At 50.4% G+C, this 142,553-nt stretch overlaps 2 protein-coding genes and 1 long non-coding RNA gene across 3 annotated transcripts; 1 reads left to right on the plus strand and 2 right to left on the minus strand.

Moving 5' to 3' along the window:
- Positions 1-1,874: 1,874 nt before the first annotated feature.
- Positions 1,875-2,601, minus strand: Neurog1 (neurogenin 1). The gene is given in 2 exon segments (XM_013119293.1): positions 1,875-2,081; positions 2,083-2,601. Coding segments are annotated over 2 exon segments (726 nt in total).
- A 38,587-nt stretch (positions 2,602-41,188) lies between these two features.
- Positions 41,189-48,795, minus strand: Cxcl14 (C-X-C motif chemokine ligand 14). Its single transcript, XM_005078387.3, has 4 exons — positions 48,504-48,795; positions 48,247-48,352; positions 44,873-44,986; positions 41,189-42,255 (listed from the first exon to the last, which is right to left on the minus strand). Exons 1-4 carry the CDS (start codon positions 48,565-48,567, stop codon positions 42,240-42,242), a joined length of 300 nt encoding a protein of 99 aa, XP_005078444.2. The 5' UTR covers positions 48,568-48,795; the 3' UTR covers positions 41,189-42,239.
- A 107-nt stretch (positions 48,796-48,902) lies between these two features.
- LOC110342486 lies at positions 48,903-104,253 on the plus strand. Its single transcript, XR_005880988.1, has 2 exons — positions 48,903-49,007; positions 102,597-104,253. It is a non-coding gene; the product is annotated as an uncharacterized LOC110342486 (long non-coding RNA).
- Positions 104,254-142,553: the final 38,300 nt, after the last annotated feature.

The following is a 142,553-nucleotide window of genomic DNA, read 5'->3' on the forward strand; positions in this document are numbered from 1 at the left end:
AGGCATCCAATTTTCCAAAACCCTCTGGAAGGCAGCCTTCTTATCTGACACAGGGCATCTTGCCTGTGGCAGAGCTTAGCAATTGATGCTGGCTGGGCCCTGACTTATGAATTTCTGTGGATCCAAACCACCAGGACAACGCACAAGAAGTGATGCCTTCCATCAGAGGCGTTTTCTTAAGCAGAGTCCTACAAGCCCCCCCCAAACTGCATTCATCAGAAGGGGCTGCCCAGTGTGCGGGGTAGGGGGCTGCTGTCCTACTGTGGGGTAACTTGCAAGATGGGGCTACAGGAAGTGACAGCACTACAGGAAGGAGCTTCTTGGAAACACCCCCATTCTGAAACTTTAAGCCAAAGCTGCTTCTGGCCCACCAATGTCTTCAGCCGATTGCCAGACCCCAGACAAGTCCCTAGTGGGATTTCTCTGGCAACAAATGAAAGCCCTGGCCATGGCCTGAAGACTGGCTGAGCAAAAGCTCTTCTCTGGGAGCCCCTCCCCCACACTGGGAGACACAGTGAGTATAAATGCCTGTGTGTGGTGGGCTATGGGCACCCTAACACACAATTCTAAGGCAGCTGTAGACCGCACTCAGGGACTTCACAGCAGCACAATTCACCCCATCCTCACAGCTAGGGTGACCTCAGCCTCAATAGACAATACTTTAAAGGCATTGTTTACAAATCAATTTCCCCTTCTAAATAGGCGCTCCAAGAGTAGACCCTTCTGCTTGCCCAGCCCAGGCCCACCTGTCACTGGGGCTTCCTAACCACTGGCCACGCCGTATTGATCTTTTTAATCCCCTCCTTTGAAACACAGAGCCAGCTGATGCAGAGCTCCTCAAAAGCCTCCCTCAGCCCCTACCTCTACAGGTAGCTGCAGATCCGGGGCTAATTCCCCACTAAAAAGTCTTAATTGGCTTACGGGGTGCCTGTAAATTCGCCCTTGTTTACAAGGTAAAAAGAAATGGTGGTTCATAAATGCCCTAATCTGTCTCAGTCTTGGCGGAAGTCAGGTGCGTTCTTATTTGTAAGTTGTTTTTGAAATGGGATTGGAGGGTTTGGAGACCGTGGGATAATGTTTCACTTTACAGGTGGAGCCGACAAGGGTAAGGGGAAAAAAGCCCCAGAGACACTAATATCAGGCAAAGAAGCTGGTGAGTTATCATTTTCTTATTTTTATTTACATGAAGCATCTGCAGTACAAAAACGTAAACTTTGATAGCTCATAATAATAGAATAAACTCTTTATGTACAAAAATACATTTTCATATGAATGAAGCATCCTGAATAAATTAAAATACCCTCTAGCCCAGCGCCTGAATAGCTATGCAAGCTCAGGTTCTTCCTGGAGCAAGCCCACAGTGGTGGGGGTCGGGATCCATAATGCATGAAGCCCAGTCCTTGTGTCTCCTTTTAAAGCCTTTTCATTGTATTGTCAGCCGGCTCAAACTGAATTTTCATGCTCGTTTTTCTTCATTAGAGTTCTACAAATTGTAAAATTGACTTTTCACCTCGTCTTCAGGGGCTCATCTGTCCCTTCTCCAAATCATACTGAAGTGGTGGCTGGGGTCAGTTCTGAGCCAGTTACAAAGGAGGTTTTGTGGAGTTCAGAAAGTGCAGAACGAAAGGCCTTCTGAGGGCGGGCAGGCAGGAGGGGCTGGTGCTGGAGAAACAGACCAAGCGGCCTCCTCAGCAAGGGTGCAGCGACCTAACAAGTAGGCAGGTGTCCCCCACCCCTTAAAGTTCCCAGTATCCACCTGGCTGGTGGGGGAGCTGAGGGTGGTCCCTGAGGCCGCAGCTGGTTCCCCATCTATTGCTCTCTGACTGGGGGGGGGGGGGGGAGAAGAAGGCCATAAAGTTGCCCACCACAGTGGCCTAGTGGTACGGGATGAAACAGGGCGTCGTGTGGAGCAGGTCTTTGGGCAGGCCGGGGAAGGAGAAAAGGGGGTCGCCGGGGCCATAGGTGAAGTCTTCTGAGGCTGAGGGACTACTGGGGTCAGAGAGTGGCGAAGCTACTGTGGCACAGGGGGAGGAGGCGGCTCCGGAGCCCCAGGACTCCGCGTCACTGGCAGGGCTGGGGGGGGCCAGGCAGACAGGGGGCACACTGAGGAGGCAGGAGGCGCTCCCGGGCACCGCCCCCGGGGAGCCCTTGATCTGCCAGGCGCAGTGTCTCAGCCAGCGCCCAAATGTAGTTGTAGGCGAAGCGCAGCGTCTCAATCTTGGTGAGCTTAGTGTCATCGGGAAACGAGGGCAGCACGCTGCGCAGCGCGTCCAGGGCAGCGTTGAGGTTGTGCATGCGGTTGCGCTCGCGATCGTTGGCCTTGACCCGACGGCTCCTTCGCAGGGAGTGCAGGAGCGCCTCGGACCGCACTCGCGTGCGACCTCGTCGGCGCCGCCGTTCCTGCTCTTCGTCCTGCGCGCCAGGAATATTCGAGATGGTGGGCGCACTTCGGCGGGCTGGCACGGACAGCCCCGAGGTGGAGGCTAGGGGCTGGAGCCTGGCACAGTCCTCTTCGTCCGTGAGGAAGCTGGACAGGTCACTGCTGCTGTTGCTGCTGGCGCAGTCGAGGTCGGAGAGGCAGGTCTCCAGAGGAGCAGGCATCGCTGTAGTGTGCAGGACCGACAAGGTGGACAGGAGGAAATTTAGAGGGCTTGAGTGTGGGTCGAGTTGCCCGACCGTCGAGGCGCACTTACGTTCGTTCGGTACGACCCGGGGCTAGTCTGTGCCAGCTGCAGGGCCAGGGAAGATCGCAGGGACTCCAGGAGGGGGAAATGGGCTTGGCCTCCTAGCCTCGCCTGCAGGGGCCACGCGCCCGGCTGGTCTCCCGAGTGATGTCGCCGGCGATCAGATCAGCTCGTGTGAGCACCGAGTGTGGCACACGACCGGCCTCAGGACCCCTTAAGTACGGAGCGCAACAATGGGCGCCCCCCTCCCTGGCCACCTCCGCCCCGGAGGCGGCGCGGGTGAATGGAGCGAGGCGGCAGGTCAGCCCCGTGCGGCGCCGGCTATTTGCATAATTTATGCTCGCTGGAGGCCGCCCCCGCCCAGCCCCCCTCCTGGAGCGTGCCCGTAATTACCGCCGGCCAATCGGTGGCCCTGCCTGCTCCAGGAGCCAGATCGAGAGAAGGGGGGCCGGGAGTCTCTGGCAGGGAAACCGGGGCGGGGGCGGGGGCCGGGGGCGATTAGCGGCCGGCCGAGGCACGCTCCTCCCAGGGCAGCGCGGGCGCCGGTAGCCGGGGTGGGATCGGGAGGCGGAGCCCTGGCAGAAAGCGTGAGCAGTGTAACTTGTGTTGAAGAGCTAGGGCTGAGGCTGGAGTCTGGGTTCGCATCCCTTCTCCTGCTATTGAGGGCTCGCGTGCATTTGAACGAGTGGTTTCCCCTCTTCCGAGCCACCGCACGTCCCTTTACTTAGATGAAGTGACAGAAGTGTAGCGCTGGCCAGTGATGTTCCTGGTCAGGGCGCTTTTTAAAGCTGTGCGGGTTTGGGTGAGCCGCGCCCTCTGATTGACTAATCGTCGAGATAGGGAACCAGCACAGAGCCATAAGGCAAAGAGCCACAAGGCTCAGGGAGGGACAGGTGTCCCTGCTCCGCTAAGGTTAATGAAGAAAAGATCAAGAGGGAAGGAAAGGTCCAATGAGTTTCCAGACCGAGCTGCCCCCCACCCCGCCCGCGCGCCGCCGTGAGCACCTTACCCCCTCAAAGACCCCCCCTTCTGAAACCTTGCTATCTCCACTTCCAAGAATCCTCACGTTTTGGAATGGTGCCAGCCTCAGGGACCCACACCAGTACCAGTTGGCTAAGGGCAAGAGAGAGCTGCCCCACAGAGGGCGAGCAAGCACATGGTGGGATTCCAGCCCCAACCATTCTGCCCGTTTGGCTATAAACTTGCCTGTTCCAACCCAACAGAGGGTTCTCGTTCTACAGCTCAAGTTTCTTGTTTGCCAGAGAGCAATAGAGGTCCAGGCAACCTCTCAACTGCTCCTGAGAGGAAATATTCACTAAGGAACAACTCTGGATTGTGGAGTCAGGTATTACAAACAAAAGTAACACTCTGAAGGTCCTCCTCCATGATATCTGAGTGGTGGCCTCAGGCATGCACCTGGTCTGCTGTCATCAAAGGAGCTCTGCCTGGGACACCAGAACCTCCATGGAGAAGGCTAGGTGTCTTTGCCTGCCCTTGCCCCTCAGCTGCTTCCCTCTCCGACAGCCAGTGGAGATGCAACCCAGATGGAAAGCGAAGACACGGTTACAGATAAGGACTTAAGGAGCTTTGTGGGAAGGGACAGGACATGGCTGTAATCAGACTAAGTGAGAAGGAGTAACTGTTGACCATCCTGGGGCATCTCGGGAGCCCAAGGGCCACTGGGAGTCCTGCAAGCAACAGTACTAAGGGGCAGTCCCTGCTTCTTGCCCCTTTCTGTCCCTGTGCCCACCTCTGGTGGCCCCAGCATACCAGCAGCAGCCTGGCCTTGTGACATGGCTGGACCCTGTGTTTGTTTCTTTGCACTTCCACAAAGTGGGTGTGTTAAATCTTCACAAGGTTGTTCTCCCGGAGCTCAGAAGGCCCAAAGCCCAAAACCAAGGTTCCAGGCGTCATGCCTGTCTAAAGGGCTGGATGGGGCCTATGTTGCTTGTCTGTTACCTACCTAGTTGTGACTCCTGGATGTCCCTGTCTCACTAATTCATAACTGGGACTAGCCAGCTCTGCCTCCTGTGTCTCCACGTCTTCTTAAGGAGAGTTGCTGGCTCCGGGTCCTCACGTCTTCCAAGGTGCTCCAACTAAGGTTACATTCTGAGGCTTTGGGGTCCCACCATTGAGCTCATACTGACCCCTTTTCTTGAAGCAGATGTCTGTCAAGATTCAGGCTCTCAAAGTGCCTTCCTCCTGGATAACATAAGAGCCCAGAAGTGCATTCATGTTGTGTTTGACAATTAGGCCACGCGATTTAAAGTTCAGTCCATCGACGTGAAATTGGGCTCTGAACTGGTGACATTTTAAAAGGTCACTCAAATCATGGTGACAACCTGGAAGAGCCGTTGACCAGTGGTTAAAAGAGGTGGCCAGGAGCTAGCAGAAGTTCTGACCAGGCTGACCTGCCCTGTGGCACTTTCCCCCACTATCTCCTCAGCATACTCTCCAGCCTTCTCACGCACTGCCCGAAGCACTCTCTTTGCCGAGTGGGGCTTCCCTGCTCCTGTTTGCCAGGTTAGTGTCTGTGGCTTAGCAAGAAAGCCTAGAAACCGAGAGACAAGGTGCATGGCTTGCTCCAGGCTGGCTGTTGTAGTAATCCTGGGTGCAGGACTTTGGGGTAACTGGCTGAGAGAGGCCCTGACTCCTTAGCTATTGTTTTGTGGGGTTCAGTGCTAATAGAGTCCCTGTAGCTCATACATGGGAAACTCAGGTATGAGATGAGGGGGTCTTTCCCCCAGGCCACCCCATGTAGCCCACCCGTGCTTTCCTGTCTCACTCCACCGGCAGATAGACTCTAAGCACCCACTGTGGGTTGGCCTGAGTGAGCTCTCTAAAGAGTGTCAGCCAGGCTATGGTCTTGAAGGAGGGGAGACGTAGCTGTGAGGGACAGCCGTGGGCATCTATCTCACGGTGTTGAGAGGGGCCTTAAGAACAGATCTGAAGAACACTTCCCAAAAGGAAAGGAGTGTTCAGGGATGGTTCTCGGAAGAGTCAGCCTTGAGAGGCTCTGAAAGAAGGGTCAGGTATAAATAGAAAACTGAGGTGGAGTGGGGTGGGTTGGCTGTAGAGATGAGAGACAGTTGTGGTGGGCCCTGAATGGCTATGCTGGTCTTTTCCTCTTGAATTCTCTCTCAGGAGGGCTATTGCTAATGTTTGCTCCACGTCCCCCCCTGCTCCCCCCCCCCCGAGCAAGGGCATTGGCAGAAGAGACAAGGAGCGACATGTGTCTGTGTAAGTGCCTCAGCCTGTTTGCCACAAAAAGCCATGTGTCCCGCCTGATGTGGCCTACATCTGACCAGGGAAGACATTTTTCCTGTGTGCACAAGTGGACCTGGGCTTTCTCCTGCTGTTTCCCACCTTTCCTCTCTGGCCATGGGTGGCTTGACGCGGCAGCCATCTCCAGCTCTTTCTGCTCTTGCAGCGCCCACTTCCTGGGGCGGGGGGGGTGGTACTAATACAAGTGCATTGTATTAGTACATGAGGCTGGAGGACCACTCCTATAGGATCCTCTGAGGATAGAACCAGATGCTATGAGGGTGCGTATCCCTGCTGGGGAGCTGAAAGTTTCTCCTGCCACCTAAATCTCACCCAGCCCAGGGGCACATCTGTGGGCACTCCCATTCCCAGGGAACAATAGGATGTGATCCGGGCACCTGATAGGTCCAACCACAGCAGGTGTTGGGGTGGCCATGCTGCACCAGGTGTTCCCACTACCTGATGTGTGAAGCATCCAGCTGTCAATCAGCTGGGAGGTTAGAGTGGGTGAGGCGCAGGTCTTAGAAGATAAGGATGCTCTGGCGGTTTGGCTTCTGGGGTGGGAGATGAGGGAAGGGCCACAGGCACACCTAAGTCTAGGCAGCCTTAGAAACCTGACTCAGGGCTTCAAGGGGAGGTGGGAGGCAGTTTACTTCATTATGGGGAAGACCTTCCTGGGATCACTTCAAATGATGGTGCTGAAATGGGGTTTCTGCATTATGAGAAGCAGGGGTGGGGGTGGGCTGTCAGGGTGGTGCAGATTTCCAGGGTCTCTACAGGCCTTTGACTTTATTTTTTTTTTCATAGAGAAGGACAAGATTGGGGGGAAAGTGGTGGTAGATTATAAACATTTATGTATAAAAATGAATGTGCTTGAGGCACAAACAAAACAATCTGTTGCGTATAAGTCAAATTTCAGGCCTTTAAAATGGCACCAAGTTAAAACGCTTACAGGACAGAGTCCAGGGCTGGACCCAGATTGCTGTTTGTGCTGGACATTTTCCTCAGCTTTGTCAGTGGCTCAGGGACCACGGGCATGACTTCATCTGGAGTCAGTATCCACAGCCTCGCTGTCCTTTGTGGCCTCTCTGCCACTCACCCCACCCCCTTTAGAAACCCCCGAAGTCCGACAAATGCTCTGTTAGAGAGATCCCTAGCTGGCTAGAAAACTAAAGTCCCAACCTTTTTTGGGAATAGAAGACCGAGACGTCTCTGCGGCTCTAGAGGAAGGGCTGGAGGGACCGTAAGACACAGGGTGTCCCTTCCTCTGGGTGGGAAGCGCACTGCAGACTTGCAAGCAGTCGGGTTTCCACATAACAGCGGCAGGGTGGGGTTGCATAGGGGAAACAATTCCCTATTTTCCTTATTGATGACCCATGACAGTTGTGGAAGGGGGTGTAAAATGGAGGGGGAAACGAGGCAGGAGGGGGGGAAACAGAGGGGTCTTTCAGTGACAGAGCAAGGAAAATGGCAAATTATCCATGGTTTCCCGAAATCCTTGGAGGCCCCCTCGGCTCCAGCCCTGCTAAATACAGTGCCGTCTGTATGCGTTTGGCACCTCGGAGATGTCTGCTTGAAGATTCCCTGGCGTTGTGCATGGGTGTCTTTACTTGTATGCAATATGCACAAATATGAGAGGAATCCTTGGGTCAGTGGAAGCCCTGATGCAGATCTACTTTATTCTAGTGTAAGAAATGCCTCCCAAATAATGCTCTGCGGCTTGCCAGCTAAAGGCACACTTGCTGCAAGAAGTTTTCAAGTCAGAGTGGCACTGTCAGACCTTGCTGGTGCAGGGGGACACTATGTGCTTAGGATGGCCATTAAGTTTGAAATGTATGGTTTGGGCCAATCTTGGGGAAAACAATGTCCTTTTTGTACCCAAAGGAGAGCAGGGGAGAAAGGAGAGTGTGGGGGGGAGAGAGTGGGCCAGGCATGGGAGTGTGCTGGGCTGTGCAAGGAGGGGCCATAAGGATTGGGGCCCAGAATGAAGAGGGAGGGGCTGGGGCGACCTCCCCCGGCTGCCGGGAGGGCAGGAATTACCAGATACTAGCAGCTAGAGTCTGGGGATAACCAGCCAGGGAACTGCCTGCCAAGCCTCGGAGTTTACCCTGGAAGATTTCTTGAAGTCAAGTCTCCTTGATTTAGGAAACCCCCCACAATGCTGCTGCTGCTCTCAGTAGGTTTGGTCCCCCCAATTAAATCAGTGTGCACCTGCCACAGGCAGCCAAGTCACTAGGGTCGGAATTCATTTTTCTGCATTTCATTTTTATCTTCTTTGTGTACTTGTAAATCCTAATGACATCTCAATTGTGGAAACGAGAGAAATAGGAAAACACTGGATGTGGGAGTCAGGGGTGGTGCAGAAGAGGCCAACATGAAATTCACCCCAGTGGTTTGTGCAAAGAATTCAAAACCAAAGCCCGAAGCCCAAAGAGCTCCCCTCCTTAACCATCTTAACACTTGGCTACCTAACTTCACGTTCCGTTCCAAACACAATTGCATTTTGTTTGCAGTAATTAAAATGTTTTAATGAGACAACCATAAAATCCACCATTAATTATTTTATTTCAAACACTTCTGCCTCCTTTTGAACCAGGCCCATTTAGGAATAGTTTAGAGAGGAGCCCGCGGCTTTATTCTTTCCTCTGCATTATGTGCAGGAGTGGAAGAGTCATTTATAAATAATTACACAATGTTTTGGGTCTTTGGGCTTGTATAATATATCAAAGCGATTAGTACACTTATTGTCCCCGTTGTAAATGCTTTTCTCCCCCTCCTTTCAGTTTCGATAGCCTTGTCTTCTAGCTAAACCTTTTTCTGGAAACGCTTTGTCTTCTTCGTTCTTTTTGTTTGTTACAGTCCGGGGCCTTCTCCTTATTCAAACTCTCGCAGCAGGGGCAAAGAAAGCGGCTTCGGCGGCAACTCAAGTTTTACCATAACTTTCTGGCATTTTCTTTTCTTCTGGTTTTCCCAGACTACCTAGGGGCGATGAAGAATTATTACATACATGAATTATTGGTACTCCCCTCGAGTTAAAAGGAGGGAGGAAAGCGCCTCATTTTCTATGCCCCCAAGGGACACCGAGAGTGGGCTGCACAAATGTATTTATCGCTTTGCACGCCTTTGGGACACCTCGGTCCTCGCGGTCGCCTGGCGCCCCCGGAGAGCGTTTCTGCATCTCTTTTATGGAATCACACATAAAGATTGGAGGCTGGAGGAAGGGGGTTCCCCAACCTTGCATCGCCTAACCCTCTTTGCACAGTTCTTCCCACGCCCGGGCCTCGGGAGCGCGCAGACTGACCCGGCGCCCGGTCAAGCGCGCGGACCCGGTGCGGGCGATCCGGCTCCTCTCGTGAGCGGATTAGGGTCGCACGAGATGCGACTGAGCCCCGACCTCCGGCCACGTGAGGACCGGGCCAGCTTCAATGGTCCCCAACACGCTAATCCTTGTTATCCCGCCGGCACGGTCTCCTCCTGGCTGGGCTGCAGCGGGGAGCGCGCTGCGGGAAATCTCCGCGCCGGCTTGGAGCCAGAAGCGACCTTGTCCCATTTCTGTTCCATCGCGGGTTCCGCCGCACCAGAGAGGCTAATTTAGACTTAGGCTGGGGTTCAAGGATGAATTCGGGGGACACTGGGGCATAGCGACCTTGGCGTTAAGATAGGTAGTCTGAGAGAAGAGTAAAGGTAAGTGGAAGACCGAGCGCCAATGAAGAAAGCCTCTGGGGAGAGGTACTTCGAGGGGTCCCCCCCCCCCGCTAACCAGCCCCCCGCAGCCCCGCCCCATCCCGCCCTGTCCCCCCCACCCCGCAATCTGTCGGGACCTGCGCGTCTGCATTTGAAGGGCCGCGCGGCGCCGGGAGCGCTGAATGGCCTCACGCCCCGCGGCCCTGCTGGATTTGGCCGCATTTGCATAGCAGGTGCTGATGCTGGCCCATTCTTACTTAAAGAAGTTTTAATATGGGATAAATGACCGGGAATTAGGAGCTGGCATGGGCGGGACTAAAGAAACCGTGTCGCTCCTCTTTTCACCGCAGTTTGACGCGGAAAGAGGAGGGGGCAGCAGAGTAACAAGTGAAGTCTGACTTTCAAAGTCTGCTCCTTCGGAAGCTGAGGTCCCTCCCCACACACCAAAGGAGATAAGAGAAAACAGGAGGGGACTTTAATCAATTTGATTTTAGAGTCTGTTCTGCCAAGAGTGAGGCAATAATCCGAGGGATAGTAATACGATTAGCGAGCGAGATCTTTGAGTCAGGGAGTCTGGCGGAGTTTAAAATGTTAATCCTGGCCCTAATCCGCCGGGTTGGCTGGCCCAACCAAGAACCGCACCAGTAGAGGTTGAGCTCTCTTCCCTACTCTTAAAGAAGCATCAGGCGAGGTCCCTGCCGGCGGCTTCCTGGATCCCAAAGTTTGTTGTTCCTCCAGGGTGCCCTCTGATGGCCCCGGGGCCTTTGCACAGGGCTGCACAAGACTCTCCTCCCCAGGGGAATCCTATCCCAGTGAAAGCCTGGAGCAAAGCTTGAAAGAGTTGGTGTGTGAGGAGCTGGGAATAGAAGTAGTTCTTCCTCCCACAATCCCCCCTAAGCCACTCTCCTGAATATTCCCGAAGGGACAACCTGGTTCTCAGGTTTTAGTAGTTTAGAGAAGAGAACCGTGTCCTCAGCCTTCAGCCGGTCAGATCCACTTAATAGGTTTTCTGGGAGAAATGCCTGGGGTTCAGGGAGCCCCGAGGCGCCTCCAAATACTGGAGGAGTGCACCCAAACCCCCGCTGAGACCCCTGATTCCCATGGATTTGCCCAGCTCTACCCTACTCAGTGTCAGGCTCGCCCCGGGACGCAGGGGACAGGCCTCTGGCTACCCCAGTGCTTCTCAACATGCCTGTTTGCCCTGGAAGGCAGTGTAGAGTGCTCAAATGGACCATATGGTATGAAGACGCGAGCCGTGGCGCCCACAGACAATGGGGAAGAGAGGGGCCCAGGTCAGTGGCGGCGCTTGCACTGCTGCAAACCTCCCTTTCAGCCTAATGAAGCTGTTGTCTGGGGGTAATGATGCAAACGCCTGGCCGCTTTCTCGCCACGATAGTCTAGAACGTGATTTGTCATACAATCTGAATCTTTGGGACGACTTTAGACAGAACCTCCCCCAAAGATGGAGATGAGCCATATGTCCGCTTTGCATCTGAAGGGGAGGTGGGGGCGGGGCTGGAGGGAGGACTGCCTGATATGGGGGAGGACACAGTTCTGGATGAGCTCTGTACCGCCCGGCCCTGGAGGCTCACCAGTGGGTGCAGTGCGACAGCCTCCGATCAGAGATGCGCTGTGTGCGTGTGTGTGTGTGTGTGCGTGTGTGTGTGTGTGTGTGTGTGTGTGTGTTATATGTAAGCAATCTGCACAGGCCTCTGGGGTGGCCACGGCTCCTGCCTGAGGACAGAGGAGACGAAATTCTGGATGAAAAGCTCACTTTAGCAAAGACTCTTAGAATTCTCTTCACTGTGTCCTGGATGCTAATAGGGGCCACGATAGACAGACCTTGCTGGCTAGAGAAAGAGAAGCAGGGAGCCTCTGACAAGCAGCCTGGGCTTCAGGGTAGGTGGAAGCTGGAAGGGGGGGGGGATCACAAGACAAAACTAGGAAAGTGGGAAGAGTCCTGAGAGCCTAGGGAGTGTGGAGGGACTTAGCCACTTCTCCTGAGAGCCATGTGTGGTGCCAGGCAATGGGCATCCATAGGGAGTTTGGGCGGCACCTCCCTTAGAAAAGCACTAGCCCAGATGGGCTTGTTGACTCTTTACAGCCCCTCATTAGGGGGTGGGGAGGGCCATCACACCCTCACCTGAGCATACAGTCACTCCCACCCACCTGTTGCAGGCGACTCTGCTTTAATTGCACATGGCCTTGGGGAGAGGCTAGGGAATATAGATAGGCCTGGGAAGACGGGGAGGGGCCTCCATCTGCACGGCTGTGGGAAGCCTTCATCCCTCATCATCTCTGAGCATCCACATCACTGTGCATAACCTCCCTTGTACTCAGAAAGGAAGCCCATTACACGCTTTGGTTCCTCAGTGTTGTAGGAGCTTAGAAGGAAGGATAGACAATGCTTATGTCTCTCCCTGGGAAAGAATTGTAGCAACCACAGAAAAACACATTATTCTTCAGCAGTCTAAATGCACCTTACCTTACCACCATGGGACAAACTGAACACACACACACACACACACACACACAGAGGGTGGAGGGAGGGAGGGAGGGAGAGAGAGAGAGAGAAAGAGAGAGAGAGAGAGAGAGAGAGAGAGAGAGAGAGAGAGAGAGAGAGAGAGAGAGAGAATTTGTAGATGCAGTAGAGAGGCCCCAGGGTCCCAAACATGACCTGCATTAAGAGTAATGGCAGCCAGTGATGGGGAAGCAGTGTCTGTAGGGTGGGACTCTAATTCCCTCTAGGGGGAACACTGATGAAGAGAAGATGTCACATTCCTATCTGCCCATGGATGAGACCGTCCTTCTTTTCAGAAGAGAATGAACTTATGTGTAGCCACCGATGTTTGTGCGTCCATGGGGTTCGTGTGCGCTTGTGTATGTGCACACACATCGTCTTGGGAGGAAGGGGCGGGGTTTCTAAGCCATACCACTTCTTGGGGATTACTCCACCTCTGTAACCTGAGAATTTGCCCACACATTGGCATTAGAGCCCCAGGTACTCTGCTGGGCGCCCAGCCACTGCTGGGGAGGGCTTGCTGGGTGGTTATCTATTCACCCACTGCGGGGTAACTTTAGGAGACAGAGAGGGCGGGGCGGGAATGGAGGTACCACAATCTGAGGAGGAGGAGCAGTCCCTAATTACCCCTTCTGGCTGTCGGAGTTAGGCAAGAACAGATTGAAAGTCGGGGTGCCACACTCACTTCTCAGGTCACTCCCAAGGCAATAGGCAAGTTGTCATCTAGCTGTGCCGAGACCCTGGCACATGATACTCCCCCACCAGACACCCTCAGCTGCCTCTGGGGACCCTGAGGGCAAGGGGAGGGAGGGGTTGCCTCGGTGATAACACCCAGCTCCTCAAGGCTCAAAGCCGCAAGCTTTTTACCACAACACCTGTTACCACCAAGCGAGAGAGAGTGTCCTGGCGTGGGACCTGGGAGGTGGCCTCTCCGGCAGCATCTGGAGCGAGGGGGCGGGATAGGGTGGTGGGAAGCCAGCTTTTCCACTGACTTAAAGACCAGGCAAACATATGTCTTGAACAGTGGAAAGCTTCCTAAACTGGCCCAGCCTTCAACACGCACGTTTCATATGCTCACTGACATGAGCGCTAGACCAGGATGCTCAGCGTCAGTCCCTCTTCTTGAATGTGGTATTGTCACCGTCATCATCAGTGTCTTAGGGTTGCTATTCCTATGAAGAGACACATGACCTTGACAACTCTTATAAAGGAAACTATTTAACTGAGGGGGCTTGCTTACAATTTCAGAGGTTCAGGCCATTGCCATCATGATGGGGAGCAGGGCAGTGTGCTGGAGAAGGAGCTGAGAGTCCTTCATCTTACAGGCAACAGGAAGTCAGTTGAAACACTGGGCAGTATCCTGAGCATGGAAAATCTCAAAGCCTGCCCACACAGGGACACACTTCCGCCAACAAGGCCATACCCACTCCCACAAAGCCACACCTCCTAATAGTGCCACTCCCTATGAGCTTTTGGGCACCAGTTACATTCAAATGACCCATCTCAACAGGACAGCCATCATTGAGCAGTTATTTCTAAGGGAACTATGCCCTCATACACAAGCTTGGGAATTGTGTCTTTTTAATGTGCTAGTGTGTGTGTGTGTGTGTGTGAGAGTGTGTGAGTGTGTGTGTGAGTGTGTGTGTGTGAGTGCGTGTGTGTGTGAGTGTGTGTGTGAGTGCGTGTGTGTGAGTGTGTGTGTGTGTGTGTGTGTATTGGATGGTTTCATATCAACTTGACACAAGCTGGAGTAATCTGAAAGGAGGGACCCTCACTTGAGAAAATGTCTCCATGAGATCTAGGTGTAGGGCATTTTCTTAATTAGTGATTGATGGGGGAGGGTCTAGCCCACGGTGGGTGGTGCCATCCCTGGGCTGGTAGCCCTGGTAAGAAATCAGACTGAGCAAGCCATTAAGCAGCACCCCTTCATGGCCTCTGCATCAGTCCCTTCCTCCAGGTTCCTGCCCTGACTTCCTTTGATGATAACAGTAATGCGGAAGTGTAAGCCAAGTAAACCCCTTTCTCTCCAACTCGCTGTTTGGTCATGGTGTTTCATTGTGACAATAGAAACCCTGACTAAGACAGCATCTATGGGGAGTGTGTTCTCCTGAGTGCAGATACAGAGGGGGCCAGAAGAGGGCGTTGGATGCACTAGAGCTGGAGTTACTGGCTGTGCACTGTCTGAATTGGGTGCTGAGGACTGCACGCTTGTCTGTAGAAACACAGCCCCCTCCCCAGCTCTTTACCTGCCTTCTGAATATGAGGAGAACCAGACCAAGAAGGTCCCATGATCAGGAGGGCAGAGCCAGCCAGTAGTGGGGCTGGGGGAAAAGCAGGATTATCTGGCTCAAGATCTCAACTTCTGGTCAGCTGTCTTCCACTTCCCTCCTGCTTTATACAAAGTCAGGCCTGCCTAGGTGCTCGGCTGAGGTGGGTTTCTGAACCCTTGGCTCTAGTCTGTGCGGGAGGGCACGGCTCCCCGCTGTGAAGATAGGAGTGTGGTGGAATGTGAAAGATGTTACATTCTTTTATGCCGTGGATCATCTGTTTAATGATGCAAAGATGTGTTGCATTCTTTTATGTCGCATGTGTTCAACTCTGTGAAGCCGTGTTACTTTGCCTGTCTAAAACACCTGACTGGTCTAATAAAGAGCTAAACAGCCAATTGTGAGGCAGGAGAAAGGATAGGCAGGGCTGGCAGGCAGAGAGAATAAATAGGAGGAGAAATCTGGGAAGAGAAGATCGGTGAGCAAGATAAAGGAGGAGAGGAGGACATCATGGGCCAGCTACCCAGATACCCAGCGAGTCTCAGAGTAAGAAGTAAAGAAAGGTATATATAATAGAGAAGGATAAAGCCCAGGGGGAAAAGACAGACAGGATAATTTCAGTTAAGAAAAACTGGCTAGAAACAAGCCAAGCTAAGGCCGGGCATTCATAAGAAAGTGTACGTCCTTGTGTGTGATTATTTGGGAGCTGGGTGGCAGGCCCCCAAAGAGTAAAAGAGTTAACAAACAAACAAGCAGTGAAGTCCTTGGTCCCATTGCTGAGTTTGGAGTTGGTCTCTGTTCTTGTTTTCCTGGTGAGAACTGAGAGGCTGGGTTTCCCTTTTCATTGAGACAGTATGTCTTAGTTGGTGTTCTATTGCTGTGAAGAGACAGATGACCAGGGCAGATGACTCTCGTAAAGGAAAAACATTTACTTGGAGCTGGCTTACAGTTCCAGAGGCTTCGTTCATTATCTTTATGGCAGAATATGACATCGTAGAGGCCAACTATGAGTTGACTATGTCTGATCTGAAGGCAGCAGGAAGGGAGAGCCGCTGGGCCTGACTGGGACTTTTGAAACCTCAAAGCCCACCCCCAGTGACACACTTCCTCCACAAGCCTACACCCCCCTAATCCTTTCAAATGCTGGCACTCCCTAAGCATCCAAATCCATGGGCCAATGGGGCCATTCTTATTCATCCTTCTCATCTTTGGTCTCAGGCTCTGTGCATCAAAAGAGGGGGGATGGGGTGGGAGGAAGAGGAGCAAGGGACAGCTCCAGGCTTGCAGGTCCCTGTACGCCCCCCCCCGAGGGTGGAGGGATTACCTGGCTGTGTGGCGTTAGTTTCTCTCTCCTATCCCATCTGGTCCCTTGTTCACACAGTGAGAGAGGTTCTAAGTGGTCTATAGAGCTAAAGCCTCACAGAGTGGTGGAGGGGACACTGTCTCACAGAGTGCAGAGGGGACACTGTCTCACAGAGTGCAGAGGGGACACTGTCTGGCTCACAGAGTGCAGAGGGGACACTGTCTGGCTCACAGAGTGCAGAGGGGACACTGGGAACCTGAAGTCTGTGGGCTGTCTGGGCTTCTGGTGCCCACATCTTTGCAGAACGCAGCCTGACCATGGCACCAAGGGGTCCTAGTTGCCAATGCCGGTTGGTTTAGTAGCATTTATTCAGTGTTTTATACTTCTATGTACCTGTCCACTTTTTTCCTTCGCCGGAGTGAAGGATGTCTTTGCTTCCCTCCTTAAATCTCTTAGACATGTCCCATGGTCCATCTGTATCAACTGTGGCCAGGAGGGCTGCAGCCTCAGCCTCCTCCTCCTCCACCTCTGCCCGTGTCCCACCAACACTCACCTCCACAGTGCCCTGGCCCCTTCTCAAAGCCCTGTATTCCGCCACCCTCCTACCCAGACCGCCACGTCCATCCACATCAGCTCCTCTTTACCCTCCAGGTCCCTTCGAAGGCTCTCCGGGAGCTCTAGGACGGTGCCATCCAGCTGGCCACATAGTCGCTCTGACACATCCCTGTTCCTTCCATCACCCGTCAGCTGTTAGCACTTTCCACACGTCTCCCCGCTCGCTTCTCTCTGATGAAAATCCCACGTGGCACAGCCTCTTGCTTAGTTTACTGTCCTAGCTTGCTTCTCTGCCACTGTGATGAACACCAAGCAAAGTCAGCTGGTGGGTGGCGGTTCAGTTCATCTTACAGCCGCTAGGTCACAACCCATCACCCGGGGGAGTCAGGGTGGGAACTCAAGCAGGAACCCGGAGGCAGGAACTAAAGCCGAGACCATGGATCGCTCCGCTTATGGCCTTTTCCCCCTGGCTGGCTAACCCGGCTTTCTTACTCCGTCCATGGCCGCCAGCCTAGGGCTGGTGCCACCCTTAGTGGGCTCAGCTCTTTATGTCAATTATCTCAATTATCTTTTCATTTGTTTGCTTTTTGTTTTACCAAGGCTGGGTCTTTCCATGTAGCCGTAGGCTGTCCTGGAACTCACTCTGTAGACCAGGCTGGCCTTGGACTCAGAGATCCGCCTGCCTCTGCTGGCATTAACAGTATGCGCTGCCACCACCGCTCAGCTCTATGTCAATTACCGATCAAGAAAACCCCCAGCAACTTACATGCAGGTTATTCTGATGGAGGCAATTCTTCCAACTGATGTTCCTTCTACAGTGGACGGCCCTGTGTTGACAAAACAACAAGCAAAACTAACCAGCCATCCTCCTACCCCATCCTTGCCGTGTCTGCAACAGTGTGTCCACTTACAGGCTGCTCAGATTCCTACGTCGATCTGACTGCAGTTTAAGTGGTAAAGGTGCATTATATATCGCAACCTTCCGGGCTCCAAGAAAACCGTGACTGAAGAAGGCGATAGCCCCATGCATGTCTCGATTCTAAAAAGGTCAAGCTGGAAACTGCTTCCCAGTAGGCTGTACCCAGAGGATATGGACACTCCCACAAGTGCGGCTAAGCCCCGGAAGCTGAGGACTGGGTGGTGAGAGAGGTGTTACTATGCTAGCACATTCTCCTTCCGGGAGGCGCGGAGCTCAAGCTTGGAAACTACCAATGCAGTGTCCATGCAGCACACTTCCGTCCTCTCTCCATTGACCCCAGGCATTCAGAGAGCACAGATAGCAGGGGGCAGTGTGTGTAGGGCTGGGAGAGAGCCCCTGAAGCAGGGAAGACCTCCTGGGTAGCAGGAAAGACAGCTGAAGGGGAGGGCTGATGTGGGCTCAGGGAGAGCCAGAGGGAATGTTCAGGTGAGGCTCCAGGAGACGCAGACTCACAGGTCAAACAGGAGTAGCCACTGAGCCCTTCAGGGCACAAGGCTTCTGTCTCACTGAGACCTCACATCAACTTCACAAGGCGGGAAGTTACATTCTTCATTGTGCAGGTGAAGTCAATTCTCAAAGGGACCCAGCCAGCCAGAGGCTACGTTCATCTGTCTCTCAGCTGTACAGAAAAACAAATGAGACACTGCCACACTTGTCACAGGGGGGACTGTCAGGCTATTGGGTGGGGCATTCAGAGAACATTGTGGACAGTCCCTTGGATAAGGTCATTTTTAGGGCCACACCCCACCCTCTGGTATTCCTCCCTGCGCAGTTCAGGCTCCCTGTGAGAGCTAGAAGTCTTAGCTGCGGAGAGGTGGGAAGCAGCGCCACCTGTTAGTGGAATAGGGTATGTCTAGTGCCTGACTTGGGAAAGAATGGCTCACCCAAGCAGTGTTTACTAACCATCACCTGGGTGCAGCACCTTCTGCATCGCACTTAGGTGTGCAAGGTCGAGGCGCAGAGTGGTGGAGTATTGCGGGAGGACGCTGATGGATGAAGGAGGACTGTGCCTGCCATGGCGATGAAGGAGTTGGGAGTCTGTGTTGCGCCCTGCTGTCCCCCCTGGAAGTGGGGTGTGGAAGATTGAAGGGTGTGGGTTGCCTTGAGAAGTCATACAGGGCTCCATCAGAGTAAAATCTGAGTAAGCAAGGACTTGAGAGGGGAAAGCGGCGCTTTTGCTTTACCAAGCGATGTAGGTTCAAGCGATTCCCTACAGTGCCGTGTAGGAGGCTCAAGGGCCCCCCGCCCCGGGAGAGGAATGGCAGAACAGAGCGTGTTAACCTACAGAAGGGAAGCCCTGTGGTCACAAACAGAAACGATGAGCGTGTTGTTCAGGCTCTGATACAAAGAGGCCCCAAGGAATCTGAAGAAAGCCACAGAAACCAAGGTGTGGAATGAATGCTCTCTATACGGTGTCGCGTTCTATCAGAAGATGGAAGGCTACAATGTGGGCACCATGTTTGCTTGTCTGCACCTTAGGGAGCTGGCACATGCATCCGAATCAATTGACAGTGCGAGGGAGAGGGCAGGGAACAGGTGAGGGGGTGACTGTTTATCTCACAGTGAATCTATGGCAATTTGTCCCCCGCCCCACCCCGTTTGTTTGTTTTGGAGACAGGATTTCACTGTGAAGCCCAGAATGGCCCAGAAATCAGAGTGACCCCTGCTTCAGCCTCCTTATGCTGGGATTGTATCTCATGTTTTTTGTTTTGATTTTTAAAGTTAAGTGTATTTATCCCATGTTCGACTTCCTGGGTTTTTAATTTTTAGTTTATGAATATTTTACAGGCCACATGATGGGCAGTGCCCATGGAGGCCAGAAGAGGGCGTTGCATCCTCTTGCATGGGAGTTATAGATGGTTGTGAGCCTCCATGTGAACACAGATGCTCTGGAGAAGCAGCCCGTGCTCTTAACCAGAGCCACCTCTCCAGGCCCTCCATCCGCTCAGTGGCTTTTAAAACGGGAAGCAACCCGAAAGGAAAATGACATTGCTGTCCCTTTGCAGCTCAGCCCTGGCTTTTCCTCGTAGACCTCTGCTTCTCTGGGTCAGTAGGAGCCCCATGTGGCTCAGAGTTCTAGCCTTAGGGAGCTGGAAGGGGGCTTTTATGGGGGAACAGGGTGCCCTGGAAGCCTGGCACGCTGAAGGTAATTTACTTCTCTAGAGATTGCTGGTAGAATCAGCACATCTGCCTTCTCCAGGCCCTGGAGTCTGAGAGTCCCAGCAGGATTCGGTTCCTAAGCGTTTGTGCTTCCTCACAACTAACTCATGACGAACCCCAGGCCGGGTGAAGGGCAGAGGCTGGGCATTTGCTCACGCGCTGGGTCACCTTTCTCAGTCTTGACTGTGTGGCTCTGGCTTAGGGGCCACGCCCTGCTCTTGCTCTTTGTGGCCACTATTTTCCTGCTCGATTTTCTGTAAGTTTGCCCACACTTTCACGCGTTTCCCTGAGCTGTGCTGGCCTATGGCCACATCTGGCTCTGTGCTGGCCTATGGCCACATCTGGCTCTGTGCTGGCCTATGGCCACATCTGGCTCTGTGCTGGCCTATGGCCACATCTGGCTCTCAGGGCAAAGAAGCTTCACCCTTTCGTCACCTTCTTGATTTCCATGGTCTAAATTTTCTCACTGTGGTGATTTCAATCTATGAGCAGCTTAAAAACTGGCTCACAAGTTATCGAAATTGGCATTCAGACACTGGAAGGCCTGATCCCCAGACACCTCTGACTTTTGGCTTTAGTTGCCCTGTCTGAGGGTTCTATTCATTCTTTGTCCCTACCGGGATTCTGTGTCCCACAGCCACAGACAGTTCTGTGCCTCACCCATGTGTCTGGAGTGTCTATCCAGAGCTCAGCAGCCAGAGCTACCTTGTTTATAGTGGCTGAATAATCTCCCATGGATTACTCGCCCGCTGCTTGATTTGTTTACTCTGCTGGCTGCCATGGTTGCTTGTTGTAGCATATCATGTGACATATGTATGTACATCATGGTAGAGGCAGGGTTTCTGGGTCAAACCACGTGTGTAAAAACGTTTGAGTAAGTGTGCCCATCTGTAGAGATTCTACTAACTTGTCACCAAGAAACAGTGAGTAAAGATGCCTTTCCCATGCCCTCCCAACACTTCCTAGATGTTCACTATTTAAAACAACCAAATAAAGTGAACGCTGACTTAGGAGTCCGCCATTCCCACATTGGGGACATCATAATTTGTCCTGTTGGGATTATAAGGCCACACGTTGAGGGGGAAAGCTGAGCCAAAAACACCTTTGAATCTGTGATCTAGTTCAGCAACTAACTTGGAAGGTTGCTGATTTTGGGGCAATACTTTGCATTGTATCTACAAACATAAAGATAAGATGATTAATTAATTCAGAAGAACCCTGAGTTTCCAAGGCAGCAACCAGTAGATCCTGGGTTAGGAGAGATAGAAAAAGGGGGACTTGGTTTATGGACTTGGCTCATCAATGGATGGTTCCCATCTCTAACATCATCAATGGTGGTTCCAGTCTCTAACATCATCAATGGATGGTTTCAGTCTCTAACAGAGCAAATTGCTAAGCTGATATCACTACATGTCTCTTGTACTCAGGGATTTCATTTCTTCAGAGAAGAGACACATTCCACAGATGAGAATTTAATTTCTTTTTCTTTTCTCTGTATGTGTATATACAAGTTTGTGTATGTATGCATATGTACATGGGTGTCAGAGGTTAACATCATGCGTCTTCCTAATGACTCTCCACCATAGTGTGTGTGTGTGTATGTGCACGCCCATAGGAGCAGTGCTGTGGTGTATAGGAGGAAGGGTGTGTGTGTGTGTGTGTGTGCACGTGTGTGTGTGTGTGTGTGTGTATGTGTGTGTGTGCCTGCACACCATTTCTTCCGGAGATTAAAAGTGATCCTGAAACTGCCAGGACTCGGGAGAACAAGGCCCTTGTTGAGTCCCCTTTGAATGTCCGAGCGCTTTCTGTCCGAGTGCTCAGTGCTGCGATGTGGTGTCTGGCTTGCCTAGGAACCCAACAAAGACTGGCTTGGTGGCTGCTTTGAGTTTCAGTTCCATGTAGAATTTTAACCATGAAAAGGCACAGAGATTGTTTCCTTCTGAGTCCTGAACACCGAAAAGGGGGACAATTAGTGCAGCGCTGGGCGCTGTCCCCTACCAGCTGTGTTGCTTCTGTTCTGAACCTTGGGTTCCAAGAGCCCAGTGAGGTGCACCATCTCAGTCTCCTCTGCCTCCAGGGTCCAAAGAGGCAGCTCAGCCTCAGCACCCTGGGAGTGGAGAGCGCTTGCCTCAGCAGAGGATGCTCTCTGTGGACAGGGAGGGGCTTTACTCCATATGTAGCCTTTGTGTTCACCAAACATCATAATCTACACAATGGAATAATATGTAGGCTTTGCATTCACCAAATGCCATAATATACAAAATAGAATAAGAGTGACTGGATTTAAGACCTCTTGTTAGGCAGGGCGAGACAATCATGAGTAGTCCACTAGCCCCCTCTCTGTTGCTATTGTGAAATGCCTAAGGCTGGGTAATACACAAAGAGAAGGTTTATTTGGCTCACAATTCCGAGGCCCACTGGCATTTGTTTGGGTCTGGTGGGCGCCTCATGGTGGATGACGTCACAGAGGTGGGAGTGTGCGGGGGTTTGTGCGAGGATGGTCACGGGGCAAGTCAGATGCCGGAGGACGGGACACAGGGTGGTGGGGGCACTCTAGCTGTCTTTATACCGTGCTAGTGGGGATTAGCCAGGTCCCACGAGAACTCTATTAACCAGTTCCGGTGCTGATGCTGCCAGAGGTCTAGCGACCTTCTCCTGGGCCCCACTTCCTAAAGGTCTGGCCCCCTCCCAGCACTGCTGTCCTGAGATCCAACCCCTTGCTCAGGAGTCCTCTAGGGGAGAGACACGGAGATCACAATGAGTGGCGGCATTTGTCCTGGAGTGAGAGGTGATGCCAGCTGTTGAGGGGTATTTCTGTCCTCCCCATCTCACTTGGCCTTTTGATTTCCCTCTGCCTGTCCATCAGGGCCTCTCGAACCCTTGCCAGCTCCTCACCCTCTTTCTCTGACTGAGCAGGGCCCCATGGTGGTCAAGCCGTATCTCTACCCTCCTTAGGAAGACAGAGGATTGCAAAGACATGGGTACACTGCTGCGGAATGTTTCTTTGTGTTGTGTGAATTTGTGTCACTGGTTTAATAAAGCGCTGATTGGCCAACAGCTAGGCAGAAGAGGATAGGTGGGATTTCAGGGAGAGAGAGAGAGAGAGAGAGAGAGAGAGAGAGAGAGAGAGAGAGAGAGAGAGGGAGAGAGAGAGAACTGTGGAAAGAAGAGAGGCAGGGAGACGCCGCCAGCAAGATGCTGAAGAAGTCAGACACACGGTACAGGGGTGAGGTGACCGAGCCACTTGGCAGAACACAGATTAATAAAAACAGGTTAAGTTGTAAGAGACAGTCGGGAAAAGGCCTAAGCTAAGACCATGATTTCATAATAATAAGTCTCTGTGTCGTTATTTGTGAGCTGGGAGCTGGAAAGAAAGTCCAAACTATGATTGGGAATGTCCTTCTGTATACATGTTTCTCTTATTGGTTGATGAATAAAACACTGATTGGCCAGTAGCCAGGCAGGAAGTATAGACGGGGCTACCAGACCAGAAGAAGGCTGGGGAGAGCAGACAGAGAGATGCAGTGTGGCTGCTGAAGGAGTAACAAGCTGGAGCCTTCTCTGGTAAGATAAGACCTTGTAGAAGTACATAGGTTTGTAGTTATGGCTTAATACTTAAGAGAGAGCTAGCCAGTAAGAAGCCTGAGCCATCAGCAACAGTGTGCTTTTCTCCCAGCATGCATAGGGAGTATGGGGTAACCAGGCAACCTAGCAAACAGCAGAGGAATGCAAACAAGCAGCTTTTGGGCTTCTGTCTGCACTTTTGATATGCTTTCCTGCTAGGAGAAGCTTTTTAGCATCAGTTGCTTAGGGCTGCAAGTCAAAAAGGGATCTAAGTTTAACTTGCACAAGAAACAGAACCTGGCACCTTCCAGTGCTCTGGCCTCAGTGGTGGCACAGGCATTCAGGAAAGTTTACTTTCTCCTGAGGATGAGCAACTGGGCTGATTACCTTTGTCTTCATCTTCTCAGGGGAAACAGGAGGGGGCAGTAAATCTCTGAGCTAAGATCTCGGGTTAATAAACTGGGATGGAGGTAAATGTAAGAAGTTTGCGCGTCTTTCAGGGTAGTTTGGGTTATTCTTCTCTGTCTGACAGTGAGGTAAAACCAGGGCATGCTTATTTTTTCTATCCATCTTGGCAGCTAAGAATCAACAGCTTTGGACATGTAGTAAAGTAAATCTATGTCCTTGGATATCTCGGTATGTCTTAGATGGGATGATTTTGCCTGGGCCCTAAACACTGACCAAACGCCTGTCAATAAGGATAATTGCAGGAAGGCAGATCTCTGTAATTACACAGGAGAGGGGACCCTGATAGTGGGAAATAGGTCTCATACATAGCTAAGGGATGTAATCAATAAACCAGTGCCTGTTAATGGAGAACAGGTCTCAGACATAGCTGGGAAATGTAATCAGAAAACTTCAGATGCATGGGGGAACTTGTTCCCAGTAAATGATCAGATGGTGCTAAACTGTGGAAGTAAATCCCAAGTTTGTTACAGAAAGGAATAAGCTACTAGAAGGATATACAACAAGAAACACCCAATTTTATTCATAAGACTATAATGCTAAATATGACCTTCGTATTAGTTCAAATCCTCCACGCAAAGCCCATGGTTCTGCAGGGTTGTCTCATTAAATAATGGCTGTATAATTACTGTGTGAGCTTGCAGCTTGTAACATTTTCAGAAAAAAAAGGACCAGACAGCAATGAGGACAAGTAGCCCAGGTGATCCAGTCTCTCAGGATGCCTCTGATGCAGTTTCCTCAAAATTCTGTATTCAAAACAACTTCAAAGCTGCTAGCTGCGACAGTCACAGATTATCCAACCAGTACTTCAAATAAGCTCTACAGTTTCCCATCACACAGAGACTAAACAAAAAATAATACAGCTAGCTCTTCCAGGACTTGACCATTATCCCAGTTTTCCCAGGGTGCCCTAGAGATGCTGTCACCCTCAGCAGCAGTCTAGAGAACATGACCCCACATTCCCAAGAGGTGGGGCAGGTGGTTTCCCAGGGTGCCCTAGAGATGCTGTCACCCTCAGCAGCAATCTAGAGAACATGCCCCCACATCCCCAAGAGGTGGGGCAGGTGGCTTCGGTCATTTGGCGGGTCATGGATGTTTGTCATCATTTGGCAGGGGTGGGGGTTGTTTGCAAATTGTTACTGGTCATGGTCAGGCTAGAAACTAAGAAAGGGAGCTTGGATTCAAGGATCTCTTTCTGAAAAGAAAAAGGGGTTATGAGAACATAGCATAAAAAGGTAAATTATTGAATCTACTTTTAAGCTAAAAAGAAAACGCAACTATTAGCCTCAAATATTTTAAATTGCTATGGATTTTTTGTATATTGAAATGTAAATTTTGTACATTTTGCACATTTAAGATTATTTTTGTTAAATTATGCTGTATATATGTTTGTCTAAGGTGTATATATACTCTTGTCTAAGGTGTTGTTCCTATGCGGCTCATTTGACAACGTAATGTAAATTTCTAGTCCTTAAAAGTTATTATTATAAACTATTCAGAATAATTAAGAAATACAGGTTAATAATTAGTTATCTATAATAATCAAACTTATAGTCATGCTAGGTATGTTTTCAAGGTCAGAGATATATTTCAGATCGATGAGTGAAACACTTCAAAGACTTACAAAAATGGCATTTAAATGTTTTAATAACATAAGGCTTTTAATGACAGTGAAACATGTCTGCTCTGGCAGCATCAATTTACTTCAAAAAATGATGATGGGCATTGAGGAACCTTTGTATGGAGTTTGCTTTCTTTGTGGCAAAGTTATCCATGGGACTAGAAACTGCCCTTGCCTCGACAGGATGCTGTGCAAATTGGACAAGCAGGACACAAAAGAAGGTGACTGCCAAACTTTGCCAGGACAAGGTAGGACAGTCCTTCAGAATATCCTGCATCACATAAAAGTCTGTCAGATATTCTAGACCTGCAGGCTTAAGATCGATGCCCCAACATTGCAGAGGAAAGAGACTGTCCAGGCAGCCAGCTGTCTCTGTCATTTCTGTAATTTTGGAAGCTGTTTGCTTTGTAGTTGCTGTTTACTCAAGTAACATTATATCCTTCTTGGGTCTCTAATGGGGTTGAAGACAAGATAGTTATAGGAACAGTTTTCCTTGTTACCAACTTCAGAAAAGAAACTCACAAAAGAGGTGTAAAGTGTACAAGGTTGAGAGACATGAAAGCTTAAGTTGTTTATCTAGAAACTGCTTTAAGGTCTAAAAAGGATATTTTTATGTTGGTAATACAAATTGTGATAAAAAGTAAATTAGGTACAAAACTTCGAACTCACAAAGATAGGATAGCTAAGAGTATTTTCTTCTCTGAAATTGCCAAAAAGGAAGTGAATTGGACATTGTGAACATAATTATTATCTGATAATTGTTCTTATTATATATAGTTTTACTGTGCTAGAGTTAAAAAAAACCTTTCCTTTTTGTTTAGACAAAAGGGGAATATATGTCTACACCGCGTGAAGATGTGTCACTGTGATTGGTTTAATAAAGAACTGAATGGCCAATAGCTAGGCTGGAGAGAAGAGGTGGGACTTCCGGGCAGAGGAGGGGAGAGAGAGCGAGAGCGAGAGCGAGAGAGAGAGAGAGAGAGAGAGAGAGAGAGAGAGAGAGAGAGAGAAAGACAGAGACAGAGACAGAGACAGAGACAGAGACAGAGAGACAGAGAGAGAGAGAGAGAGAGAGAGAGAGAGAGAGAGAACTCCTGGAAGAAGAGAGGTGGAGAGATGCCAACGAGACACTGAAGAGGTTGACGTGTGGTACAGAGGGGGCGGAACCGAGCCACACAGCAGATCACAGATTAATAAAAACAGGTTAATTTAAGCTATAAGAGCTAGTCGGGAAAACGCCTAAGTTAAGGCCATGCTTTCATCATTAATAATACGTCTCCGTGCCACTGCTTGTGAACTTGTGGCTGAAAAGAAAGTCCAACTGCACAGGTCGATGATGGAAGCCCAGTAGCTAGCAGGCACCTAGTCCCCAGAAGCTGCTGAGGCAGGCGTTCCCTTCACCTCTACCTGGAAAGTGAGCAGGGAATGAGCATCTGCACAAATGAGCCAGCTCCCACCGGGCCACGGGGCACCTGTACCTGGAACGCAGTAGGTTCTTCCAGCCGCTCCCTTGGTCTGCAGTGGGTGAGGGAATGTGCTTGTCTGTGGGCTTCTGATTGATATGACTGGGTCCAAATCCTTCCTTTTCCACTTTCCCCGAAAGGCTGTAGCTTCTTCTAAGTCTGGGGTCACTCCCCTTAGCACGCTTTGTTAAAAAGTGCCTGTCTTAAACGGCCTAAGGATTGCATGGAACATGAGACACAGCCTGTAAAGGGCAGCTTTTTCTTTGCTAGCCGCTTTGGTTTATCACCCGCCGGTCACCTGGGCTCTGCCACATTGTAGTCCCCAAATAACACACACTACGCTGTATTAATTATGAAGCTGTTGGCCTTGCTTGTTTCTTACTGGCTAGCTCTGACTTAAGTAATTACCCCATAATTGTTAATCTAAGTATTTCTCTTACCAGAGAATAGTTCCGGGCTTCCTACCCCCATGGCGTTACATGTTGACTCTCTCTGTGTTTCTCCTTCCCAGAATCCTTCTGGACTCCTAGTCCCTCCTATCTAGATTCCCTATTGGCCAGACAGTGCTTTATTGACAAAGGACTTCCCCAATAGCAGCCCATAGTAAAGTATTGGGGATGCAAGACAGCTCAGCAGCTAACAGCACTTGCTGCCCTTGCAAAGGACTAGAGGCTTCTTCTCAGCGCCCACACAGTGGCTTCCAACCATCCATAACTTCAGTTCTGGGGGCCCTGATGCCTTCTGCCTCCTTGGGTACCAGGCATGCCCATCGTGGTGCATACATTCAGGCAAACACTCATACACGTAAAACCTTTAAAGAAACATTTCCTTAAAAAAATCAACAAATTATGGCTTTCAGCAAGCATCTGAATATGCTTTGTTCTTATAATAAGTTATCTTTATTAAGTACATAAAATTTGAGCTTTCCTTTACCAAACACATCCATGCCTTGCACGGCAACACTGTCGCTACCGATGGGCCGAATACACATTACCTCTTAAGATTGCATTGCCTGGTCACGTCACGGCTATTTTTGTGTTAAGTACACACTATGATGTTCATATGGTGAGGAAATTCCCTAGTGATGCATATCTGGGGAATATCTGTTAGGCGGTGTGTGACTGGTATTGAAAATCTGAATCACTCTGCAGAAATCCAGATTTGCTCTCAGCATTTGTAGTTTTCTCATAATGTGGCTCAACCCTCCAGGTTTAAACACTCTTAGCTTTTAAAGAAGGTGGGATCTTATAGTGTGTCTTTCTAACGGGGAAGTACTATCTTCACGTGTTAATTATAAATAGTGGCGTGTCCACGATGACATCTTCGTGCACATATATGATGCACTTTGGTCACATTCACCCCTCATCACACTCTCTTGTCCGTCCTCTAATGGTCTCCATCCTCTTCCTAGCTCCGCCACCATCTATTTTCATTCCACTTTCTCTTCTGGTGATCTAACGAGTTCAACTAAGGTTGCTTACAGGAGACTGGGTGAGGGATTATTTACAGGGTTGTGGGCAACTCCCTCTTCTAGTAGCCACTACCAGCCTATAGGTCCCCAGGGAGAGGGGGGACTTGGTGACGGAATGTTGATGGGCCCAGTCGTGTACAGGTCACGTACAGTTGAATGCTGCTGTGAGCCGGTGAGCGCAACACCCATGCTGTGCCTGGAAGACGTCATTCCACATCACCCCATCCCTTCCTCTGGCTCTAGCATCTCTTGATGGGGGATGTCCTTCTGTATATATGTTTCTCTTATTGGTTAATGAATAAAACACTGTTTGGCCAATAGAGGCAGGAAGATAGGTGGGACTAGGAGACGAGGAGAATTCTGGGAAAGGTAGGTAGAGAGAGAGAGACCGTGAAGAGATGCCACATGTAGAGACTCAGAAGATAGGACACGCCAGACATTCTCCAGTAAGATAAGACCCATAGATTAGTAGTTATGGGTTAATAATTAAGACAGAGCTAGCGCCGGGCAGTGGTGGCGCACACCTTTAATCCCAGCACTCGGGAGGCAGAGGCAGGCGGATCTCTGTCAGTTCGAGCCCGGGCTGGACCGACAGCCTCCAAAACAATACAGAGAAACCCTGTCTCATGAAACCAAAAACCAAAAACAAAACAAAACAAAACAAAAAAAAACAGAGCTAGCCAGTAAGAAGTTCTAGCCATCGGCCAACAGTTTATTAATTAATATAAGTCTTTGTGTGCTTATTTGGGGCTGAAGCGGTCGTGGAACCTGGTGGGAAAGAGAAACTCCAGCAACAGTCTCTCCACTTTTTCTCCCATGACGTTCTCTGAGCCTTGGAGGGGTGATATGGACCTCTCATTTGGGACTAAACTTCAACAGTCACTGTCACTTATTCTCAACACGGACCAGTTGTACGACTGTAGTAACTGCCGCTCCTGCAAAGAGACGCTCTGGTCAGTGCTAACAGCACCAGATTATGGGCATACACACATGCGGTGACACATTGTTTATGATATAATAAAGCCACCGAAGAGCAGAATGCAAATCCAGCCATCGCCATAGAGCCAGGCAGTGGTGGCACACACCTTTAGTCCCAGGACTCAGGAGACAGAGGCAGATGGATCTCTGTGAGTTCAAGGCCACCCAGGCCTACATGAGAGTGGATCAGTCTAAAAGAGTAACAGAGCTCACACCTTTAATCCCAGCACTAGAGAGGTATGTAAGATAGGAGCAGGGCATTCAGTACTCACTCTTGGACAATTAGCCTCCAGCCACATTGAAGCTCGGCCTCTTTGCTTCCCTGATTTTCAGCTTGAACCCCAATGTCTGTCTCTGGTTTTATATTATTCATGGTGCACACACAAATATTTAGAAGAGCATTTAACAGTCACATCATGCACATTAGGCAAAACAGCAGTAGCAGCTTTCCTATGACTTGCCCGGCCACAGGTTTACATACTGGGTGTGGATCCCCTCCCGTGACATGAGTCATAAATCCTCTCAGAGAGTGGTTGGCTGTTTACATAACAGCCACGCTGCACTAGCGGGCATACCTTGCTTGACTTACATTGTTTCTGAAAACTTACTCCTACCCATGATAAACAATGCTTTGGAAACACCTCCAATCAGGTATTAGTTTCCCTGACTGGGGTTCTTCCCTTAGGACAGACTTCTGGAAATCTGCTCTGTCACGACCACCTCGACCAGCAAGGAAGACGCGACCCAGGAATCCTTCTCACAAGCAGTTTATTTAGGACCTTGAACAAATCTTCTGACCCCAGGGAGTGCCCGCCCACAGCTTAAAAAGGCCCTTGGGCGGCCAACCCCGGTAAGCCATGTGGCGACAGCAGATAGGTCCACATACGAGGAAGCAAGCCTGATATCCAGCCTTGACCAAATAAGGAGTTGTTTATCACAGAGAGCACTTGCTATCGGGCTAGCAGAGGCGGAAGCCAGTACCATCTTAAGGGTGCGGCATTTCGCAGCTCTCTACACTGCTCACTGACGGGAAGGCTTGTGTAGACATTACTAAGATATTCTCACGTTGTCACACATCTAACATGCCTAGTGCCCCAAAATCATTTTCTGACATCCAGCCGCTGCTTATTTTTAACCTCCTAATGGAGTTCTGCACTCGTTTGCTTTCTAAACTGGTAAACACAACCCAAGAACCAAGAGCAACTTGGGGAGGAAAGCATGTGTTTGGCAGATGTATTCTGAGCACAGTCCATCGAGGAGTCGAGACAGGAACCTGGAGGCAGGATCTCAAGCAGAGGCCGTGGGAAGGGCTGCTCACTGGCTTCCTCCTCAGTGTGCTTTCTTAAAGCACCCAGGACAACTTCAGGGGGAACCGCCCACATCAATCATTAAGCAGGAAAATTACCCCATAGGCTTGCCCTCTGGCCAGTCTGATGGAGGCTTCCCTCTGCTGAGGCTCTCTCTTACCAGCTGTGGCAGTTCGCATGAAAACGGCCCCCATAGGCTCTTAGGGAGTGGCACTGTTAGTAGGTGTGGCCTTGTTGGAGGAAGTGTGTCACTGGGGTGGGTGGGTTTTGAGGTTTCAGATGCTCGACCCAGGTGCCTATTCTTTGTCTCTGTCTCCTCTCTTTGTTTCTGTCTGTCTGTCTGTCTGTCTGCCTGTCTGTCTGTCTGTTTCTCTCTCTCTCTCTGTCTCTGTCTGTCTGTCTGTCTGTCTGCCTATCTGTCTGTCTCTCTCTCTGTCTCCTCTCTCTGTCTCTCTCTGTCTCTGTCTCTCTCTCTGTCTCCTCTCTCTGTCTCTCTCTCTGTCTCCTCTCTCTGTCTCTATCTGTCTGTCTGTCTGTCTGTCTGTCTGTCTCTGTCTCTCTCTCTCTCTCTGTCTCCTCTCTCTGTCTCTCTCTGTCTCTGTCTCTCTCTCTGTCTCCTCTCTCTGTCTCTATCTGTCTGTCTATCTGTCTGTCTCTCTCTCTCTGTCTCCTCTCTCTGTCTCTGTCTGTCTGTCTGTCTGTCTGTCTGCCTGTCTGTCTCTCTCTCTCTCTCTTTCTCTCTCTCTCTCTCTCTCTCTCTCTCTCTCTCTCTCTCTCTCTCTCTCTCTCTCGCTGCCTGCCAGTTCAGATGTGTTAACTCCAGCACCACGTTGGCTTTCACACTATGTTTCCTGTCATGGTGATAATGGACGGAACCCCCCAGCCTGTAGACCTGCCCCATTAAATGTTTTCCTTTATAAGTGTCACCGTGGTGGTGGTGTCTCTTCATAGCAATGGAAACCCTGAGACCCCAGGGTTATCCCCCACTAGTCTTGTGTTATCCATCAGCTTGAAGTCCATGGCTTTCAACCTTGTCACATAACGAACCTTTCAAATTTGACTACATCAGTCTTTACTCGGTTATTTGTTAGTGCAAAACCTCACCAGCCAACGGCAAAGTTAATGTAACAATCATTTGCTTCCTGAGATTGGACCTTATTCTCTTCATTTGAGGCCTGGGGGGGTATAACATCACTCTTTCCTAGGCTAATATTCAACTCCCGGAGACCCAAGTGATCCTCCTGCCAAAGTCTCCCAAATAGCTGTGTGTACACGTGTGTGACACTACACCCAGATGTTGCCCTCCTTCTCCCCTTCCTCCTCCTCCTCCTCCTCCTCCTCCTCCTCCTCCTCCTCCTCCCCCAGTCTTTGCTTATTGCACCTCTCAGAGAGAGGCATACCGGAATGATTCTGTGTAGGAAAGAGAATGCCTTGGCTCTAGCAAGGTGGGAAGAGAGGACCTGTGAATTCAGGGTTCATCCACAGGGTCTTCCATCCCATGAGGCCATTTCTCTGCTGTGATTTTCATCTGTGTGCTGGTGTTGTGGAATATTAGCTCAGATGTGTTACATTAGTTTAGGCTGTGGGATGTTTGTTTGATGATGCAAAAATGTGTTGCATTAACTCTGTAGATCTGTGTTTCTTCACCTGCCTAAAACACCTCACTGGTCTAGTAAAGAGTTGAACGTCCAATAGCAAGGCAGGAGAGAGAAACAGGCGGGGCTGGCAGGCAGAGAGAATAAATAGGAAGAGAAATCTAAGCTAGAGAAGAATGAGAGGAGGGCCAGGAAAGAGAAAAGGAAGAGGGGAGGACGCCAGGGGCAGCCACCCGGCCACCCGGCCACCTGGCTAGCTGGCCACCCGATCACCCAGTCACCCAGTCACCCAGCCACCCATGGAGTAAGAAGGAAATAAATATATATACAATAAAGAAAGGTAAAAATCCCAGAGGCAAAACATAGTTAAAGAAAAACCAGATAATGTAAGTTAGAAAAGCTGGCTAGAAACAAGCCAAGCTAAGGCCAGGCACTCATAAGCAAGAATAAATTCTATTTATTTGGGAGCTGGGTGGTGGGCCCCCAAAAGTAAAAGAAAAAGAAAAAGACACATTCTGACTTCGATCTCAGGTATGTGTTCTGTTACTCTTCACACATGAACAAGAGTTTCCATCCTGGAACGTAAGTCAATCAAAGCTGCATAGACTGAATGTGGCCACACCAGGCTTTGAACCCAGGCGGCTCTGTCGATTCCATTGCTGTGCTTTTGTCTGTGTTGCTACCCAAGCCCCTCATTAATTCCCAGAGATGAGTTTTGCATGGAGGAAACATTCTGCTCTAGGTTTCATGTTGAACAGTCAAAGCCAGTAACACTGTTTTCCCCTTCAATGGTGCCAATTTATGCTGCCCAGAATCATGCTGTATATGAAGTGACCACAAGGTGACACTCTTGCACTGTCTCCAGAATGCGAGCTGAGGGACCAGATTTCTTTCCTTGGTCTATGACTCTGGTGGAGATGAGCTAAGTGGGCGGCTTGTATTTAGTTGTCCAACTGAAGGCTTTAAAACTTGTAGGGAAAAAATCCGGTCAAGGTAGGTGTGATTCCACGAGCAGTCTGGGCATCATAGCAAGTAGCTTGTGGGCAGGAACTAGGCTTCTCAACAGCAGTTTGAGATAAACAGTGTTTGGTCACTTCATACTGGGTCCCTTCGTAGCCCAGGCTCCCCGAATAGAAGTTCTGTGAGTTTGCTCAAGAATCTGGTCTAGGATAGGAGCATGGGTGTCCCCTCAGCAGCATTTCTGCCCTACGGGCCTCCTTGTGCAGTGGAGTAAGGGTGATTCCAAGACGGGGAGTCCACCCCCAGGGCCCAGGGGTGGCCCAGGTGTGGGAGGGAGAGATGCAGTCAGCTTTTCCAGCATCCGAATGGATGGATGAGTGAGTCCTACAATCCTCATGCCCTGAGGACTATGGACAGCGAACCCTCCGTGCATGTGGGCCTGGAGAGATGGTTCAGCACAAACTGTTCTCACGGAATACCTGAGTTCAGTTCCTGGAATCTACATTAAACAGGCCACAGTTACCTGCCACTCCAGCTCCAGGGGATCCAAAGCCCTCTACTGGACTCTGTGGGCACTGCACACACATGCGTACCCCCCCACAACACACAAGTGAAGCTAAGTCCTAACCAAACAAAAGCTAAGGATACATTGTCTTAGTCTGTTTTGGGTTGCTGTGACAGAGCCCAGATGCTGGATCACGTATAAAGCAGAGCGGTTTATTCAGTTAACAGTTACAGAGGTTTGCGAACATGGCACTGGCACCGGTGCTGGTGAGGGCCTCGTGGTGGGAGGTGTTTAGTGTTGAAAGCCCCACATGGTGAGGCCGGAAGGAGGAGAGAAGGAGTCGAGACGGCCAGACTCTCCCCGAGACTGCCAGACTCTCCCCGAGACTGCCAGACTCTCCCCGAGACGGCCAGACTCTCCCCGAGACGGCCAGACTCTCCCCGAGACTGCCAGACTCTCCCCGAGACGGCCAGACTCTCCCCGAGACGGCCAGACTCTCCCCGAGACGGCCAGACTCTCCCCGAGACGGCCAGACTCTCCCCGAGACGGCCAGACTCTCCCCGAGACGGCCAGACTCTCCCGAGACGGCCAGACTCTCCCGAGACGGCCAGACTCTCCCCGAGACGGCCAGACTCTCCCCGAGACGGCCAGACTCTCCCCGAGACGGCCAGACTCTCCCCGAGACGGCCAGACTCTCCCCGAGACGGCCAGACTCTCCCCGAGACGGCCAGACTCTCCCCGAGACGGCCAGACTCTCCCCGAGACGGCCAGACTCTCCCCGAGACTGCCAGACTCTCCCCGAGATGGCCAGACTCTCCCCGAGACGGCCAGACTCTCCCCGAGACAGCCAGACTCTCCCCGAGACTGCCAGACTCTCCCCGAGGCAGCGTTGGCCCTCCCCAGGACAGCACCCTCCTAGTCGCAGTAATTCTCCAGGCGGCATGGCTTAGAAGCGCTACCAAAGCTGACACGCAACCGCAGTGCAGAAGATGGTGTCAGTGTCCGTCACCCAGAGCTGGCATGGCCGAGGGACGACATGGGCAAGCCACATGGCTGTGGGCTTGACAGGGGCAAGTGCGAGTCTTCCAGGGTCCTCTGGTCCTGTGTGGCGTTCCCAAACAGCTTCAAGGCTCTAGGGCGGAATAAGTGACGTGAATTCCAAACCCTCCCCAAGCTTGAGGCGCGGTTTTTCTATCGTGGTCTCTTTCTCTTGGGTCAGAGGATCCGATCGGAAGGGCGGAGAAAGGCTGCGGTGGTTCTTTACCCTTCATTACCTGTTGTGTGAGTTGCTCCCCAGTAAACACCCGTTTATCATTCCTCTTGGGTCTAGTGAACTCATGAACCCTTGCCTTCATGATGTAACTGTGGGAAGAACTGGAGAGACCAAGTGTAGTTGAAACTAGCAGCTCAGGTAGGAAATGTTTGTAGTCCCGAACCCCAGGCTGGAGCTGGGACTGGGGAGCAGAAACTGCTCTCTCACAGCGAGGCCTTGAAGGTCAGCTAACCGCCTTCCTGATGTGTGTCCTCAAGTGACTAGGGACAGCTGTATGGGCTCAGGTGGGGTTAATGAAAACATTGCATTCAGGACAGAGAAAATGAGTCACCCCCACATGGAAGGTTGTGTGGGGATGGTTACCCTGGATGGCAAAGGGCTGGAAGCTACCTCCCAGAAGGCTGAGGACAGACAGGGCCAGCATGGAGAAGGGAGGTGCGTCACAGCAGGGGTCCGCCTTCCCCTCTCTCCTGGGTACCAGTCCAGGGCAGCTGTTTCCAGGGGCAGCTCCAGGAGTCATCAACTTGTGTTCTGTTTAGGGACACAGCATTTTGACTTTTCAGTTATGAATCGGGCTACTTTATGGATGGGTTAGCTCTGGTTACTGGATAGTTACACTATCACTGGCCTATGACTGTAGGGGGTCTGGACAGAGCCCAAAGTTCTGGAATAGGGTGTCAGCTAAGGACTAAACATAAAGAGGGAAATAGAGAGCCTGAGGAGCTCAGACACCACCCAGAGCCTCCTCCAGTCCACAGAATCAGCAGCGCTCCATGGTGTACATTTGGGTCTCCGTTCTCTCTCCCACCCAACCCTTTACAAGGTCAAGAGAAGGAGAAGGTTAGAACAGCACTGCAGATTTGCCCCACCAGCCCCCAGGCTGGATGTATGAGCATGGTGCAGGCCAGCGTCTCCGTGAACTCCCAAAGCTGCCCCATGCTTCAGCACTGCCCAGTTGCCCTGAGTTGGAATGGCATGTCAAAGGCCTGTATCCCATTACAGGTATGGAGACAGTCAACGCCTCACTTAAGCTCACGCCGACCAGACAGGCAGGCAAGGCAAACCTTCCCCCTCTGCTCTCCGGCAGGTGCAGCTGTGTGGCTGACTTTTGTTCTCTGGGAAGCTGAACCTAAATACCTAGTTGTCTGGGCATCTCCAGTCTACAGATGCGTGGTGAGGGAGGGGCGGTGCTTTTGATTTGGGCCTTGACTCCTCAAGGGGTACCCGTGTCCCAGCGTCAGATCTAGTCTACCAGGAGGAGAGGCAGGTCGGCGTGGAGCAAGGAGAACCAAGGCATGGTCCATGAAGACTACTGGGTACTCTGGAGGGCTTCGAGAAGCCATTCCTTCCAGGGTGTGCGGACTCACTTGGGGGGGGGGTGATGGAAGAAACTGGTTAACCTGTAGGTCACCTGTGTCCCCGTGTGCTGTCTTGCCAAGCTCATGATGGTAACCGTATACATTATACTCTGACCACCCTGGGACTTGAGTGGATGAGTGACGGTCGACTTCACTGTCAGCTTGACTTGGGCTTGATAAGGTTGACCTTGGAGAGACACAGTAGAGTTTCTAGAGAGGTTTGACTGAGAAGGGTGTAGACAGGTTTTCTGTCCTGCACCGTCCTGCAGCCGTTCAGTCCCAAATGGACACACACAGAGGTTTATATTAATTATACACTGTTTGGCCTATTGCTCGGGTTTATTACTAACAAACTCTTACAACTTAAATTAACCCATAATTCTTAGCCAAGTGGCTTGGTACTTTTTCTTGATATGGCGTTTTCATCTTGCTTCCTCTGCATCTGACTGGCGACTCCTTCTCTGCCTTCCTCTACCCAGAATTCTCCTAGTCTGGTAGCCCCGCCTATACTTCCTGCCGGGCTACTGGCCAATCAGTGTTTTATTAAACCAATAGGAGTGACAAGTCTTTGCAGTGAACAAGAGGATTATTCCACATCAGAAGGGAAGACGCCCTTGAACATGGGTGGCGCTGTCCCATCTGGGGTCCTGGGCTGAGCATAAACAAAGAGGATTCAGTATGGTCTTCATCTCCCTCGGATTGTCGACAGTGGATGAAATGTCGCCCTGCCCCGTGCTCCTGCTTGTTAGGTCCCAACCCCCCTCAAGATAGCTGCGCCATTGACAGTGTCGTGACGACAGTGTCATGACTGACAGTCTGGCTCAGCTGGGGCTGGACTCTGGCAAGCAGAAGGGTTGCTACTTAAAATCAGCCTTCCTCAGAAACCTTGTAAAGGGGGTTTCTCTCTGCAGGGAAAATTCATGACTTTCTCCTCCGTCCTACAGTCCCCTCTAGGGCATCTAGTTCCCTGTTAAGCCAACCAAGTGTCCAACAGATCAAATACCCGTGTTAGTTCCAGGCTGTTCCATCTAACTTACCCTCCTCCCTCTGCAACATGACCGACCCTCCCCCCCCCGCCCTCCCATAACTGCCCCATTCTTGCTATTTTCACTGCCCTGAGAGGTAGCCATGGCAGCTTTGAATTCCCCCCAAATAAACCTTTTCTTTGTTTACACCCGTGGGGTGTTCTAGTTTGGGGGTTTCACCCGCCCCTGCTTGCTCTGCTGCCGTCACGCCTTCCTGTTGTGATGGACTGTATGCCCTTAAGCTGTCTCGTCACAGCTCATCGGAGCGGGGGTGGGGGCGGTACTTTGCGCTTCATAATAACTTGCCGTTTTCCCCGGCTCAGGCGTCTCCTTTGAGCCTCGGACAGGCACTGTTTTGGAGGTGCCCCTAGAGCCTGCCGTGTGCCCCTGTTGCATGGTACGTAGAGCAACATGCAGTCTAGGCAGTGTCTTTGCCTCATAGACAGCAAAGCAGCTCCAGCATGCAGCTCAAGTGCAGGGCATAGCGGTGGTCAGATGAGGGAGCGGGGGCTCTGCCCACGAATAAGTGGATTCTGCCTCTGAGGACAGGGACCAACCTGGCCAACTCTGGTCCTCCCTGTGTGGATGAATGAAGATCTGTAATATTCCTTACATCCTAGGTCTTTGCTGGACCTACCTCACAGCCAGAGTTAATAGTTCACCTTGAGGTCACTTAAGACTGCTGCCCTACTGTGGGCTTGGGACTGCTGTCCTACTGTGTGCTCAGCTTGTTTATTAATCTGCCTTTAAGAGAACAATGTAACCAGCCAGCCTTGGGTTTCCCATATAATCAACTTTTACAACCCAAGCTAAATGTGTGCCTGTGATCTTATTATGTACTCTTCCATGGCCCCTCTTTGCACGCAGACCAAGCATGTGTGTCATTTGCTGAAAGCAGCAAGCCCAGAAGTTGAAAGCGACAGTCTATGGATACCGTCTATGGATACTGTCTATGGATACTATCTATGGATACTGTCTATGGATACTGTTTGATAAACAATGCCATTTGTTGTTCTGTTTGTTATCTGGATCAGTCAGGGCCAGTGACTTAATCCCTAGTAAAATTCTGTTAAGTATTTCCATAAAGAGTCCCGTTTCTGTCCCCATGTGATGTGTCTGTGGTGTCCAATAAAAGGAGAATGAAGACCTGTGTCAGAGAGAGCGGCATGCACACAGAAGCAGGAAGTGGAGAATTCAAACCTGAACTGGCTAGCTGACTCCAAGGGGGACAGGTGCTTTTACTTCTCTCCTAAGTCCACACTAAAGCATTATTGGTGACTCAGAATAAATCACTAATTCACTTAATCCACACATGTTGGTGCCCTTGTGGGAGAGGCACCTGAGGAACGTGTGAATCCTAATGCATGACTGAAGTGCTTTGGAGGTAGGACAGCCTGACCTCCTAGAGAACACTGGGGAGACTCCTCAATGGGGGGACAGCCTGAACTCATAGAGAACATTGGGGAGACTCCTCATTGTGGGACAGCCTGACCTCCTCAAGAACACTGGGGAGAAGACTCCTCATTGGGGGGTAGCCTGAACTCACAGAGAACACTGGGGAGAAGACTCCTCATTGGGGGGCAGCCTGAACTCACAGAGAACACTGGGGAGACTCCTCATTGGGGGTACAGCCTGACCTTCTAGAGAACACTGGGGAGACTCCTCATTGGGGGGCAGCCTGAACTCATAGAGAACACTGGGGAGACTCCTCATTGGGGGTACAGCCTGACCTTCTAGAGAACACTGGGGAGACTCCTCATTGGGGGGACAGCCTGAACTCATAGAGAACATTATTGGAGAGACTCCTCGTTGAGGATGGGAATTTTGCACTGCCTCTCACCAAAAGTGACAGGAGCCTGGATCTCCCAAAGCTCCCTCGGAGTCTGCCTATAGTGGTGGAGAGGTCCGGGGTAAAGCAGAACCTTCCTTCTGAGGTCGACCAGTAAGTCCATCTCAGGTGCAGGGGTCCTGTGCTCTGAAAGCTCCCCCCAGCGCTAACACCTTTTCCCTGTTTCTCTTTGTCAAGTCCAGTTTGAATCTATATCAACCTCCGTCAGGAGGAAGGATGCTGCCCGCCCGCTGTCAACACCTCTGCCCTCTCGTTTTAGCTTTCAAACTACTCTTACTGTGGGGATTCCCGTCTCCTGCAGCTCACGCTGGGGCACAGCAGTTAATCCCCACTCAGAGTCTCGGCCCACAGTTCTGCACACAGCAGTGGCTCAGTACTCCTGGAAAGGGTCCTGAAGCCAGAATGCCAACCCCTAGCCAGCCGTGTTTCACCGTCAGGGCTTTGAGTGCCCGATGTTTTGTTAATTGTGGTCAGTCATGGTGGAAGATTCCAGAAATAAACAGTATCGTAGATTGTAGGCCATTTTAATAGCACGACGATATGTTGTAGCTTTCAGGGACACGAGGGGCCCTTTTGTCCGGTGAGTCCGTGCTGTGTGCCCTGCCCTTCTGTCGATCAGCAGTCACTTGGTTATCGGATCAGCCCCCGTAGTGCTGTGGTGCTTGAGTAACTCTTACTCTACTTAGTAAAGACCCCCCAGTGTATAGCAGTCATGACTGATACAAACACCAGGGGAGAGGCTGAAAGCGCCTCCTTTAAGGGAAAGAGGCGATGTCCGAGTTTGACTCTCCAAAGCTGTGGTAAATACCGTTCCCCAGAGCAATTCCAGGGAGCAAAGCGATGACTTTAGCTTACAGGCTGCAGGTCGTCACTGATGGAGTGAAGGCAGACACCCGGAGGCAGGAAGCCGAAGCAGCTGACTGGCCCCCTCCTGTAGCTTGCTAACCAGGGAGGCGGGGGGGGGACGGGGGGACGGGTGTGTTATTCACCGCTGTCAGAGGCGCCATCCCGAGGCAGGTAGTTCTAAGTTGTATAAGGAGGCAATGGAGCATGCTACACACAGATTTGGGGAGGTTTTAAACAAAGATGAGTATGAGATAATCCCTGGCCTCTGAGAACACATCTCACTAGACATTCAAAACAGCTGCATTACAGAGCACATCCTGTAGTAATTCGAGGTCAATGAATCATTCAGATGGGTATTGAAGCTGACACTGGAGATAGGCTGTCTTTGGGGCTTGCAGCACTGAGTTACCCTGGGCCTGTCTAGGAAGGACCCATGCTGGGTTTAATGTTCTACTGCTGCCATTTTGAAACTTGCCATTTTTCATTTTTTTGTCGCTCAAACATTTTTTAAATTGACAGAAATGAACTGTGCATATTCATGCAGTACCGTGTGATGATTTCCATACATGGGTACTACGCATAATAATCAGACCGGGGTAATTATCATATCCATTACCTCAAACAGGAACTGTTTCCTTATGCTGAAAACACTCAAAATACCCCATTTAAGACACATAGCAAATTAGTTATTCTTACATAAAGGTTCATTTGAACCAGGAGCAGACCATGTAGCCAGCTCTACTGGGAATCTAACGGCCAGGGCGGGCCCTTTGCTGGCGCGAGTGTGAGGAGTTGTAGGGCTTTAGAGCGCGTAGGAGGGCAAAGTGAGTCTAGAACACGGGACATCGAGGGCGCGCAGGACTCCATGCTGCCAGCTGAGAGAAGGAGGTCTGCCACGGAGCCGGGCCCTTCCTAGACACTGCTCTCCACAGGCTCCTCACTTGGGAGGCTCTGTTGGAGCTACTCCAAGACCAAGCAGGCTCTGGGGCCTCTGGGAGGTGGAACCTGTCCTCTTTCGTCCCTACTCTGGCATGTGACTTTCCAAGGGGGTTCCCCTACTTTGCATGTCTATTGGCCTCCGTCTTTGGGTTAGGCTTACTATGGGGACAGTGGGGCTGAGGAGTCATGGCTCCCAGCCCCCGTGGAAAGGTGGCCATCCAGCCACAGGAAGAGTGTGATAATAACGGAGACTCTCTTAATCGAGGCAGACCCCAAGCCATCTTGGACTGCTTCATCCTTGTGATTCTCCAGTCCTGCAAGCCTCTGCCTGCCTACTCCCACCAACCTGCTGCAGTGAAGTGCGCTGGGGGGAAGGGGGGCACTAAGCCTCCAGGCTTAGCCTCCTGGCTTCCAGAAGAGCAGCAGCCCCACACATTCCATAGAGACTGTTGACTTCTCTCCCACACATGTGTGCCCATCTATTTAGGAGGAGGCAAACATTTTATGTTATGTGGCTTAGAGAGAGAGAAAAAAAAACCAGAAGTCTGGAAATTTGGTAACTTCAAATATATTTTATTACTTTCTTTTTCATCTTAGAAAGGACATGAACCCTGCATGCAGCTCATGGCTCTCAGCATTTACATAGCAAAGGAACAGCCGCAGAGTGTGAGTGCGGCCTCTACTGGAGGGTGGTGTGCGCTGCAGGGCGCACAGAAGGCGGTATGTACACCGGGGAGGGCTCAAAACATCCTAACTCCTAACTCCCGGAGAGGACTGCGCCCTTTGCGCCTGCACTGGAGGGGAGTGTGCTTTCTGTTGGGCTTGAGGGAAAGAAACAAAGTTTCCCCTTGCCAATGGTTTGTGTAGCTCGGGCTGTGTGCTGTGAATCTTTCCGTTTCCTCTTTGGGTTGTTTACTCACAGTGCCAGGAACTCGCCACGCCTCAGAAGCATGGTCTACCGAAGCCGCAGAAACTTTCTTCAGGTTGGAAGAAAGACCCAGCTCCTTTAGGGATTGCTTGCAGGACCGTGATCTGGGGTGCGGGTGGGATGAAGCGTATTATGGTAACTAGACTGAGTTTCTCCAGGCACAGATGTCCAAGGACCTGCTCCCAATTGCCCTACAACAGGATCACTGAAACCCTGACCAGTTATAAGCCCAGGAGAGCCCGTGGCAGCTGTGCCGAGGTGCCGGGCCCTCTGAGCGGAAGCTTCGCAAGCCTGAACCGGAGCAATGGTGCAATGAAATGCCTCAACCAAGCTCATTGCTCCTTGCAGGCGCTTATAAAGCTCAGATGTGTGGTGACATATGGACAAATACAAAACCCCTTATTTTAAAAAGGAAAGGCTTGAGTTGCCCCCCACCCCCTTTCGGCAAAAAGCCACTGGAAATGAAGTCTGGAGCGCAGGAGAGCTGGGTCTCACATCTGGAAGCCTTTCACAGAGCTATAAAATGTAAAAAGTGACCCTGGTAAGAGGAGCTTCGTAGCAGTATATAATTTGTCTTATGCTTGTGAGAAAGAAAGGGCTTTTATTTGAATCTGCAAAGTCCTCTGCTGAAGTCTTTCAACTGGCCTGGAGTTTTTCTTCCCGAGATCGGTCACTCTACTCTTCGTAGACCCTAGGAAGAGAGGACATCGTTGTCAGCGGCTCAGGACTCTGTGCAGACCACTTACTTGTGGCTTCGTCTGTGGCCCCCCTGGGTCCAGGAGAGAGGAGATAGCTGTGAGGGTGTGATTGAAGCCAATGAGAAGACTCACACAAGGGTGGGTGTGCTCCCTCCCTCACACCTGCCATCCCAGCTCTGGGCCATGGGTCTTACTTAGCTCGCTGCTCCTCTTTCCTCGCTCTTGGCTTCCAAGTGAAATCCCCCAATCATGCGTTGAAATAAAGTGCCTTGGGCCTGGGGAGATGGTACCCAAGACCCGTCACTGCTCTGCCAGAGCACCCAAGTTCAGTTCCTGGCACCCACATCAGGTGGCTCACCAACACCTGTAACTCCAGCTCCCGGGGATCCAAAGCCCTCGTCTGGCTGCCTCGGGCACCTGCACTCACAAGACACGCGGACACACACACACCAATGAAACAGAGATGCTCCATGTAGCTGCCTCACATGACAGCCAGAGATTCTGATCTCTAAGGGTCTCTTTGCTCACTTACTGGTGCCATGGACCAGGGGGCCCAGCCCTGTTATACATCCTTGTCTTCCCTCCGCCCTGAGCTATCGAGCATGTATGTTTGTTCTCCCTCTGACTTTGAGCAGTTCTTTTATCTCCACCTATATTTATTAGGTCATTTTTAACCCTTCACAAGGGAAGGGGTAGAAAGGGAAAAGGCAGGCATGGAGGTCTCCTATTCTGGGATGCCCCAGTCTCCTGAAAAAAAAAATGGATGAATTCAGAACTGCTAGGCTTGTAATCACATAACCCCAACACTTCAGAGGTGGAGGGATCAGGATTCACGGTTCCAAGTCATCCTTTGCTTGGAGGTTGAGTTGACACTAGCCTGGGCTATGTGAGACCTTGTCTCAACAAACAAATAATATACAAACATGCAAATAGTGCCCCCGTTCCATGCCAACCCCCAATGCCTGAACTCTTGATGTAGCAAACTGGCAGAGGCCTTGTAGCAGAGAGCTCTCACAGCCTTCATGAGGGCAATTTACAAAAGTAGAAAGGTAGGGTTGTGGGGGGCTGTGGGATGCTCACAGGTGCCTCATGGTCACAGACACGGCCCAGGTGGAGGAAGTAAGGTGGGTAGAGTGTCTCCAGTAGCCTGGGCAAGACTTCCCAGCCCTCCACAAGCTAACCCTGCAGTCTCTTGATGACACAGGCCTGGACGGTGGCAGGGGGTGGGTGGGGCAGGCTCTGCTTTCGCCATGTGAACTGCATGCTCTGACCAGAACCAGGCGTCACTCCCATCAGATACGATGGGAATAGTCGCTCGCCTCGCCACTTTCTATTTCAGGCCATTGCAGATGAGGCAGTTTTGGACGGAGCAAGAGAAGATTCAGGTGCAGAAACTGACTCTGAGAGCTGGCCACAAGCCCACATGTTGGGACAGGCGGCACCAGGGACCCACACACCCCACAGGGTTCTGGCCTCTTGTCATGACTTTTCCAGGTGCTGTCCAAGCCACACCCTGTCCCCGCCTGGTCTTGGTTGCCCCCTCTTAGGACAAGGTACTGAGATCCTTGGAGGTCACCCAAGCAGGTGTCCTTTCCCAGGTTTGCTTTGCAGAGAGAACAGGTCTCAGGTGTTTGAGCAGCGGTCTGCTCCAGGACAGGCTTGTCGTCACATGGTACAAAGGCCAGACCTGGGGACCCCAAGATTAGAACTAGGAAGCCCCCTTCTGATGATGAGGAAACTGCCCACCTGGCAGAGGTGTCTGGCCCAAGGTGCTGATCTGAACTGCTGCCCCTCTGGGTAAAGTGGTCCTGATTGGTCAGGGCTGAACTCAAGCAGCCCCCAGAACCTGCCTGAGAAGGTGTCAGGGAAGAACAGGGTTTGGGGCACCTTGGTGCCCACCCAGCCACTTTCAGATCATGTGACTTAAGTAAAAAGAGCAATTAAGACCACAGCATGTAAGTTAGGGGCCGGAGGGACGGCTCAACAGTTAAAAAGCATTGGTGTTCCTGTAGAGGCCCTGACACCCACATGGAGGCTCACAGCCATTTATAACTGCAGGGTGTGTGTGTGTGTGTGTGTGTGTGTGAGAGAGAGAGAGAGAGAGAGAGAGAGAGAGAGAGAGAGAGAGAGAGAGAGAGAGAGAGAGAGAGAGAGAGAGAGAGAGAAGTCCTTTTGAAGTCCTTGGGCACCAGGCATGGAGAGTGCACACAAATGTACACACAGGCCTGGTACCCATATACAAGATTAAAAACAAGTCTTTATAGAAATACAAAGGACTATAATACGAGAGTTCGAATGAGGCAGATTTTAGCTCACTAAGGGATACACCTGCAGTGCTCATAACTGCCCAGAGAGCGTGGTGAGCTTCCCATCATCGGGGGATGGAAACGGTGTCGGAGTGTCTACTTTTGTGGGCATCACACATCAGATGAGGCTAGTAGATGAAATGGTGTATGGGTCCCTTCTTGTCCTGAAAGCCATAGCTAATAATAGCCAAGCCCTTCTGGGTGGGGCAGGCAGGGGATAGGTGGGGTGGGCAGGGCTTGGGGTAGTGAGAATGCGCAGGACAGGGGTGGGCGGGGCCTGGGCAGGTGAGAAGAGATGTTGTACCTGCGTTTCTCGTTCCAGGCGTTGTACCATTTGATGAAACGTTTGGTACTCTGCAGCTTGGGATGCAGACAGTGCTCCTGGCCCCGGTACCTGGACATACTCTTGGTGGTGATGCTGAAACGGAGCAGGACCCGTACAGATTCAGATGTCTCAGTCATAGCCTGCAGGGACCACACCAGAGCACCAAGCGGCCCCGCCCCTCCCTCAAGTTTCACGTGCTCAATCCCAGGTCAGCCTTTTAACGTTTTGTGTCTCAGCCTCCATGACGGGGTTGGGGTGGGGGCGCTTAGCCTGTACAGAGTGAGTTTCACTTTTCCCTTGGGGGCTCCTACCCCCCACAGCACCCAGCGGTCTGTGATCCCCAGCACAGGCTCTCTTGGGGACCAGTGGCTAGAGGGGTCTTCCAGTGGTTCAGAGGTAGATAGAACCCCTGCTGGAAGGTGCTAGCAACAGTACCATCCTTGGATTGAGGAACTCTACAGAGGGCTGAGACATGCCCTGGATACACCATAGTGTCTGACCCTTAACCCAGCACCCAGACCCTGTGCCGTTGTCCCTGGGCTGGACATCTGCTGATCTGGAGCAAGGGTCTTGTTGGTCTGGTAGCCCAGTTTGACGCTTGAGCGTGAGGCTGCAGTTATCTGAGCTGGGGGCAGGAAAATAAGACAGTCCTTCTCCTGGCCTCTCTCAGCCAAAGCTCCAAGTCCACGGAGCCTGCCCAGCTGTGCCGGAGAAGCAGGTCCGGTGCCGAGATTGTCAGCGGAGTCTGGATCCCTGTAAGCTGTGAGTGCCCGCTCAACAGGTACAACAGAGGGCCCTCCCTCACAGGGACACTGAAGGAGCAAAAGGTACCAGGGAGGCGGTGCCCAGCCCTTGGTGGGCGTCCAGTGACCACTGTTATTACTAATTAGTCAGGAAAGACGAGGCAGTCAGGAGGATGACGAGCTTCATGTGTGACCTCAGGCCTGGGTGGTCTGAGGTACCTTTGCCAGCCAGGGTGACCAGGGGGATGGTGGGAGTTGCAGGAAACTTCTGGGAAGGGGAAGATGTACTATGGTGGGGAATGAGGGTCCACTTGGAACATACAAAGTGGAGACCTGATTTTCTGAGGGGTCACGGATGGCTGGGGAGGTCAGGCTGTTCTCCACCTGGTCCCCAAGGAGAAGAGTGGGGGGTTCTAGAAGAGGGCAGGGTTGCTGTGAACACGAGCTCCCAGTCTGTAGGGACAGAAAACAGTCTCGCCAGCAGAATGGGGGCAGAATGCTGCTTCAGGAGCCTGTGCGACCTCATCCAAGACCAGGGATGGACATTTGATACTACCAGGTAATTGGATCCCCCTTCACTGGAGACAGGTGGATCCTTGCAGGCTCCAAGCATGGGGCCCTCCCTCTACACCTCTGCCACCCTGCAGAATTAGTGCCCATATTTCCTCCACACCCATAATGCTGCTGTTGCCCGAGGGGCAAACTCCAGTAAAAAGCCCTTTCTCCATAGGCCAGAGGGTAGACTTAATATCCCATCCCACTTCTGAAGGTCAGGGAGGGCACGGGAGAGTTCAGCTCCCCACCCCCACCCCACCAGCGCTGGCTGTTTAGAATACTGCAGTTATGCAAATCAGCAGCAGGGTGCAGAAGCTGGGATTCAAGACCCAATAGCTACCAGAAATTTTGGGTTGCAGCAACCCTGGGGTGCCAATGGTTTGGGTGAGAACTCCAAGGACATATGACACAAATTGTCCTTCAAGAAGCTGGGCTTGGGTTGACAAGATGGCTCAGTAGGTAAGTGTCCTGTCACCTAGCCTGGATCCGTGTTTGGTTCCTGGGATACACCTGGTGCAAGTTATACATATTTTTTTTTAAAGGAATCCGGGCTTTCCCATATTCCTGACTCCCTCTGATCCACACCGCCCCCAGCAGAGGTCTCTGGGTGACTCGGGGTGACCTGGAGAACTTGCCTTCAGTCTTTGTGGCACTGTTTTGGCAAAAAGTGCAAGTCCCTTGTCTGATACAAGGGGGAGGAGCCTTCAGGCTGTCAAGGATGGGGTGGAGAGGGAGGCCTAGGAAGGTGCTGGTCTCCTGAGGCCCCTCCAAATTTTCCCAAGGCTACAGGAAGCCTTCCGGTGCACTTGTGTGGCTGCAGGTTCCCTCTGCACCCGAGCTTACTCAAGGAAAGAACAAGGCTGTCTGGGGCCCAGTCTGTCTCTTTGAGCTGCCGATGCACCCTGCACTTTTTTTTCTTTTTTCTTTTTTTTTTTTTTTTTTTTTTTTTTTTTTGTCCCTGGAGGTCTGAGAGACAACTGGAAATCTCTAACTTTTCTGAACCCGGAAACTAGAAATTCTGAGGTTATGTGACGCCTGTCATGTCTCTATTAACTCTGAGCCAGTCCACACCTAAAAGGGTAGTTTCCCTTTGTCTGCCCTGCAAGAAACCCGGCAGTATGAGGAGGTTAATCTGGAAGCTCAGCTCGGGTCAGCTCGGCCCGATCTTCCCCGAACTTGAGCAAGTTGTGAGGTGCCCGGTGGGGTGTGCTCTTCCTTCACTGACACTGCCCGAAGGCCTCCGGGCGGGCGGCAAGGGCAGCGGTGGAAGGCACTTGCCCAGACTGAGAATAAAGTGTGTCCTGTTTCTGGGGGAGGGGAAGAGGGGCCAATGGTCCATGGCAAATATTTAGGAGCTGTTTTGCCAAGGGCTGCCTTCCTGGCCAAGAGCGTACTGCTGGAGAAACGGCCTGCCGTGCCGGCTTCAAGTGGTTAATTGGGAAGGCTTGAGGCGCAAGGAAACTCAGTGTTCTCTCTCTGCCCCAGTTTTAAAGACTTTGCCGGCATCCCCACCAAGCAGCTGCAGTGGTGGCATGCCACATTAACCCCAGGAGAGCATTTTCTCCAGCACTGTTCATACTCACGAACCCACAAGGAGCCCGGCTGCTGGAGGAAGAGACAGGAGTACTCTCACGATGAGATCCCAGACTCCCCAACTGTCCACCCCTGTGGCCAAACCCCTGACTGAAGAGAGGCTCTGAAAAGAAAGTTTCGACTAAAGACAAGGTTCTGTTACTTCTCTCTTCAGTAAGAGGAAGGCAGCACAGCCCGCCCGGCAGGCTGGCCCTGTGTCCTGAATGATCTTGTGTAGATGTTCCAAGTGGGCGCACCAGAACTACCTACCAGCCCACAGTAAGCTCCAGCCTGCCGTCAGTTTGAATCCTAACAAGGGCAGGCTCAGAGGGACCGGCCACAGACCCCCTTTCCAGACTGTCGAGCAATGTCCCGAGGGCTTGCCAGACAATTATAAACTGCTCCCCAGGGCCTTGGCAGAGGTAGAGAGAAAGGCGTATCGGCCCGATCCAGCCCCCGGTTGTGTCCCGCCACGGAACTCACATGACCATCTTCTCCTCGCAGTGTGGGTGCTTTGGCTTCATTTCCAGCTTCTTCACGTCGCTGTAGCGGATCTTGGGCCCCTTCCGGGAACACTTACACTTGGACCCTGCGGGAGAGCACCGCCAGGCTGCTGAGTCCCCAGAGGGGTATTCGGCTCCGCTACCGCCCTAGGTGCCCGCCGGGGACTCCCACCCCGGACCCCCGGTTCCCTAAGAGGGGACAGGACGGCGACAGAGGGCCCCCGCGGCGGCACTCACCGTCCACGCGCGAGGCGCACAGCGCCAGGAGCAGCAGGAGCAGCGCGGCCGCCAGGAGCCTCATGCTGGCCGGAGCGGCGCAGTGGGGAGCAGGGACGCGAGGAGGGAGCCGGCCTGTGCGTGCGGCGGCCGGGGGATGCCGCCCGGCTCGGTTCTCGGTGTAGTGCACGCCTCCCTGCTCCGCTCGCTCCAGCTGCGCCCGTCGGTGGGAGCTCCTGCCGTCTGTCGCGGTGCTGCGCTGCGCTTGGCGCTGGGTGCTGCGATCTCCCCACAGCCTCCCTCCGCCCACCCTGGCCTCTTTTAAATTCGCTCCTGCCCTCTCCGAGAGCGAGCTCATTAATATGCAGAACCACTCGGTGACTCACTAAGATTTCTCAATGTGGTGGGGGGAGGAGATCTCCCAGCCCGCCCTGCCGCCCGCTCCATCGCGATCACAGCGGCGCACACTCGGAGCCACGCGCGCGCACACGCACACACTTACATCCGCTACCCTCTCGCTCCATAGTAAGTCCGCCTTTACGCACTTGCACACCCAGACCTCGGTGCCGCTGCCTTGCCCTGGAGAGGCCAACCCGGGTGCACAGCTTGCGGAAGGGTGCTGGTTTTGTTTCCTGGGGATAGTTCTCAGGCCACACAGGTTTATTGTTCCAAGCCACCGAGAGTCCCAGGTCTGGCTGAGATCCTAGAGTCTTCCAACAGGTGCCTAGCGAGAGTGCCAGTAGGCCTGCCCTGCAGGGTGTGGGTCTCTGTTGGGCCAGCAGCTCAAGGCCAGGTGTAGTTAGGGGCTTGTCACAGGTTGTGTAACCTTTTAATAACTGGGTCACTGGGTGCGGCGATGGCGGTGGAGAGGGGAGGGGAGGGAACTACATAGCTCCTAGAAGGGGTCTGTGGCTTGGTGTCGTGTCTGGCTGTCGAGAACCCAGGGTACACATCACATACATTATAATAATCTCTAAAGTCAGGAGAGCTCAGTGGGCAGCTATGACTGTGGTAACCGGATGGAGGTTATCTCGGCTTGTGTGCGTTAAATCAGATGGTGGTCGGTGAAATTCTGCTCTGCCCCCCCAGCATGTGACTTTGTATTAAAAGACTTTATTTTTTCTATCTGTAAAACTGTACATTGTTGTAGTACCCGTCACAGGCACCGGCGAGGAGCACACAGTTCATACAAGGCAGTTGGCAGGGTGTGGGACACAGCGCTCAGACAGAAAGTTACTTGGGTACATATCTTATATATCACAGAGTGGGATAGCTTTCCTTCAAATTGGTACTCTAAAGCTCTTCATTTGCCAGTGCAGAAACAGGTTTAGTGAGGAAGAGACAGCCCACCCAAGGGTCTATAGCCAGGAAGCAGCTGGCTGAGCCAGCAGGGTCCCTAGATATCTGGCTGCTGAGTGGGGCTGCTCTGCTGTCTTCAGACTCCTCCATTCTGGCAGCTTTGACAGAACCAGAGCAGGTCCATGCACTTTAGGCTCAAGGAGGCCTGGCTTTGGCTCCCAGGCAAGAGCTTGCTCTGTGCTGTGTTAGCCTGGCAGCTCCCAGGGGTACAAGTATCCAGGGGGGCGGCTGGGGCTGGAGGCTATAGTTATCTGGCTGGTCAGTGTGCTGAGGCTGAGCTTTCTCTTCTCATTTGGAGAGTGCTTGTTGCCTCTAGGGGAAGCCGTGCTCCAAGAGCAAGCAGAACCCATGTCCACCATTGTGTCTGCCTTAAAGTCAGGCGGGCAGCTGGACACTGGGGTCAGCAGAGGGAATGCAAGGTGATTTTTTTTGCCATTTATGTTATTTTAAAAATTAAAATTTGCTTTTCTTCATGTACAACAGCATGGGTTTATCCTCATAAAAATAAGAAAAACAGGCAATTTTATACATTCAGAGGTCTATACCAAGGTGAAAATAGCACCATCTTCGGGGTTTGAATGCAAATGCACAGCTCAGACCCAGCTGCAAAGATAACCTGCTTTTTGTGGGCTGGTCTTGCTTTGTATAGCTCTAAAAAATGGTGTCATTTGAAACCATGTAGTATAGTGGCTAGGAGGTCTGTTTGACTTCAAATGGTCAGCCAGCATGTGGCTGTGGGCAAATGTTTCTTCTAGCCCTCAGTTTTCCTCATCTGTAAGATGGGAATGAAGCTACTTTCATTATGATGAGAGAGAAGGGCAATGATTCCTGTCTAGGGTTCGGTTGAGTGGTCCCTGACAGGAGTAACCACTCAGAAGTTTAGATTTTTGTTGTTTTTTTTGTCATTATTTTGGATAACAAATACCCGATTGTACAGACATGCCATGATTGATTTAGCTGATCACTCCCTGCTGGGCCCTTGGGCTGCTTGCCACCATGTATTATCATCAGTGGTGCCGTGTGACAAATATTCTTGCCATTGAAGCTGGAAATCTGTCTTCCAAAATTAGACCAGTTCTCAGACACAGAACCTCTGGGCCACAGAACTGCCCATTGCAAGGCTTAAATAATGACTACCATATACCTTATAAAAAGCATGCACTTCAATCCTACAAAGGGAATCTCTTAGTTACCACACTTTATCAAAAGTATATAAAGCATTTTTACTGCTGGAAATTTAGTGCTACTATATCGACTCAATAGTATGTTGAGGTCTGACAGCTCTAAAGATTATAGGTGCTGAGCTCACTTTTATATTTTTATTACATTTATGTGTGTGTGTAGACACACAAACGCCATAGCCTACGTATGGAGGTCAGAAGACAACCGATGGAAGTCAGTTCTCTCCTTGTGGGTCCCAGGGATTGAACTTGGGTTAGCAGACTTGGCCACAAATGCTTACTGCTGAACCAACTCACTGGCTTAGTGCTGAGAGTTACAGACCCTGAAGATATGGGGCAAAGTTTCTCAGCTTCTGGGGTTAGACTAGAGCCCAGCTGTGCCAGGGGTTTACCTCAGTCTGTGTACTCTGATCTTTGGTTTGTTACATGCGTACATTATGTCCTTTCTGTGTGAGTCTCTTGGAGACAGGGCATAGAAAAGGGTGATATCCCTTCTGCCACTGAGTCTGTGTGTCACATTGCATGACTGGGAAAAGGGGGAAGCTTGACCCCAAGTTGTCTCAGGGTGTGAACTTCCCACTGAGTTCAAGCTAGGGGGCTTTGAGGAGGGCCTGGAGACTCGCTTAGGTGGGCACAAAGAAGTCCTTGGCCCGATAATGCTGCCTGCCTTAAGGAGGTCTGCCCTCTGGGCAACACTTGTGCCCATCACTTAGAGGACAGTCTCGTGTGTGCGTGCATAAGCATGACCACGGCCAGCTGGTTCTGCAGGAGGGGTAGACACTGGTGTGGGGACATGGAGAGAGAAAGAGCAGAAGAGGCAGGACTCAGTGTGGAGTGTGCTAGTAAGGGTTCTCTAGAGGATCAGAAATGATAGGATGAAGCTATCATCTGTCTGTCTATCTGTCTATCTACCTATCTATCTATCTATCTATCTATCTATCTATCTATCATCTATCTATCACCTTTCTATGTATCTATGTATCTATCTATCTGTCTACCTACCTACCTACCTACCTTCCTACCTACAGGGATTTATTAGAGAGGTTCACAGGCTGTGGTCCAGCTAGTCCAGCAGTGGCTGTCTCTCAATGAAAAGTCAGCCCAAGAGTCCAGCCCACAAGGCTGGATGTCTCTCTGGTCTTCGGTGTATACCAGAATCCCAAACGAGGCTCTAATGGCAGTGAAGGAAGGCCTCAGCCATTGGGTGTCTGAACTTGCCTCGGGAGTAGGGGCAAGCAGGTAGTGAGCAAAAGCTGCTTTCTTCCACGTCCTTAATGTAGGCTGGGATGAGAGGGTGCGGCCAGGTTTAGGGAGGGTCTTCTGATCCCAAATGATCTGGATTTATGGTGGGTCTTCCTGCCTCAAATGATCCAATTAACTAAACATCCCTCCCAGGTGTGCCCAGTGACTTGTATTTTTTTAGTTAATTCCAGATGTAGTCACGTTGACAACCAAGAATAGCCATCCCAGGGGGGAAACTCCCCCAGGATTTTGCCCATCTTTTGCTTTCTATACTCAGTGAGCACCTGCTGTGGGCCAGGCTCTATGCAGGTCGTGGGGACTTAAAAGTATACCTGTTCCCAGGGGAGGTTTGACGGTGCCACCACAATTGTGGGGTAAGTATGAAAATTCCTCAGAGGTAGATGCCATGAAGAAGCTGGCTCCGTGTGATGCTATCCTAGGCAGAAGTAAGGATGGCTGACTGTATGAAGTGACCCACGGATCCTGCGGCTCACGTGAATGGGGTGCCCTTGCTCTCAGCCCTTCCCTGGCTGTCGATCTCATCCAGAGCCTTGGGTGAATGCCCCAAAGTGCTCACTAATGGCGCCCGGCGCTTGCCATCCCTCCCACTGGCCATGCTTGCGACCCTGCCTTGACTTATCTCTCTGGCATGCAATGGTCCAGCTGGCGGATCTTCGCTCGCCCACCCTCATGCCCTCAGCGCTTGCTCCTCCCGGCACCTGTCATCTTAAGTGCTCATGCCCACGCTTCAGACCCTAGCACTCCAGCAGCCCAGCGGCAGCTGCTTCCACGCCGCGATCACTTCAGGCACATCGTGTAGGACCGTGGCTGACTGTGTGGCTTTCATGCTCATTGCAGGTGTCCTGCCGGGAAGCCTCTAAGTCATCTCCATCCTGAGCGTTCTCACGTGAGCTCTGTGTGCGGCAGCAAGGTCTCCGGTGGCTTAAATGAAAATATCCCTCACCGACTCAGCTGCTTGAGTACTTGGTCCTCAGTTGGTGGCGCTGTTTTTGCAGTAGGTTTAGGAGGTGTGGCCTCGATGGAGGAAGTACGTCACTGGGGGCGGGCTTTGAGGGCAATTTCTGGCGAACGCTCTTGGCTGTGCGCGCCTGCCTTGCGAGATGAGTTCTCTGCTTCTGCCTCCAAGTCTGTGGCTTGTTGCTTCGCATCTCTGCCACGCCAGACTCTTAACCCTCGGGAGCGGTAAGCCAAGTAAACCCTTCCTTGTATAAATCGTCTTGGTCATGGTGTTTTATCACATTAGAAAAGTAACTACTACAGCCTCGCTCTGTATCCATTGGGTAAATAGGAGCATGCTGTAGACAGTAGTTTAGGGCCGTGGGCAACCTTGCTGACCGTGGGCTGTGCATAACACAAGTCTTTATTGTGGGTGTGCATGCATCGTTGGAGGAGGGAAAGGTGTGTTTGTGACAACTCAAGGTCTGGGGAAAGCCATTTCTGTCTCCAGCATTGTTTCAAAGCAGCGTGGCTGGGAGGAGGAATGGGGTATTTTCCTGGAGGTCACCGCTCTCCACCCAGGTTTTACTTTTCCACGGGCTGGGAGGTGGGCCTTGGGCACAGCTGCCTTCCAGCCCCAGGAACTAGAAGACAGGAGATCCTCTCCCACTTTATCCCAAGCTCTCACCATGACTTCCCTCAGGAGGGTCCCTCTGCTCCGATGGAACAGGAATCCTAGAATCAAGCACTAAGAGGGGTGTAGGCCTCATCTACCCTGATTGACCATAGCGGGAAATGGAGGCTTGGGAAGTAGGCTTTCACACAAGGTCAAACGGACAATAGTGTCAGCCAGGATCCTGTTTCTGTGTCCTCTCCTACCTGGTTCCATCCACAGAGTATAGGTCTGGTGGGTACTTGTGTTGGTTGGGATTTTTGTCAGATTGATACAAGCTAGGGTCATCTGGGAAGAAGGAACCTCAATTGAGAAACTGCCTCCATCAGATTGGCCTGTAGGTAAGTCTATGTGCTATCTTTTTGATTAGTGATTGATGTGGGAGGCACCCATTATGGGCGGGGCCGTCCCTGGGCTGGCAGTCCTGAGTAAGAAGGCAGGCTTAGGGAGCCATGGGGAGCAGTGCCTCTCCAGGGCCCTGCCCTCCCTTCATGATGGGCCGTGATCCGATGTGTGACCCAGCTAAGCCTTCTCCCCTACATACGGTTTTGGTTTAATCACACCATTAGAGATTAACACATACAGTACCTTCCACTCTGCGGCTCCTTCTTTGCCTGGTGGCCTGTGGGTCTCCTGCTCTGAGATGGAGGGGACAAAGGGCTGAGGCCCCCAAGGACAGATCCTGGCTTGTTCTTTGTACTGGGAATATTTAGATTTTCTGAAGAACTTAATACCTGGAGGGAATGGTTCTGGGGACAGGGAATGGTTCTGGGGACAGCCAGGTGGCTTTGGATTACATCCGATGGCATCAGAGTGGTTATTACATTCAGACGGGTAACGTTGGAGGAGCACCCAGACGTGAGAGAAGATGCTGGAAGCAAATACAACTCGTCAGGGAGCAGCATTTACTCTGCTATGTGTGTATTGGCAAATAGCCAGTCTGCTATCTTAATGCAGAGAGATGCACAAAGGATAATTTCCCGAATGGTGTTATCACAGAAACCCGGGAGTGCTGTACTCGCAAGACCGCTTAGCCACTCTTGGGTACCGGCGACAGGCGTGTGTGGCTTTGCGGCAGATGCTGCTGGAGGGGAAGAGCCCTTGGTGGACCGGGCCGCGTTGGGAGCTCAGTCCCTGTCCCCTGCCTTTGCACAGCCTGCTTCATGTGGCTGGATTTGCCTCCGTGTGTCGGGCCCTGTTTCAGGCCTCTCTTGGCGGACTTACGTACTTCATGGCGACACAGCATAAAGGCCCCGCCAAGCCGAGCCCTCTCCTCACATCCCAGTGTCTGGTAATGGCCGCCACCCGTCTGCCCTGCCACCTGCTTCCAACCACACCATGTGTTCTTTGGTTTTTTTTTGTTTATTTGTTTGTTTTTTTTTTTGAGAGCTGCTTCCCTACCTAAAGCCTTCGAGCTGCCCGTGCCCTGGGTGGGCTCTTCTAGCCCCTTGACTGTTTATTTCCGTTATCTTCTGGTTCTTCCCCTCCATGGACTGAGCATGTAATGACAAGAGCTTCTCTGTGGCTTTCTTGTTTTACTCCAGTATCCTAATAGAAGCATAGGGCCTGGCACATAGTAGGTGCCTGTTTACTGCCCTACTTGGCGCGGCATGAGCCTGGCAGAATGGGGCCTAAGAATGAGGTGGAGTAAATGCCTCCTGCAAATAGCCAGCTTTATTTGGGGCATCAGACAGTTCATACTCTAAGGGTATGCCTCAGTGTACAATCACAAGGGCTAGCCACTCGGGGCAAAACCTTGTTTTCCCGTAGAGAGGCTTAAGCAAATAGCAACAGCCAGCTGTAACGAAAGATGTGAAGCCACCTCCCTGACCCTGACCCTGACCCTGACCTTAACCCTAACCCTAACCCTGACGCTGAACCTGACCCTGACCCTACGCCTGACCCTGACCCTGACCCTACGCCTGACCCTGACCCTGATGCTGACTCTGATGCTGATCCTATCCCTGACCCTGACCCTGACGCTGACCCTGATGCTGACCCTACCCCTGACCCTGACCCTGACCCTAATCCTAATCTTAACCTTAACCCTGAAGCACAGCCCAGGAACAGCTCATGCTTCGGAGGAACACAGGTTCCGAGACCCTTGTCTTATTGACTCGGAGCTTTCTCACAAGCTCTCCGAAATCTCCACACACAGCTTCGGTCATGGCTGAGTTCCGACAGGTGCCCAGCGGAGGGAAGAACAGGTGGGCAATGAGGGCATTAATGCAACTTTCCCTTTATTGCCTTCTGGTGGGCTATGGAGCCAAACTTCCTGGTTTAGGGTCCCTTTCAACAGCCCTTTGCCTTTATTGCTGGGTGGTCAAAGGGAGGACAGCAACGATGCATAAATAATAGAGCTGCGTGAGGAGCGTTAAATGAGCCAACACCGCCTTGTCATGTGTGCGATGCATTGGCGTGATGTCACAGCGTTCAGCCTCCTCAGCTCCAGCCCGGCCCGGAGTTTGCTTGGCTGTGTGCTTTTCCCTTATATTAAATGCTTGGGGTAGTAGCACGTATGTGCCAAGGATTGTTCTGGGGGATATAAAAAACACTAACTTAATTTTTTAGAACATCTGTCTGATGTGGTTAGCCTCATTTAGAGAAGGGGAAACTGAGGCACAGGTCCCAGGGTTGAGATTCAGATCTGTCCCTGGAGTCCTGCTCTGTGACGCTTCCCAGGTCCTGCCCTCTTCGGCAGGTCCTGATGCTGACACATGCTGAGCACTTTCCCTCCAGGGAGCTCCAGAGCTCCCATCCACCCGGGCTGCCGGAGTCAGCAAGAAAGAAGGCAAGATGCCCACGTGCTTCTTGGAGAAATGATCCGTTGCTTATCAGAGATTCAAACTGAATTGTGTTTTGACTGGTAACTGGTACCCTATATCCTGTACCAGGGGGTGGTGATGTGGCATGGGCCACCCGTCTTTGGAGAGGACTCTTGTATCTCTGGGGTCTGGCTGGGCAGGGGTGGGGGAGGAGGGGCAGGCATGCTGTGAACTGTCTGGTAGGCACAGTTGGCATTGGTGATGCTATGGAGCTGGGCAGCCAGGCCGAAGGGGTTGGCATGCAAGAGAGGCGTGCTGGGGTGGGTAACACTGCAGGGGTGTTCTGAGGTGGTGAGAGTGAAGGGCACTCTTGGATTATGCTGGAACACTGAATGTAGAGTGGGAATCATGGGGGAAGGGACCGAGTAAGGCTGACTATGGAGAGTATCCCCTGCTGGGCAAGGCGGGGTGGGGGGGCAGTGCCGTGAAGTCCCAGCTTCAGTCCTGACATCCAGGACCCCACAGAGAATTCCAGGCAGGGGGGCTGGGTTCTCCTCACAAGCGCTGTAGGAAGAACTCTGGCTGTTGTGTGATGGGAAGCTGGCAGGAGGGGGTTGGGAGGCAAGAGATATCTTGCTGACAGCTTAACAGTTGGTCTCCTTTTTCTTGGAATTCTTGGCCCTTTCTTGAAAACTACAATGCAGACATGGAAACTTATTAAGAGCGAGGCATTTGTGACGTTGGTTCTTTTTGGTTAAGGCTCTTCTGCCTGGAATGTCTACCTCTAGAGCCAGGAGCCTAGTGGGAGAGAGGAAATGGCTGGTTTTGGGGTGAGGGATGGTGACAATTTGCATTGAAATCGGCTTTTGAAAAAACAGAAAGAAATGAGGAAAACATCCGGGCATGCTGGTCACACCTTTAATAGCAGCACTCAGGAGGCAGAAGCAGGTGAATCTCTGTGAGCTCAAGGCTAGCCTGGTCTACACACCAAGTTCCTGGACAGCCAAAGCTATGAGGAGAAACCCTGCCTCGAAAAACCAAGATAAATAAATAAATATAAAAGAAATGAGAAAGAAAAAAAAAAGGACTCAGCTTTTGGCTGTTCAGGTGGGAAGGTGTGTTGAGTGTTTACCTGCCAGGTGAACGTGAGCCTTGACTAATCTCAGGTGAAGAAAACCCAGGCTGCCATTCTGTGTCTTAATGGCTATTCACTGCTTCTGACACCACCAGGTTCTCAACAGTGAGCGATTTAAGGCCATAAAAGAATTGTCATAAACAGCTCCTGGGAGCCCAGAGCATGGTCCAGATTTTATGCGCATAATGGAATCATATCAAAAGCAAGAGGGCGGCAAGAAATCATAAATCCTCAAAGTGCAGAATCTGTCTGTTGTGACATTTGTACTGAAGGGAAACCAGATGTGGATGCCGGGAGCCCGGAAGGAGGGAGGATGCTGAGCAGGGGCCCCTCTGCAAAGGTGCGAGTCCCTACTTGAAGTTGGCTCAGGCTGTGGCCTGCCTGCCTCAGCTGGACACTCAGGGTGAGAGGGGAAAGGTGGAAGCTCAGGTCACTTGTGTTGGACTGACAGGCGTTTCACACACTTCTGCGTCTTGCCTTCGAAGGCTCAACACTTTGCACAACTCTTGAAAGCTTGTTTAGAGACCGAGTATGTTTATCCCGGACAGGAATGAAAAGCAGCGAAGGCATGTAGAACCCCACTGGAAGTGGGCAAGAACCATGCTAGACTAGGCTGCCATTCTTCCCTGGGATAGGAATGGATTGTGTTGGGCTGCAAGGCTGCAAGCCAGGAGAGCTCACTGGAGGACTCAGGGAGAGGGTTCCCGGGCCAGCGGCCTGGAATGATAGCCTGGGTTCTAGTTACAGGCTCAGGAGAGTATCCCTGAGCAGGTAGTTGTGACTGGCTTTTGAGGACAGGTGGTAAACCCGTAGAGGAGGGTGAGCGAGAGTAGCCTCCGGGCGGAGCAGTGGAGGCAGGAGCTAGAAGCTAGACAGGGTCATGACCAGGAGATCTGCAGAGGAGCAAGGGCAGGTGGGCAACAAGGGGGTCTCGGCAAGAGTCTCGAGTGCTGGTACCCGGAGCAAATACTTCATTGTACTGAAAAATTGGACTCAGTGCTTGAGGCCATTGCAACTCCTACTACTCAAACCAACAGACAGGAAGCAAACAAGCCAAAGCCAGCACAAAACAAAACAGGGAGACAAACCCCGAACCAAGCCAATCTCACCACTCTGGAGCCAGTACAACAACCTGGAAGAAAGGGCACCGTGGGACCTCCTGTCCCTCCAGGATCCGGCCCAGGCTGCCCGTGTACGAAGGGAAGTTTGGTAATTACAATCTGACGTCACCATCCCCCTCTACCCATCATTCTCTGGTGGGTATCCCTTCACAGGATCTCCTACCTCTGTTTAATTCCTGCTCGAAATGCCAGAGAGGCCTAAGAGGACCCTGGGGTAAGATGCAGGCTTGGTGAGGGTAAGTGTGAACCTTATCTTAGTGCTCAGTTTCTCTAGTTAGGAAGCTGATGGGGACATCCTTCTGTGTGCTGTGAATTACGTTTCTCTTATTGGCTGGTGAATAAATGGTGATTGGTCAGTAGCCAGGCGGGGAGTATGGGTGGAGCCACCAGACTAGGAGAATGCTGGGAGGAGGAAGGAGAGAGGAGCCACCAGGGGGACGCCATGCAGCCACCGGGATGATAGGACCCCTGGGCATTCTCTGGTAAGCCAAGACTACACTGAGATACATAGATGAATAGAAATGGGTTAGTAATTAAGAGAGAGCTAGCCAGTAAGAAGCCTGAGCCATTGGCCAAGCAGTTTATAATTACTGTAAGCCTCTGTGTGTTTATTTGGGACTAAAGGGCTGCGGGACTAGGCGGGACAGAAACCAAGTCTGCCGGAAGCCCCCAGAGCTCACTCCCCACCTCCCTCAGCCACGTGCCGCCTCCAGTGTGGAAACAAGTGAACTGTATCGAGGGCCCTGTCAGGCACCTGGGCTGACCATAGCCACTGAGGCTGTGGGCTCTGTTCACTGGGGAATTTCCCAAACACTGTTGCACAGAAGGTCCAGGGTTTTGAAGTATCCACTAACCACAACTTGGCTTCTGTAACTTAGATAACATCACATCTCTGGGTCTTGCCACAGCTGCCCATTTTCAGTGTTTTGGGTGGTGGCTATAGTCTTGTCTCAAGCACTTTGAAGTTTGGATGTCTCATGGGTTGTACATGTGGAAGATTTTTACAGATGTCTTTGCAACCCCGTCTTTTGTATATCTTGATGCTGACCATCTTCCAGGTTATCCTTTATCGGAGCAGAGCAGGGGCTGCTTTTCCAAAGACGCCCGAAGAGTTGGCACTTGGAATGTTTCCACTGGGGGAACAGTACCATCTAATACTTTGCAGTTTCAGGGGAAGGGCAGGTTCCTAGCAGGAGCATCCCACATGACCCGCCTCTCTGCTCTCCTCCTCCCCTCACTGTGCAAACACCCCAGCCCTCTGGAAAGTTGCAGGGCTGCAGGTGGATGAGGTGGGGGAGGGAGGAGGAACCCTTCTCACCCCATCTCTGTCTGCAGGACCTGACTCTGGCAGGCAGCCTGTGGGTGCTGGGGAGTGTTGCATGGTCCCCGAGTGTCATTCATTACTTTGTGTCTGGGCTTATAAAACAGTTTGGGGACACCAAGAACATACCACATCCCCCTTGCTAAATCTCTTGTTTGTAGATCTTTAGTTTTTAAACGAAGGCACCTGGTTCATTTAAATTCATGACTTCGAAATGGCTGAGGGCTGAGCATTGGAGAACAGAGACCTGAGGGACTGTAAAGCTTGAGCATAGCCAGGGCTGCTGCTGGCCCGATCCTCCCCACCACCTGGGCCCAGCCTGCGCCGCTCCCTCCCATGATGGAGGCTTCCCAGGAAAGAAGGCAGCGGCCTGTCTGTGCGGGACTTCAGATCCGACTCTGTCTGGCAGGGCAGCTCACAGAGACAGTTTTCAACCATAGCGGTCCCCACTGCCTGTTCTAAGGCACAGCCTGGAGATGGGGGGCTACGAGAGGCCAGCGCATGCACCCCCCAAACATGGGTGCTGGTAAGAGAGTCAGCCCTCCGCTTTGGTTTTTCCCCACCAGTCGCCTGGGCTCTGCCGTGTTGTAGTCCCAAATAACACACAAGACACTATATTAATTATGAAGTTGTTGGCTTTGCTTGTTTCTTACTGGCTAGCTCTGACTTAAGTATTTACCCCATAATTGTTAATCTAAGTATTTCTCTTACTGGAGAAAAGTTCCAAACTTCTTACCCCTATGGCAGCTACATTGTGACCCCTGTGTTTCTCCTACCCAGAGTCCTTCTGGACTCCTAATCCCACCTATCTTGCTTCCCTATTGGCCAACAGTGTTTATTGACATATACACAGGACTTCCCCATCAGAGGGGCAGCCACAACAGCTTCGTCTTTGGGTCTAAGGACCTGGGTTTCAGCAACAGCACCTTTAGTCTTGCTGAGATGGCAGCTCTCTAACTGTGGAACGGTTTTCGGTGTAAATTTCTCCTTGCAGGGAAATGGCTTCATTTGGGGATTCTTGGATGGAACCAAGAAGGTTTGGGAAGACTTGGAAGATTGGGGGCCCTTAGCCCTATCACGATCCAGATGGTGTGTGGTGAGCCCTATGGCAGTTTGTAAACAAACAGTTCTCAGGGCAAACTTTGCTGGCTAATGTCTGTGCTACTTTGGCAGGTTACCAAAACCCTTGAACCTCAGTTCCCTACCTTGTGAGATGGGGGCACTCAGTCCCTGGTGGGATGCCTGTGGAAGTATATGAGACAGTATTTGCCCCAGTGCCTGGCCTCGGGAAGGGGCTGGGCTGTGTGCACGGTTGGCAGTTGGATGGCTCCTAAGGGTTCTTCTCTTAACTGCCCACAAGAGGAAGGGGAAATACAGGAGAGACCAGTGAATTAGGATGAGGGCTGTAAAGCCTGGCGGAGTCCATGCTTCCTTCTCTCCGGCACCGCAGCTTGGAGTGCGCCCAGGAACCTCATGCGATGGTCTTTAGAGGGGGTGGTGCCCATTCATGCATGCTTTTGCATGAGCCTCTGTCTTGCTGTTAGAGGTCCCTGATCCTTACACCCATTTCAAAAACAAGGAAACTAAGAGTGCAGAGCCAGGAAAGGCGCTAGGACTAGAACTCTGGTCTCCCAGCTTCCAGTCCAGGACACCAGGCCTCCGCATCATGGGCTTTGTCTTAGGCTCCATTTCCAAACAGCCCCTGATGGAGGAGGTGGCATCTACATCTTGAGCAGCATCATGGTTGACGCGCCCACCCCCTCACCCAGCTGTGGCTCTGTGCATCTGCTGCTGTGTGTCATGTGGGCAGTGCTGTGGTGTTACTCAAGTCTACTGAGGACTGCCATTCTCATCAGTGATGGCCGATCTTGGCTGTCAACTTGAAACACCTTGAGGGACCCTCAATTGAAAAACTGCTTCCGTCAGATTTGCTCGTGGTCATGTCTGTGGGGGCATTGCGTTGATTGCTAATGGATGAAGAGGACTCGGCCCACTGTGGGTGGTACCATTCCCTAGGCAGGTGAGTCTGAGCTAGATAAGAAAGGTAGCTGAACATGAGCCTGGGAGTGGGGTTGCTTTTGGTCGTGGTATGTATCATAGTGAGAGAAAGCAATAGAACATCATTGCATACCTTTGGAGATATGTGACATGGATCCTTTGTTAGAAGTTTACCAGTGAACAGGTACTTCTGACCTGGGATGCAGAGTGACCAGTGAATAGATGCTATTTGCCAGGGGTACAGTACAGATGGGCACTGCTGACCAGACATACTGGGTCCTCTGTCCAAGGAGGCCCCCTCAGTAGGTTAGCAAAACAGTTACCTCTCACATTAAAATCCCCCATTTGGCTAAGCTGACCTGACGACATTAGATGTGTGAGGTCGCTACTTGGTGACAGCGGAGGAGGGGCAGAGAGAACAGGACCTCTGAGTGGAGATGGGCTTGGGTGTGAGCCCTGGCTCTGTCTCTTAGGTGCATGACCTTTCTGAAGCTGTGTTTGCTCATTTGCAGACTCTGCATTGAGCCCATTTAGCTCCTAGAAATGCTGCGAGGTTGCATGAAGGATTCCTTGTAAAGTGTACAGCAAAGCAACTGGCATGCAATAAACATGTTAGATCTGCTAACTATCATTGTCACTCTTCGTCTCTTCATGCAACACAAGCTCATTCTAGTTGTACAGGCTTTGTGGGGCTCCTTGCAGGTTCAGTCAGCAAGCACGACGACTAAGTGATCCCCACTCAGTGTTCAAAAAGCACAATGACTAAGTGATCCCCACTCAGTGTTCAAAAAGCACAATGACTGTGTGATCCCCACTCAGTGGTCAGCAAGCACGATGACTAAGTGATCCCCTACCCAATAATCAACAGGCACAATGACTATGTGATCCCCTACCCAGTGGTCCTTTTGATCACCAGTCCTCTGTGCCATGGCCACTGAGTATGGACATAGCCAAGGCTGGACGTGCTTTCAGGACACCCCGCCCATTACTCATCCATCCCTTACCCCCTCCACACTTGCCTCACCTAGGAGCCTATGCACTGGAAGGTTGGGCTGAAAAGCAAACTTTCACAATCCTTGACTTGTTATTTATAGCCAATAGTTGCACAATTTTCTCTGTTTTTGCAGTTAGAGGCATTTCACATAAAACCTTTTAGAAAGAGCCCATGAGCATTCTGTACTTTTGATTTCCATGACCGGAGCCTTGGGTGGAATTGTTTGAGAATATTTTGTGAGAAAGACAAGTGATAACTGTTTATACTAAGTTGGTAACCATAGAGAGGAAATGCCACCAGATCAAAGTCTGAAGGTAATTAACTCCCTGCAAATTACAGTTGTTGAACTTGAGCACAAAGGCCATGATTTCACTCATGGGCTAAGCAGCCAAGGGAGAGCGGGGGAAGAAAAGGTTAGCAAGCTTCTCAGAAAAACTGTGCCCTCCATCTCCTAGAGAAGGAGGGTCTCTGAGGGGCCCAGGGTCTGGCCTAAGGGCTGCTAATCATGTGCACCCTGGCCCCCTCTCCTCACTTCCACCACCCAGGTGGTCTGTCTCCTGATGTGTGGGGCCAGAGTTCATGGATGCAGGCCCCCAAATGACCACATATGCTCAGGTGTTCATGACCTGGGTAGGAGGGTGGCCAGCCACCTTTGTCTTCACCATGATCTCTGTTTGTCACCTTCCCACATTGTTCTTTAAGACAGGTGAAGGGGTGCTTATCCTGTGTGAGTTTCTAAACAAGCAGAGCGCCACTGCATCACGTGTTAACCTAGATCAGTTCTTCCTTAGTGACTCTTAGAGGTTGACTATAGAACACAGTCACCAGGCAGCGATGGTCCCAGACCTGGCCTTCCCTTCTCCTCTATCCGGTGGATACACTGAAAGATGTCAGCCTCCAGATGCCCATGTGACTGCTTTTGCAGGACTCTGCTCCCCTTGATGGAGTGCTGGGGTTGGATACACTTGGCAGGGGGCTGAAATCCAGTGTTACTTAACTACCTGTGACTTCGTTGGATTACTTAGTATTTCTGTGACTCACTGTGTTTGAAGAGTAGGTCTGTGGAGGAGGAGATACAGAACCTGCCAGCACAGTGCCCAGCACCTTGGGCCAGATGGCTATGAACCTCAGCTTGCCAGCAGTAAAACTGAAGGCAGAAAGCAGGTGATTTGCCCAAGGCCATTTTTGATCCGTCTGTTTGAGGAGTAAAGGAGTTAAAATAATAAGTAGCTTGGTTTTAACAGAAGGAAGGACGCCTGGTAGTTTGGTAGGGGAGGTGAACTAGGCAGAAAGTTTGGTGCTGCTTGTTTGTGGGTGAGAGAGCAAGGCCTGGAAGGGTGTGTGTGTGTGTGCACGCGCGCGCGCTCGCGCGCATGTGTGTGTGTGTGCGCGTGTGTGTGTGAGTGTGTGTGAGTGTGTGTGTGTGCGTGTGTGTGGTGTGTGTGTGTGTGTGCGCACGCATAGAAGTGTGTCGCTGTGCCCTCCCTCTCTGTTCATTTCACCCAGCCAACATTTCTTGGTGTCACCTTGACCTGGCCCTGTGCAGGGAGCTGTGACTCCAAGGCTTGCCCAGGAAAGATGGGGGTGATCTCTCTGGGAAACTTGTGCAACTTCAGAAACTCTGTGGGAAGTCAGAACATGGCAAAGACCTTGGGAAGAGCCTGTTCCTGTTTGTCCCTGCCGTGACATATCTGAAAGGAAAAAAACATCCATTTGTCTTTGTACGTGTTCCTTGGGGCTCAGTATGTCATGGTGCTGTGTTGAGTTGCCAAGGCTACCTATGCTGGCCTCGTTACAGCCTCTCATTCTGGGGACTTGTCTTGGCACTTGGTTGATTGGAAGTAGGTTAAACTAATAAGGTAGGAAATATGCGTCCAGGCCTTCCCAGCTCCAGGGCCATGCTGATGGTTGATGGAACATCCCAACAGGGACCTGTTGGGAAGCAGATGAGTAATCCCGTCTTCTTGATCCAGGTTGGGCAACCCTGTCACATTTCTCTGCGGGCTGCTCACAGCTCCCATGGCTGAGGGGTGCTGAGTCTGAGGACCCAGAGGTCAGTGGCAGTGCACTGGTTCTCGTGGAGGGCTCTAATAGACCAATGTTTCCTGCTGTCTCTTTAATCTAAATCTTGTGTCAGAACCCAGATGATGGACTTGGGAATGGGGAGAAGTGGGCTGTGCTCTTTGCTCTCCCAAGTGTGGCCATATAGACTAAACTAAATTTTCCCTCTCTCCTTTTCATTATTACTTTATGTCTTCCACTGGGATGTTGAAGACAAGTAGCCGATTCAGCTTGTTAGGGCTGCCAGGCCAGGGCCCAGTCTCTGGCCCTGACAACTCCAGTAGCACTTGAGGGGTATACATTGGAACCCAGTGGGGCTCCTCTGGAGGGAGGAACTCCAGAGTCAAACAACATTTGAATATTTTTTTCTGTTTCTGGTTCCAATTAGTTGGTCCCATCCCTTTGTTAACCAGACCTCCAGCTGTTTGGCTTTAGAGTCAGTGAGCTGCTCAGTAAGACCTATCACCAGAGCTCCTCCTGCCTTCTGCAACCTCTCCATCCTCTATTGTCACCTGCCCTGCCAGCCAAAAGGCATTGCCATTTCAGATTCCTGGGACCCCAAGTAAGGCTAGAAGATCTGAGTTTGGATGCAATATCTTACTTGTTCATGACCCTGAGGTTTTGTTTTGTTTTGTTTTTTGAGACAGTGTTTCTCTGTATTGTTTTGGAGGCTGTCCTGGAACTCTGTAGACCAGGCTGGCCTCAAACTCACAGAGATCCATCTGCCTCTGCCTCCTGAGTGCTGGGATTAAAGGCGTGCGCCACCAACGCCCGGCTATGGCCTGAGTTTTAATGTTTCTTGACTTTGGTCTCCGCATTTTGCAAAGCACAGTCAACAATGCCCATCCCATAGAAGTACTGTGAGAGACAGCATCAATATCAATTCCCTTGTGAAGTACTTGCCACTTAGCATTTGGTAGCTTGGGTCTTCCTTCCAGCTCAGGCCAGGCATCGGTCTTTAAACCTCCTATCTCCTCCAGGATCTGGTACCCAGCCAGAGCCCACAGTCAGTAACACCAACCCCTACTGTGGAGAGTCAGCTCTGCTGCACATGGCAGGGTGAGCTATCCTCACGTGCCGCCACACATGCTACAGCAGAAGCAGAGAGGATGCAGGGACACTGGCCATTTCCCGCCAGCCTGCTCACCGGCAGGCAAAGGGGGAAGCCGGATGCTCTACATCCTTTAATGAATTTAACCACAGTGATGGGGTATGGGCTTCTGAAGCCCCAAGGAAGAGACCGGCTTCCAAGGGGCTTTGTCTCTGCGCTTTCTCCCATAGAGAGCGTGTGTGCATGGCTTCTTCACCACCCGCCCCCAGCTTTTGAGTCCCCGGGGGAGTATTTGGTTATTTTGTAGAACGTTTACTTTATTCTTGTTGCAAAGTACGTTGACTCTCAGCTGAGCTTTACAACCACCACACCCTTACGGGCAGTTTTCTGGGTAAAGAGCCAGGCTCCCAGATGAATACTAATCCTTTTGTTGGTCAGTCACACAACCTTAAACACTGCTGTCTGTCTAGTCAGGCCTGACAGCAGGAGGCTATGTAACGGAGTGAAACAGCTGAGCGGCAGGAACCCAGAGGGACCTGCGGATCTTGCATGCAGTTTCCTTGGGTTTCTACAGATTAAGTCATATAAGCTAAAAGAAAAAAAAAGCCCTCAGTGGCTTGGGCTGTTTTACTGTCTTGGCCCCTGCCCTTCAAGTCTCCTGAGGCCATGTCCCTTTGGGGAATTCTAGACACAAGCTCTCCACCCTCCTCAGCCCCGTCTAGCCCCTGGCCATTCTGGGATGCTCTGTGAAGCTGCTGTGACTTCAGGCAGAGGCTAGCCTCACTAGGCTTGGTGCCTCCTGCAATGAGCAGGCAGGCTCTGAGAGGCCTGTTCTTCTCTTTGAGCTCCAGGGCAGCGTGGGAGACCCTGATGGAGGAGGGCGGCCCCTCTGCAGGCCTGGCTCTGCCTGTGGTCATGTGCTCAGTCGCTCCTCCCTGTGCCTCCGATCGGGTGGGGTGCTGCTCAGAGTGAGGCGAGCCAGAGTCTCGAGGCTGGCTGATTTGAGTGGTGATGACAGCCTGCTTCCAGCCTGCCTCGGGACCCATGGAACACACGTGTCAGAAGCTGGGTCCTCTAGCTTAGGGTCAGAGCTCCCCCAACTTACTCACTGGAAGAAGGCAATTCCCTTAGTGTGGTAGCTAATCCTGGTTGTCAACTTGACACACCCAGGGAAAGGGACTCTCCGTTGAGGGATTGCCTCCCTCAGGTTGGCCATGTCTGTGGGGCATTTTCCTGATTGCTAATTGATGTAGAGGGTCTGGTCCATGGTGCCATCCCTAGACAGGTGGGCTTGGGGGTAGCTGAATTTGAGCCTGGAACAAGCCAGTAAGAGCATTCTTCTGTGGTCTCTGTCCCAGTTCTTGCTTCCAGGTTCCTGCCTTGGCTTCCCCCAGTGAAGGACTGTGATCAGGAAGTATAAGCCAAATGAAACCTTTCCCCGTTACTTTTGGCCACCGTGTTTTATTACAGCAGCACAGAGCAAACTAGGACACCTAAAAATACAATGCCAATGTATCTAGGGACTTCTGGATGAGGTCTTCACAGTTCCATGTGGTTTGGTGACTGCGGGCACACGTCCACTTCAGCTGTGAACTTGAGGATCTCCGAATCACAGGGCTCGAGTTGGTGGTTGACGCCCCCCCCCCCACTGCCTGATTCATAACAGTGGAGAGGTAAGCAGATGCCTAAGGGAGAGCAGAAAGTCTGGGCAAGGGGCAGGGAACAAAGCCCTCAGCCATGGCGTCCGAGGCCTTGTTAGACGCGGACAAACTTCTCTGACTTGAACTGTCTCAGGAGGCTTGGGTGTGGGTTTGCCTGACAGTTAAAGAGGAAACCAGTTGATGCAAGAAGGCTCTAATCTGAGTCCCATAGACGCGTTTAGTAGTCTACCCCAGGCTGCCTGTCTCCAGACTCTGTCCCTGTAATCCCAGGAGATGGTGAACACGTGTGTGTCCACCTGAATGAATGAGCAAACCATACCAAAAGGCAGACGGGACTTTCCTTTGCCCTGGTGTGGGCCAGGCGCATGATAGAAATCTCTGTGCCCAGATAGGCAGGGGCAGACAGACACTCATGTTGGCATTGAGGAATGAAGGCTAGTATCTCAGTGTTGCCTTTACCAATAAGTGGGGTTAGCCAGTCCCCAGAGCCAAGGAACAGGGAGGCCAGGGTCAGAACAGCCAGCAGCCACAGTGCCTGGGCAGTGTCTCCCCACAGTTCCTGATGAATTGCATGTCTGGACAGGTCCCACTTAATATCTTATAGTCGCAGAGCTGGAGGGACTTCAGTAAGTGTGGCATTGTTCCAGCCATGCAAGACCACCCTGGAGTACTACCGAGTCATAATCTGGAAGGTGCCTGAGTCCACAGAGATGTCCGGGGTGGTGGTCAAGGGCATCCTTGGAATTCAGGAAAGAATTTGAGTTTATTTCCTCATCGACTCCGTGGTTTCTTCCCGTCCCTGGCTGCAGACAGGCTCATAATGACGCCCCATGGACTTGCAGTGAGGAATGGATGCTTGTGGGGTACTTAGAACAGCCTCCGGCACGGCATAAGTGTTGTGTGGGTGTTCGTGGAGTGCAAACACTGAGCGTCACCGAAAGATGCTTTTAAGTAATTTTAGGTGAGAACTGTGGGCTGCAAAATTACATACATTATGCTTCTAATTTTGTGTGTACACATGCTTTTATGTACATGTGGATGATTGTCTCTGTTGTAAAAATTGGATGGTTCTGATTTCTTTATAACATTCTACATTTTCTCTATTATCTACAATAAGCATGGATTACTTTAAATTAAAAGTGACATTTAGAAACAAAGTATTTTTCTGTGCCAGACTCCAGTTCCATCCCTATTACAAGTTCAGTTCTAAATGGCCGCCAGTGCTGTGCTCTTCTAACAGCCTGGGAGTTCTTGTCTAGAGACACTTGAAGACCTGTTTGGATGCCCAGGGAGTAAGGCTGGCATTCTCTGCCTCTTCCAGGCTCTCCTCTGTCCTGAGTGGTCCCCTTACTCACAATGGCCACTGTAGACTGAGTTTGCCTTGAATACCAACTTTCCAAAAATGTGTGCATTTAACAAACATTGGGTATTTGATGTCTTTAGATGTGTTGGTGAATGAACTTGGAGATTGCCCCATGTTGAGAGACATCATGAAGTCTCTAGCTAGGCAAGATACCTCTGCACTGTCATGGGTACCTGGGAAAATGCTTGTTTTTACCAGTCTCAGGGATGAGCAGAGAGACATCTATGTGGACACAGAAAATGCAAGTTTGGAGAGATGAAGTCCTTACTTGACAGTGTATTTGCTGGTCAAAGCCAGCATATCAGATGCTACTGTATTATTTTCAGATTTAATGTCCAAGTGGAGTCATGTATATTGTATCTAAGACGAATAGGTTCTCTCTCTCTTTTTATTATAGCACTTTTATTTTATTGTTGCACAACAATGTGTTTCTGGGTCTTAATGGTCTCACTTAAGAGTAGAAAACCAAAGATTTGTCATTTCTTGAAGAGTGGAGCACAAAAACTGCATAAACTCAAAGGATGAATACATTTGCAGGTGTAAATGCGAGCGTCCCTAATTCAAGGCAAGTACTAACCCATGGTGATCAGGAGGGAAAACATTGCAGCAGAATCTGGGTCCGAAGGCTCTGACTTTCCCTCTCTATTAAGCCGGCAAGGCGGAAACCCAGCAGCCTTGAGAAATCTGGGAACAGTCAGGAGCCAGGTATTGCTCTGCACAGATCACCCCCACGATGCTTACCACCCTGGAGAATTCTCTTGCATAGCATGCTCCCCCTGTCCACCAAATGATGAAGTTCATGCAGCAGGTGCCTGGAGCCTGCTTAGTCCGTCTAGCATTCACAGTGGATGATGGGAGGGTCCAGCTCACCATACTCCTTGCTGATTCACATCTGCTGGAAGGTAGGCAGGGAGGCAGGAAGGAGCTACCAATCCAGAATGGGTGCTCGCCCTCAGAGGGAGCAAGATCCTGATCTCCACTGTGTTGGAAGCTAGGATGCGATGTCTCTTCTGCCAGCAATTCCTGGGTACGGTGGTGCCGCAGACAGAGTGTTGGCATATAGGTCCTTGCAGGTGTCTGCATTAAGAGGTGTCCGCATTAAAACATTTCACGGGACAGGTGAAGGCAGTCTCGTGGATGCCACAGGACTCCATGCCCAGGGAGGAAGGCCGGGAGAGCACCTCTGGACACTGGAATTGCTTTTTGCTGAGGGTGATCACCTGCCCACCAGACAGCTGGTTAACTCTTCTTCCGAGACGAGGAGGATGCAGAAGCCTCCGTTTCTTGCTCAGAGCCCAGGAAAACATAGTATAGCCTCTTTTTAATGCCACTCACGAACTCCCACTCAGCCATGATGTGAAGCTGTAACTCTGCTCAGTAGTCTGTCAAAAGACCTGGCTAGCCAGGTCCAAATGGATGGTGGCATGGGAAAGGTGTTGATGTAAGTTTTCTGACCCAGCTGGATCCCTTTGCCCTCAAGCCCCAAATAAACACACAAAGACTTATATTAGTTATAAACTGTTGGCTACTGACTAGGGCTTCTTATTGGCTAGCTCTGTCTTAATCATTAACCCATTTCTATTAACCTAAGTGTTTCCATGTGGTCTTATCTTACCAGAGAAGGGTCCAGTTCTGCTACTCCCTTGGTGGGCTACATGGCGACTATTCTGGTGGGCTCTCCTGCCTACTTTTCCCAGAATTCTCCTTGTCCTCGTCCTGCCTATCTTCCTGCCTTATTGGCCAACAGTGTTTTATTCATCAAGCAATAAGAGAAACATATACAGAAGGACATCCCCCATTAGAAAGGGCATAGTCCTCGTAGATCGGCACTGTATGTGTGTTCTGGTCACCAGAGTCCATGACAGTGCCAGCGGCGTACCCAGAGACATATAGAAGCACCACCTGAATGGTCACATACATGGCTGGTTCATCTTCTCTCTGTTAGCCTTGGGATTCGGGGGAGAAGGGGCTGAGTCAGAAGCATCAGGGGCCATGCAAAGTTTGTTGTAGAAGGTATTGCTCCAGTTGGTGACAGTGCTGTGCTTGATAGGGTACTTCAGGGTTAGCATACCCTTCTTCCTCTGGGTCTCACCACCACATACATAGGAGTCCTTCTGGCTCACGCCCACCATGACACCCTGGTGTTGGGGCATCTGGCAATGGAGGGGAACATGTCACTGGAAGCTTTGTCACCAGCAAAGCCTGCTTTGTACATGTCAGGGCCGTTGTCAGTGATGAGCATGGCAATTTCTCCTTCCATTGGAAAAGACACACAGTATAGACCGGCAGCAGAGAGTGACCTAAGTTTTCTCTGCAGAATGCTCTGAAGACAGCCTTTGCCCAGGAGGAAAGAATGACATGGCCATTTAGTCAGGGCAGACAGACTCAAAACTCTTTGGGCCTGATTTGTGTAGACATGCAACCAAGCCACGTCTGGGCCTGCCTCTGGACAGAGACCCAGATATGTGTGTGGACTTGTACTCTACCAGTCTTGTTTTCTTCCCCATAAAGTGCCCATCTTTATGGAGCAGGAGCAAGAGTTATTGTCTGTCTGGGCAAGGCGGGCCAGTGCGTTAATTAGGATTCAACTAAACATTAATTTGAGACCTTAGAAGTGCTCACTGTTTGCTAGAGTCTGACTCTGGTGTCTTAATTATTATTACCAATATTTGAGAAGCATTTATCTTCAGACAAAACATCAGATTGTCAATCATCTAAGTAGATGACACCAGTGCTCCGAGGTCAAGAAACAGTCCTCTGTGCTTCATGACAGTGTCATCACTGCCCCAGAGCCAGCGCCATCGTCAAGCTTATTTAACGCGCAAGAAACCCAGGCCCAAACAAGTGCAGCGTCTTGCCAGGGTCCCTGCCTAGTGAATGGCAGATCCTGAACCAGAGCCCAGCTCTTTCATTGCCCCAACTTCTAGGATCTATGATTTTCCCTGGTGTACAGGACATGTTCCCTTCCAGAGAAATCTTCTGGGGCCTGTGCTCTACAAAAGACCAGCGAGGGGGTTCTTGGGAAAACAGCATCTCTACCTTAGGTGCGTTTGTTTTTGTGGCTCTGAACAAAACCCCCTAACCATAAAGGAGAGAATTTCCAGGCCTGGAGAGCAGGCCTGAATGTGTTTGCTTTGCTTTTATAGTTCAGAGCACAATAAAACAGATGAAATTACCCCGACGGGCTTGTGAACAGTAAATTAGAATTCCTTGCCTGTGGAGCCCACAATTCCTTTTCTGTTCCCTGAGCTCCCTCCCTCTTCACACTGTGTCCTGCTGTGACCCATCCTGGGCTCATCTCAGCCTCAGGAACTCTTCCCCAGGGGACATAGTCTGGACCCCACAACCTTAGAGTGTCACCAAGTCAGCTTGTAACCTCCCAGGCTGCCTTCCAAAGACTGATGCTCAGAAGTACAGGCTCCTGCATGCATTGTAGTCATCGAGTGGGGTAGAATGGCCTCCAGCCCCTCTCCCTCATATCCTGCATTGTTGCCCCTGAATTATCAATGGGGAAAGCAGTTGACATCAAAGGCTAACCCAGACTGTGGTTTACTTTCAGGTTTTACATGGATATATAATTATAGCTGATCCTTAATCATCATGGTTTGATCTTAAATGTCCCCTGAAGAGCTGTAGGTAAAGGCTTGATTGTCAGACTATGGAACTGTTGGGAGATGTTGGAGACTTTGGGAGGGAGGACCTGACGGAAGAAGTTGGGTCATTGGGGTGTGGCCTTAAGGGGTATCTTGGAGCCCACCCCTTCCTCTCTCTCTGCTTCCTAACTGCCATGAGGTAAGCAACTCTGCCTTACCACATTCTTTCCCATACCTTCCATATATATGACCGTGAACTGAAGAAAGCCATTATTCCTGTTAGGTTGATTTTTCTCAGGTATTTTTGTCATTGATGGAAAGCTGCATAGCAGCAATCAGAAGAGACAAATTCATTTCCATGCAGGTATATACTTAGACATGTGTGCATTTCTTTTTCCTTGTGGAAGTTGAGGACCTGTTTGTACCAGGAACTGTGTGAAGACCAGGCTTTCTGTGGGACACAGACTCTTGCCTCCAGGAAGATGAAGCCCAAACCATGCTCTGGAATGACACCAGCAATGATCAGAGATGTTGTGTAGGTTACACATGCTGTCCCTGATTGGCTTAGATGCGGGTTACATATGCATCTCTGAGTGCATGTGTCTTCCTGCTTCTAAGTGAAATTAGTTAAAACACTAGGAATTGGTTAAGTAGTCTTTCTGCTACTTTTATGTCACTGTGACCATGACACCTGGGTGAAACACCTTAAGCAGGGGAGATTAATTTGGGCTCACAGTGTTAGAGGGTTTCAGGCCATCATGATGGAGAAGGGTAGCAGAGGAGCTCATGGTGACGGGAGTATGTGTCAGACGCTGTCCAATCACAGCAGACCAGGAGACACAAGGACTGGCAGGCCCAGCCTCTAGTAACCTCCTCCTGTCTATTACGTCTCACTACCTGAAGGCTCCACGGTCTGCCCAGATGTTACCACCGGCTGGGGAACAAGCATTTAAAACAGTCTATGGAAGAGATTTCATATTCAGACCCTAACAGAGACAACTCCCATATCTGGGGATCTCTTACCGAACAACTGCCAATTAGTTCTTAGGAAATTTACCTGGAGACTTTGAAACAGGTTGGTTTTCTATCTTGATGATTCTTTATATCAGCATGGCAGTGAGGAAAGAGGTAGAATAGTTTACCTACTGGGTTTGAGTTCCCTTTCCATCTCAGCCACTGACTTCTGTGTAGTTTGGGCAAGTGTCCTTGCCTTCCCTTCCCTCTGTGCCCTCATTTCTAAAATAGGGGTTACACTTGTTTTCATGGCTCCCAAGAATATTATATGGCTATGAAAGAACTTAGGAATTTTTAAAATAAATAAACGAAGGGAGTGGGAGACTTGCAGCTTAGTGAGCCCTTGGCAAAAAGACCCACGCTTGGAAATGCGTCCAGACAGCAATTTGTTACCTTATCATATGCTTGGTTTCCCTGGAATAGCTCTGAAAATCCCTGTGCAAATATTACGACAGCTCTTTCTAGTCTCAGACGGTCTTAGTTTGGAAGACACATCAAATGGCTGTTACGGGTTAGGCTCGTTAGATGATGCCCATAGTGGGATTGGGCTCACCCGTGAGGATGGATGTAGCTTGCGTATCACATTTCAGAGGGGAACCACTGCTGTCTAGGGAGTAGACCTTTAGCTCACTCGTAGCTGGCCTGGCGTGTCTCCCAGTGGGGCAGCTAATGAGGTGGTTTCCAGAAGGCTGGGTACCTCTGTGGAGGGGCGGGATTCACCTTGGGCCATTCCTCTCCACCCTTGGCAATGGATTCACAGTGCATATGTTGCAGCATGCAGGGTGACAACACCCAGGGAGTAATGTCACAGATTGGCTTGTTCCATTGAACTCGTCAGTGACTCATGGGAGTGTGCAGGCTGGGCAACAACAGAGGTTTAAATGGACAGAGGATGGTTTGTGTCTGTTGAGAGATCTGCTGCTCCCTGAAGTGACCTGGGGCACATCTTTAGTCTTAACTGGAAGGAGTACGAAGGGGTCATGGAGCTTTGGGGACTTCTGTCAAGCAGACATTTATTTGAAAACGGGGTCTGGAGTTTCCGGTGACTCGGCATTTCCTGTAGGTGGAAGGGATGTGGGTCTTGGGGTCATGTTGATGTATCTTTGGCTTCACCAGTGATCCACTATGGGGCCAAAACCTACTTACCCATCTGTAAACTGGGCCTCACACTTATCCCAGTCATTTCCTAACATCTATTCTCCCATGAGACATCCATAAGCTTTGTAGGCAGTGTCTTGCTATTTACTCACTGGCGGGTACGTAGAGCATCTACCCTGGGGCAGTACCTGTTGAGTACCAGGAATACAACAGTGGTCAGGTCATCAGAGCCTTGATCCTGTCTCATGAGAAGAGGCTACTGATGAACCATAAGTAATGGCATGTAAAATAGCTGGATACTGCCTTACATTGTGAAGAAGTCATGTGGGGTGGGGAAGAGTGCTTCTTGGACTGGAGAAGACTCATCTTTGAGGCTGAACTGTGAGCTCAAGAAGGCAGGGTGCAGAGCCCATTGGAGGTGGAGGGACACACAGGCATAGAAATCCTCCCCAGCAGGACCATGGGAGATCGTTTGAGCCCATCCAGCATAGACTTGGCTTCATCTCAAGAAAGCCAGTTGTTGGGAAGCAGTTTCTCTGAGATGGACCTTTCATCTGGAGGATACAGGATGCTGGAAGGGAGGAGGTAAGACAGTAGATTGTTCCGAGGGAGCTGGAACATTCTGTCTTTGGAGAGGATAATTAAACTGGAGATGCAAACAACTGGTGAACTTCAGGAAGTCCCTGAGGCTGACTAGATTCACTGGACTCTCCCTCATATAAGCCGAGATGGGCTGAGTGGTCCAGCGGTTCTCAGATCAGCCACAGCTCCCGGAAGAAGCCAGCTGAGCTGCCTGGAAGAGAGGCTCAGCCCAACTGAGCTACCTGGGAAGGACAGTCTCCGACCTGGCGAGCCGCCTGCAGGCTGTGCAGTGAGCTCCAGGTTTCCAGCTATCATGAGCTGTCACCCATGCTAGGGAGGGCTTTGGTGATGCAGCTGTCATCGAGCCATCCCTGCTCGTGTAACTCCTGAGCCACACTCCTTGAAGTCACTCCGGAAAAGCTCACTGGTTCACCCACTTGGGCTTTGGCGGTCTCCATGCTTTGGTCTGTTGGTTCCCTTCCTGGGGTGGGTAGGTATTTGTTCAGATCTCCCGGGAACAGGGCCACACAACACCCTACTAAAGGCAGGAGAAGAACAAAGCACGCAGGCTGCCATAATCCGTGTAAAAAGGGAACTGTTTGTCTATTCATATATGCGGATCTCTCTGGAAGGAGACACTAGAAACTGACTGATTGGGTGTATTGCGAAGTGTGTGTTGGGGGCTGAGGTAAAACAAATTCACTTTTAAATGTGTGTCTATTTTTACTTTTTGATCTCTTTTTTAACCATGTGCTCATGACACTTTACAATGAAAAGCTCAGTTTTAAAAGTCAGCTATAAGTGCAGACTTATTTAAAGTAGATGTCTGTAGGCCATTTGGTAACAGAAAACAAGAGAGGGATTCGGAGAATCTGCCAGGTGCCAGTAAAACAAGCCTCGTCTGATCAAGGCGGCCTGAGGACAGCTCTACTCTGGCCGGGAGAACACAGGCAGGGGAGTGAGTGACCCCCACATCCAGCCACTCGTGGACAGACTTGGTCTTATGGCCTTTTCTTCTCACTGCACATGAAGGAGGAGCCTATCCCCCATGACTGATATTCCTACTTAAATTGTTGGTGTTTCTTGGGCCTGAAAAATTACAGCCCCAGTCCCTACACACATGCTGATTTCCTTCTAATTGTTTATGTGTAAGGCTGATTCTTATGCAGAATTACATGCCCCCTAGAGCTCCCTGCCGAGCCTTGTGCCTCCTGTGTGCAGTATGGGTTCTTCAGCAAGAGCAGAGTGCCCACAGCAAAACAGGTTCATCCTCTCTGGGTTATTTATCCCTGTCCCTGCATGCCCATTCCAGGGCAGTAAGGATTTTGATGAATATATATCTTCCATTATATTTTATTATGGAAACCTCCAGTCAGCTTGTGGAATGCCCACAGATGGTTGCGGAATGTGTTGGAATCCATCTTTTCCTCCTGATTGATTGCGCAGCTCACCCCGATGCCGAAACTCTCCAGGCACCTTGTGTTTGGTTTCCACGTAGCACCTCAGCCACCTGGAGCCCTTCCCTCCCCGCTGTAGAGGCAATCAGAGCTAAGAGAGCTCGCTGAATGGTCCAAATGGCTCAAGGTGCACTGTGAAATAGGCCTCTGACTCCTAATCACACAAAATCACTTCCGGAGAGCTGATCCACGCTTCATGCACAATTTTCTTGGGTGGAGTTTTCTAATTCCTATGAGGACAGAGATTGGAAGTCAAAGCTGGGTCAGTAGCTAGACCCTCTGACAGCAAGAAATGACATCACAGTGTCATGACAGTAAGCATGGAGCAGCATTCCCAGAGGCCCGAGGCTGGGGCATGAGCCGGTGAGAGTGCAGAAGAGGCCCGTCTGCTTTGAAACCATATGGGAATGGGTCTGCCAATGATTATTCTGAGTATCCGGTGTCAGCTATGCCCTGTAATCTCTGTTTAAAGAAGGAAGGCAAGCAGCAGTTTCATATTCTAAAATCAGAAGTCATTTAGAAGTTATTTTCTGTGTGTGCATGTGTGTGTGCCCAAATGTCGGAGCCTGAGGGTGACATCGGGTGTCTTCAGAGGACCTCCACCCCGCCCCCCCACCCAGAGTCTCTTACAGAAAGGTCCTCCACACAGGGTCTCCTGTGGAACCCGAAGCTTGTCAATCCCATGAGGCTGTCTGGCCAGTGAGCTTTAGGGCTCTGCCCATCTCTGTCCTCTTTCCAAGGCTGGAGTTACAGGCATGTGCTGCCATGGCAAGTGCTGGCGATTTTTACTCGGGTCCTCCTGCTTTTTTTTTTTTTTTCCAGACAGGGTTTCTCTGTATTGTTTTGGAGGCTGTCTTGGAACTCGCACTGTAGACCAGGCTGGCCTTGAACTCACAGAGATCCGCCTGCTCTGCATCCTGAGTGCTGGGATTAAAGGCTTGCACCACCAAAGCCAGGCTCCTCATGCTTTTTTTGTGGCAGGCACTTTTAGGACTGAACCATCTATCTCCCTAGCCCAGAAATAGTTAAAAACATTTAACTGCGATGGTGCCACTAATGTTCCCTTAACATAATAAAGAATATTTTCTAAACTAATAGCCGAAACTGTAGAAAACAGGAAGAGTAAATAGAGACGTTCTTTTGTGTTTTTTAAGCTGTCAATCAGTGTGGAATGACCATCCCCCATGGCTTTCCTACTTCATATCCCTCCATGCAAAAAGGCGCAGAAGCAGACGCAAAGTATAAGCTGTTGAACACAACAACAACAAAATCAAAAACCAAGGAGGAAACTCTCCAGTACTTAAAGTGGTATTATTACCTTCCAAAACTTGAAAGCATCAAGAGAAGTATTGCTATTAGTAAAAGAAGCCAGCGCTGGAGAGATGCTCAGAGATTGAGAGCACTGGCTGCCCTTCTGGAGGACCTGGGTTCAGTTTCCAGCACCCACATGGAATCTCCAAGATCTGACACTCTCACACAGACATACATCCAGGCAAAACACCAATGCACATAAAAAATTTAAAAAATAAAAGTGGTCAGTAAGTTCTTTGTATGCTATAAATTTCTTATATAGTAATAAGCCAGTTGAAAGAGCATTTAATACAAAAGATCTCACTTTAGTTGTCTTAGTGTATAAGATACCCAGGGAAAATGAATTAATACATGGGATGGATACTGAGAAAAACTACCAGACATTTCCAAGCCCCACTGAAGATTATTTGAATCAGCAGAAATGCATGCTCTGTTCACGAGAGAGCAGTGTGTGGTTAGCGTGTGTGAGTCAGTGTTGCATGCAGCCTATAGGGTGGTAGTTAAGTCACTAGACCCAAGTACTAGTTAACTACTTACTGGGTATGGAGTCTGGGTCAACTTACTAAACTATGGACTCAATTTCTTACCTACAAAATGGAGGTGACAATGACATCTACACTACACAGTCACTGCAAGTCTGTATTTGCAGAGCACCGAGTGCCTGCTGTGGGGAAAATCGCTCAGTAGATATCAGCTGTTATCTTTATATCAATTTCTCTAGTGTTTTCAACTTATGGGAATATGCGGAAAGATCTTAAAAGGATTTGGGAGAAACTTTGCAGAGGTTATCTATTCTCATAACAAGTTGGTAAGACTAGTCAGGAAAGTTTTGAAACAGAAGAGACAGACTCGGGGCTGGAGAGATGGCTCAGTGGCTAAGATCTCTCCTGGAGAGGACCTGAGTTCGACTCTCGAAACCTGCACCGAGCAGCTCACAACTGTTTGTAGCCCTAGCTCCACAGAGAACCAGCATCAATGGCCTCTGCTAGCAATGGCACTCACGTGCGCATGCTCACACACAGACCCACAGGCACACACATAGTCAAAAAGGAAGTCTTTAACACCAAGACCGAGAGCTGCAGGGGCATTGGGTTCAGGTGCTAACCATACGGTGGTGGTTTTGATGTGAGGACTGACAAACTGACGGCCAAGAAGGAAGCTTAAGGAGAGATCTAACTGGATATAGGGAAGCAGTGTATTATTACCACTGCATGGTGACTGGTGACTGCACTTAGTAAACACACCAGATAGTTCATTCACTACTGAAAAAGGAATAGTTTTCTTTATATCAGTGCTCATCGAGCTGTGTCCAAAGGCTTTGCAACCTCTAGGGAGGGCACTTATAAGATCCCCAAGTTCCAGTTAGGGTGTGGGATGGAGGGTGCCCAGTTGTCATTAGAGTGTAGGAACTATTGCTAAGTAAGACACATCCAAATGTATTCCAGATGGGTGAGAGGGTGAACACCAGAACTGCTGTCCTGGAGCCCGAAGACTGTATGAGGGTGTGTTTATACACTTTTCTTCATTACTTTTATAGTTAAAAATAATAACAAAAAGGTCAAAGGACATGAACAACCAAACCACAAAATGTAAGAGAGGAAAATGCCAAACTTCACTACAGTTAAAAAATTCACAGTAAAATGATGTATCATTTTTCATAACTCAAGAGGGAAAAGCTTTAAGTATTATCAGGTCCAGGCATGCAGAGGATACAGAGAAAAGGCCACTTTGATATTCAGGTGTTGAGTGGGCATGCTGGACCAGCTTTCTAAAATGCTTTTTAATAAGAATCTGAAAAACAGCCATAGTAAGGACCAAACAATTGAGTTTCTATGAATTTCTCCCGAGGAAGAGTCACAGTTCCACATACAGGCTCAGATATTTAGGTACTTATTATTGCATTATTTTGATAGGAAAAATTGGAAACAGATGAAATTTCCAACAATATGTTAGGAGTTAGCTGCGTTATGGCCATTCAAATGATGGATGGCCTTGTCATTAGCAGGCACGAACCTGAAGGATCCTTTCACCAAATGACAGGAGAGAATGCTCGGTATATACTAACCGAAACCTCCACGGGGCAAGCTATGGATTGCATGGTTCATTTTCTTAAAAAGCAAAAAGTAATCAGAGAGAGAAACGGCTGGAAAGAAGCGAGGGAAGGACAGCAGCGTGTGAGCGGAGCTTCGTGTTGGGCGGCTGGTTTGGTTTTTCATACTCTCTGACCGCACCATGGACATATATTTATAAAATGAGGAAAATGTTAGAAGATAATGAAAAGATGAGACTGGGCAAGAGATTTTTTTGACATTTTACTAAAAGATGATGCTAATGGGAAAAACAGTAGCCTTGGGCTTGATACCTAGCTCGGTGAAGCAAAAACAGAATCAGGCTGTGGGACGTTCCACAAGCCATGAGGAGGACAGATGGGAAGGCTGAGGGGAGAGTGAGGAGGAGCGTGGGGGTGGGGGAATAGAGGGCTCCAGAGCTCAGGGACACCAGGACCCTCTTGTGTCTCCCTGCACTGAAGATTCCTTGGACCCAGCACAAAGACATGTATCCAGGGTGCCTGCAGCATCGTTTTAACTGTTTATCCACACATTGCCATGTCAACAGTATGGACAGCCCTTCTTGGTTGCATTGCTTTGAAAGGCAAACGCCTTTCACCATCACGAACTTGCTCTTGGGAAGTCCTGGTGTTGTTATTTGGGTTTCCTGGCTAAGATTCTTGCCTTTTCCCTCCCAGAACTCTACCTCCTGCTAGCATCCTGGATGTCCATTGGCCTAGGTGTCAGGGCCCACAAAAAATGGCTCCCTTTCATCTTGACTTAAGGTCAGAGAGTTCAAACCCACACTTGCTCCTACAAGGTCAAACAACAGAATGTTTGGCCTAAGGTGTGGCTATTGTGTATTTTACCTTGACAACAGCATATTTGGCCTAAGGAGTAACTAATGGATGATTTACCTTAACAACAGGATATTTGGTTTATGGTGTGGTTACTTGATGTTTTGGATATTGAGAAGGTAATTACACTTGCTTATTTCTTGTATCATGCAAGGAAGTCTTTTGCCTTCACCCCCTTTTGGCTGGGGAATATAAGATCTGTGAATAATAAACTTGGGGCTGACCCTAGTATTCACTAGGTGCTCTCTGGACTCTAGCTCTTGTCTCTTGTAGATTTCTTTCCTCAATCCACATTCACCTCAGGTATGAACCCGACAGATCTGCTGGACCAGACAGATGCCCCCTCAACGTGGGTTCCTACTCCTAGGACAGCTGGTAGGTCAACTGAAGCCTGCTGCTTCTCTGTTGGTGTGGTGCTTATTGCCTGGGGGTGGGGCGTCAGTCACTCTGAAAGAAAAATTGTGCTTACCTGAGGACCCTAGCATGGCTGTAGAAAGCTAGTTTCAGTGTTGGAAAAGCAGTAGGCAGTTTAAGGATCAGCAGTGACTGTGGGCTGTCTGGAACCGTGGGCATTTCAAAAGGCCTGGCTGCATTTAATCCGCACAAAGCCACCGCGTGGTAGCTCCGGTTTGCTCTGTCAACCTCCTGACACTGGGGGTTGAAATGCCAACATTCTACGCCTCTCCATCACGGACCACTCACAGTAGTCACAGCTCTCAGGATGACTCATGGACCCTGCCCAGCAGACAAGGAAATTCCTGTGAGCAAAATTTACAAATGCTGGAAGGCAAGGCAGTAAGTAAAAGCCAGACTTTGTGCTCATTTCAGGGAATAACCACACCCACCCAGGCTCACACCCACTGCCTCCATCCTCAGAGCACCCCTGCAGTGGAGAGGATTGACATGGGGAGGGGTGTCCTTTCACACATGCCCAAGAGCTGCAGGCTATGCTCAAGGTGGGATGGGAAGCCTACCGTTCCTGCTCCTCGTGAGATGTGGAAGCCACAGCAACCCTGAAGCATCCCTAACAGTCACGATGACAGGGTGCCTTCCCAGAAGTCCCGCTGTAATAGGGCTGGGCACACCTTGTGCAGCACCAGATCTTAGCATTGAGCATGGATGACCTTTGCCAAGGCTGAAGAGAAAATAAAGAGACCACAGTAATTCTAACTATGGATGCTTTCTCTGAATCTTACAGGGATGGGACTCTGACTTAGGTCTCTTATAGTCCCTCAAGGTAGTTATAACCAAAGGGAACCTGTTTCTAGAAAGAGAGCCCGAGGCCCAGCCTGCTGAAGCAATTCCTTGGCTGGGCCCTTAGGAGCCGCTGGGCAGGGCCCATGAGTTATCCTGAGAGCTGTGACCACTGTGCGTGGTCCGTGATGGAGAAGCGTAGAATGTTGACTTTTCAACTCCCAGTGTCAGGAGGTTGACAGAGCAAACCGGAGCTACCACGCGGTGGCTTTGTGCGGATTAAATGCAGCCAGGCCTTTTGAAATGCCCACGGTTCCAGAAGCAGACCAGTGGAGACCAAGAAACAGGAAGTTACAGAAAGAACGGCACTAAGCTGTGAGGAAAAATGTAGAGTACGTGATCATGTGGTCGGAGCTGTTGTGCGTGGCGTGGCAGTGGCCACTCCGGAAATGCCAGTCTGTGCTCGCCTTTTTTTTTTTTTTGTAAAGTGAACATTTCCTTGGTTTTTTTCCCACGAGGTTTCCGAAATGCTGGCTTGCCAGGTAGAGGAGCCCATGTGTTGGTCCGAATCTGGAAGGGGCCAGATCACAACTCTCCAGTTTTGCGCTTGGTTTTGAAGCTTGTTTGACTGTGTGGGTGGAGAAGATGGTGAATATTTATTTTTCATGGCTGATGATAGGGGGAGGTCTCTTCCTTTTCATGCCGGTGGCCAACAGATCTGATGTGTGAGCAGAATTGTCCATCCCGATGGGGTGGCTAAGCCCCGATGGAGTAAGGGATACATGGCTCTTCGTGTGAGGTGTAAGCGAGCTCTGCCCTGGCCCACAATGCGTCCTGTGGTGTTGTCTCTGGGGGCATCGGGATCAAGCCACCTGCTCAGAGCTTCTCACTGTGCTATGTTCAAGACCAGGGCTACAGAAGGCATGGAGACAGAAGAGGAGCGGAGGGTTAGCCAGTTAGGGCCACTTTAGGGTCTGAGGGAGAGCGAGGCCAGGAAAGGACTCGTAGAAGTGAGAACTGACAGTGTTCTCTTGTTTGTTCTGTTTTTAAGACAGGGTTTCTCTGTGTAGCTTTGGAGGCTGTCCTGGAACTCGCTCTGTAGACCAGGCTGTCCTGGAACTCACAGAGATCCCTTCTGCCTGTCTGCCTCCCGAGTGCTGGGATTAAAGGTCAGCGTTCTCGAAGGCAGGGTTTCTCCAGGGAGAAGAGGCACACGGGAGGATAAAAAAAGGCAAGGGCGAGCGCAGGGGGCTGCACAGTGTGTGAGCAGTGGGCATCCCTGGGAGTTGGGGCGGGTGCGGGGGGGGGAGGATGTGGTGGGGGTGGGGGAGCAGGACATAGAGCTAGTGGAGTGCTTGGGCCCAAACCCAGGAGGCCTTGGCTCCCTGTTGAGAGGTGAGTTTGCTCACAGGCTCTGACGTTCGAGGTCCTTCTCATCCTTCCCATCACTGCTGCTGCTACTGTGTTCTTGGGGCCCCTAGGTACCAGGAGAGGCACTCTGAGCCATGGTACCTACACCGACATGCTTCAAACTCTCCTTCCCATGTCCCCAGGTAGAACAGAGGGAAGGAAGTGACTGATGGGGAGGCAAGCTTGTGGGAGGACATTCTGCCTGTGCTAACTGTAACACTTGCTTGACAGGATCCCTGGGGTCACAGGATGAGGGGCAGGGGCAGCCCAACCCTAGAAGTGCACCAAAGTATCCTTGAGTGAGAAGCTGGCTGCCCAGAAGCCAAGGACGGCTTCTTCCACAAGCTGTACGGCCACCGCTGCCCTTTGAGTTCCAGGTTGCCACATCTCCCATGGTTTTGGGCTACCCATGGGTTATCCATAAGCTAACAACCTGCCCCACACTCTAAGATGACTTTTGAAACAGAAAGTCTCTACACTTTGAGAAGAAAGTGGGCAAGCTGCTTTGGGGCGGTGTGTTTGAGACGTCAGGCCGAGCTGCTGGGCCTGCCTGGTCTCACCAGCCCCTACTGTTTTCTGGTGGAAGCCTGAGCAAAGTGGATGGCAGTTTAACAGGTTAGTTGGTTCCCAAGGAGGATGCTCACATGCAGAGGAAGGTTCTTGTGCTCTCAGCTCTCACTACAGTGTGGGGCTTCCTCCATCACCCTGGAAAAGTCCACAGCACACGAGCTCAGTGTCCCTTCAGTGTCCCTTCAGCAGACTTGTTTGGTCTGTGCTTGGAAGGAGGAGTGCGGGTTGAGGAAAAGAATTAGACAAGAGACAGAGTTGGAGTCGGGAGGGATCCGCCCTAAGTTTATTACATGCAGTCTTTATATACCCCAATCAAAAGGGGGAAGGCAAAAGACTTCCTTACCAACATACCCAAAACATCAAGTAACCACACCCTAAACCAAACATCCTGTTGTTAAGGCGAGACATCCGTTTAGTTACTCCGTTTAGTTACTCCTTAGGCCAAATATCCTGTTGTCAAGGTAAGACACACAATAGAAACACCGTCGGCCAAACATTCTGTTGACTAACCTTGAAGGAGCAATTACAGGCTTGAATTCTCTGACCTTACGTTAGGATGGAAAGGAGCCACTTCTGTGGCCCCCACAGTTCTGCATAAGCATCTACACTGTATTCCCAGCATGCCTGGCCACTGGCTTCTAGGTTCTGGTGAGTAGTGGCATGCTCATGTTGGAACACTGGGCTCTCAAGTCAGCAAGCCTTGGCCTATCGAAGGGGGGAAATGAATCAATATTGTGAACTTTGGTGAAATGCTGTGTGTGTGTGTGTGTGTGTGTGTGTGTGTGTGTGTGTGTGCTCATGTAGGGCAAATTTCCTGAGTCTTGCTTTTCATATGCCACACTGTTTGGGTATTTTCATTGCAGTGAGTTAGAGTGGTGCCTAGATCTATGAAGTCTCTGCATCCTGTGATGGCCCGAGTGACCAGACTGACCATAGGAGGCTGGGAGTTGGCTTTGTGTGTGGTGGGATGAAGGCACTAGGCCCTCTGGTAGTTCTGGGTCTGCCGCCAGGCATGGGTACTTCCCTTTGCCACTGTGCCTCAGTCTCATCCTGGCCTGCCAGGGCTCTTTGAATAAAGATTGATCATCCAGACCTGGCTGGTCATCCTCTTACAACAGACACACACAGCTTGCCCCGGTCCTGGTCTAGCTTGGCACTGAGGTGCGAGGAACCCAGAGAGAAGGAAGACAGCCTGTGGGCCAGGGAGCATCCCAGACCACAGTAGAGGGCTCTTACGAGCTAAGCTAGCTCAGGGCATCCTGGCGATACAGGACCAGGCTAAGTGGAGTTGAGCAGATTTGCACCTGTCACTGGGGGACAGGCCCTATGACAGCCCATGCTGGGGCAGCTCCAGAAAAACAACAGAAAGGAGGCTGGGGAGTATGGGACAAATAGCCGGGAGGCCCCTTCCCTCCTCCCTCCCCTTGTCTCCTGCCTCACTTTGAAGGGATGTCAGAGGTATCATGACCAAGATGGAGGATGGGATTTCAAATGTATTGTGGATTTAATAATGGAGATTTGTAGGATTTCATCTCACATGCCTCAGTCCCCAGAGGCCACCCGAATCCAGACAAGCACATGTGTGAAGACAACGATATATGTCCACCTCACAGGGGCCAGGAGGCTGCAGCTGGGGCTAGGTTAATTATGCTCTATATAAGGACCCCCAAATTAGAGCAAACATTCGACCCTGACCTCTAAGGGGAGATGTTCCGCGCTTCAGTCTTGTTTTGGGTGATGGGCTCACTCTGTAAAATGTGAAGGACCTACGTGGTAACCCAGGGTGAGAATCCCTGACAATAGAGCAGATCTGAGGCAGTCCAGCTTCAAGAAAGAAAAAAGAAACCCCCTGGATTGGATAGAAAAGAAGAAGAAGGAAAAAAAAAAAACGCCTGGATTGGATAGTCAGCCAAACACCTGGTTTGGACTCTGAATGCAGAGGCCAGACATAGGATGCCAAGAGTTCAGCACCTGTGGTCAAGCCGTTGCTGTCGGCAACACGGGTTCTCAAAGACAGGATTCTGTGGGGTCCCGCGTCCCTGCCTGCCTCTTGAGGGATAACCAGGGCCACAGTGGGTGGGGTATTGTCAGTGTTGTGAAGGTCTGGGACTTGGCAGTCACGAAGGCCTGCCAGGCTTCTGACCCAGGAGACACTGAGGGTAGGGAGGAACAAGAAAGGAAAACAGGGAGGGGAGCCAGCCGATGCAGGACATGTCACCCACAGGCCTTCTCCCGAGGACAGGAGAAATGAGTCCTGAGTTGTCACCCCAGGGTAAGGGAGCTGGGGCATTGAACCTCAGCTCCCAGCCATGATAGGTTCAGCTTCTAACTGCCCAGCCTTCTGGCCTTCTCTGTCATGAGCTGGGCAGGCCCCACTAGTCCAGGAAAACTGTAAAGTATTTTTGGAACTTGCAGGGTGAAGTTATATGGTGCTATGAGAATGGTCTGAGGGGACCAGGCAAGATGCCACCAGTGATGGCTTCCAAGGGACTCTGAACCTGATTGTTCACCACATGAGTGAACTTCCCGGGAGCCCAGTGGGTAATGCTCCTAACTTCTACCAGGGGTTTGTCCATTCAGAAGGCGGGGTGGGGAGGTGGAGGGTGGCGGGGGGGAGGAGCATGCCCACTCCAAGGAGCAGGTGGCCCAGTAGAATGTTGCAGGTTGCTGGTGCTGGGGGGAGGCAAGTGTGGATCTTTTTAATGTTTCGTCTGTTGAAACCAGAAGGTGCTATGGAGCCCAGCCAGTCCCTGCAGACATACAGGCTTGCCTGGTTCGGGAGGAAACCCTGGGAAAAAAAAATCCCACAGTGAGGCTCATCCTCAAGGATGACAAAACCCAGTGTGGGAAGCCCGGGCGGAGCCGTGAGCTCAGGACTTGAAGGTGGACTCCATGGTGGCTTAAATGAGAGATGTCTCTCATGGTCCCCTGGGGTTTGAACACTTGGTCCCCCCCGGTTGGTGGTGGTGTTTGATGGACGTTTAGAGGTGTGGCCTTGCTGGAGGAAGTACATCGCTTGCTGGGGGCGGGCTTTGGCGATTTCAGTCTTGCCCCCAGGTTCCTTCGGTTCACTGTCATTTCTTCATGCTTGTGGCTGAGGGTGTGAGCTCTCAGCTTCCCGCTGCTCCTGCCGTGCCTGCTGCTGGCTGCCATGCTTCCCTACCACAGTGGACTGTCGTCCTTCTGGAACCATAAGCCCGAACAAACTCCTCCACAATGGCTTTTGGCTGGGGTGTTTTATCACAGCCACAGGAAAAAGTGACTATCACAGAGCCTGCTGGTGGCGTCTCAGAGGTTAGGCGTTCCTCTGCCCCGCTGGGCCCGCAGGTGGCAGAGTTAAGAGGGGACCAGGATGGGAGCACTGAGCCACGATTCAGTCGTCTAGCAAGCTTGGTCCTGGCTGGGCTCAGCCTGAATGTGGCAGCGGTGGCACCTGTGCACTGCCGTGTACTCTTTCCGCAGAGGACCGGATGGGGGGCTTGTGACACGCAAGGGCAGTGTGCCTTTAGTGCCCGGTGTTGGCCCTGGACTTCCTGCAGGAAGCCTCCAGTCAGAGCCTTGGCCATTTTTTTTTTTCTTTTGCTGTCTACGAGGTGACAGAATGGTCTGCTGTACGGGGCTCTCCACGGCTTGGGGTCATGTTTATTTAAGGAGGGAATGGCGAATGGTTGGGGAGGCAGACAATTTAAAGGGAAGTCTCCCTTTTAAGGCTCTGGCCACCTTTGGGTGGGGGGTCTCCTCCAATGGCTTCCTGGGAGGAAGCAAGGAGTGCCCAGGGCACACCGTGACTTCCATGCTGAAGCCGCGGGGGTGTGGCCACTCTCCAGCCACGCTCTTGTCCCAACCTCCATCTCCACATAGCTCCTATCTGTTTGGCAGCTCAAGAATGGCTCTTTGTGACTGGTGCTGTAATGGTTCTTATTTTAGAAAGATTTCAGGCCGACTTACTGTTCCGGGAGGCCGAATTCAAAGCTGAAGGCCCCACTGTGACCCAGCAAATGCCTAATTTTCCAGAACTAATCTGTGCTGCTTGGCTTGTCGCCTTTCCTCTCCTCAGATCAGCATAACTGTCAGAGTGATTTCTGTGTTGTGTAAGACAACAACTGTAATCGCAGATGAACAGAGCAGGGCCGCTCTGGACAGGTGACCGACTCTGGGACGGGTCATTGAAAGCACTTGACTCTGAGGAAGCTTTCAGGTTAGCTCTGGAGGAAGGGCAGCCGTAGGATGAGTTTCTCAATCCACTCCTCCATGTGACGTTCACCGGACAGAGCATGGTGTGCACTGTTTTCACTCTTTATCCAAACACTGATAGGCAAAGGGATATATTCTGAGTCAAATTGGGGGGGGTGGACTCTTTGGGACATGGCAGTTATGTATTTGCTAGAGACCAGGGCCTGCATACGGTGCCTCATGAGGTCTCCTACCTGTAGGATTCCTGGTCATGTCAAGGTTTGCATTAAGAGATGTGTTAGACCTCAATAGCATATCATGAAGTTTGGTGGTTTTTTTTTTTCAGCAACCACTGGAGGCCTGGGCCATGGTCACACTGTGGTTAGCAGGCGTCTAGATCTGAGAGCTTTGTCTGCCATCCTGCAGTGCATGGACCTTATTCAGAGGGCCATGGCAGCACTCAAGCTTTCCTGCAGGACCGAGGAAGGACGTGTGACATGTAAAGAGGGTGACTCGGGCACCCATCAGGAGAGTGGGTTGATCTATGGAGAACCCGCAGGCAGGGGACCTGTTAGGGAAGCAGGCATGTTCTCCAGGTAAAGTAGTGGTCCCTGCACTGAGAGAGGGGAAGACAGAATGCTGGAGAGACACATTCAAGGACACCTAAGACGTAAAACTTCAGAGGGCTTCTTGGGGTGTGTGTGTATGTGTCTGTATCTCTGTCTCTGTCTCTGTGTGTGTGTCTGTATCTCTGTGTGTGTCTCTGTATGTGTGTATCTCTGTGTGTGTCTGTATCTGTGTGTGTCTGTATCTGTGTGTGTCTGTATCTCTGTGTGTGTATCTCTCTGTGTGTGTCTGTATCTCTGTGTGTGTCTCTGTGTGTGTGTCTGTATCTCTGTCTCTGTGTGTGTGTGTGCCTCTCTCTCTGTGTGTGTGTGTGTGTGTGTGTGTGTGTGTGTGTGTGTGTGTGTGTGTGTGTGTGGTGGGGGGCAGCGGGGTTGACTGAAAGACCAAAGAAGGAAAAATGCAGTGTCTGGATTGGAAGCAGAACAGGAACACAGTCAAAGTTGACTTGAGCCTTTCTCCTGGGGAACACGCCACTGAGCACCAGGGTCTCCAAACCACCAGAGAAACACGGTGAGAGACAGAGGGAACGGTCTCAACAGAAGGCTGGGAAGAAAACTCAAAACAATATTCTGAACTTTTTAAAAAAGAAAATCATCACTTCCCAGATAATGTCATTATACTAATTTGGAAGGGAATGAGCCAACTCAGTTTCCATTTGCTGTTGCCAGCCCCACGAATACTTAATGGTCTTGGATTACAAAGCCTCCAGGGTGGCTCTCACAGTCAGTAGAATTGGAGGGTGGGGAGGGGCCAGCGAGGAGGTATTGATAGGCTGTGTGTGTACCTCCTCATGTGTCTCCAGCTTCAATAGCATCTATTTTGAGCTGAGTTCTTTCTGAAACCCTGGCAGGGTGAGGAAAATGAGCATTCTTCCTGCTCCCAGGGCTGGCTGTCAGAGTTCATGAGATGATCTGTTGTGACAAGTGGCGATGGCTTCAGGTTATGTGGGAGGAATGCAGGCCTCAGATGGTAATTATCCCTGTGGTTCACGGTGCTTTTGGAGGGGGGAGGGTATGGATGGAGATTTTTACAGGTTCCTTGTAAGTGGGTTATTCAGTCTACCCTTACCGCCCTCCCCCAAGAGAAAGATTCCCCGGGCTGGAAGAACTGTGGACTTGGAGACAGGTGAACCTTTTCATGGACCAAACTGTGTCTCACCTCCAAATACTTAAGTTGAAGACTTGACTTGTATCTGGGCTTTTGGGATATACTTAAGGTTAAAGATACCAGATGAATGGAGTCCAGATTTGGTAGGATTGACAGCTGTCCCCACGTCTCTCCACCCCCACTCCATGTGCACTTGCTAAGAAAAGCCATGGACGCACACCCAAAGATGGCCGTCTAGAAGAAGAAGAAGCCTTGCTGGGGTAGCGCTAGCCTTCTGATCTTGGCCCTCCCGTCTCTTGTTACTTTGAGAAAATAGATGTCTGGGATGTTTGGTTAAGGCAGCCCCGTGGTGACTAAGACAGATGCACGAATGAGGATAACAGAGTGAGAGTATTTGATTTGAACAAACAAATCTGCTCCCGCGGAGCCAAGCTTGGAATCAATTACAAACACTAAGTCTCCTGGATTTAGAGTTTTAATCTAAGAAGATTAGAGGAGAGAAGAAAGATTATCTTGTTGGGCAGTAGTGAAGGCTACTTTTGACTTTCCAGTTTTAGTATCCACACAAACACTATCAGCTACATAAGGAGCTAAAAAATGTAATTTGTATCTTAGGTTTCAGAGTGCCTGCTATATTTCCTGCTTGACTTGTGATTCTCTCAGTGAGGGGGAAAATATTTCCTTCCAGAGTTTGAGCTGTTGTTTTGAGCCCAAGTTAGAATAGGGGAGAAGCCAGGTGCCTTCTGTGGCTCCCATGATTCCATGGGGGCACCTTGCCCCATGGCTCTACCCTTCCACAGCCCATTATCTTCACTAACAAGATGATGGGGTGGGGTGGGGGGACCAACTCCAGCATCATGGGAGTAATGGCAGTGTTGTTTGTGCTTGCCCATGGATCATGCTTCTTCCTCATTGGGGTTCTGACTGCTTACTCTGTTAACATCTGGGAAGCAGGGGTGGGGGGTGGAGGCAGCGGCAGTGCCGGCATGGAGTCTGTGCAGCCCAGTGTCTGCCTAAGGTGAAGAAACAGAAGCGGCTTCTGAAGTTACCGTGGCGATGCGCTTTGATAGAGGCAGGACACAGATTAGTGTAGCCCTCAGACCCCATCAGAGAAGGTTCTTTGTACAGTGGACAGTAGGTGGTACATAGATTGTCGCTTGAGTACTTAGCCCCCAATGGGACTATAACCCCTTCAAGGGCTGGGTGACCATCATGGAGGAGAGGGTAGAAAGGTGGTAAGAACCAGAGGCTGGGCGGGACCATAGAGAACTAGCATCTTCTGGACATGGAAGATTGCTCTGTATTCATACAACCACAGTAACTGTTGCACAAAACCTGCACAAGACCAAGCCAGGCAACATTGTAGCATGGAGGCAGACGGGACTCATTAGCTTCCACCCCTATCTGAGGAAGTATGGGTAGCTGGTAGCTGATTAATTCTTGGGGAGGGAGAGAGAGTCAGTCTTTAGGGACGTGGCCCCTTGTAGGATGATGGTGCCATGCTCTAGTAGGTGGTCCTACAACCACTAGTATGCAGGTAGCATGAATTGGACTTGATAGTGTCAAAACAGTGTATTTTTATTTTATGTGCATTGGTGTTTTGCCTGCAATTTATGTGTGTGAGGATGTCAAATGGCTTGGAACTGGATTACAGACAGTGGTGAGCTGCCGTGTGGGTGCTGGGAATTGAGTTTGGGTCCTCTGGGAGAGCAGCCAGTGTGCCTAATCACTGAGCCCTGTCTCCAGCCCCATAGTAACTTTGTTTCTTAAAAGGTGCTGTGAAGTTTGGGGATGTAGAGAAGGATGGTATGGATCTAGGAGATGCTGAGGGCTAGAGGTGAGAGTGATCAAAATGCATTGTATGGAATTCCCAAAGAATTAATAAAATGGTATATTTAAACATTAGGGTGTGTATGTAAGGCCTCTTCTAGACCTGACCTAGATCCAGCGAGTGAGGTCTTGGTCAATAGACCAACCCTCATGATTTTATGGGGCTCCTGTGACATGTGAAGCTCATGAACGCTGAGTTAGACCCCATGGAAGGACCTAGGACCCACCAGAAGATGGTGGTCCTTGATGTCGTGGTCTTTGTCTTCCCTGAAGAAGCAAGACAAATGCAAGCGGAGGGCCAGGCTGCTCTGACTTGCACTGTGGGGCTTTTGAGAAAGGTAAGGGTGATTCGGGTACTGGTGGTACCCTGGGTTGGAGATTTGTGTCACCCGAGTTTAGGGAAGTCTCTTGGAGAAGATGGGCCTTTTTAGAATCTCCAAGGAGATTGGAATCTGAGCTCTCCAGTGCTTTTGTCATTGTTAGCTCACTCAGCAGATGCCTTGTGAGAGTGTTTTTGTATGGCAGACTTGGGTCTTGCACCTTTGGTGGGAGTCAAGTAAACTAAAGGCAGATGAATTCCTTATTCGTGGGAAGAAGCCAAGTGTCGCCAGGCAGTGAGGCCCACTGCTGTTGCAGCCTTCTTTGGTAACAACTGCTAATGGCCTCCACGAGTATCCAGACTCCAGTTCCTGCCCTCCTATCCCAGTGGCCTCGTGGGGACTGGATGCCTACAGCTGGCATAGGAAAACACCTGCATTTTCTGGAACTTTCCCCTGTAGCTGCTGCAGGAGCAGAGCATCCAGGCATCCCCGCAGGGGAGCTTGTGGGAAGCTCTCACTCTAGGTATCAGAACCCGTAACATGAAAACTAAAAACCCAGAGACTGACATTGGGGTTCAAGCTTCAAGCTGATGATCAGAAAAGCAAAGCAGCCAACCACCAGCTCTTATCTCTACCTCAGACCAAAAGGGCGATCCTTGGACTGCTCCCGACTTTGCTGCTCCTCAAATCTACTCAGACTATGCTCTCCTCAACGCAGCTAGAGACTAATCCTCCAAGACTGACCTTGCTTCTTCCTTTCACACCTCTCAGATCCTGGAATTAAAGGTCAGGATCCCAAGTGCTGAGATCTCCTTTGTGAACTATGTCTCTTTTTTTGACTGGCTCAATTGTGTGTAGCTCAGTGTAGCCTTGAACTAACAGATCTGTGTACTTCTGCCTCCTGAGTTCTGGGATTAAAGAGGTGTGCCAGCACTGCCTGCCTTCTATAGAGAACTAGCGTCACTGGCTTTGCAGTCTGATACTTCTGGCAGTCATTATTACATCATAAATAATATATCACCACACGAACCTAATTCCAAGGAGGCTGTCGACTCTGAGCTTCTGTGTTTATTGGGCTGGGGTCAATAGATGGAGCTGGTGGCAGTGGCAGCCTTAGTGTCAGAGAGTGTGGCCTCCAGCTAATTCTGTCGGAGAGTTGCAATGGGTGCGGTAGTCAGCCCTGTGAAGTTGGTGGCGTCGGAAAGCAACCAGTCCAGGCGTGGGGCTTTTTCCTCACATGGAAGCAGAGGTGTTTTAAGCCCTTGCTGTTGGAGGGCCTTAAAGGGCTGCCTTCCCGAGCAGTGTTTTGTTGCAGGATGTCACGTGCGGGTTCCTTTTCTGCCAGCCACTTAGTTTTTAATCAGTGGCGCGTTGGGCAAATGCTGAATGACTGGATCTCTGGGGGAAATGTAAAAATTCTGGGTATATTTTGCCCGTCAGCCGATTTCAAGCTGTCAGTATTTCTAAATGAGGTTGGGATTTCCAAATCACAGGTAGCTCTCATGAGAAATTATGGACAAATGCTGCCTCTTACGGGACATCTCCGAGGCGGGAGACCCACTGCCCCTCTTTGTGACTTCCTGCATTTGCTTTTCTTTCTATTGTGGGCTTATCAGATTTCATCATTCAAGAACACAAATTCGTCCATCCCTAGGCAGATATTTTAGAAGATGACAGCAAACCGGAGTCTGCCATTCTTTTATATTCAGCTGAACTTCTGAAAAGAAAGTTTCCAACTGCCATTTCTGGTCCCTGTGTCTGTGGATGTTTGAGGGGACATGAAAGGACTTTAAGAGCATGGTGAACAATTATAGCATGAAAACAACAATTTGTTTTGGTTTTGGTTTTTATTTTACATGCTGTGAGGGTTTTGCCTGCATATTTGCCGTGCACCACCTGCATGCCTGGTGTACACAGAAGCCCCCTGGGACTCGAGTTCCTTAATGTTGTGAGCTGCCATTGTGGGTGCTGGGAATTGAACCCTGGTCCTTTGGAACAGCAGCCAGTGCTCTTAACTGCTGAGCCCTCTCTCCAGCCCTGTGAGAATAATTATTTGGACCAGTCTTGGATAGTAATATTCTATTCCCCTCTGGGCCAGCCACTTCTAGATCTCTCTGTCAGCACTTTGTGTTTCCGGTCACCTCCAACAAGCCCAAGAGGCATCCACTCGGATGAACCGAATGAACCCGCCTCAGCTCTTAAGGGGCTTAGTTCAGGAAGGGAGAGACACAACTGGCCAGCGACCTAGGTGCCTTGTTCTGTGGCAGAGGTTGCTTTGACTTGTCTGTGGAAAGGCCTCTTCTGACTAGATGGTCAGAGATGACATGGAATTTTACGCTGTGGTGGCAAATCATCTGTAAATTGCTGCCATGGTCATAGTTTTCTGTCCCCAGTGCTCGTAGTACAGAAATGGACCAGTTAGCACGGCTGACTTCTCAGAACAGAAACCAGGTTCCCAGGGGAGTTCTGGGTAGCTTTGTCATACACGTCTGCCGGAATCAGCCTGCGTCTCAGTGACAGCTCAGAGAGTCACCAGTGCCACTGTTAATCCAATCAATAGCTCAGCATGTAGAGTGGGCGAGACCCAAGGCTCTTGCCCTAGAACAGTCCTCTAAAGCAACTGCACACAGTAGCCAAGATGATGGGCCCTGCTCCAGTTTTCAACGCCTGCTACCCCCGAGGTTGAGCAATACCACGTCCATACACAGAGAAACACGTGTGCCGTGGCCTGCCAATTCAGGCTGTGTGGGAGAGCTCCCGCTGGAGCAGGGCACGCTTCCCATGGGCCTACAAAAGGAGGTCAGGCTCTGTTGTGCCTTAGTGCTGAGGGAAGGGAGGAGGTCTGTGAGGAGTAGAGTTGGATCAAAAAACTTAAAAAAAAATAAATTTCTCAGGGCTGGAGAGAGGGTTCAGCAATTAAGAGCATTAACTCCTCTTGCAGGGGACCAGGGTTTGTTCCCAGCAACCACAAGGCAGCTCATAACCGCCTGTAACTCCAGTACCTGAGCATTGAGAGAGTTGCATGCACACGGTGGATCGACGTATGCAGGCATAACACTCATACACACAGAGTAAAAATAAATGAACCAAAAGAAACAAAAAAACAAAAACCAACAACCCAATTTCTATCAAATGTACTTACTCATGGCACTTGAGTCGACTGGCGTTTGTTTAGTAGTCATTTGGAATGGGAGTGGGTTCAGGGTGAGTTCAACAAATCCTACCTGTGCCCTCTCTAGTACAGTGGGGCTGAAGAGGTGACTCGGTGGGTGAGAGTGCTCGGTGTGTCGGCATGAGGACAGGGACCACATAAGAAGCTCACTGTGCCCACGCACGTGCCTGGGACTCCAGCACCGTGGGGCGCAGAGACAAGAGGGTCTGTGGAAGTCACTGGCCATCTGGCCTCCAGGTTCAGTGAGGGGCCCAGTCTCAGAGCACTAAGGGAGGTGACAGAGCAGGATGCTTGACACTACTGGCATTGCCCGATTGCTGGCAGCCACCATGTGTGTTGTCACCATGTGAGCATGTGAAAACTCGTTCTTAGCTGTGTGTTTTGTCACGTCACTTGCGACGTTTATGCCTTGTTGAGCATGCCTGTTTAGTGTAATTGATATTTGTGCTTCATGCTTCGCTATGCATTATACTTGGTCATTGAAACACTGGCCAGAAGTGTGCAGGGCCAGTGTCAGTGGAGCGAACCGTTGTCGTTGGATATGTGAACAGAATCCTGTGCTTTCTTACAAAACAATCACATATTTTAGAGACAATGCTGTTCACACCTTAGCGAACAAACGAATCAGACATGGGAATCCTGTTTAAAAGTAGCTAGTGGTGGCTTGGGGGAGGCCAGGGCTCTTCATTTTCGAGCAGCTCTTAGTGAGGCCAGGCCTGGTGGTTGTGAGCACGCTAGGGTAACTGAACTTTATGAGACCTGAACGCGAAAGTTTTGTCACTTGTGGCTGAAGCTGTGTCCGTCATTTTGCTACAGGGCTGTGTGCTCTTAAGTAGTAGTAATGTGGTTGGTTTCAGGTGTTTCAGGGGCTATTACCATCATAGCCTTATTTAACTGAGGTGCCCACAGTGACAAGTCTTATACTTACATGGCTTTGGATTTAAAGAAATACAGCCTGCGCAAATTATTCACTTATTATTCACTTTGTGTAGGCTCTGGACCCCGGTCTTAGTTCTCTGCAAGTATCCCATGGGTTTCCTCCACATCTTGTTCAGGAAGCCAAGTATGCTCTCAAAAACATGAAACACACTCTTTCAGATTTGAGTGTTACCTCCTCACAACCTTTTATCTTTTATTTCTTCAGCTTCCATGAAAATTTATTCTTTTTTTAAAATTCATCCATTTATTTTACATCTAGGTTGAATTCTCCCCCATTATCCACCCCCCCCAGTCCCTCTCCCCCATTGCCAGCCCCTCCTCTAATCCCCTCCCCTTCGTCTCCATCCAGGAAAGGGCAGGTCTCCTATGAGTATCAATAAAACATGGCATATCAAGTTGCAGTAAGACTAAGCACCTTCCCATGTGTTAAGGCTGGGCAAAGCAATTCAGTATGAGGAGGAGGGTCCCAAAATCAGTAAAAGAGTCAGAAACAGCCCCTGTTTCTGATGTTAGGAGTCCCATAAGAGGACCAAGCTATATAACATATATGCAGAGTGCCTAGGTCAGTCTTGTGCCGGCTCCCTGGTTGTTTGTTGAGTCTCTGGGAGCTCCTATGAGCCCAGGTTAGTTGATTGTGTGAGCCTTCCCATGGTGTCCTTGACCCCTCTGGCTCCTGCACTCATTTCTCCTCCTCTGCAGGATTCCCAAACTCCTCCTACGGTTTGGCTGTGGGTCTCTGCATCTGCCTCCATCAGTTGCTGGGTGACACCTCTCTGATGACAATTGTGCCAGGCACCAGTCTGGTCACAGAAGATGGCCACTTATCCACTATTGCTAGAAGTCTAGGCTGGGGTCCTCCCCATAAACTCCTGGGAGATTCCCCTGTGCCAGATTTGTACCTGAGCCAAAATGCCACCCCTCAGCGGTCCACCTCAGCGCTTTCCCCCTGTGTCTTCCAACCTGATCATTCACGTTCCTGTCCCTAGCTGCCCTCAGTCCAGTAACAGAATCTCTTCTATTTCCCCTTCTCAGGGAGATCTAGACCTCCCCCAACTCCATGAGCCCTCCTTGTTACCTAGTCTCTCTGGATCTGTGGATTGTATCATTTTATCCTTTACAGCTGATATCCACTTATGAGTGAGTACATATCATGTTTGTCTATCAGTCTGGGTTATCTCACCCAGGGTAATTTTTTTTTCTAGTTCTATCCATTTGCTTTCAAATTTCCTGGTGTCCTTGTTTTTAACAGTTGAATAATAAATACCCCATTGTGTAAATGTACCACAGGTTTTTTTTTTTTAATCACGTCCTCAGTAGAGGTACACTTGTGTTGTTTCTAGGTTCTGGCTATTATGAATAAAGCTGCTATGAGCATGGCTGAGCAAGTGCCTTTATGCAATGATTGGGCAACCTTTGTGTAGATACTCAAGAATGTACAGCTGGACCTTGTGGTAGGTTGATTTGCAGTTTTCTGAGGAACAGCCACACTGACTTCCAAAGTGGCTGTACAACCTTGCACTCTGACCAGCAACAGAGGAGGGTTCCCCTTACTCCACATCTTCACCAGCATGAGCTGTCACTTGTGTTTTTGATCTTAACCATTCTGACAGGTGTAAAATGGAATCTCAGAGTAATTTTTATTTGCATTTCACTGATGGCTAAGGGTGTTAAGCATCTGCTCAAGTGTTTCTCGGCCATTTGAGATTCTTCTGTTGAGAATTCTCTGTTTAGATCTATCTGCACCCCAATTTTTAATTGGATTATTTTTTTGTTGATATCTAGTTTCTTGAGTTCTTTCTATATTTTAGAGATCAGCCTTCTATTGGATGTTGGGTTGTGGACGATCTTTACCTATTCTGCAGGCTGCCACTTTGTCCTACTGACTGTGCCCTTAGCCTTACAGAAACTTTTCAGTTTCATGAGGTCCCATTTATTAATTGTCAGTCTTATTGCCTGTGCTGTTGGTGTTCTGTTAGGAATTTGCCTCCTGTGCCAATGAGTTTGAGATTATATCCCACACCCTCTATTATCTGGTTCAGTGTATCTGTATTTGTCTTTGATCCATTTTTACTTGAATTTGTGCAGCGTGATAGATATGGATCTATTTGCAGTCTTCTGCGTGCTGACATCCAGTTATACCGGCACCGTTTGTTGAATATGCTTTCTTTTTTTCCATTTTATAATTTTGGCTTCTTTGTTGAAAATCAGATGTCCCTAGGTGTGTGGGTTTATATCTGGGATTCCATTCCTTTGATCCTCATTTCTGTTTTATGCCAGCACTATCTTTCATCTCCTTTTAACAGCAATGATCAGATACTTCAGCCAGATTGGCAGTTTTAAACAAGATTGGCAAAGACTCAAACACCTTAAGTAGCGTCAGCCACATAGCCACACCATCAGACTGAGAAAATGGGGGACTCACGCACCAGCAGGCACAAAAATCCCCTTAGTATGCTCCTGCAGGCAAACGTCATTTGGCAAGGCCACTGTGAACTGCCAGCTCAGTGTGAGGATCCTAAGCCCATGAAAAGTTATTTCTGAGCACCAAGAGCTGCAGTAGAGGTGGGGTGATGCCAGCCCGTGAGAACTTTGTCTCTTACTGCTCTTACGTGCTGCTCAGGAAGCTGCTATTTCACGGGAATGCATCACAGCAATCCTGGCTGGACGGATGAGTCAGAAATGAAGACACTCTGAGCTGGACTCTTGGAGAGAAGGAAACCGCAGGAGCTTCGGCGGGGTCCTTGTGGTCCTTGGCTGAGGGGTGGGTTGTTTTTTGAGCAGGATGAGCTTTCTCAAAGCCAGTGGATGCTCTGGGTTTGGAAGTCTGATAGAAGTATCCGAAGGTCCCAGAGAACTGGGAGATGGTCAGAATCACTCAAGGAGAACTGAAACATTCAGGAAATAGACCAGAAAGACCATGTCTGAAGAGTAAGGGCTGTGTCTCCTGGGATTAAGGAAACAACAAAAGTGCATCATCTTGGACAAGAACAAAATTAAGCTCAACGGGAATTGCAGGCACACACTGTGAATGGAGCTGTTATCTAGAGTAGATGATGATGCCCTTTAAATGATGACAATACCATTTAGACTCCTAGAAGATAGGAATCCTGTCAGGAATACAATAAAATTTGTCGGACATAGCAAGAAACAGTAAAACAAGACAGCTACTCAAGGGAGTGGGGGGAAATGAATCTCATAGATGAGCCAGTATGTTTAAGAACTTAAAAGTAGATTTGACATGAATGTTAGCATTTACACTTGGGTTGTTTTTACCATGTGGAAAGTACAAACATCTAAAATAAGCAATTACATAGGCTCCTTTATTTTAAGATCAGAAACAAGGCAACGATGTCCGCTCTTACGTTCCTGTTCAGCCCAGCCCTAGTAAGATAAAGCCAAGAGAAAGAAACTTAAGCCATACAAATTGGAATAATCCAGAACCTTCTTTATTTGCAAGCAGCATGATGCTGTACATATAATATCCTATAGAATTAAGGAACTTCACATCATTATGAGGCCAGACAAAGAACTGATCGCTCCGAAGCTTGCTTGGAGCGTGTTGAGTTTCGGGTGTCAAGTTGGCAACTGTATCTAAAATGGGAGATCTGGGCATAATGGCACGGGGAAACAGGTTTGGGGAGATATAGAAAACACATGGAATGAATCCCCAGAAGAAGGTCAGAGGGAAGGAAAGTCCTCGGATTGGGGGAGATTTCCACACAACACTCTTGATGTCTCATGCAGGTGACCATTTCTCTGAGTCCTCAGTAGGGGAGGTGGGACTTCCTGGGCCTACACTGTGGTGCGTACTCAGTATAGTCTCATAGCACTTCCATTTGAACGGAGTGATAGGAGGCACTTCTGTGGTAAATGCCGGGCTGTTCTTCCTCTGGGTTTGTATGCTTCAGTACCCAGCTCAGTCGAGTGGGGCCTGTCCTGCTCCAGGGTTCTCGAGGGAGACAGGGATGCTCGGATTTATCAACACCATCAACATTCTGTCAGCATGAGAGCTCTCCTGTTGACACTTCAGTTCCACCCCCAAACCTCAGGAAGATGAAAATTCGGGGCATCTCACATGGCCTTAGGATATTGATGACTACTGTAAAATATGGAGCCAGATGGATTTACATTTTTTCCTGGAGACAAAACATAGCTTGCCTCTGCTAAGATCTTATCTACTTAATGAGCACAGGCAGTATAATTAAGGCCTTTCTCCAGTGCAGTAGATGTGCCAGACCTGCTGGAAACTTTGCCTGCTCTTCATAAATCAAGTTGGTTTGGACCTTCACATACCCAGCGGCCAGGTCTGTCATGTGTTAATGGAGGCTGTCACAGTGGTATTTGGTTTTCTCTTCTTATGGGTACCTGTCCTTGATCACTGGAAAGCTTCTTGGATGCTGTTGACCATGGCCAGAAGGCCGCTCTCAAGGCAGACCATGGGATGAGGGAGTGTGGCTGCCAGTGGGTTGGGTGAGGGGCCTTATCAGAGTTCCAGAATGAGTCCTCTTGCTCCTGGGGACCTGGCACTGTCCTGTGTGAGGCAGCCCTTGGCCAGTGAGCTGCCCTCACTTTGGTGACTTTCTTGCTTCTGCTGGATCAAAGAGGTCTGAAAGTTTCCCCAGAGAGCCATGTGAATTAAATATATTTGCAATTTGCATCCTAAACAAGCTGTGTGGACTAAATATGCTGGCCGCATTGTTTTCTTGGCTCGTATTCATTTTTTAATAATGTGTTGTTTTTTGGGAAATGGCCCTTACTCTGTTGGCTTGGAAGAGGAATCCAAGGGAAATGTTATGCTGAATTCTGCACTAGAATTCAAAGCAACACGTGCGCAGGAGCTATTTGGTCAAACAAGGCTGCAGCCTCCTAAAATCCCGTAACGAGTGGTCCAGACAAAAGGTGGGCCGTGGATGGGGTGAAAACTCGTTGGTGGGTTCTGGTTCGAATACGGCTTCCGTTGAGCACATTGAACAGAGCAAGGGGTCAGGGGACCCGTGAACCCCAGGAACACAGACCTGTGGCCTCTGAAAGGGAATCCATGGGGAGGATGGCCTGTCCTGACCCTGTGGCACACGAGCAGGGGGAGGGGGGAGGTGCACAGGGGAATGGTCAGAGTTCTGGGCTTGCTGAATGGGCTCAGCCCTGTCATGTGTGTCCCTCCTCCGTTACAAGACCTCAGCACGCACTCGCTGGGCCCGACGTCTCACTCTGAACTGGGTTCTTTTTTACAGCCACAGCTGCTCAATTAGGTTTCAAGTTGTTTCCTGATGGGCAGTGGGGGAGAAGCTGAGAACAGCTGTGCTCCAGTGAGGAGGGGAGTCTTCATGCATCTGTGGCCCCACCTACCATGGGGCTAACCGCGCAGGGCTTGGAAAGAGGCAGGAGCTGAGTGTCCAGGCTCTTCCATGGTGACCGCCTCAGCATAGGACTCAGCTGCTGGGGTAGGAGGGCTCTTCGGGTCCAGGGAGCAGAAGGAAGGCGGAAGCCTGGGTTGGCATGACTTTTGGGGCAGCAGTAAGACTTCTGCATGGAAGGTCCTTTCCCAACACAGCCTGTCTCTCTGGGCCTTGCTTTTGGGGCATGCTCAGAGAGGGGGGACTTGCTCTCTGCTACACCTCAGCATCATCAGAGAGGTCAGGACAAGTAGCAGCTCACCTTTGAAGGCCGACCTCAAAGAGAGAAGGTTCAGTCCTACTCGGTCAACATTTGTGGAGCCATTGGTCATGCCAGGATTTGTGTTCTTTCTCTGGGACCATCCAGGTTTTGGCCTTGGGAACTTTCTAGTTAGTAGGCTGTCAAGCCACTAAGCCACACAAGTTTTCGGGCTAGATGATTATGGATCAGATAATTTCACCTGCATAATTTCATTGAGTACCCCCAATCCTTCCATCTCATCCGTTTGGCACTAGGGTTATTATTCCATTTTCCAGATGCAGAAACTAAGGCCATGGAGATGAAAGAGGCAGATGGACTGGCATTTCATTCCTGTGTGTGGAAGGCCAATGTGTCCTGACAGAACTTCCACAAGTGGCGGAGTGGAAAAGAGGTCCCCAGCATCGAGACCAGCGTCGTCAGCACAGGACTTGCTGCGCCGGCACTTAGCCGAGGCCGGTTCTGACTGAGGAGTCGCATTGGGAACCTGGCATCTGGGAGAGAAGTGGGTGTGAGTTGACATGGGGCATCTGACAATCTGACATGCCGGGACTCCAGCACAGGCGCCCTGTGGGAGCTGTGAGGATCTGGGGCAGTGATGGCTGCCACCCGAGTGCCACGTGATCGATGGAGACTCCTGACCAGCCCCAGGTGTTCGGGTCCCTAGCCTTCCTGGGTGCCCTGCCACCTTCTAACGTCCGTGATGTAGTCATTGTTTGTTCTGTGTGTCCGCGTGACCGTCACCACCCCGGAGCCTTGTACACGTAGTCACTGGTCTTTACCATAGCCCTGCAGAGCAGTTTAAAAACAAAACTCCGTGAGGCCAGACCCCCCCCTTGAAGACCACCTAGTGAACGCATACTGAAGCTGGGAGTCAGGGCCAGGCCTGCAGGTCGCAAAGCCATGCTGTTTGTGTGATACGGAGGGCATGTCACGGGGCCTGGGCCCAAGAGGAAGACCGGAGTGTGCTCTCCTCCCCACAAAGGCCACTCACTTTGGTGTGAGTTGGTAGCGGAGCCATTACCCGGCCCCGATTTCACCTGTCAAGAGTAAACTTCCACCGTGGCCTGCGTGGCCATCATTCCTGACTCTCAGGCTAGGACTTCAAGGAGAACGTCTGCATCGGAGACGGGGAGGTGTGCCTGCTTGATCATCCCCCAACCGTTTCCGTCCTACAGCAGCAGAGTGAAGCTCTTCAGGGTGCCTTCGCTCTCTGTCCAGGCACACACCAGCAATGAAGCCAGCTTCCATCCGTGATCAACGGGCAGCGGGAGTCGTGACCGCATCTCCCCGAGTCAGGACTCCCAGGCTAGTTCTCCTTCGGTTGTTTGCTTCTTTTGGTTGCATTTGGAGTTTACAGAGGTGAAGCCACAGCTGCCTTCCTCCTTTCTCTGAGGCCCCCGATAACCAGTCAACTGAGCTTTCTGTTGTCATTTTTCACGGGTTTAATAGCTGTTGGCAACCGCATTGTGTTATTTTGTTCACATAATTATTCACTGAGCACGAAAATACCCTGGAGCACCTCAGCTGTGGCCATGTTTGCTGGACGCTAGGAAGTGGCTAAAACCTGCGGGTGGGCCTGTGAAGTGAGGAAAAGATTTTTTTTCTAATTATAGATACATCAACCATTGAGAAAAAAGCCTGAGGTGTGTAGTCTGTGTGACATGTGAGTTCGTACTTACCCTGCATTGTCATGACGTGTTCTCTGACCTTCGCCTAGTCCTTCACAATTTCTCTCAGCCAAGAGTTCACGGAAGGGAAGGCAGCCTGGCCTTCCGTGGCAGTGATGGGTGGGAGCAGAGACTGCCGAGCCACACGTGGGTTCTTTTCTTCCTCTGTGCCACAGGTGGGTCTGTTCCTCATCAGTTCATCCTGGGCAGCAGCAGCCATAGACCTTCATAGAGCAAAGACATTAAAAAGAGAAGACTCAAACTATTCTCCGTCCCTGTGCTTGAACGAGGTTGCGGGGGGAGTGAGAAGGGATCCCCCTTTTCTTCTAGATCCCAGACAGGTCTCCAGGCTGGAAGGTCAGGCCAGGAGGGTCTGCAGGAGAGTGGAGGGATTTGTCCTGGTGGATGTGACAGGCTGTGCGCACGCGTGGGGGCCCTGCCTCCTCATGCATGGGGAAGACACGGTGTTAGGGAGGTTTGTGAGTCTTTTGTTTTGTTTTGTTTTACAAGACAGAGTTTCTCTGTATTGTTTTGGAGGCTGTCGGTCCAGCCCGGCCTTGAACTCACGGAGATCCGCCTGCCTCTGCCTCCCGAGTTCTGGGATTAAAGGCGTGCACCACCACTGCCCGACTTTGTGAGTCTTGATTAAAAAAAAACGAGCTTATGAACAGAGGGTGGGAGAGAATCCTTCTTGGTGAGCCTCTGAGGATGGTCTTCTGTGGCCCTTGAGGTGGGAATGAGAGGAAATTTAATCCCACCAAGGATCTGCGGTGGCTGTAGGGAAGGGCGGTGGCTGTGTTCTCCAGCACAGTGCACGTGGAGGAAGTGCCCAGCCAGGTTTGTGTTTCGGGGCCTCGGGACAAATTGACTGGATCCCCACTCCGTTAGCTGCACTAGGAGACCCTCCGTGCACTGGGGTGTCCAGGCAGCTGCCTCCTCTGATGACTGATGATCTGGTGTCTGCCGCCTGCCTGAACTTTGGATATCTGTAACGGTGGCTTCAGTTTTCTTGGCTGTAAAATGGAGCTGCTAATTGTAGTCCCTGTCCTGTTTGGAGGAGAGTTCCTTTACATCCTGGTGTGTAAGTACTCAGTCCAGCGGTTGGCAGGGAAGCCTGCACAACTGGAAGCTGCTTTTCCCACCGGTGTTCTATGGTGGAATCACCGTAGATGGGCCTGGAGCTGCAAGGGAACGGCACAGAGTCCCCATCTGTCCTGTACCCAGTTCCTCCTAGCGGTAACACACTCCACAGCTACATGTCCTGAAATGACACCTCAATCCGGGGGAGAGATGTGCACTCCTCTGTTGACAGCAGTCAGGATATAGGAACAGCTCTAATGTGTACTCACACATAGACTCAGAAGCGTGGTGAATACACAGGGACGGTCCCTCAGTCTTCAGGAGGGGGGAAACCCTGAAGTGCCGCGGCACGGGTGAGCTCAGTGACACAAGCCAGGCACAGAAGACAAATTCCATGGGACCTCACCTCTGTGCAGGATCTTTAAGAGGAAGCAGAGAGTAGAATGGTTGTTGCCTGCAGCTGGGGGATGGGAGGAATGGGAAGTGTTGGTGAGTGAGTTCCAGTTGCACGGGGTGAATCGACTCTGGAAAACTTGCAGCTCTATAGTACATGCTTGGAACGTGATGGGTAAGTAGATCTTAAATAGTCTTATCTCTGTCAAACACATGCATACAACATTTATGCTTATACACACATGCAAATATGTACATATGTACAAACATATATACACATACACAGCACATGTATATACACACATATATACATATGCATGAAACACATATGCACAAATATGTGTACATATGCTCACAATGCATACACAGATACACATAAATACATATACATAATATATATGCGTATACACAGATGCACACAACACATATACACACAATTATACACTATGCTCACACAACATGTCATACAGCATACATATGTACAATATACACATACACATGTAACACATGCCTATATCACATACACATATACACTCATACACAGACACATATACAATACATCATACACATACACATATATACATACACACACGAACACATATGCACATACACGTACCTGTGGTAACTGTGAGGTGATGACTTGGTTGATGTGACAATAATTTCATAGACTATATCAATAATATCACTTTGGACATCTTAAATACAATTTTTATTCGTCAGCAATGCCTCACAAAACTCTGGGAATAAATGACTTTGGGAAGGACATTCTACAACTTAAAAAGACTTAAGAAAGCCAGGCATGGGGCCAGCAAAATGGCTCAGCAGGTCTAAATGCTTGCTGCACAACTCTGAGAACCTGAGTTTGATTTCAGGATCCCACAGTAGGAGAGAACCGGTCCCTGGAAGTTGCCTTCTGGCCTCCACACACATCTGTGGTTCCTGTGTGCCCACACCCACATGCACATCTGGTACAGACTTGTAATCCCGATACTTGGGAAACTGAGGCTGAAGGATTGGGAATACGGGCTGATGTAAAAGAAAGTACTAGAATATATGACAAGGGATTTACTAAGAAATTTGCTTAGAGGACATTAAACACATAAACTGGAAGTTGGCTAAGGGAGTGCTGCCTCCTAAATACCCAGAGATGAGTGCTAGCCAGGCCTGTTAGGGAGTATTTACAGTGCTGGAATGTAAGTTTTTGTTCACCAGAGCTTACTAGTCGTTAGACCCATTCCCCAAAACCTGCCTCCCTGCGCAGCTCAAGAGGGTGGTGCAGGGTTACAGCCCTTAAGTCCTGGTCTGCCATTAGTCCCTTGTGCTTTTGTTAGGAAAAGCATAATTCTGCCAGGTGGGCAAAATAAACCTGGGTAAAAACTACTCAAAAAGACAAGCACTGGTGTACTTAAAATAATTCAGGTGGTACCTTTGCTGTGTAAGTTTCCCATCTGCCCACATGGCCCAGACTTACAGCCCCTTGCCTTTGTGTAAATTGTTTGAAGTGGATCCTGGGGCAGCAACCTGAAAGGAAGTATGTAAAATGTGTGTGTGTAAAATCAGAAGCCTCGGGTGTGCAAATGTTAGTAACATCTACTCAAGGCTGGCTTTTCCTTGGACATTAGCCCCAGTCAGCCATGCACATCCCCCTACCCCAGTAAAGAATTTTCCCTTTATTAATTTCTTACTGAGAAGGCACTGTCTCAATAACAGGGCAGCCTGGGCTACATAGAGAGAGACAGGGAGAGGGACAGAGAGGGAGGCTAGGGAGAGACAGAGCGATTGAGAAATCAGTGTTGGTACGTTGTATTGACTAGATTTTATGTGGATTTTACTGGTCTTTCTGCTAGTATCCCACCATGTAGCTGTTATTATGGACTGACTTCTCTTAGACTTCTGTTCATCTGTGAGATCCTGAAGTCTTGACACAGACCAGGAGCCAGGGCGCAGGGAAGTTGTCTGACTGCTTGAAGGTGTGATGCCTCGGTCCTTTGGTTTGGGAAGGCTGTTAGGGCCAGGGTGATCATCATCTTGCTTACCAACCAGCAGCTTCCCACCTTTGGAGAGGAAGCAGCCTAGGGCGTGTGCAGAGTGGGGGGAAGTCCCTGTGCTGGCTCCTGAGGCCTGCCATCCCGGCCAGCCAGTGCAGGATTCCAAGGTGCTCTGTGCTCTGCAGGGCAGGTGCTGTGTCAGGAACCCCTGGGCCTGGAGCTTGGGTTGTAACACGATTCCATGGAGCATGGGCCTCCAGGACCAGCCAGGAAATTCCTCCGCAGAAGTTCAGAAAGAACTTTGCTTAATTTCCTGCCTGGGCCTGTTGTGATAGAGGGGAAGGTGTTGGCCCAGAGGGCTTAGGGTCTGTTTGGTGCCTTCCTGGCTCTTAGTAGAGCTTTTCCTGTAGCACTTCTGGGGCCGAGATGGGGGGGGGGGGGCTCTGCAGGGAATCTTCATTCTTGGGTTCGCCCAGACTCTCCTGAAGCAAGGTTGTCCGAAATCCCCCATTAGAGCGGTTGCTGTAGACAATATGAATTCACATGGAGCCACGCTGCAAGCCAGTGATCCTGGGGCAAACGGACCCCACACACCAAGTCCCAGGGCATTCTCATCAGGCAGGCAGCCTGCCTGGCGCTGGGGCATGGCTGCCAGCCAAGCATGTCCACTTAACACACATTCCTCTGCCAAAATCCTAGGCACATTAATATTTTGAAACCTCAAATCAAGTTCTTTAAGAACCCAGAACCACATGCTGGCAAAGCTCTTGGGCTCCGATGTTTTGCACCTGGGTTGGGATTCCCGGGTTGCGCGGTACAGATCTGCTCCGTACCCAACTCCATTGTGCCTAGGCAGGGCCCTGCCTTCCTGAGCCTGGGTTTTCCTGGCCATGAAACAAGAATGTTGGAGCGGAGAATCTTCTTGGGCCTACAGCTTTGAGGTTTACGATTCCTGTGGGGTTAGAGACTCTGAAGTTCACTGGTTTATAGAAGAGTTTATGTGAAATCCACAAGGGCCTATGATTGCTTGTAAACGTTTGAAATGTGTTTTTTTTTTCACAAGTCTAAACACAGGCAAAAACGACAAGAATGTAAACAGTGCTCGGTAAAGCCCTTTCTGCTGGAGCTTGCTGGAGTCCGGATGAGGATAGTGGTACCAAGGAACCTGGTATAGGTACAAGCTGGAACTGGGGGCTTCATCCCTGGCTGCCCAGGGAGGGGCCAGTGGCCGACACGGGTATGACCATAGTTCTTCACTCCTCTGCCGCAACAAAGGCATAAAAGTTTGCAGTCCAGACTTCCAATTTCTCTTGAGAGGGCCCTGCAGATTCTCTCCTGCCAACTTGGAGACCTCGTTGAAGCTCCAAAACCCTGAGTGTTGGTGTCCACAGCTGGATAGCCCCTGGGAAAATGGACCATAGGCTCCATCCAGAGGCAAATTCCAGCCTGCAATTGCTGCTTTCTCTGAGTTTATGGCAGCCTGTGTTCCATAGTAGCCACGGGGTGTGGGACCCGCTGTTGGGTTGACAATGCAATGATGGGTGTCACGATCAGTGTGGCGTCGTCAGGCAGGGGCCCCTTAGGAGCCGCACATAGGTCTGGAGTTTCCTTCATCCCTCGCCTGTGTCAGGGTTCACGGAGGTGGTGCTGGCCTGATGCCTGGGATAGCCACCCGCAGGAGATGGCTTTGTTCTGAGCCTGGCGGGCTTCGGACCCAGTGTCCTGAGTATGGGGAGAGTGATCCTATCCCATGCATGGGCAGAGGTCTATTGCTCCAGGGCTGGACCAGAAAGTGGTTATAATAGGCTGTGTGATGGGTAGCTCTGTCCGTGCGGCCTTTGGACTTACGATGGCTCTGCGGATATACTGGAGGCAATAGGTGCCCACCAGAGAGTCTAAGCCACGACCAAAGCGTGGCATCCAGGCAGCTAAATGCCAGACACTTGGGTAGGAAGCTGAAAATCATGACTCACCAAAGGCTGTAGGGAATTAATAGAGTCCTTCCGGCTTCCACCCACTCTTCCTGTGCTCGTCCTGGCGGGGGCGTTCTCAGCTTTTGTCTCTGCAATTATTCATACCTCCCAAATGTGCCTACCTGGACTTCCTGCGGTCTTCATTGTCTCACTAGCCCATAACTGTTTGAGAAGGGAGTGGGCAGGAATTTCTCCATGTGCGCCCTTACCCAGTGAAAAAATGACGTTTGTCCACAGAGGTCAGGAAAGGAGCCAAGGGAAGAAGTGGGGTGGCCGGAGGGTATGGAGGCCTCAAGGCGGGGTCTTTGATGGTGAGGGGAGGGTGTGGCGCTGAGGGGAGGGAGGCAGAAATGCTGCTCTTCTCATGAGAACTGCAGAGGTGCCTGCATAAGCCCCACCCATCCTCTGAACCTCCCTGCTTGAGACCCAGTCTGGGGCTAACAGACAGCTCTTTCCAGCCCTGTTGGATTGGTGAGATGTGCGCCCTCGATTTGTGAGTTCCTGTGTCAGTTCCCTACATACCGCAGACCCTTGCTACCCAGTGTGTGGTCCATGGTCCGAGAAGGATCATGACCATGTAATCAGGGAATGGGAATGGATTTAGGAGAAGGCGGTGAGAGGGCAGGAAGAGAGCATTTATGAGCAGGTTATGCAGGGTCTCAAGGTTCCTGGAGAAGGCTCTGCAGCTCTCAGAATGATCTTGACCAAGACAGTGTTCGCTTTGTGACCCTGAACTGAGATGTTATGAAATCATGGCCACAGCTTGGAGACAGTGTAAGTCTGAGACCTCAGGGACCGGATGTGACCAATCTTTCCCTCAACCTCAAATGTTGCAGATCAGAGCAGCTGCTTGCCTCTCCGTTTCTAGAAGTCTAGCCTACCGAAAGCAAAGGTCAGAGAGACCCTGGCTACGACAGCACCAAGTCTGGGGGAGGATCAGTTCTCCTCCCTCCGTTTTCCATCATCAGTACCTGGGTAGAAGCATCCTTACTTATAAGGCTGGAGGACCTGGCCAGTCTCCAAGAGGCCGGCGCTGTGATCAGGGTCAGTGTTTGCTGCATGTGGGTACTAGGGGACCCCCAGACATGAGTTCTCAGCTACTATCCGGGGTCACCAGGAGGGATGGCCTTGGAGTTGCATGTCTTTAGGACAAGGGGCGACCTAGTGAAGCATAAGCCTCCCACATAGCCCTAGTTGTTAGGGAGCCATTGTGATTAGCCTGGTCTTGGTCAGGGTCTGGGCAAATGAAGTACTCACCTTAACATCCGTTCAAGGTAAGGTCTTGATAGTTTGCTTAAAGTCACATAGGAGAGCATCCAGGCCCTGCTCTTGGCTTAAGCTTGTCTTATTGGTGGCAGGAAGAAAGTATTTTTCTGTCTCCCACGGGCACCTTTTCCTGAGTGTGCTGGTCCTGCCTTTTGATCAACATTTTGACTTGCTGAACTTTGGTTGGACGGCGTTGTGTTCCCCACGCGTTGGTGTGCTCCCTGCTTGCCCTGTGATGCTGACTCCCCACGCCTTGGCACACTCCCTGCTTGCCCTGTGATGCCGACTCCCCACGCCTTGGCGCGCTCCCTGCTTGCCCAGTGATGCCGTGCTAGCGCCCTTCCTTCCCTGTGCCAGGCATCATTTACTGCAATGTAGCACTTACGTCCGCCTGTGTTGGCCACTCCATGACGGTAGAGGTGGGCTTTGCCACCGGCTTCCCTTGCTAGCTGGCACATGTAAGTCTTGTTAGCTGGGGACTGGAAATAAAGGGGATTTGTTTGTTTTTATTTCCTGTGATCTGGACAGGACACACTTCCTCCAAGGTTCAGGCCCCCGAGCTCATGGTTTCATCCATGCTGGGCCTCCACGGGGGACACTTTTCCCCAGTGCCTGATCCAGCAGAGAGGAATTGCTTGAGCTCCTGTAGCTCCCAGTGGCTATCATCTCGCCCTGTTCCAGGCACCTTTCCTGGGAGCTTCCCGGTGAAATTCTCCTTCTTGGGAACCACCTTCCCTCAGTCTTCCCTCCAGGGGCTGCACGAGCGTCTTCTGTGTTCCGGAGCCTCCCTAGGCACCTTCTGATACCACACGTGGTGGTGCGAGCCTAGTAAGCCTCATTAGAAGCTGTAACCTCTCTATGATCTGTGGAGCTGCATAGATGGAAGTTTCTGTCCCCCTGGCCGTGTAGCCATTTAGTCCCAAACAAACACATAGAGGCTTATATTAGTTATAAGCTGTTTGGTCGATGGCTCAGGCTTCTTGTTGGGTCACTCTCTCTTAATTATTAATCCATTTCTGTTGATCTGTGTATCTCCACATGATCTTGGCTTACTGATGATGCCCAGGCTTCCTGCTTTCTTGGCAGCTACATGGTGTTTCTCTTGTGACTCACTCTTTGCGTTCCTCTTCCCAGAATTATTCTGGTCTGGTAGCCCTGCCTATACTTCCTGCCTGGCTACATCTTGCCTGTCCATTGGCCAAAACAGCTTTATTCATCAACCAATAAGAGAAACACATATTCGCAGCATACAGAAGAACATCCCCCATAAGAGCAGGGCTGTGACTTCTCTGCGGTCTTTATCGCAGCCCAGCAGGCAGGAAGGGTTTTCTTATATGATCTAACAACCTGAGGTGTAGTGGCTTCTACTTGTGTTTGTTTTACCTGGATTTTTAGGATTCTCATCAACTCTTACTGGCTATCACACCAACCCGACAGTAGCAATTCTATTTGAATTACTATGCAGTTTCTGTGTCTAGATTGGACTTTGTAAACAGAACCCTGAGCAGAACATCTGATTGCCCACTAATGTGAAATAGGAGCTGACTGGAAGTATAGGGCCACATATTTCTGTGGACATTGCTAATGGTCTCTCTGGGTGCTCAGGGGCTTGGGTGACCAGGGTCATATTAGTGACAAGAAAGTTAGAATGAGCACCTCAGCTGTGACTGTGTGCTGTGTGAATGTCCTAAGGACACCAGTCACTCTAGGGGACAGTGATCAGGTGGACAGCTTGGTAGCTGTCCGTTAGCAGTCACCCAAGGCTCATCATACTGGGGCCCATGAAGAGGGGTCCAAGCTGGCAGGGGCATGATCTCTCCATTATGAGTGCTAACTTGGCTAGCCACCTGCCTGGCTGCCTGATCTGCCTATAGGGGAGGCCAGCGCGGGAGTAGCTGGCCAGCCACACAGTGGCAGAATGGTTACGCTGGCTTCCACTTCAGGCATGGCAGATATTCGTTGTCTCTGAATTTCTAAAAATAATAGATTTGCCTCTCAGAACATATTGCCTCTGCCAGCACTGCCAAAGGATGGGTACGGGGTGACCCCGACACCTCAGCCACTGTCAGGACACCCTCTGGAACACTTCTGATTCCAGCATGGGAGGCAAGCAATGCGCCACTTCCGGAGGGGGAGAGAGAGCGCTTCACTGCCTCTCCCATTAGCTGGAAGTGGCTGTGTCAGTGAGGGGTGCAATGTGTTACCAAAGACTCGGTGATGGGATCCCGAAAGGACTGGGTTCTGTTTTACAGGACACGATGGCTTCTTAGAGTCAGAGGCCGTAGCATGGTGCGGTCTCCCCAGGGCCAGGACACACAGTCTAGGAGGGGTCAGGAATATAGCTGGAAGCCTCGTCTCGCACTGTTTTGCTTCATGATTTGTGGCTTGAAACAGGGCTGTTGTGGCATTCTGTCCCCGAGGTATGACACAGTTATTTGACATCTTGAAAACAGTGACTGTAATTACCCAAGAGAGACCCTCACAAGAAGGGGACTGTTAGGACTCCCCCATAGGAAGAGGAGGTGGAAGGGTCATTAGATACTCAGATGAGAGTCCAGTCACCCCCATGTCCCCAGAGTTGCACATGATCCTACCTCATTTGCATGTGATCTAGGAAGGTGCTAGAATAATGGGAGGTGATGGGTAAGTGAATAATGGGAGGTGATGGGTAAGTGAATGATGGGAGGTGATGGGTAAGTGAATAATGGGAGGTGATGGGTAAGTGAATAATGGGAGGTGATGGGTAAGTGAGGAAGAGACTCTTTCCACGGATGAAGCATTCAGAAGGCTGTCACCCATGCCAGGGTAGGTTTTCGGGGATGTGTTATTTGGGGGCTCACTTGCACTCCCCTAATTAACGTCTCACTCATGGTCTTGTGAGAAATCCCAATAAACCCATTGGTCCAGCAAGCCAGACCTGTCCTTGACTGTCCTTGACTCAATCTCTCTCTGGGGTCAATTTGTTCATCTTGCTCTAGAAAAAGTCAACGTAGGGACAGGAGCTGTGGTTCTATTAAGCTGAAAGATAAGATCTGGCCACTTATGCTGTTGAATGACGGGGAGGACAGACCTACTCGCTGACTAGAGTCACAGCATCTGGCGGAGGTTGGCTGGGGAAGCTTTGAGGCGGCCAGCCTGAGTCCTGGGCAGAGGAGTGTGCCCAGGGCTATGGCTTCCGGACAACAGAAGAAGTGCCATATAGCAGCTAGAGAAAGGTCGGGTGCTCACAACTGCACAGCAGAAATGACTGGGGGGGGCCCGCCGAACGGGAGCTGCCGTGCCGGCACTCTCGGTGGAGAGATCTGGGCAGGGCACAGCGTTGACTCCGTGGAGGCGCTTCCCTTGGCCTGACTTCCATCCTCCCATCCCCACAGCAGGCGTTTTTATAGCACAGGATAAACAATAGTAACTTAACTAAGTAGCATCTATTGGAAATGGCTTCCTTTCTAGCTGTCCTCAAGCACAAATGTTTTTAATACCCTTAGCTGTTTGCTGTTCTCTTTTCCCTTGGCACAGAGTTAGTAGGGGGCTAGTCTGTCCCAGGAGAAGCGGCTATGGGGAACATTTGAAGTAAATACACTGGAGTCTAGGACACAAGGTCTGGCCCGTCTTATTCTCAGAATCTGCTTACAAACAAGCTTAAACAGCAGTTTACCAATATAATTTTGTTACAAGATGCTGGGTGAGGAGCCTCGGGAAGGACACAGAGGTGACTAGAAGGCTGGCCAGCCTCCATCCCACCCCCCATGAACTTCCCTGGGAGGCATAGGAACTGGAGGCAGCGAGGGTCTAAGCCAGCAGATGAGGCGGTGCTGCCTGAAGAAGGGTGTGGCACTTAAGGAGGCCCCACCCCATGGACTGGTGTCGTTTGGGAATTCTGCAGCCAGACCGGACTGGGCAAGACTCCTCAGAGGGAACTTTGTTCTCTTGGGGTCTGGGAAGCGTTGGTGCTACTGGTCGTAAGGGGTGACGACAGGACAGGAGGACATGACAGGAGGGGAGTGCTGGCCTGGAGCCTGCCGCGCGTGCGCAGAGCCTCCATGTCTTAGAGGCAACAACTACCCAAGAGCTGCTGTCCCCTGCAGCAGTGGTGAAAGACAGTGTGGGGAGGGGGTAGGATAGGCATGGATGTCTCCTGACTCTCCAGGGACAGAAGGGTTGGGGCTGTGAGGGTGGTAACGAGCTTGGCTTTTGGGCAGCACACGGCGGCTACGGGGAGCCAGTATCATGCGGCCATTGCTGGCTTACAGCTTAAACCACATCCCACAGAGCAGTTTCCCACCTTGAAAGGTGTAGGCTCACAACTGTTGCTAAGGCTTCCCTCCCCGCATGACGCTATTCTGTAAGGCTGAGCATTCTGGGACACAGGCTCTGCTCAGAGCTCTTGTGACTGCGATGGGATGGAGGGCGGAAGCTTTGCCATGAGGATTGGGCCTGACACCGCTGGAGACGGACACCAGTGGAAGAGGACCCCTGTGTTTCATGATGAGCCTGAAGTCACGTGTGTGTGTGTGTGTGTGTGTGTGTGTGTGTGTGTGTGTGTGTGTGTGTGTGTGTGTACACATAGCTCCATCCCCTAGTGGACAGCAGGAGCTCGACTGTCCCCACTGCTCTGTGTACTCCTAGACGTCCTGAGCACAAGGCTTGGCCCAGCCTGGATGCACAATAAATATTTCCTGTACTGAAACGACATCCATCTGTCGGAGTCGGTGTGAACAGAGCTCTGCCTTGGGGCAGAGGCGGAAGCTACGGGACCTTGGAGGGCCTTTCCTGCTCTTAGATCTTGTGACAGCCAGTGGGAAGTGCTCCAGATTGTGAATAGCTTGTTGGGAGACAAAATGGGAAGGGGACCTGGGGCATGAAAGTAAAACTGAATTTGCGGGCAGGGTACAACGGTCTCGTGACCTGAGGGGTGGGTCCTGGGCTTCAGCTGGGTTGGAATACTTGCAGCAGGTGAGGACACATGGCCCCTCCTCCTGACAAGCCAGGCACTGCCTATGCATTTCCCTACATTAATGCCTTTTATCTGCACGAGAGATAAGCTTGCTGACCTTACCCGAGATGGGAGAAGGGAAAGAACAAATAAATGAAGTGGTGAGCAAAGGGTCCATTGTGCTCCCTGGGGACACCTTCTCCAGGCAGGTCCCCTCCAGCAAAGGCAAGTGGCCTTTTTTGTCTGTCACATCTAATCCCAGCAGGTCTCAGCTGGATCCTATTTTCCTGACTGCCAAGAAAGCCGCTTGAGGCTGGGTGACTTCTCAGGACCTCTGGGATGCTTCGTATCAGCCCTGGTGGTCTCCAGCGTGGGGACAGATTTCTGTGCCTATCCTTTCTCTCGGCGCTGCAGAGCTGCCTCCGTGGCCACATGTGCAATCCATAAAGCTGGGCCGCATTTTCCACAGGACCCAGTTTCCAGGGCTTTTTGGCCTGAACACTGTGAGCTCTCCAGAGCTCCCCCGAGAACGGCTGTCCACAGATTGCTCAGCTCTGCACATCCTCCGTGCGCCTGTGAAGTTTGGCACGGGGGTTCTATTATTGCTCCGGGATCAAATTTTGGAGTTTTATTTTATTAATATTCTTTCTCCACGGGGAGATTTTTTTCTTGGGGGGAGGGGAGATCCGGATAAACTCTGTTTTCCCCGGGTTTGTCGGCGTTCCCAGCAGGCATGCAGACTTGGCCCCTTTCTCTCACATTTAATCCCATTCGCCATGTTGACTCATGCCTTCAGTATCCTGAGGGCTGGTCCTGTGCAGTTCATAGAAATAAAAGTGTGACCTTAGGCAAGGGGATGTTTATTACCACCATAAACCCTCAGCATCGCGTCAGGGTTTGTGCTTTCTGTGTACACTCATTTTCTGTAAACCCACGTAAGCTTGACTTTATGGCCAATCTTAGTGTTGCAAGAATTGACACTGGCCTCCCGCTCTGACGACCTCCCATGCGGGACTGTGGAAGCTTCCAAAACTGCCCAGGCTAGCCCACTAGGGAAGATATGCTTGTCTCTGTTCACACTGGCTACCCTGTCTCTATTCCTTGTCTAAGCACTCAAGGTCTGTGGTGAACAGTTTACAATTTTAGTGCCTGGCTGGGACACGGTTGCCCTTGGTCCTGGTCTCAGCCTCTCTGCAGCTTTTCTAGGATGTCTGCTGTCTTCCCTGTTATGAGCATAGCACCTAACAACTGTGAATCCCCCAGGCCATGACCAACTCCTAGACCACTTCCCACTGTGATGGTGCTTTGTACCCAACTCCTCGATCCTGGGACCACTCACTGTGATGGTGCATTGCATCCCCTCCCGAGCAGATATTTTAAAATTCTAGCTCCGAGGCCCTTAGCATGCATCTTAATCTGGAATGGTTTGTTACATTAAGAGGTCGTACTCCATGGGGCAGGCCTCTTTTCCTGATGCCCTATTAGAGAGTCAGTCACAGACACATGCGGGGAGAAGACTGTGTGATGAGGAGGACAGAGGTCGGAGCTGACCAAGGAGGACAGAGATCGCTGTTGGCGGCAAACCATCAGACACTGAGAGGAGGCAAAGGGTTTCCTCCCAGGCCTCAGAGAGTTCCAGGCCCCGCGGGTACTTGATCTCAGACTTCTAGCCTTTAACAAAGCGAGGCAGTAAGTTCCTGTTGTCTTTAACCATGCGGTTTGGGATGCGTCGATGAGTCCACCCTCTTGTCAGGAGAGCGGCTCTCCTGTCCCTTGTCACAGCCACCCCGTCTCTGGGGGGGCAGCATCATTCTCCTCAATGCACACCCACTGGGCATGCCCAGCACTGGGTACCCTTTTCAGAGGCAGCGTATTGGTCAGACAAAGCTAAGAGCAGCTGCAGTGGCCGCTGCCTCGTCCTAAGCAAAGCTCTACTGTCTGGCAGATGACTCCGGCCAGCTAGGTTTTAGAGTTGATATCCAAAGGCATGCATTTCCTGTAGTATATTCTTCCCCTGCAGGGACCAATCTGAGGCCCCGATTTGATGAGAGGTGTTTTCAGAATGCTAGTAAGTATAAGACTTGTGGGAGTCGAGAACTTATGAAATGTAAGCTCTTGCTTTTTGTAATTGAGCGTTTCTTTTTTGTTTTTGTTTTTGTTTTTTTTTTGTTTTGTTTTTTTGAGGCAGAGTCTGGCTTCCCTGCTAATGGCTATGTGGTCTTGAGTCTTTCCAGAAAGTTCCAACCTTGGCCTGTTCCTTCATGATCTCTCTACCATTTTTGGCATAAAGGCTTCACATCTGGCTGCCTGTTCTACTTTAGCACAGACTTTATCAAAAACCTTAGTTCTCACACAGGCCTTGAGGTGAACCTTCTTTAAGACCAGGTTGAGCATGTCTGGACTTAACCCTGAGAACGTGTCCTTCCCTGCCCCATGAATTACAGTGTCCACAGGAAAAGCACAGGCTGAGGAGAGATGGACTTGCCAGGGCTCTGAAGGGAGAAAGGAGAATTTCCGCACAATGGCCAGGCAGCCCCGTGCAAGCTTTGGTCATTGAGCAAAAATACCAGCGGGAGGGTCGCACTCTGAGAGGCTAACCTTAGACCTTTGCTCTCCCAAGAACGTGTTGGGGAATACTCTTTTAGTACTCTGTGAAGATGTGTTGCCCTCGTTGGTTCAAATAAAGAGCCAAACAGCCAATAGCTAGGCAGAAAGAGGCTAGGCAGGACTTGCAGAGAGGGAGAGAGCTCTGGGATGAAGGAGGAGGAGTTGCCAGGACACCTGGGGAGAGGCAAGATGAGCGTGTCATGCCGAGGAGAGTACCGAGCCACTTGGTAGAACATAGATTTAAAAAAAAACATGGGTTGACTTCAATTGTGAGAGTTTGTTAGTAGCAAGCCTAACCTATTGAGTGAGCATTTATAGTTAATAATGGGTCTCTGTGTGGTTGTCTTGGAGCTGGTTGGTGGGACAGAGAATTCTACCTACAGACACATGTTAGGTACACACGCTAGGGAAGCTAACGGAAATGCCAGGTCACACACACCTGCTCTGCTGTGTCTTCTTTCACGTTGATAAGAGGGAAAGTAAAGCCAGTGAGGTGGTCGTAGGCTGGAAAGGAGCAGAAACAAATTGGGAGTAGAATGCACCGGCCCTGGGCAGGTGATTTGGGGCAGGCCATGTGTAAGAGCCTGGCGCTGACAGAGGTTCTTGTGCCTTGCTGGTGTCAGCCACTGAGAAGAAGCTGGAGGGTTGAGGTCTCCTGTTGAGACTACGTGGTAGATCCTGCACACGTACTGACTAGTTTTTGGCTTCAACCAGGGGTACAGAAGAACAGCTTTCACACCTCTAAACAGCCAGGTGAAGTTTTGTCCTGCGTTTGAAGCTGTCTGTGAATGCTGGTCCCGCGTGCTGATCCTTCAACGGGGTAATTAACCTTCCCAAGGCATTCTGCAGAGAATGGAGTCCAGATTTGACCCTTTGCTCCGAAAAGTCACCACCAGCCAGAAGGATGCTCTCTGTGCCCTAGCCCCACACGAGAATGTGTCTGCCCTTGGAGATCTATTGCCCGATGAGATCCTTTCTTTCTAAATGACTCATAGACATGTTGTGCTCATGGGAGGTAAGCGGGGTGTGTGTGCATGCACGCATGTGCGTATGCATGTGTGTGTTTTGAAAGTGAGGTTCTGGAACTAAGGACAGCTAAGTGTAGAAATACAAGTGGCTTTGGTCCATGGTTGCAATTGGTACTGGAGCCGCCACTCATTCCTCTGGCTTTAATTGTGCATATTTTAATCAGAACACACTTGTGGTCCATATGTATGAAATTTAACTTTGGCTCACCCAGCAGGGTCCTGCATTTAGAGACTTAACTATGGAGAATGCCTTTTTAAAAATTAAAGCTTTTTTGAGATTGCTGTGCAGTTGTGAGACCTACCCTGGAGGTATCCCCTGTGCATTCTGCTCGGTTTCCCCTTCTAACGTCCTGAAAACCATAGCAAAGCCTCCCCACCAAGATGAGGACGATGATGTCCTCAGGACACAACGTTTCTACTGTGATATGCATGCCCGCTCCTTCATCTGAAGCAGCAACCACTGCTGTGATAGCCATTTTCATAGTCTTGAAAGATGTGATTCCGTCATTCCAACCTTGGTGGCTTTAGTTTTCATTGGCAGCCTGGGCCTTCTGCCATTTGAACTTCTTTTTTTTTTTTTACCCAATCATTGTTGTTCTGTGGTGATCAATGCGCAGGGTGTAGATGCACATTGCCTGGGCTGTGAATCTTCCCAATCAAAGTTATTGGCTGTATGACCTAAGATGTCTGTCTGCTCGGTAGAGTCTTCGTATGTAAGACTGGGGTGACAGTAACGGAGGCTGGCTGAGAAGGGTGTCCTGGGCTAACCACAGTACTAGGCCTAAGGTTCCAGGAGCAGTGCTTCTCGGGTTGAAATGGCCTGTCAGTCACGTGGGTCTTGTTCACATTTTGAATAAGCAAGGACTCTGGAATGCTGGGTTTCACAAGCACGAGATAACTGTTTCCTTTGTCTTCCTACCACACGCCTGCAATTACGTTGGCTAGAACCCAGAGTTCTGAACTGAGCTTTAGGGTTCAAACCCTTGACCACAGCCGCGGTCATGAGAATGTTCAGCCTACAAGGAAATGGGTGAGAGTGCAGATGTTGGTTTCCTACTGCTCGCAGGGAGAGTGCATATTTCCCCAGAAGCGGGTGTTCAGTTCCTCTCTCTCTCTCTCTCTCTCTCTCTCTCTCTCTCTCCCCCCCAGATCTGCATCTACTGTCATCCTGCCTTCACCTAGGCAGGCAGGTTTGGTCTAGAGCGTGGCGACAGCCTCAGAAAGTGAGGTGAGGGTAGCAAGCCTCCTGTGGCCAGCTGTCTATGAGAGGTCTGCCCTCAATACCACAATGCGTTCTCCATGGGAAGGGCAGCCATGCTGTGGTAACAGTCTCTTAGTGTGTCTTCCCAGAGTCGGCTTGCCCCATATTACCATGGTTACCAGTCCTGAGCTTGCAGCTGTTTTGGTCCGTGACAGTTGGAAGGCCATCCTCTGGCATGAAATGCTACAAGGAACGGATGTCTTGTAAAATTGAGACAGCATATTGATGTGTGGATGGAGACCCCGGCTTTCCTTCCCTTCCTTCTAAGAGGAGACAGCCTCTGTCATCTCACTGGAAATAATAGTGTCTAACCAAAGCAAGTCATACTATATGGAAAGCGGAGTATTAATGAGTTCACTCGATCCAAGACGAATGATAAATGATAATTGGATGTTTCATTGGGGAACAACTTACACAGATAATAATAAAGAACCACCACAGCAGAAGATATAGTCTCTGTTCTTCCAATCCAATTGGCGGTCAGAGAGACAGAGAGAGAGACAGAGAGACAGAGAGACAGAGAGACAGAGACAGAGAGACAGAGACAGAGAGACAGAGACAGAGAGAGAACTATGAGTGCATCTTCTACAAGTGATGGTCCCCAAAAAGACCATGGCTTCCATGCCTTGCTTCATCTACTGATAAGCATGGTCTATACGACCTACCCCCTCCCACTGCCACTCTTCATTCTAGCCAATCTACTGGGGAAGATGGTGTCTTGTACTCATTATAAACTGTGTTCCTCTGTCCACCGGCATGGTTCAACATCTTTTCTGATTTTTGTCTGTCCACCTGCATCTCCGGAAATGAGGTTTGTGGGAGCCCAAACCTGCACCTGTCCATTTCTGCTCACCTCTGGCTTGTCACTCCAGTGAGCGTCAAGCCTCAGGCTTCCAGCTTCACAGGTTAAGCAGTATTTATTTGCTTAATGCAAAGCTGCTGCAGAGGCAGGTACAGCAGCCCCAGGGGCCTGTGGCTCATGCTGGGAAAAAAGCAGAAAGCTTCTGTGTGACACCAGACTCCCTGTTCTGGTGACTGTGCACCATCATCCCTGTCTATACGGGAACAAGTGCATCCAGCCTGCTGTGTCCAAGCAAGGAGCCTGTCCACAGGTCTGCATGGTCCTGTGATGGGAAGCAGGAAAAACCCCAGGCCCGTGGCCAGCAGACCCAGTTTCAATCCCAGCTCTCTCCGGAAGGACATGGGGAGCTGCCCCAGCCTTCTTCCAGCCCATCCTCACCGCCATCTTGCAGCTTTTCAAGGCCTTTCTCTCCTGGATCCATCGCCCGTGTGTTCTCTGTGGCCCTGTTTTAATGCTGCTAGCTCCTCCTCAGTCCTGGAGTACCCCTTCCTTCCCTGCTTTGGAAAGTCTCCCATCTGGGTGTCTTCCAAATTCCAATAGATAGTCCAGCCCCTTGTCCCTAGAAACCCCCAGGATGGCTGTGTTGTCCCATTTCACTGGCTTCCAGTGAGATGCTCACTGCTAGCGATCAGCCCACATTCTCCACTGCTTTGAGAGCAGGGCAGTTTGCTGTCCGGCTCCCAGTGACATAGGAATGCACATGTGCCCAATGGAGCATGTTTCACCATGTGTCTCTCTTCCTATGCATAGCGTCTTAGTCAAGTTGACTACTCGCTTGGGCCAGAGACCTCAAGAGTCAGCCCCTGGGACCTCTCACTGCCATTAGGAACTTTCTTCCAACTGCTCATTTCCCACTGAATAAAATTTAGATAGAAGATTCTGTCCTCATTTCACCTCCTGCTTTCTTGACTCTTAGTTCCTTGCTTGGATCCTTTGTTCAGGCTGGACTGGGCTTTTTCGCTAGCCTCTGCATCCGTAGCAAGGCCTCTTAGGCTCAGCGTTACCAACGTCTGAGCTGGATTCTTCTTTGTGGCTGCTGTGTGATCTGTGAGGTATTCAGCAGCCTTCCTAGCCCCTACTCCTAATGTCCCCCAGACATTGCCAGGCCACAGAACCTCACCCTGGTGAGAACCAGAGCTCCAGAGTCATGCCGATTCCCTGTGAGAAGCTCTTGCCTAGATCTCTCCACTCCTGACTCGAGAATGCAAATTGTAGAAAGTATACAGTATGCCATTGCTGGTGGGGGTATACATTAGTGCGGAGGCTATGGAAATCATTATGGAATGTCTTCCAAAAAGCTAAAAGTAGAGCTCTAGTATGATTCAGCTGGATGACCTCTGGGTACAGGCTCCAAGGAATCAAAGTCAGCACACTACAGAAGCATGTCCACGGTTACCAGAGTGGCAGCCACAACCCACGAAATGTGTTTGTCTAGCTGCCCATCAACATATGAACGGATAAGGAAAGTGCAGTGTACATATATTGTGGGGTTTTTGTTCAGCACTGAAGAAATTGCGTTGTTTAGAGAAAAAATAGACAGAACTGGGGATCATCCTGTTAGGAGAAGTAAGCCAGGCTCAACAAAGGCCAAGTATTGCGTGTCACTGTCTGGCGTATGGAATCCAGAGGGGTGAGGGGGGCCTGGAAGTAAAACGGGAACAGTTAGGGACATGCGAGGGGTGTGGAGGGAGAGAGTGTGGGGAGTAAAAGGGTGTCGTCTTAGTTAGGGTGACTGTTGCTGTGTCGAGTCACCACAGCCACAAAGAAACTGGGGTGGAACCTGGGCTCACACTTCCACATCAGGGTTCATCATGGAGGAAGTCAGGACAGGAACTCAGGCAGGGCAGGACCCTGGAGGCAGGAGCTGATGCAGAGGCCATGGAAGGGTGCTGCTTACTGGCTTGCTCCTCATGACTTGCCCAACCTGCTTCCTTAGAGAACCCAGGACCCCCAGCCCAGAGTAGTATCACCCACAATGGGCTGGGCCCTCCCACATCAGTCACTAATTAAGAAAATGCCTTACAGCCTGATCTTATGGAGGCATCCCCTCAATGGAGGCCCCTTCCTCTCTGAGGAGTCTGGTTTGTGTCTAGTTGACATAAAACCAGCCAGTACGAGTGTCAATATGGTCAAAGTACATTATATCCATCTATGAAAATGTCAGTAATGAAACCAATTACTCTGAACAATTAACATGCACTAGTAAAAACTATTTCAAATTAAAAAAGAAATAAAAGCATACACTAGGATTGCTGGGTGTGCAAGAGATGAGGATTGGAAGAATAGGCAGAAGTGAGCATAATGATGTGTGCTCTCTCCCTGGGACATACTAGGTTAGACACTGCCTTTGGCTAGCTCTCACAGACCAGAAATGTCTGGGAGCCCTTGACCTCCAGTGGCCACACAGAATGCCATGACCGGCAGGTCGTTCTGTCAGCCTGGTTGATGTGCAGGTATGAACCAGATACATATGATGTCCATTGGACACGCTAATCCTGCGGCCTTGCAAACATGGAAGGCTGGTCTATGTGGGGTCCCTGCAGAACAGTGGAAAACAATTTGAATGCAGCTGGTCTTTGTCACTTACACAGATAACCATAGCAGGAACCCCAACCCAGGAACAGAGTAGTGATAAGTCCGTCATTCTCCTGCCTCAGCTTTTTTGCTGAGCCAGCCTGTGTCTCCATCTGAATCCCAGTGATAAGCGTGAGTCTGTATGGGATGGAACCTCCATTACAGTGGGAAGTGGGATTGCAAATGACCTTTGGATACAGAATTTTCTTAAACACTGTGAGCCACCCTGACATCCCGCCTCACTTCTGCTGGCCTGCCCATTCTGAAGATGGAAGATCATGTGAACTTACCCTCCTGTAAGGTCTTATACTTTATTCCCTCTTTGGCCCTTTAATGGACCCAGAATAGAATAGTTTGGGGGAACTTCCCCTGCCCATGTATGTACTTCGTAGGACACAGAGTAACCCCAAAACTCCAGCTGTGGGACCAACTCTTTGAAAACATGGTGTTCTTCATGCCCTGTAATTTGGTGACAGAGATGAGTCCATGTGACATGAGACCCTTCTACAAGTACCCAGGATAGCAGCTCCTTCTCTGGGACCCTAGCCTCCTCTCTTTCTCCATCAGTAGTCCCTATCCGCGATGTAGGGGAAGGGTCCCCACCCAGGCATCTGGAAAGACTCCATGCTTATGTGCGCTGAGCCTCAGGGAGGAGAGTATCCCCATCTGCTAGAGGCTAGTTTGAGTAATCTGTGTGCATTAGACCAGGAAATAGTGGTGTGGTTTTTTGCTTGCTTGTTTTTGTTTTTGCTTGGTTTTCCTTTTTTTTTAACAGTAAAATACATGGTGATCGTGTCTTCAGACATCTTCCCCATAAAGAATGCATGTTTAGGAAGAACTCAGCAGGCATGAGTGAGGCTTGAAACCTAGTCCAGTCACTCTAGCAGCTGTCAGCTCTGTGGATGTTTTCTTCAGTCTTGAGGAACTGCTAAGACTGGAAAGTCAGAGATCAGAGACACAGGCTAGCGCCATTTGGGAAGAAGGACTCCATCAGATTTGTCTGTAGGCAAGTCTGCATTTCATTTTCTTAATTAATTATTGATGGGGATTGCCCAGCTCACTGTGGGCGGGGCCACCCCAGGCCTGCTGGTCCTGGGTTCTATAAGAAAGCAGGCTGAGCAAGCCATGGGGAGCAAGCCAGTAAGCAGCACCCCTCCATGGCCTCTACATCAGTTCCTGCCCTGACTTCCCTTGGGACATATAAGCCAAACAAACCCTTTTCTCCCCAAGTTGCTTTTGGTCATGGTGTTTCATCACAGCAATGGAAACCTAGCTAAGAAATTGGTACCCGAGAGTAAACTGTTGCTATGGCAGACAGCGCCATGTTTAGTGGAGGATTGTGGTAGCATTTGAACTCTGGGCTTGAATAGTCATCGGGTTCTCAAGCTCGGTGCTGTTCCATGGGAGCCTGGATTATGAGGGCATGGAGAGGTAGCAGAGGCCTGGCTTGTGAACTTCCAGAGGGAAGTTCGGAGAGTCCCTTAACGTTCTGATCTAAATTGAGAATGCCGTGGACGCCATCAGTGTGCTAAGTTCTCTGCTGCCGTTTCCCTATGTGCCATCAGAGAAGGGGCTGGCTCCCGATCATTCTTCTTGACGGATCTTTTGCGGCCATCTCTACCTCCTCCTGATCTGATGCTTCTGATCTTCAGAGTCTGAGGGTGCTTGATGGCCAACCTTAACGGACGAGAATCCTTTTATACAGGGCTGAGTTTCAGCCCTGCCTGACTTGTAGCACACGGGACATCCCTCGAGTCCCCTCATGTCTAGAAGTACTGATGGATCTTAGAAGACAAGCTGAAGTTACCATGCAGCCAGTTTAGAACTGACCTATGGGCAATCCCTAAATTCAGATCTTCCATTGAAACTCTCTGGGGTGTGAAGACAGTCCCCCTCTGCAGGCTGTAGTACATTGACTCTGAGTGCTAGAGTCCGTGGTGGAGCTGCCCGAGGCCAAGATGACTCCAGACACACTCTATGGTGTCTTAACCCTGCGCAGCAGTCACGAGCGACGGATAAGTTCATGCCTAATCATGTGTGTAAAGTCTCAGCTAATAAATATTGGTGCTTCCAAAGAGTCAGGGATTTCATCATAATGGCTAGATGAACAGAACTCATGAGCCTACACACTGAAAATGGAACATGAGCTATTTTATATACACAGCCAAGGGAAGTGTGAGCCGAAGCCATTAAGTATATCTAGTTAAGCAAAGTTAAAGTGGGACAGTCCGCCATCTTCCGAAGTCTGAAATGTCTTCTCTTCAAAATCAGCCTTAGTCTAGCCCTGGCTATCTTTGTTTGTGAGTGACATGAGTTCAGATGCCAACTGCCAATTGCTGACACACCCTCATCAGACTATTTCAGCCAGTTGACACCCGCTTACTACACGTCACTGGCCTGATGTAGCGGGACACGGTGCCATCCTAGAGGCACTGGGAAGGTGAGCTCAGAACCCAGGACACAACACGCAGTTGCTCTGGTTAGTGAAAGTCTGCCCAGGGCAGCCAGCAGTTGCTGAAGAAGTTGAAGAGGTAGGGAGTGCATTAGGGTCTCCGCCCCTGGCTGGACACACAGGGAAGTTAGTGCGACCCCCTTGCTTTCATGCAGGAATGAATAGGTAGCCCAAAGGTCAAACACTGTGAATCCCTGCAATGGGTCCACGTGGTACAACAGTCCTGAGAGAAGCTCTTCGTGGGAGGCAGAGAGGAAGTACTTTGTGGCACGTGACTTCAAAGATGTCCTCACTCTGGGAGGGAGAGAAAACAAACGTCAACAAGAGCAGCAGCCACCTTTGAGTGGACATTCATTACGAGCTGGGTGCTTGCTAAGTCCTCGTCATACGATCCCACACATCAACCTGTGTTTCCTTCTCGGCGCCGCTCCTGAGCCTGCGGGAGGGCCAGCTCATGGTTCAAGAATGACGACTCACAAGGATCCCGTTTGAGGTCCAGATCAAGGCCTGCCCTTTGCCCAGCCTGAGACCTCAATGTTTGCCCTGGAACCTAGACTGGAGGCGTAAAAGAGATGTTTGGGGGTGTTGGAACTGGAGAGAACGTCTATATAGGGGCATGGAATCAAGTTTGGGTAGTATTGTGGGAGCTTATCTCAGGAATTAGGGTGCAGTCAGGCAGCTACCCTATGGGTAACAAGTTGCGAATTCCACTGGGGACTTCAGGAGGACAATATCGGCCATAGCTCAGAATTATTGTATCTTAGCGTGAAGGAGCTGGGGATATTTAATACCACACTGTCGCCGGTTACGAGCTGGGGGCTGCTTCCAGGGGCTCCACGTCTCAGGAATATTGGCTTTCCTGTGCACTGGCCAAGCCTGCCCCAGCCCTTACGATCCTGGCCAGCAGGAAGTCTCAGAATTCTCATTGACAGTACCACACAGGAGATCCATGGGTTCATCCACATGTCTCCCAGAGTCTGTGTCCCTGGATGGTAGAGTTCCAAGTTGGGGGAGAAAGATACACCAGCCTTTGCCCCCCCCCCCACTATGTCTGGGGGTTGCGTGCTGCTAAGTCCTCTTAGTAATGGCGAGTCTTTGGACTCCATGGTGGTAAGCCTAAGCCTAGGCACGGGGAGCCTCTTATCCATAAAGGACCACGGGCTCTTTGCAAACCCTCCTTCACTGACGAGAGTTCTGGGTACTCGAGTAGCTATACGGTAGGAGATAAACCGGTATAAACGGTCTTGCCCATGAGTCCTTAAGCCATGTTGGCCTCGGGGCAGTACTTGTGGCTGGATTTGAGTCAACTTTGCTATGGCTATGCTGTAGTTCTGTACCTTCGGAATCATTTTACCTCCTCGAGTGCTGCTTTCTCAGTTGGTTTTTAAAGGGACCATCATCAGAGCTAGCCCAGGCCCCTGCTGACCTCTTATCTAGCAGCACCAAGATTCATCTGCATAGCTCTTGAGGAACAGGCTGCTGTTCAAGCTCTCTCTTCCGTTCTTGCATAGGGCTGTCAGCTTGAGGCTGCCCAAGTCAGTGCCCTGGCCCTGGATGAGTGTTGGTGGGAAAGCCAGGCTGGACCTAGTGATGGGTAAGAACATGCATAGTTCTTGTGGTCTGTGGAATAGAGTTTGTCTCTGCAGCTAACTGACCGGGTCACTCCAAGCAGACCACCCATCATTTTCCAGTTCCCTCACTTTTAGGACGGAGCTAAAAATCCCTCAATTGTTAGTGCTGCTTAGTCCAACTGAGCAAGGGTGGCCTTTGTGATGATGAGGACTCAGCTAATGCCAGCTTCCTGTTGTCATCACTTGTCTCAGTGTGGATCCCCGGCAGGGAGCTAGGAGGGGATGCTGGGTGCCCCCAGCCACCCAGATCCTCTGCGTCACAGAAGCAGATGGTTCTTTGCCTGTCTCTGTAATTGTCAGTCAGGCTTTGTTCCCTTCCACAATTAGACATATCAGGTTCAAAAGACACATTGTTTCCCCATAATGAATAGATTAACAACCTCCCTTCCCAGACTCAGGTCTCGTCTCAGAATGGGAGCTACAGGGAGCTTCAGGGAGCTGCAGGGAAATACCAGTCCACCCCCCTCCCCCGTTTGCGGGAGGTGGCAGGGATCATGTAGCCAAGGCAATATGAACTGGCTTGAGGCTCAGTCAGGGGACCCATGGCATGGGTGCCCAAATGGGCTGATCCCAGCCAACTATATAGGGAAAGATGAAGTCTTGGCCCCAAAGTCAGACGGTATAGTGAGGATGGATGGAGCTAAAGACAGCAAATGGGATGTAAAGCTTGCATTGTGTGAGTGTTGTACAGACAAGCCGGGACCAGCAGAGGATGCCAGGTCAGCTCTGGCCCGGAGCTGGGAGATTCTTTTCTGTGTGGTACCAAAGGACCCTGTGCTAACTCCTGCTCCTTACACGCAGGCTGTGTAGCAAGCCGTCTGCGCTGCCCTTTCCTGACTCTGAGTGTTTTGTGTAGGTGAGATCTGCTCTGTCCTCCATCCAAGGGCCCCTTCGTTTCCTTTGCCTTTAAAGCACACCCCAGCTGATGCTGGGGGCAGGCCCTCCACCCATTAGCCAGCATCCTCTGCCCCCCACCTGTTCCCCTTGTCAGCTGAGACCTGACTCTGCCTCACTTTCCCTGCAGGAGGCCAGCAGCCTTTAGAGGAAGCAGAACTAATTTAGGAGAAAGACGTTTTCTAAAACAAACATTGAGAGGTGTAGCAGTCCGGACAAACAACTGAATTTCATATTTATCCCTTTGCTTTTGTCATGGAATCTGGCCTACTCTGGCATGAACTCTTAAAATAACTTATCAGCTTTTCCTCTCCTCCAAATTAACATTTAAAGTTTTGAGGCAGAGCGAAAGAAAAACACTGGGACCGAAGTATCCAGTGTTTTCAGAGAAGCCCCTCGGCCCTGGCCTGGTCAGTTTGTAGGAAGTAGCCTTCCCAGGGGGGTCAGAAGTCTGAACAAAGCCAACCACTAGCTTCTAAATTGATTTTCAAACCAAAATTGGAACAGTTCTCGAATGCTCCCAGGACTTGGGGCTATTAATACTGGAGAGCAAGAAGGAGAAACTGAGTGTATAAGTGGTGATTTATGAGCAAAAGGAAGTTGCAGGCTTGGAAACTTGTACGTAACCCAGTCATAGCCCCCTCTGGAGATGTGCCAGGCGGGAGACGGAGACTGTGAAGGGAGAAGGTTTCTCAGGGCTGTGGATGCATGTGGGGCGGGAGGGGGTGTCGTGGGCTCGGGGCCTGGAATGAGCAAGCAAGATGCTGACCGTGTTGAACGTCTCATAAGCCCGGCAGCATCTGGACAGCTGTCGGCAGTGCCTGGGACACGCTGCCTGGCCTTCTCTTTCATTTGCTTCTTTTATTTATTTCTCACATTATTTTCTGTCACTGAGCAGGCTAAATGACAGGAAGAGAGCCTCCCCGTCAGAGTGTGGGACTGTGGCCACCGCCGCTGCAGCCTGTGGTCTTGTTTCAGGTGTCAAGTTCTGAAGTGTTAGGGTCACCGATCCAGCTGCTACCCAGTGAGACTAGCCACGGTCCGGTTGCAGCAGTGTTACGTGGGAAAGTGAGGGTGGCCGGTCGGATCCCGGCAGGTGTTCTGTGAGTGGGCGCCGGATCTCATCCTTTTTTTCTTACGGCTTTGCGGAAGTTATCCTTGCTTGCAACTTCATTGGGGTAGGTGAGCACTGGTCACTCATAGTTGAAGTGTGTGGTTTGATGAATTGTGGTGTATGTGCATGCCAGTGAAAACCACAGCTACAACAAAGGCAGCAAACAGAGCTGGAAAGACGGCTCAGTGGTTAAGAGCACTCGCTGTTTTTGCAGAGGACCTGAGTACTGTTCTCAACAGGCACCTCAGGCAGCTCACCAATGCCTGTCATTCCGGTCCCCCCAAGGGGTCCCCGCATCTGCGTGAAAGTAGTGCACACACACTCATGCACATATATTCAAATAAATAAATAATTTTAAAAGGTAATAGTTATACTCTTTATTCCTCAAAGTTCTTGGCAGATGATCATTTGGCAGATGATCATTTGGTTTCTGTCTCTACAGACGAACGTGAATTTTCTAGAATGATTAATAAATAGAATCGTTCAGGACATACCTTTGTTGACCTGGCTTCTTGCAGCATGATTACGTTAACACTCACCCATGCTGTTGCACGTACCCAGAGTTGTTCCTTTTGAGTCATATTCCATTATGTGACTATTCTACAATGTTTGTTCATTTGTCTGTTGATGGGTGTTTGGGTTATTTCCAACATGGGACTATTACAGATAAAACTGTAATGAGCGTTGTCTTAGTTATTGTTCCATTGCTGTGAAGAGATGCCATGATCACAGCAACTCTTTAAAAATTTTATTTAACTTTATTTTATTTGCATTGGTGTGAAGATGTCAGATTCTCTGGAACTGCAGTTAACAGACGATTGTGAGCTGCCATGTGGGTACTGGGAATTGAACCTGGGTCCTCTGGAAGAGCAGCCAGTGCTCTTAACCACAGAGTCATCTCTCCAGCCCGACTGTGGCAAGTCTTATAAAGGGAAGCATTTAATTGGGGCTGGCTTACAGTTTCAGGCCTTTAATTCATTTTCAGCATGATGGGAAACATGGCAGCATACAGGTAAGCTTGGTGCTGGAAAAGGAGCCAATAGTTCTACGTCCAGATGGGCAGGTAGCTGTGAGCTGACACACTTGCTTCCACAAGACCACACCTCCTAAATAGTACCACGCCCTGTGAGCTTGCGGGGGGGGGGGGGGGGGGGGGGGGGGGGGGGGGGGGGGGGGGGGGGAGTGGGGGTGGGGAGGGGCTTTTTTACTCAGGGCACCACAAACATCCACGGGGAAAGACTCTTTGTGGAAGTGGGTTTTCGTTTCTCTTTGGATGAGACTATTAGTTCTGAGGTCCCCGGGAGTCTCTCAGCTGTGGTTCAGAGCATCCTGCATCTTATGCCCCCCCCACCTGAGGTGCGTGGGGTGTCAGTTACTCACATAGCCCTTAAAACCTGGTGTGGACACTTTATTTGTAGTCATTCTGGCAGAGTGGCAGCCTGCTGTGGTTTTGACTTCTGTTTCTCTAGTGACTGACATTGTTGATGTCTTGCCATGTGTTTGGCATTTCTTTAGTGAAATGTTGGCTGAAACCCATCCTTATTTGAAGCTGGAGTCTCTTTTTTTTAATGACTAAATTCCAAGAGTTCCTTATATTTTCTATGCAGAAGTCAGATGTTTTGCATTTTTTTGACTCTGTGGATTGCCTCTTTTATTTCCGTAATGAGATCTATTGGTGAGCAAATATTTTAGATTTTGATGAAGTCCAATTTATTGAAAAAAAATGGCTTGTGGTCTCTGTGTTATGAAGTGCTCTCCAAGTCCAGAGTCGTTCAGATTTCTCTGAGATTGTCCTCCATAGATTTCGTGGTGCTAGCTCTTGCATTTGGGTCTGCTATCTGTTTTGAATTAGCTGTTGTGCCTGGTGTGAGGTTTGCATGGTGGTTTTGCTATGGCTCTGCCTGTAGCTGTTCGCTTGTTCTCGTGTGGCAGGGTTTCCTTACCCCGCTGAATCGCTCATCTTTGTCCAAAGTGCATCAGTGCTATTTATGGAGGTCTGTGTTTGGATTTGTATGTTTTACTTCTTGGTGTATCCTTATCTCTCTTACGTAAATATCACATCTTGAAACTAGGTGGCATGAATCTCCCAACATTGTGCTTTTTTGAAGTATTCCATACATATTTAACTTGACAGTTCCTACCCTGGACATTTTTTTTGAGAATTTGATAAGGATTGAGGTTAATTTATAAATGAATTCATCATATGATTCAAGTGTTTTTGGGTTCTGTTTTTTGTTTTGTTCTGTTGTCTTTCTGGGACTACAGGTGCACATCCTCAGGCACTGAAGCCGTCTCACGGTTTTCTGCTTCCTGCCCCTTACCCCAGTCCCTTCCCCCCTTCCCCGTTTGTCTTTCCATACTTTCAATTAGTGTGTCTTCAAATTCACTCATCTTTCCTCTTGCACGTTTCTCCTAGTACTAGAAAACAAACTCAGGCCTCGCACAGATAGGCAAGTTGTATGCCTTGCCCTGCTCTGTCTCTTATCCAGCCTTATCCAGCATATTTACTCATTAAAAGGTTTGTTTTTACATAGAGAAGTTCAGTGTGGGTCATTTTGGCGTCTTGCATGTATCCTCTTAACCCTGCGCCTCCCTGTGCCTCTCGGAGTGCAGGTGCAAAGGTTCTAACGAGGCCTTATGTCTCTCTGTCTACCAATTCTGTCATCCACATCACCTCTGGATCTGTTGGCGTTGCCTGAGTTTCCTCCCTTGATGGTGTGCAGACTGTTATAGGAGGCCAGGCACCGGGTGAGGGTACGGGACTCATTTATCCTTCCTTTGCTCTAGAAACCACTTAATGTCCTTAGGACCACTTCAGACCTTTTGTGACTTCCTTTGGAGGCTTGCTACTTGAGATCAGAATGGCCTTTAGCTGAAGGCTAATTGCTGCCTTCAGTACGTTGCCTGGCACTCTACAAAAGGCTCTTGGACCCTGGCGTGTGGGGACGTGAGATCCTCCTAGCTCTGGGTGATCACCGATGATCGTTCCTGGCTGGCCATAGTTTCCAGGCACAGTGATCAGCTCTCAGCTGAAGTCTGATTCTGTTACTCTATCACCTCTGGTCTCACTCACTGTTGAGGCAACTTCTTGGTCAAGCCTGAGGCATAGGAATTGCGTGTGTGTTTCTATATGTGTGTACATGTATAGCGGCCACATTTGTGTGCATATCTGCGTGTGAACAAAGAAACTCTGCTAATCTACAGTTTCCACGTATCAATTACGGAGAGATAAAATGTGGGTCCCAATGAAAATTTGCTACAATTAAAAATATTTTGTGGTCCTCAAAATGGCCCAGTGAATGTCCCCTCTAAGACAGACAGAAGTGATGTAGTCTGGAGCATGGGGATAGGGGGTCTAAACAAAGCTTGTCATGGAACAGTTTTTCATATGAAACATGTAAGTCTACTCATGACCTCATAGTGAGATACAACATACCTGCATTGCTAGTGTGATTATTGTGATCACTAGTTTACCCACTCGTTGAAGAAGAGAGAGAGAAGAAAGAGAGACAGAGACAGAGAGAGAAACAGAGAGACAGAGACAGAGACAGAGAGACAGAGAGAGTTAGTCTGATCACTGGTTGGTTGTGTCTGCTCCTAAGAGCAGACCTCCTTTTGAAGAAGCCCCTGAAGAATGGACCAAGGAAACCCCACAGTGCTAACATTGCTCACCCTCGCAGGAGTGGTGTCAGATCTCCACAGGCCCAGCCAGGCCTCCCGATAACACACATGGCTATCAGCTGAGCAGGAATGAAGACAGTACTGTGTGTGGGATCAGCGCTGGCCAAGAGGACTGGGTCCAAAGGTCTGGGAACAAGGCAAACTCTAGCAACTGGAGAGTCAGGCTTCCCAAAGACCTTTGACATGTGGTCAGGACCAGGATTGGCATTTACTGTCTCCCAAACGCCCACTCCCAACCTCGCCCTTGGCCAACTAGCGCTCTCCATGACTGAGCAGTTTTGAGAATTCTGCTCTTGGAACACTTCAATTCTATAGCCACAAAAGGGGTAAGGAAGAAATTTCTAGAAGCAAAGGCTTGGTAGGTTGTGAAGGCAGCAATTCTGGTTTGGAAGAAACTCCGGAAGAGCACATACCTGCCAAGTATGTGCAGACGGGCTGGGTGGTCAGCAAGGCGGGGCCAGGTTAGGCTTCCAGTGTCTTCCCAGAAACTGGCCTGATGGGAGGGTCAGTCCTGTCATCTCTCGGTGCTCATGGCCAGAAGTCCTTCTACCCCGTACTTCCCATTCCTCTGCAGTGGGAATGTGGGTTTCCACTCAAGGCCCAATGTTCCGCCATCATCTTGGATTTGGGAAACATCCCTGTGGATTGCCAGATAGAGAAATCCCACAGGAACCCTCTCTTAGTCATAGCCTGACCCAGAACGCCCCTCTAGGCTTGGAAATGGACAAGAAAGAAAAGGAAACAGCATCTTTCTTGCATTGTCACCAGCCAGGTAATGGGTGACCATGACCTCTGGCCTCAGAGCCGTGACCAGGGATGTGACCTTGCAGAGGTTTATGCTGCCGGCCTGTGGGAAGGACTGGTTAGGTATTTGTGATCATCCTTCACCTTCACTTTTTACTTTAAAAGGTGTGTGTGTGTGTGTATGCTTGTGTGTGCATTTGTGTGTGTTTGCATGTGTTAGTGTTTGTGTGTGTGTATGAGTGTTTGTGTATGTGTGTGTGTTTGTATGTGTGTATTTGTGTGTGTTTGTATGTGTGTTTGTGTGTGTGTTTGTGTATGTGTGTGTTTGTATGTGTGTATTTGTGTGTGTTTGTATGTGTGTTTGTGTGTGTGTTTGTGTATGTGTGTGTTTGTATGTGTGCTTGCATTTGCCACGGCATGTAGAGGTCAGAAGACAACTCATGGGGGCTGATTCTCCCCACCATACAGGTGCCAGTTATCAAACTGGGGTCCTCAGGCTTAGGGACAAGTGCTTCTGCCTGCTGAGTCATCTTGCTGGTCCCACAGTATTTTTATTTCCGTGACTTATCTATTTTACTTAGTATAATATCCTCCAATTTTATCCTTGCAATGACAGAATTCTATTTACTTTGTGGCAGACTGATATTCTACTGTTTACATGTACAACATTTTATTTGCCATCTGTTTATCAGCAGACGCCTTGGTTGAGTCCATGGTTTTGGTCAAGTCAAGATCTTCCTTTTAGGCAAGTGCTCTACCACCGTGTCATACCCTCAGCCCCCTTGGACGTCTCCTCGACATACGGAGTTCATTTCCTTTGGACACGCACTCAATGGTGGCCTGAGAGGGTCAAATGGCAGCGTGCTCCTCGGGTTCTGAACACCTGCCGCCATGCTTCCCACTTCGGCTGTGCTGATGACAACCCTACAGCATCGCTTAGTGGGAGCTCCTTCTCCTTGCCTGTCCATCTCCAGGGATGCTGTGTCACTTCTGTGTTTCTCTGTGGCTTTTTACAGCCTCCGTGTCTGGTTGAAAGGTTGGCCTTGTTGGGGTCTGGCTCTGCATAACCCAGACATTCCCGCAGGAGACATGATTTTGGAACCAGTGCTCCTGGCTATGCGTGGGACTGTGTGAGCGTGTGTGAGGAGGTGCAGACACATGCAGACAGACACATGCAGACAGACACGTGCAGACAGACACACGCAGACAGACACATGCAGACAGACACACGCAGACAGACACATGCAGACAGACACACGCAGACAGACACACGCAGACAGACACACGCAGACAGACACATGCAGACAGACACATGCAGACAGACACATGCAGACAGACACATGCAGACAGACACACGCAGACAGACTCATGCAGACAAATACACGCAGACAGACACACGCACACACACACATGCAGACAGACACATGCAGACAGACACGTGCAGACAGACACACGCAGACAGACTCACGCAGACAGACACACGCAGACAGACACATGCACACACACATGCAGACAGACACATGCAGACAGATACACGCAGACAGACACATGCAGACAGACACATGCACACACACACATGCAGACAGACACATGCAGACAGACACACGCAGACAGACACATGCAGACAGACACATGCACACACACACATGCAGACAGACACATGCAGACAGACACATGCAGACAGACACATGCACACACACACATGCAGACAGACACACGCAGACAGACTCACGCAGACAGACACACGCAGACAGACACATGCAGACAGACACACGCAGACAGACTCATGCAGACAAATACACGCAGACAGACACACGCACACACACACATGCAGACAGACACATGCAGACAGACACGTGCAGACAGACACACGCAGACAGACTCACGCAGACAGACACACGCAGACAGACACATGCACACACACACATGCAGACAGACACATGCAGACAGATACACGCAGACAGACACATGCAGACAGACACATGCACACACACACATGCAGACAGACACATGCAGACAGACACACGCAGACAGACACATGCAGACAGACACATGCACACACACACATGCAGACAGACACATGCAGACAGACACATGCAGACAGACACATGCACACACACACATGCAGACAGACACACGCAGACAGACTCACGCAGACAGACACACGCAGACAGACACATGCAGACAGACACATGCACACACACACATGCAGACAGATACATGCAGACAGACACATGCACACACACACACGCAGACAGACTCACGCAGACAGACACATGCAGACAGACACACGCAGACAGACTCATGCAGACAGATACACGCAGACAGACACATGCACACACACACATGCAGACAGACACATGCAGACAGACACATGCAGACAGACACATGCAGACAGACACATGCAGACAGACTCACGCAGACAGACACACGCAGACAGACACATGCAGACAGACACATGCACACACACACATGCAGACAGATACATGCAGACAGACACATGCAGACAGACACACGCAGACAGACTCATGCAGACAGATACACGCAGACAGACACATGCACACACACACATGCAGACAGACACATGCAGACAGACACATGCAGACAGACACATGCAGACAGACACATGCAGACAGACACACGCAGACAGACACATGCAGACAGACACATGCACACACACACATGCAGACAGACACATGAAGACAGACACATGCAGACAGACACGCACACAGACACATGCGGACAGACACATGCACACAGACACATGTAGAACCCTGTCATGGATAGATCTGCTACCCTGCTGCGTCTGGGCCATATTCACACACAACTGAAAGGACCACTCTGGAGCTGATGCCGGGAGGGACCAAGGGATTACTACCCAGCGACCGTAATTCCAGTGCTCCGCTTGCCTCCTAGTGGGAGAAGCTGACGCTCAGCCCACAGGACGGAAGCAGTGACGGTGAACCTGTCCCTGTGGCTGACCTGAGTCCTTGGGGAGCCATCCCAGCTGTCACTGGCGCAATAGGGTGGGCAGACACTCTCTCTGCTAGCCACCCGCACCTGGCTGAGTTTTCCCTGGTATCAAGGCCGCCTGGAGCGACTGGGTCTGTGCCACAGCTGGTGGGTTTGCCCAGCTCCGCTGTGAACCTGCCTGGGCAGCACTGACGCTCTGGCTTCTGAGACAAAGCGGGCTCTCTCCCACTGTCCTTGAGAAACCGAGGACCTCGGAGCCCTGTCCTCTCTACCTCAAAGGCCCCTTTGAGATAGAATCCTGGTAAGGCAGCCTCTTAGCTGCAACCCTGAGCAGCTTTTGAGTCCACCCCCTTGCCCGTTCATGGTTGTGGGAGAAAGCTAGTGAACTGGGCGGCTGAGGTTTGCTCTCAGTAGTACCAGCCCTGGTGGCAGCATACATGCTCACATACCAAACAAAGGTAAACCAGGGAAGGGCCTGAGTCAGCCATGCACGCTGAAACTCCATGTCCTCTGCCATGAAGGCTCACTTCTGTTGATCCGTGGGAAGAGATGCTCTCTGAAGGCTGCTGTGTCTGTGCGGGTTTCTGCCCTGTAAAAGGGCTAAAAAGGGCAAAAGCTGCCAGTTAGGTCATCAAAGGTGAAGATGTGTTTTAGTCGAATTGGCGTTATCTCCTCCTCCACCCCACTCCCACCCGGTCCCCTCTGGCCTGGCCTCTGCCAGACGACAAGCTTTAAAATCTAGCTGCTGTTCCTGGGAGTTCCAGGGCTGCCTGGACCATGGCAGCAGAGGAGTGACTGGAGGAACCCGGTGCTGGGGAAGGACCTGCCACTCAGACTCCCTGGCCGCCTGTCTGGGCTCGCGGAGGGAGGAGGGAGAGGCGTCTCAGGAGCCAGGCTTTGCGCGGTAGCACCAGGAAGTTTCTGGCAAAACACTGATCATATGGGTTGCCATGGATGTTTCAGAATCTCTTAGCTGCAAAATGAGAAGGCAGTAGCAAGGCTAACTCGGGAGAGGACCACACACACATAGGAGAGGGATCGTCTGGGTTGGATCCACAGAGGGAAGAGGACATACAGGGCCAGGGAGCACATCACAGGCCAAAGCCGTCGTGAGGCAAGGTGACTTGAGGAAGGCTGCGTGGAAGCCAGTGTACTGCAGAGGCCCTGAACACTCAAGACCGCGTAGGTACACAGGCGCGAGCAGCTGAAGAAATGGCTGTCTCCGATTTAGCTTGAGTTCTGTGGGGCTTAGCTACTGATGGGCTGTGCCTTCAGCCCTCCCCCAGCTTAGGCCCAGTGTTGGTCCACTCTTTCCCTAGGATTCAGCATCCCTCCCCCAAACACCTGCTCATTAACCGGCCACCAGCCCCTCCTCATGAGAGGCGTCTAGTGAGCCAGGATTAGGGAAGCTTAAGCTCAGAGAGGTTAAGTGACTTGCCAAGAATCACCCAGCAGATCAATTCTGAATCCAGAAACAGGAACCAGATGTCTACACCTTATGCTAGGCTTTCTTTAGAGGGAGGGGTGAGGGCTGGGAGCCCCCAAAAGAGGGACTGGACTACTTGGGAGGAACCTAAGAATTACCAGTCATTGTGTGACTTATGCTCCCGGGCTAGGGGCAGGGGTTCTCAAAACACAGGCTCGAGAAATAAGGTCCAGCTTGCAGCATGTGCCACGGCACGAGTTTCTGCAGGAAAAGCTGCTGCGGGGAATGAATGAAACGAATGAGTGAAGGATTTGGCACAGGCTGTATCAAGTATTAAGTAATGAACTTCCCGTTTGCAGTCACACAGCCAATGCTTCTCAATCCGGCCAAAATTGGCAAGAGCAGATCTGGTTATTAAAGGAAGGCTGGAAAAGGCAATTAAGCGCTCCTGGGCCTAAGAGGTCGAGTCCCGTGGAGACAGGACTCGTAAATGTTACTCACAGATATCCCTGTTGCTCAGAGCCTGCGGCTCTGAAGAGGGGCTGTGTGAGACAGAGGGCTCCTCACCCGCAGCTGCATCCTGCCAGGTTTGCTTGCCTGAGAGTCTTGCTTGGTGCCCGGCATGAGATTCGGGCTCCTGTAGGGCAGGCAGTGGGCTTGGGGAGCCTTGAGTTGTTCCAGTTCCATCCTGAGAGATGCCACGCTGGGGAGGGTCCTGTTGCCTCTGCCTTCTTGGCCGTTTAGACATAGGCTCGACAGCTGTCCCAGTTTGCCCTGGCCTAGAGGGTGTCCTAAGGTGTGTGATTCCTATGACAGGAACGAAGAAAGGCCCAGGCAGGCTGACCTGACTTCTTAGCTTCCTAAGCTGAGGGACCGAACCTCTTATGGAGTCATATAAACTGAGTGTGGGGGTGGTGACAAAATTGATGTTCGTGACAGGGTTTTAAACACACAGCAGCTAAAACTCCCAGTGCATAATGAATGCTAGATGTTTCTGGGTTCACCCGTGTTGCCTCGGGAGACGTCACCACAGCCTCCTGCACGCGCACAAGCCAGGAGATGCTGACTGAAACAGAGTCAGTACTACTGTGGGTTATGAATTGGAATTTTAATATACCTCCATGTTTTTAAACATTTATAGGGGAAAAAAAGGAGTGTTTTCCTATCTTCATTCCTCAGCTTGTAAGTGTGAGAAATAAGATAACAATAAGTGAAAATGAAGACTTATTTGTGTGGGAGGGGCGGGGGATGCTGAGGTTTTTGACATAGGGTCTCACTCTGTAGTCTTGGCTGGCCTGGAACTCACCATGTGGACCAGGCTGGCCTCCAGCTCACAGAGATCCTCCTGCCCCTGCCCAGGAGTTAAATCCCTCCTGCTGGGATTAAAGACCTGTGCCACTATGCGCAGCACAAAGCAGTTTTAATGTGTCATTCTGCAGAAAAGGCAGCCAGCATACAGAAAAAGCAAAAATGGTTGGCTTGCTGATTTGGTCCAAGACCATGGCTTTGAAAGTCCCCCGACCCCTTGTGAGACATTCTTGACCTCTCCTCCCATAGGGCGGGACTTACCCTTAATTCCTGGTCTTTTTGGTTTGGGACACAAAGCCTTATCTAATGAATAATTTGGGCACCCAGACTGCCCCCTTTTCTGACCCTGCTCTCAGCAACATAGACAACCTGTCACATTCATACCCTACGTGTATCCAACACTGAAAATGGACTGTAACGATTCATTTATTTCACAAATATCAAATTAGTTATCTTTGGATTGCGTTGTTAGAATTTTTTCAAATATTCATTTATTTATTTCGTGTATGTGAAGGTTCTGTCTGCATGTATGCCTACAGGCCAGAAGAGGGCATCAATATAGATGGCTATGAGATTCCAAGTGGGTGCTAGGAATTGAACCCAAGTCCTCTGGAAGAACAGCCAGTGCTCTTAACCACTGAGCCATCTCTCCAGGCCTTGTTAGTATCTTTTACTTTAAAAGTTACTCTTCGAGTTTCTGACTTGCGTTTCATTAAATAACATTTGGCTTGAGATTAGGATGGAATTTCTGAAAAATCCTGACCGTCGTCACATGCTTGGTCATTTTGTAGTGTGCATTTATGTATAAGCAGTGTCCTTGGCATTGATGATGATGAAACAGACATCTGACCAACTCAGAGAGGTATAGAAATGATTGGTCTGACAGTATTAAATATTTGGCCAAGATTTAATTCCTTAGGGAAAAAAACTGTACTCGTCTTGCCAATACGTAAAATTATGTAGAAATATGCAGATATGCTCTTGCCAATAATTAAGTATTCACATATTAAGCAATTGCTTAAATTTTTTTCTTTGTGGTTTATTGTCAGCAAATGTTTTGTCTTCATGTCAATTTCATATGCCTATATAACTAGGCCTCCTAAGATTTTCCTGGGTGTAGGGGGCTGCAAGCATAACAGTTTAAGTAGCCATGTTTTTTGTTGTTGTTGTTGGGTTTTTGGTTTTTCGAAACAGGGTTTCTCAGTATTGTTTTGGAGCCTGTCCTGGAACTCACTCTGTAGACCAGCCTGGCCTAGAACTCACAGAGATCCGCCTGCCTCTGCCTCCCGAGTGCTGGGATTAAAAGCATGCGCTACCAACGCCCGGCAAGCAGCCCTGTTTTATGTAACCCTTGTTATTTTGTGGGAGTATTTTCTGTCCAACTGCTTTGCAAATACAGGCAGAGCTGAGAGTGTTGGCTTCAGACATCATGTTCACAGCTGAGCAGTGGGGGGGGGGCTCCAGACTCGCACCCCTCAGGGTTAGACGTGGCTTGGGTGTGATGGCACCAGTACCCTGAGCCTAGGACAAGGACACAGACTCACTGCAGGGCCCAAGGACACAGACTCACTGCAGAGCCCAAGGACACAGACTCACTGCAGAGCCCAAGGTTGGCCCATTGCTCAATTCCCTTCCATCCTCAGCAGCCAGGAGGGGCTGCTCAGTATAAATATTGGAGCTGGGCATGGTATGATGCCCTCCCAGGAGCCACACAAACCACAGTATCTTCTCCCTCCCTCCCTCCCTCCCTCCCTCCCTCCCTCCCTCCCTCCCTCCCTCCCTCCCTCCCTCCATGTTTCCCTCCCTCCCTCCCTCCCTCCATGTTTCCCTCCCTCTGTCTTTCCCTCCCTCCCTCCATTCTTCCCTCCTTTCCTCCCTCTCTTTTTCTTTCTTTTACAGTCTAGCCTGGGCTGGAACTCATTATATAGTCCAGGCTAGCCTTAAGCTCACAGCCTCCTCCTGCCTCTGCTTGAGTGCTGGGATTATAAACATGGACTGTGCTTGCCTCCGGTTTCTGTAAATGGCATTCAGAATAACTGTATCATTCAAACGGAGAAACAGGCATCCGTAATTCAGATGGGCTGTTGACGGGCCTCCTTCATTCCTTCCCACGTTGTCTTTTCAAAGGGCTGCCGCTCATTCAGAAGCACAGAAGGCACGGGCTGAGGTCTGGGGAGACAGGAAGTGCAGCGGGGACTACCCAGGGTCCTTCAGCCCTCTTCCAGGTCCGAGTCTCCAGAAAACGCTGCAGGGCAGAGCGTCCGTCTCGTGCCACATTTGCATGCTCTGCATCCATCCACTGTCTTTGCTGATAATCTAGCAATTAAAATAGAACGTGGCTGTGGCTGCTAATCAAGCCTGCCAGTCAACAGAGAGG

This window comes from Mesocricetus auratus, unplaced genomic scaffold, assembly GCF_017639785.1.
Source record: "Mesocricetus auratus isolate SY011 unplaced genomic scaffold, BCM_Maur_2.0 Super-Scaffold_100013, whole genome shotgun sequence".
Classification (NCBI taxonomy): domain Eukaryota; kingdom Metazoa; phylum Chordata; class Mammalia; order Rodentia; family Cricetidae; genus Mesocricetus; species Mesocricetus auratus.

Excerpts from the sequence above, each read along its gene's own strand:
- Cxcl14 (XM_005078387.3), bottom strand. The coding sequence starts at position 48,567 with ATGAGGCTCCTGGCGGCCGCGCTGCTCCTGCTGCTCCTGGCGCTGTGC. Across the intron at positions 48,353-48,503 it reads GTGCGCCTCGCGCGTGGACG|GGTCCAAGTGTAAGTGTTCC; the intron begins GTGAGTGCCGCC and ends GCTCTCCCGCAG. Across the intron at positions 44,987-48,246 it reads TGCGAGGAGAAGATGGTCAT|CATCACCACCAAGAGTATGT; the intron begins GTGAGTTCCGTG and ends GCTCCGTTTCAG.